Genomic DNA, 143,790 nt, shown 5'->3' with positions numbered 1-143,790 from the left:
CAACGAGACTTAGCACGTACCCTCCTAAGCAAGTCTGGACAAGGCAACACAGTAGGAGGAAAAGGGTCCCAAAAGCAGCAAAAGAGAGACAGCCCCAACTCCCACTGTTAGGAATCCCACAAAACCACCAAGCTATACAACTATAACAGATAGTTATTACCATATAGTAGAGGACCAACATCAGGCATATACAGGCTGCCTGATTGTTGGCTCAGTCTCTGTGACTTCCTATGAGCCCTGGTTAGTTGATTCCCATGTTAGTTAGCCCATGTTCTTGTGGTGTCCTTGAAACCTCTGGCTCCTACAGTCCTCCCCCTTCTTCTGAAGGATTCCCCCAGCTGAGCCTGATGTTTGGCTGTGGGTCCTGCATCTGCTCTATCAGTTGCTGGATGAAGCCTTTGATGATGACTGTGCTAGGCTCCAGTCTATAAGTATAGCAGAATATCATTAGGAACCATTCCATTGACTCTTTTTATTCCCCAGTCATGTTTGGTTCCATCCTAGATCTCTGGGCTATCCAGCCAGCCTCCGGTTCCTGGTCAGTGTTAGGCATGGACTACCTCTGGTTACATGGGTCTCAAGTTGGACCAGTCATTTGTTGGCCACTCCTACAAGTTCTGTGCCACTTTTACTGCAGCACATTTTTCAGGCCTGACAAATTGTAGGTCAAGGGTTTTGTGGCTGGGTTTGTGTCCCAGTCCCTTCACTGGAAGTCTTGCCTGGTCACAGAAGATGGCCAGTTCAGACCCCATGTCCCACATCACTAGGAGTCTTCTTCACTAAGGTCACTGTTTTAGATTCCAGGATGTTTCCATTGCTCTAGGTTTCTATTTCACCCCCTAAAATGCCCCAATTCCAGTGGTCTCTCCCGGTACTCCCCACCACCTGAATCCCCTGTCCTATCTCCACCTGCCTTGAGTCCACCCATGAATTCTATTTTATTTCCCCTTCCCAGGGAGGTCCATGCATCCATCTATCCCCCTGTCCCACTTGGGCCTTTCTTGTTACTTAATCCCTGGGTCTGTAGATTGTAGTATGGTTATCCTTTACAGCTAGTATCCACTTATAAGAGACTGCATACATGTCTGTCCATTTGCTAACAAAGTTCATGATGATACTCCATTGTGTAAATGTACCACATTTTCTTTATCCAATCTTTGGTTGAGGGACATCTATGGTGTTTCCAGGTTCTGGCTATTATGAGGAAAGCTTCTATGAACGGAGCTGAACAACAAAATGCCTGGAGTAACTTAGTTGGGTCTTGAGGTAGATCAGTTCCCAACTTTCTGAGACACTGCCATTTTGATTTCCAAAGTGGTTATAAAAGTTTGTACCTCCACCAGCAATGGAGGAGTGTTCACCTTGTTCCACATCCTCACCAGGTTAGCTGTCACTTGTGTTTTTGATCTTAGCCATTCTGTCAGGTACAAGATTCTCAAAGTTGTTTTGATCTGCATTTCCCTGACTGCTAAGGATATTGAACCTTTTCTTTAGGTGTTTCATGGCCATTTGGAATCCTTTGTTGAGAAGCCTCTGTTTAGATCTGTACCCGGTATGTTGATGTCTGGTTTGTTGAATTCTTTCTATATTTTGGATATTAGCCCTCTGTCGAGTGTAGGGTTAGTGAAGAGCTTTTTCCATTCTGTAGGCTACCCTTTTTGTCCTATTCACAGTGTCCTTCGCTTTACAGAAGCTTTTCAGTTTCATGAGGTCCCACTTATTAATTGTCTTAGTGCCTGAGCTGTTGGTGATATGTTCAGGAAGTTGTCTCCTGTGCCAATCCATTCAAGGCTGTTCTCTGAGTTTTGTGCAGGGTGATAGGTAGGGACTGTTTGTATTCTACATACACACATCTAGGTAGATTAGCACCATTTGTTGAACATGTTTTCTTTTTCCCATTGTATAATTTTGGCTTCTTTGTCAAAAATCAGGTGTTCATAGGTGTGTAGATTTACGTCTGGGTCTTTGATTTGATTTCATTGATTAACCTGTCTATGTTTATGCCAATACCATGCAGTTTTAATTATGGTTGCTTTGTAGTCCAGCTTGAAATCCAGAATGGTGATACCTCCAGAAGTTCTTTTATTGTATAGGATTGTTTTAGCTATCCTGGAGATTTATTTTATTTTATTTTTTAGGTCTATAAAGAGTTGTGGGGTTTTATTGTTGTTTTGTTTTATTTTGTTTTGTTTGTTTTTTGAGACAGGGTTTCTTTGTGTAGCCCTGGCTACCCTGGAACTCTCTCTATAGGCCAGGCTGGCCTCAAACTCAGAGATCTGGCTGCCTCTGCCTTCCAAATGCTATGCTGGGGTTAAAGAAGAGTGCCACTGGCATCTGGCTCTGTGTTGGAATTTCGATTCGAATTGCATTGAATTTGTAAATTGCTTTGTGTAAAATGGCTATTTTTACTATGTTAATCCTACTGTTCCATGACCATGGGAGATCTTTCCATCCTCTGATATGTTTTTCAATTATTTTCTTTAAGACTTGAAGTTATTGTTATACAGGCTTTTCATTTGCTTGGTTACAGTTACATACACTAAGATACTTTATATTATTATTTGTGGCTATTGTGAAGGAGGATGTTTCTCTGACTTCTTTCTCAGCCCTTATCATTTGTATATAGGAAGGCTACTAATTTTTTTAGGGGTGGGGTGGGGAGGGATGGGTTAACCTTTTATCTAGACACTTCAATTAGCTTCTACCTAAAAGCTAATCTTTAGGCTGGGTGTGGTTTCCACCTTTAATCTCAGTACTGGGGAAGCAGAGGCAGGTGGCAAATTCAAGCCAGCCAGGATGACATGGTAAGTTCCTGTCAACAACAGCAGCAGCAGCAGCAATAACGATAATAGTAAAGTAATAAATAATCCAGTGTTTTTTGTTTTTTTTTTTATTTCCCCTTTGGTATTTCGAGACAGGGTTTTTCTCTGTGTAGCCCTGGCTGTCCTGGAACTCACTCTGTAGACCAGGCTGGCCTCGAACTCAGAAATCTGCCTGCCTCTGCCTCAAGTGCAGGGATTAAAGGCGTGTGCCACCACTGCCTGGCAATAATCCAGTCTTTCTTCTGAGCTGATAGCTTTTGCCTGTAGCCTTTCACTGGCCTCATTGATGCTTTAAACCCACATATATTTCATTTGATGTCTTACGGTCTCTGCAGAAGCTCAGTTGGTTTTTTTGGGTGGGTCTCTGAATATATAGTTATATAGCATTGGCAGCTCTGTGCTCTTTTCCCGAAGCTTCGGTGGGGAGATTCACCTTGAGGCTCATCCAGGCTGTCACAGAATCTTCTCTTTGCTGCTTTGGGACACTGATCCATGTTTTGCTGTTGACTGTAAGCTAGGCTTGTGCACATCCATAACTCCTATATTCTCTGTCACAGGTGTCTCTGCTACCTTGGGCCAGCAACAGTGCTGGTTATGTTAGGAGTCTCTGAATTCTCTTTTTGCCCTCAGCTTGGAAGGAGCTTTGTTTTTAAGGGCTTATGTAATTCTGTAGTCATGGATTCAACCAACCACAGATTGAAAATATCCAGGAAACAAGTTGTGTCTGTCTGCACACATATATTTTTCCTTGCCATCATTTCTTAAACAATATACTAAGCAACAATTTGCAGAGTATTTATAGTATGTAAGGCATTATAAGTGGTCTAGAGATGATTTAAATTTTGAGAAGATGTGCATAAGCTACTGAGTAAAGAGTACCTTTTTTTTTTAAGATTTATTTATTTATTATATGTAAGTACACTGTAGCTGTCCTCAGACACTCCAGAAAAGGGAGTCAGATCTCGTTACGGATGACCGTGAGCCACCATATGGTTGCTGGGATTTGAACTCTGGACCTCCGGAAGAGCAGTCGGGTGCTCTTACCCACTGAGCCATCTCACCAGCCCCAGAGTACCTTTTTAAAACCACATTTTATTTATTTGTGCACTTTTGTGCATGGATATATATGTATATTTATTATAGCTGTCTTGTCTGTGTGGGTGCTTGTCAAAGGACAACTTGCAGGAGTCAGTTCTTTCCTTCCACTGTGGGGATTCCAGAGCTAGGACTCTGTCATTAGGTTTGGTAGCAGGTGCCTTTACCTGCTGAGCCATCTGGCTGGCTCTACACGGTTTTGAGAGGACCTGGCCAGGCTTTGGCTTCCTTGCCATCCCTACAGAAGTCCAGAGACAGTTCTGCACCGAACCATTTTAAGACCAGTTGAGGAGTAGCCTGAATTACAAAATTTCTTTTGCTCTTCATGTGGTATTACATTATATATATAAAAAACACACCAATGAAAACTACTTCCTAGGAGTGTACTGGATGAGCATGTGAATTGAGCAAACATACATAGTGTTACTTTCTCTTAAAACCCATTATGAGTGAAGGGGAATTTAGAAAAGGAGTCAGTGTACCTGTTTGGCATTAATGGAGGGCTGGGTAATAGGAACAAAAAAAAAATGTATTATTCGTAAATAAGTTGTGAGTGGTCCAGTTTAAAGTATAAGAATTGATGGTGGCAGGTGATTCTGGGGAGAGGAGAAGGTCACCTCTATGAAATCCTCAGACCAAAATAAAAAGAGGGTGGGAGGGGAAGAGTGGGATGAGGTTTTCCTAGACTTCTTCCCCTCTTCTTTCTGTGGACTGTCCATCTCCCTCTGTTGCTACAGTAGGATGACCTGAGTCTAGGAGACCCAGGTATTCTTGGGAATTAGTGGTGAAACCACATTTTTTCAGTTTTCCAGGCTATTTCCCTGCCCCCTGCCCTCAAAACACTGGTGGGTTGGCACAGGGAGGGAGACGTAACTAAATGGATACAAACAAAAACTAAACAGACAACAATTAGAAATCCTGAAATGTTGGGAGCATGGATTTAGCAAGTGGCTCAGCCAGTTTATCCTGGACAGATACATCCTGCTTAAAGACACAGTTTCCAAACATTTTATTTGTTCTTAATTAAGAATTACTGAGCATATGGAAAGTACCTACCATGAATGACAGCAAAACAATACAAAACAAAACAAAAGAAAAAAATCTTGAGGCAGCCTATTAAGATAAGAGAGTTTTGAGAAAAACTATTCAGACATTTTGCTTAGATTAAGAGAACTGCAGCAGTGTGAAATAAGAACAAGATAGTATTTTAAAAGGCACATTTGGAATGTAAAAAGTTGTTTAAAAATCAAGAGCTGAGCAAAAATATAGAATTATTAGGAATCAGTAGGAGGTCAAGTTAAAGTGGTTTTCCAGAAAACAGTGCTTAGAGATAGGAGGTGGATAATAGGGCAGGAAAGGAAGGGTGATTGAAGGATTAGTCCAGGTTTCCCATATCCATTAAAAAGCAGCAGAGCTTGGCAACATCATGGAGGGAAACACTTGGTAGAAAAGAAAGTCCTTGTCTTCAGGTTGGAAGCTCCTCTGCCAGTGGAACCACTTAGATGATATAGGTAAACCAGTTAACCCAAATGCTTACAGAGAGAAACATTTGCAGTCCAAGATCAGGGACAGAGATTCAGCCTTCTCTAGAATTATAGAAGGACAAGGGATGATGTCACTTTCTCCATGGAATTGATTCCCAGCCTAGAATTCTACTCACAGCTCATCCTGCACCCCACCTAGAGAACCTCAGCACTTCTCACAACACTAAGCACCTTCTGTGAGTAGTACCTAAGGAGGACTATGCATCTATCTGTCCATGTCTACTACCTTGGAAGCGCTGCTTGAGGATAGGAATAGAGCATCTGATGCATAACTTACTGAGCACAGATTTTGACAGCTGAAAAGAAAAACAATCACAGTTTGTGTGGCTTATCCTTCTGGCTCACGTGGTCATCATAATATCAACTCTGAAAATGACCACAGCCAGCCCTACAGCTTCACTATAATTAGAATGGAGAGATGAACTAGGACAAGCATGTGGGAGTGGCTTAGGAAAGGATGGGGTTGGTAAGGAATAGAGCTAAATTGCCATCTTCCTGAGTGGGCACCGAACAGGTGATGCTGAAAAGTGACAATGAGGGAATAGTAATGTAAGCATAGATATAGAGTCAATACAAGGGATACACAGATATAAATGAGAAGAGTTGGAGTCTTAGGGCATATATTGCTGAACCAAACAACCACCACGACCACAAAGCAAGTTAGGGAAGAAAGGGTTTATTTGACTTACACCGTCATAGCACTGTTCACTATTGAAGGAAATCAGGACAGGAACTTAAGCAGGGCAGGAACCTGGAGTGAGGAGCTGGTGCAGAGGCCTTAGAGGGGTGCTATTTACTGGCTGGCTTCCTGTGGCTTGCTCAGCCTGTTCGCTTTTAGAACCCAGGGATACCAGCCCAGGGATGTCACCACCCACAATGGGCTGGGCTTTCCCTTATCAATAACTAATTAAGAAAATGCCTTACAGCTGGGTCTTATGGTGGCATTTTTCTCAATTAAGGTTCCCTCCTTGCATATAACTCTAGTTTGTGTGTTAAGTTGACATAAGACAAGCCAGCACAGTCAGCTAGAAGGTAATGCCACCTAAAGTAGAAAAGGCCTGTCACTTTTGTCTCAGCATGATTGTTGATTCTTGTGTATTGTGATAGTTGATTCTTCTATTGTTTGCAAATAAAATGAGAAAAACAGGGAATAAGGAATGCAGAGCATGTGGGAAGGAGCAGGGTTTCAATAAAGTGTACGTTATTGTATACACACTGCATTCACTCGTTCATCAATCCTTTCATCGTCCATTCATCACAGCAGTCCTGGGATTTAGGGATGGTAGGCAAGTGCTGCCCTGTGCCCTAGTGCATGAAATGTCGTCCTTCCTCTCAGTAGGCTGTAGTCAGTTGGTACATTTGTTTTAATGTCTGTGACCAAAATTACAGAGAAGCAACTTAATTCACCTTGTGGGCCCAGTTCATCACAGCAAGGAAGGCTTGATGGAGATGTTGGCAGTAGGAGCATGTGCAGACAAGGAAGCTGAGTGGGATTATAACCCCAATCCCTAATGACCTACTCCTGCCAACTAGCCCCACTTCCTAAAGGCCCCAGAGCCTTCCCAAATGATCCATCCTCTGGGGAACAGTTACTTAAAACACAAGAGACAGAGCAGCAGTATCAACCAACCAGACCCTCCCAGAGCCCCCAGGGACTAAACCACCAACCAAGGAGTACACATGGAGGGACCCATGGCTCTAGCCACATATGTAGCAGAGGATGGCCTTGTCTGGCATCAGTTCAAGGGGAGGCCCTTGGTCCTATGAAGACGTGATGCCCCAGTGTAGGGGACTGCCAGGATGTGGAGGCAGGATTGGGTAGGTGGGTGGGGGAACACCCTCATAGAAGTAGGGGGAGGGGATAGGGGGCTTCCAGGGGTGGGTGGGGCAGAGGGGAAAGGGGATAACATTTGAAATGTAAAGAAAATATCCTTTTTTGTTTTTTTTTTTTTTTTTTGTTTTTTGACACAGGGTTTCTCTGTGTAGCCCTGGCTGTCCTGGAACTCACTCTGTAGACCAGACTGGCCTTGAACTCAGAAATTCGTCTGCCTTTGCCTCCCAAGTGCTGGGATTAAAGGCGTGCACCACCACCGCCTGGCTTCCAATTTAAAAAAAAACAAAACAAAACAAACAAAAAAAAAAACCACAATAGACATTCCAGGTTCAAATCATGCCAACTGAAAGCCATAGTCCACTGGTCTCTCACTGTCAGCTTGCTTTCATTCTTCTGAGTTGGAAATATTCTATAGTTGAGCAGAGGCTAATTTTTTTAATTGAGAAAAGTCAGTGGGATTGATGGTTGCATCTTGAATGCGGTAGTCAGATCAGGGAGCCCTGTTTCTGATGACTGTGGTCTCACCACTCCACTCCCCTACAGTGGCCTCCATCAGTGTCCGTAATGCCAATGGGGTTGGTGAGCATGGTGGAAACTCTTCTGGAAAATCACTTACAGTAGACCCACACGACGCAGCTCCCTTTCATGGTCTGATTTTTCCATTTGCCTTTACCCACATGCCTACAGATTGTTCTGTAGTCACAAACCGTGATGTTCACGGTTCATACTTTATGCGTATACACTTTCTTCCGCTGGCTTATTTTCATGAGGCAAATTCTTAGTCATGAGTTAATTAGATTAAAGATATAACCAGATTTAGTGTCTGTAACTGTTGGCTTTCCAAAGGGTAATGACATATCCATCTGCTGCAAGGTATGGATATGCCTAACACTCGTGGTGGTGACATTCTGTTAAATTTGAAAGCGTGAACAACTGCCCCTGGGTAGTCTGGGGATTTTATTGTGAGTGATAGTGACTATTTTTCCATCTGTGAATTATGCTGCTCCTCTGTCCGTACCCCTTATTTACCTAAGCCTAAGTGTTTTGTTTTATTGGGTGTGAATCACTGTTACAAATGTTGACTTTCTACCAGGACTGTACCTTCAGAAAGCTTTCATTATTTATATTTCTTACATTATCTTAATGTAACTTGTAATCATGTGGGAATTTGGCAGTAATTTAAAACTTTACTTTTTTACCCGGTTGCCTCAAAAGAGAAGATGAGTAAGGAGGAGATGGGCCTGAAACCCTCTTCTTCAGAGTGTGTGTGCACCTGCATGTGTACCATGCCCCTTAAATATTTAGAATGATTTTTGTGTATTTAATTTCTCCCAGATTACTAATCAGCTTTTTAAACAATACAAAGTAGCTTTTAGGTTCTAACCTGCTAGGTCTGTTGGTGTCTAAAAAGTTTACCGTAGACTTTTAGGAAGTCAAAATGGGTGTCTGACTGTCTTGGTCTCTGTCTTTGCTTCTCTCTGTCTTTCTCTTTCTGTATGTCTGTCTATGTGTGTGTGTCTGTCTGTGTAGGTAAAGAGTACTGGCATCATCAACAGTTGGTACATGGCTAAGTTTTAGTTTCACTGATGTGTCTTAATTTTGCCAGTAAGGTGAGATGGCCAGGGACCCTGGACACTTTGGAGTCATTTGGGGTCAGGTCGAGTTTCTTGTGTCATCATAGCTGTGAATGTGCCCAGGCAAATGGCTCACAAGTGTTCATTCCTTTTTTTTTTCTGCCCCTGAAGTTTGGAGGTGCTGGTTCCTAACTTTACTTCTGCCCTGATGAAAGACCTGTTGTGCTCTGTTGGAGAGGATGGGTTTAGGCTGGGCTGGAAAAAAGTGTTCCCGTTGTTCTACAGTGTAAGTCATGAGGATATGTCTTCTGGCCAGCACGATCGAAAAGGAGGTCTCTGAATTCAGGAGAGCCCAAGGCTACCGCCCCCACCTTTTTTTTTTTTTTTTTTTTTTTCCACTTCCTGAGACTTATGGGAGAGGTCTGGGAAGTAGGGTGAAGAAAGGCTGAATTTTTTTTATTTCCCTTGAAAGTTTCTTGGTCTGGGAGTTGGGAATAGGGAAGTGTCATCTGGAGGATGCCTTTACCCCAGGGCCTGAGTCGTCATTTGTTCAGAGGAAATGATGCACTCATGCATGCCCTTGGTTTGTAAGTTGCAGGAGGAACATGCTGTGTGAGTGTGATCCCCTGTGCCCAGGATGATCAGGGAGTGCGTGGTCACTGCTGGGTGAACCTGCTGCTAGTGGCTGCCAAGTGTTGGAGGATTTTTAATTTAGATCTTGGCTGTTGCAGTTCTTTGATGCCCTCGGGCTTGGACCCCAGCATCTGGTCTGTGGGGACAGAATTGTTTCCTGTTTGGTTGTGGGGCTAGTGCGTGGAGGAGGGTGAACTAGATGGGGAGGGAAGATGGCACCTCCATAGGGAGAATCTGCTACACTCTAGAGTGCTGGTTTCCCTGTGTCGTGTGGTCTTCTGTGTGTGTCTGTTCTCCACACTGACCTGTGAACTAGAGCTGAAGGAGACCGAGGATTTGGAGTGTGATGGTCCCTGTGCTGTCTATCACAGGATGATCGTGAAGGCCTGGAGCTGGGGCACCTGGTCAGTCAGCATCATCGTGCAAAGCGGACAATGCTTGCTGGTGAGAAGACAGAGGAGCCTTAGAGTTCTGAACCTCCATTGGGTAGATGGTGGCCATGGAGTACCTTCTAGGAGTTCTAGACTTCTGGGTGCTTATGTGACCTGCTTCCCAGGCTTCTCCATGAACCTCAAGAAAGAAGGGATGTATTTGGTGCTCTGAAGACAGGCTGGTCTTGTCTAAAAGAGGAACAAGTGGTAGCACTTGTGACATTTTGCTGTCTCAACAGCACATTTTGATAGCTAAGTTGGTTGGTTCTAAATGAGTTCTAGCTTTACTTTTTCCTCCTACACAGGACAATTGAGCTATCTCTGATTATCTCTGTCCCCACCACAGATGTCCTCAAATGAAAGGGACAACCTTGATGTTTTGAGGAATGTCATCTGGTTAGGTTTCTTTCTTTGGGGCCCATTACAACCTACCCAGGGTGCTGCATCCAGACAGCAGATCCTCTTGTCTTCTCAGGGTCCCTACAGAGAGGGTAGCCCCTCAGTGTGTAGTAGCTGCTCCACCAAGCATGGATCTAGTTTCACAGGCTAGCCACTCAAGGAGCTTGTTAGCCCGGATGCAGAGCCCAGCCAGTCCTGTACAGAGTGGTGGGTGACTGGACTCTGAAGAATGTGAGGTTGATTCTGATGATCCCGGGTAAGGCCCTCATCATAGCAACCAGGACCAGTCATATATTCCCTGTTTCAGGTGAGGACCCCAAGGGCCTGAATAGGGCAGGGACTTGATGGGCCAGGCCATGTGGAGAAGGATGGTCCCTATGCCTTTATCTGAAAGAGCTGGGGCTTCTCCCTGTTGTTCCTTGTTTGATTCTGTGGTCTCATGCCGGTGGCCATGAGTCTGATGTTCAGAGCTCTTGAGCACCTGGGATGGTGTATTCCCACTCATTCTTGGAGGGTAGTTTCATGGAAGTGTTCTGGTAGTGGGGTGGTGCTGGGATAGATGTGGGGCTACTGGGTGGCTGAGGGGCCATTCCTGCTGTCTCACCCATGCCTCCTGGCAGCTGCCCCAGCTAGGGTGAGGAAGGAGTGAGAGGTGGGGTCTGGATGGTTCACATGATTGCATACTTTGGGGTGTGGCTGAGTACAGGCAGAGCCCATTTGTAGAGGAGTCATGCTCCTTTGTGTCATTTTCTCAGAACATGGCAAGCCTTCAGCTACATTCGTGCTCATCTCTAAAACTGATTTTGCAAATAGCCTGTAGTCAGGAAAGCTGTAGCAATTGGGTATTTCAGGTGTCTGGGTAGAGGGATTAATTCTTCACTGCCAGGGTGGCCTTGTTTGGAATTGGGTCCTGGTCCTATATCTGGGCCTTTCTAACCTTGACAGTGTCCTTGTCTGCATCTATGTGTGCAGTGCGGTTTGGGGGGAGTAGTACCCCTTCCTGTACATAGGGCTGGGATGGTAGTACCTCTTACTGTCTGGAGCCTCAGATCCTGGCCCCCTCTTTCAGCTTGAGTACCCCACCCTGTTCCAGCATTCACTTGTGCTTTATTCCTGAGGGTGATGACAAAGGGAAGTGCTACTGGTGGGCCTGGCTCTGTGGCTGACAGATAAAAAACAACATACACTGTTCACCCTGCAGCTCCAAGGCTGTTCCCAAAGGGACACTATAGTCCAAATTTATTGTATTTGGCCAGGAAGCCAAGCCGTGTTCATGGTGGGTAGCAGTAGGAGATAGGAAGATGGAGTTAGGGTGAATGCTGGCTGCCACTGTGGGCTTTGAGGCATCTCACTGCCCAAACAGGGACGTCTCATTTCTGTATAGACTGTGCCTGGGAGCTGTTCTCAGACAGTAGGCAAATGAACGTGGAGCCGTAAAGGTGTCTTTGTGTTGACCCCACAGTTGTATTTTGTGTAAGCCTGCTGATCTTTTAGGTTTCTTTCTACCATGGCTTCCTGTGATCAAGTCTTCATTTCCTTGGTTGGCTGTGATGGTTAAAAGAATGTGGGCAGTGGAATTCCTTCTCCATGGTTCAGATTCTGGGCACTGCCCTTGCCTTCCTTTCTTCTGTATGTATTTTTGAAGGGAAGGTTTCCCGTGTAGCCTAAGTTGGCCTGGAGTTCACAGCAGAGCCCAGGATTACAGGTATGAGCTCCGTGTCCAGCTCTTTGTCACTCAGTCATATCCCCCTTGCCCCTGAGGTAGTCACATGACCTTTCTGAACTCCAGAGTTCTTGGCATGGGGAAGAAGGAACAATCAATACACAGCTAAGAAGAGGATGAGATAAATGGCTGAGAAAGTTCAAAGCAGAGTTTCTGGTACTTCGAAGACACTTAAAAATTGTTGTTCTATCTTTTTTGTTTTTTGTTTTTGGAAGCTTATTTAACCTGGTTGTTGTTTAACCTTTAGCTACCACTAATAGTAGTAGGTCCGTGTTTGGATGAACAGACAGATATGACGGGACAGTGGAGATTTCAGGAAGTTGAATGGGAGCCTTGGTCTTTCTGTATGTGGGGAGCAGGTTTGAAGCTGACTGTGCCTCATCAGTCACTGTCCCTGCAGGTCCTCCTTCTCAGAAGATGCACTATTATAGATACTCGAACGCCGAGGTCAGCTGCTGGTACAAGTACCTGCTCTTCAGCTACAATATCGTCTTTTGGGTAAGTCCAGAGATGTGGCCACGGTCCCTTGTGTGATCGGGACCACCATCACCAAGTCATGATTCTCTGTATATTCCTGATGACCAGACTCTGGGGAGGTCCTAGAAAGAGGCAGTGGGCAGGTGCCATGGTCCTCATCCTTATAGAACCAGCCAGGAGTATCATCATGGGTGGGCTCAGGTGATGGAAAGACAAATTAAGGGGTCCAGCCTAGTTTGGGTGGCTCAGGAAGCCTTTGGTCACTGTCTTGGTGTAATAGTGCTGTCTTCCTATCCCAGCAATGCACTGGTACGACATGAACAGCCTTGTAGGCCAGGCTGTCTTCTATATCCTGGGAGGGGGATAGTCAGTACCCAGCTGAGAAGGCTGTAATGAGGGCTCCGTGGTTTACTAAGAATGGCGTTAGTTTGCTGAGCATTGGGGGGTGGGGCAGCTCCTTGCTGTTGTGTATGTGTTTAACAGAGTGTGCTGAGCCTGGGATGCAGAGAGTGAGCTGGGCGGCTGAGTATCACCGAACAGGCTGCCCAGTGGGTTTTGAGAAAGAAAGATTCAGTCAGAGTGGTAGTTACCGAGGCTGTCTGGCTGGGTATCCGGTATCCCGAGGCAGAAGTGAGGTCAGCGTGTACAAAGCAGGACAGGCACTCATGAGACTGGAGCTGAGTGAGGAAGGCAACACAGAGGAGGACAGGGACCCTGAGAAGTCTGGCCAGACAGCTCTCCATGTGCACCGAGAGTATCTTTCACTTCCTCTTTTGCTGTGCTAGGAATTGAGTCCAGGACCTTGTGCATTGTCAGGTATGCACTCTGCCATGAAAGCTACAATTTTTATTGTAATAAAATTTTTATTTTCAGGTAGCCCCCCCCCCCCCCCCCATACATTTTATTTTCAGATAGTTGCTACCCTGACTAGTTTAAGGTTTGACACAAGCAAGCATCATTTGGGAAGAGGAACTCTCAATTGAGAAACGCCTCCATAAGGTTTGCCTATAGGCAGATCTATAGTGGTTGGTGTGGGAAGGCCCAGCCCGTTGTGAGTGGTGACACCCCTGGCTGGTGGACCTGAGTGCTATAAGAGAGCAGGTTGAGCAAGCCAGTCAGTAACATCCCTCCATGGCCTCTGCATCAGCTCCTGCCTCCAGGTCCTACCCCACTTGAGTTGCTGCTCTGACTTCCCATGGTGATGGACTGTAATCTGTGAGGTAAAATACATCTTTTCCTCCCCAAGTTACTTTGGGTGTTTGTCAGAGCAACAGAAACTCTCATTAACACAATTGCCCGGGATGACTTTGCACTTAGGACCCCCCTGTCTCAGCCTTCTGAGCAGGTGGGGTTATGAGTTTGTGTTATGAGTTCTTTGTTGACCTCCCAGGAGCTTTTATGTGTGTGTTGTGTGGTTGGACCTGACTGCAGAGTGAGAGAAAGGTCAGCTGAGCCCTAATGTGAGATGGACTTTGGTGGGGTCTGTGAGTAGTGAGAGGTTTTATTCCCTGGCTGGCCTTGTGTGGGTACACCCTGGGGGTGCATTTTCGGACGGTATGGGAGGGAGAGAACATCAACGTGAGTGTGCATGCCTGCTGAGGTCTGGAGTATTGTCTGAGATGCTGAGGCGGGGTGGAGAAGGGAAGCTCCCTTGGACCTGGCCAAAATGAGCGCAAGCCTGGGTAAAAAGGAGGTTTGACATTGTAGAAGCTTCCGTGGTAGAAAAGAGCGGTCAGCCGTGTCACAGAGCCGTGACCTTGGTTGTTGCTGGAGATGGGAAGGAACCGGCTACGCCGAGGAGGTTGGTCAACAGAAAGTGTAGAAGTGCAATTCTGACCAACAACAGTTCTTTTCAAGTACTCTGGCCTCAAAAGCAGAAAAACTGGGCAGTTGCTGGAGTTGGTCAGGGGTTGGGGAGCCACAATGTGTGTTTGGCCATCAAGTCTGAGCAGGGCAAGGCAGACACTGGCACTGTGTGGGAAGGTGAGGGGAAGGATTGGTGCGTTGAAGCTTTTCTGTCGGCAAGCACAGTGGTCATTGGGGGCCATGGAGAAAGGGGGCCACTTCCTACCTTTTCATTCTCAGCTTTCTGGCATCATGTCCTGGCGATATGTCTCTGTGTGATTAGGAGTTCTTGTCCTAGAGAAAGAGGGTGAAATGCAGTGGAATGTCTGTCACCCCAGACTTTTCCTGTGCTTAGTCTTCAGCCTCATCTTAGTTCCCGATGTGGTATCGCTAGGCAGCAGTGTGTGTGTTCACCTTCTGCCTATGTGACAAAATGCCAGAGATAGCTAACTTATAAGAGAGAGGCTAAGAGGTTCCACGATCACCTGGACTGTTGGCTTTAGGCTCTGGTGGGGGTGTCAGCTGTGGAGTATGACAGCAAAGTGCTGTCCTCAAGGCACAGGAGGCAAGGAGTGGGCTAGAATGCCACAGTCCCCATCATAGGCATGCAGTCAGAGATCTGCAAACTGTAGCAGTAGGTCCTTGGTCACAGAGACCTGTACAACACTCTTACCTCCTGTTGTAGGGCTCCTCAGACTTGGATTTGCTCCCTGTCTGGAGAACATTGCTTCCTGTTTCCTCAAGCAAGGCCCCCCCCTTGCCTGCTTGACTTTTGACTTGATCTTTGACACATCCTAATTGTTGCAGGCAGCACAATACCCTCATTGTCATGGCCATGTCCCTGGTTACCTCTTCCTTCAGAGGTTCTTCGTAACAAATTCTTGGTTCTTAGAGGACAGGACTTGCTTACACACTGGCAGCACAAAATTCACACAGTTCATCAAATCCAGGGTTGTGGCAAGCCTGGACTGAAGTATGGGGTAGTAGTTTAAGGATTTTGCAGACTTGGCAGTTAGTGTGTGTGGTTGAGAGTTAATCATTTCTGTTAGTAAGCACTGGGGCAGAAGAGGAGGGAACAAACAGGAACAGTTAGGAAATGCCCTCAGAGAATGGACGTGGGGAACTGGGGCCCCTTGGTGTTGGCCGCTGTCCCCACTTTTCCTGGCAGGAAGTTACTTTACCTGGGCAGGATGCAGCAGTGTGGAGGGAGGCCCAGGCTCTGAGACCCACAGAGACCTGGGAAGCTCACATAGAGTGCAGTGAGGTGAGGCCAGCCTGCTCTGGACACCTGGATACAGTATGCCCTCTCCCGGAACCCAGGGACCTTGAAAAATCTGGTGTTGCCCCTGAGAAACGTTGACATTGATCTCAGCTGCCTGGTGTCTCCATTATGTAGTTTCAGAAAAAGGGGAAAGTGGCATGCTAAGTCCGTATGGCTTCTGAGTTTCTTTTTTTCTAGATGGAGACAATAGAAGAATATATCACAGTTGCACCATCCAGCTTCAGAAATGAATTCAGCTGGTTTTGTTTCACTTTTGTTCCCCAACCTCTTTTGGATTACTTTGAATCAAAGCCCTGGTCATTTTCCATACCAAGTGTTTGTGTTTGTTTTGGTGGGGAAGAACTGCTCAATAGGCCAGTGTTGAGTATGCAGAAGGCAGTTTCTATAGCCAGGTCAAGGTGTAGGGACAGGCAGGCTGCAGCTGAGCCACCACCTGCCGCTTACCATTGCTCCCACACCGTTTTCTCTAGTGGACAGATTCCTGTAGCATTCAAGGAACGTTTGTTTTCTTTTTTCTGACTTTGGGGCTGGAATTCCCAGAGACCAGCATCCATTTGGTAAGATGTGAATGCTGCTGTCTGTGCACCGAGTTAGGCTTCTTTTGTTTTTTTTTTTTTTACACAGGAATGGTATAGAAAATTGTTTCCTGGGAGCCTAGTGCTTTGAGAGCACACCCCACCACACACACAGATTTTTTTTTTCTTTTTTCCTTTTATCACTTTTTGGTTGTGCTAGACCTGTTTCTAGTTCAGAGACTTGTTCAACTCAAGGAAATGCAAATTAAAACCACAGTATAATATACCTCATACCCACAAAGGTGTCACATGTTTTCTTTTAAAAACAAAAAAGCAGAAGATAAATATTGGCGTAGGTGTGTAGAGATTGGTGACCTTCTACACTGTGCCATGGAAGCAAGTGATAATCTGTGATGCCAAACTGGTGTTACTTCCCGTTAGCAATGACATTACCATGTGCAACCCCACTTCTGGATATATAATATGCAGAAGACTGAAAGCAGAGTGTCAGATGTTTGTACACCAGTGTGCACAATCTTACTTATCACAGCCAAAAGATAGAAGCATCCTGTGGCCTTTGTTGATCAGGGGGTCAGGAAATGTGGCATCTGAGAGCCTGAATCACTTGAGGACACATGCTAGAGTATAGATGAACCTTTAGGACATTATGTTAAGTAGAATACTCCAGATTGGATTTCATTTATAGGTTAGAGGCTGTATGGCTCCATGCAGACTAACTAGAATAGTCAGTAGAAAGACATAGACACAGAGAGTAGATTTTGGCTGCCTGGCAGTGAGGAGGTGAAAACGGCAGGCTCGCAGTCCATTTGTGCTGCTTTTATGGATCACTGCAAGGGTCGTTTATAACCAGAGGAGATTCTCTGCTGCATGGCTCTAGAGCCGTCGTTCTCAATCTGTGGGTCGAAACACCTTTGAGGGCCAGATGACCCTTTCACAGGGGCCGCCTGAGACCATCAGATAGTTACATTATGATTCATAACAGTGGCAACATTTCAGTTACGAAGTAGCAACAAAAATAATTTCATGGTAGGGGTCAGCACAGCATAAGGAAAACTGTATTGAAGGGTCGCAGCATTAGAAAGGTTGAGGACCACTGCTCCAGAAGCTGAGAAGTTTAAGATTGGGGAAGTCATAACTTGGTGGAAAACATCACATGGGTGAGAGAATAAAAGGGAAAAGGGAGGCCAAAGACAGCTTCTCCGTCTCTCCCTCTCTCTCTCTCATTCTCTCTCTCTCTCTGTCTCTCTCTCTCTCTTTCTCTCTGTCTCTCACTGTCTCTCTCTTCCTCTCACCCCCCCTAATGCGGGGGGGCGGGTGACCATAGAGCCGTGTGTGTGCTAGGTCAGCGCTTTGCTACTGTGCTTTGTACCATTCAAACTCCATTTTATGGCAAGTCCACTTTAGCAGTAATGAGTTATTCCATTCATCCTCAGAACCTACTCTCCTCTGAAAAGCCCCACTTCTCAACACTCTCACGATGGGGACAAAGTCTAACATGTGGATCTTGAGGGACACAGTCCAACCACAGCAGGAGATTATTGTTTAAGGGGTCTGGTTTCTGTTTTGTATTGTTAAAAAAAAAATTCTCTGATGGCTGATTCTGTTTTGATAGACTTAATGCCACTGAGCTGTATACCTGAACATGGTTAGAATAAGTTATATCATGTGCGTTTCACTGCAGTTTAAAAAGAAAGGTCTCATTTTAGCAGGCAGAGGAAGAGAAACTGTGCAGCAAGGCTGGGGGAGCCGTGGAAGGCCTTGTCTTTGTTCACACACAGCCTAGTTCTGTAAAGCATGTGCACTTCTCTTGGATTTGCTTCCTGAAGGTTCTTGAGGGGTATTGTCTGCAACTCAGGATTGCTTTCCCCCATAAGCGTTGACCATAGTCTCTACAAGTTCAGATAAAGCTCTTGCCTGGATCTTATTTCAAAGATAGATTTAAAATGAAGACTCCATCCCTGCTAAATACAGACAGCAGGCCTGTGTTACACCACAAGGAGAACCTTCTGCCTGTCTTTAGTTTCAAAAAAACCTTACAAATAAAATAACACTCTGCCATTGACATCCGTAATGACTTTACTACGCTTGAGCCCTAGCTCTGAACCTAACTGTGCAGCCGTACTTCTGACTGAGACAGTGGAACAGGAGGGAAGGACTATCTGAGCTCTGTGCATGACCTAGAGCCCTGTCCTTCAGGGCATCTGATACCTCCTATGTGTAGGGTGAGGGTAATTCATAGTCTGGATCGGGAAACTTAAGAACAAGGGAGAGTATTGAGAGTTTTGCCAGAACAACAAATGAGCCTCAGGCTGCTTCTGGCACTCTGGGACCAGTGGCTGCCCTTCTCCAGAGAGACAGCAAGAAGCCTGGTAGAAAGCGCAGCCCTAACCCATGCTTCAGGTGATGGAGGATTGGTCTTCCCCCTGCCCCCACTGGGCTCGAGCCATGACGAATGAGACACAGGTCTGATTGCAGTTGGTTTCCCGGCTTCCATCGGAGGTGTCCTCGTTTTCTCTCTCCCTACTCTTCCTCCTCTAAGATAAGGTCTCCTGTAGCTGTGAATGACCTTGCATTTCTGATGGTCCTCCTGGCATGGACTACTTGCTGTCTTGCCTGTTTTATATAGGACTGGAATTTGAACCTCAGGCCTGCATGCATGTTAGGCAGTCATTCTATCACCTGAGCTATGCCCTCAGCTCCTTTGCTTCCATCTTTCAAATGACACATGGCTACTACTTTAATAGTGATACAGTGTAGTTTTGGTATTACCTTTTCTTTCAAGAACTCTTGAGTGGACTTTTGCAGTTGCATGAGTTCCACAAGACTTGAACAAGGCGTCCCAGGATAGTTTGCATTCCTCTTCCATGCTACAATTGTCTCTGTAGATGTTTGTAGTTTCATGTCCTTGGGGACAATATCTTCAAAATCCGGACGGCTGCATTATCACATCAGCATCAGTGGTGTGGCACATTCAGGTTGTTGCCACACAGTCTAGCTGGTTGTGTTTTTGTAGAAACTTGTACTTGAGATATTAGGTTGTTTCAGCTTTTCTTTCTTCCAGATAAGGTTGTAGAGACTAGGTTTATGTAATACAGATTCTTCCCTGTAGGAAAGGGAGGGAAGTTATTGCCGGAATGGAGTCCCAGGAGTGAGATTAAGTGGGTCAGAAGGTGTGTACATTGATTTGACCTGGCTGACACACTTAACAGTCAAAATCACTTTTCCAGAAGAGCTGCCCCAGTACACAGGAAGTGAGCTGCCTTATCTCTTGGCATAGGTAGGGGTGTATATATTCTCAGTCTCAGTCTTGCCAAGGCTGAGGGCAGAGGGCAAAGACTGCCCTAGTCAGGGACTTCCCTAGAACTAAGGTGTGGAGTATTGACTTCCACCAGCCTCAGCCATGTGTGAAGCTCAAACTGCTAGGGAATTTATGGAAGAAGGTTGTCCTAGGAGCATGGAGGCTAGTGCACAGTACGGGGGTTGTTACATAGCCACAGGGTTCATGCAAGTCCCCTCCCCCTCTGTGTGTGTGTGTGTGTGTGTGTGTGTGTGTGTGTGTGTGTGTGTGTGTGTGGGTGTGTGTGGGTGTGGGTGTGGGTGTGGGTGGGTGCACGTGTGTGCATGTGGCTCACTGGTGTAGTAACTGTTAGAGGCCTGCCTGCTGTGTGGAGTTCCTCACTTCCATCTTGTTCACTGTGTTTTTTTCTTATTTATTTCTTCTTCAGAAATCCCCTTTAAAAATTCTGTTGAGGGTCTGGGAGAGGGCTCAGTGAATAAGTCACACTATTGCCAAAGTGAGGGCTGGAATTCAGATCCCCGGAATCCACACAAAAACTGGGCGGGTGCTCAGAAGGCGGGTCCCTGGGTCTAGGAGACCCTGGCTCAGTAAATAAAGTGAAGAACAAGGAAGGCATCCAGGACAACTAATGCCCTCTGCACATGTACTTCTTTCTGGCTCAGTCTTAGGGTTGGTTCATCCCCTGCCCTCGTCCCCCTTCCTATTCCTATTCCAGGTCATGGTATGTGTTCTCTTGCCACCACACACCCTTGTCGTGAAGCCTTTTTATTCTGTCTCATGAGCCCCTTCTGGATCCCTGGTCTCAATCCACAATGATTTCTAATATTGGCTGAGCAGTTTGTACTCCCACCAACATTGTATAAGGGCCCCTAAGCACTTAGCTTTCTTCATACTGGCCATTCTGACCAGGGAGACATGTAGTCTCAGAGTAGTTTTAATTTGTACCTCCCCGATGTCTGGGGATGTTGAACACTCAAAAAACATGTATTTCCTGAGGGGAAAGAGGCAGGTGTGTTAATGCACACCTTTAACCCCGGTACTAAGGAGTCAGACGCTGATAGATTTCTTGAGTTTGAGGCCAGAGTGAATTACATGGCAAATTCTAGGCCAGCCAGAGCTACCTGGTCAGACCCTGTGTTCTGTTCATTCAGTTCATTGGTCTGTTTATTGATTGACACTTTGGGTACTTTTTTTTTTGTATTTAATGTTTTTTGCAATTCTATATATTATAAACCCCTTAGTCTAATGTAGCTGGCAAAGTTTTTTTTTTCCCATTTTGTAGTAGGCTGTCTATTCACTCAAGTTGGGGTGTGTGTGTGTGTGTGTGTGTGTGTGTGTGTGAGAGAGAGAGAGAGAGAGAGAGAGATTTTGTCATTTCTTGAGCCTATTTTTTTGTGCTATTACAGTTCTACCCAGAAGATTTTTGCCTGTACTTGTATCCTGCAGCGCTCTCTGTGTGTTTCCCTTCCTCAGCATGAACTGTGTTTTATGCAAGGAGAGATGGATTTCACTACGTATCTCTGGCTGTCCTGGAACTCTGTAACCAGGCTGGTGTCGGAGTCACGGAGATCCCCCTGCCTCTGCCTCCTGAGCACCCTTGCTTCTTTCCTCTTCTCACTTAGGTTTTCCTCTGAATTCCTGCAGTGTATGTGGTGTCTGTCAGTCAGAGAATGTGGTGTCAGTCATTATATTCGATGTCAGTATATTTGGTGTTTGTCTTCAAGTCTTTGCTAATTCTGTCTTTGCTCTTGTCCCTTTGTCCCCTGTTTATTTCTGTCACCTTATTACGGGTCCCTTTTTTCTTTCAGTACTTTTTACCTGGAGTCCAGGTAGTTATTCGTGAACATATTCTTCTCTAATAGTATGATGTTCTAACATACTTTATTAAGGGCATGTGTCATGAATTATACTCAGTTGTCAGCTGTTAAGAACTGCTAAAACAGCTAGGCTGTAGTGACTCACGCCTTTAATCCCAGCCCTCAGGAGGCAGAGGCAGGCAGATCTCTTGAGTTGTGGCCAGCAAGGTCTACATTGAGTTCCAGGACAGCCAGGGATACAGAGAGAGAAACCCTGTCTTCAACCCCCCTCCCCTCCCCCCCCCCCAAAAAAATACCCTGCTAAAATAATACAAAAACATATCAAAATTACAGATACCCAGAATTTATGTGACTACACTAAAGGAAATCCTGTCCTCCATCTCTAGGTCCAGATGGTTTTAGTGTGATAGTGTCATGCTGGGCTTGGCTGCCTGGGGCCTTTAGGTCAGACCTGGCTCTGCTTGTTTTGAGCATAATTTTCACTGGAAGGAAGCCACATCCATCATCTGGCTCCTCCCATCATTCACCGCTAGTGGAACGGTTGCAGCAGAGTTCACAGAACGTACGACACTGAGAGTGTTTACTGTCTGGCCCTGGTTTAGTAACCTGGATTTCTCATTTTAATCATGTGTACTGGAATAGTGAAGGCAGAGACTGCCATGCTGGGGCGCTACCTCAGCCTCCCTTGGATGACTCTTCCTCCACTGTCATTCCTGGACTTCAGGTTACTGGGTCAAGCTCCAGTTATCACTGACACTGTGGAGCAGCCCTTGCCCTTCTTCTGGGCCTTTTGCTGGGTCCCCTGCATGGCTGCCGAGGGCACATCTGCTTCTTGTTCACAGCAGCCACCCATCCGGAGAGAGGAAAAGCTGGTGTGTGATAGCTTTGTGACCCTGGGCATGGTGCCTCCTGCCTTGGGCCCCATTTCCCCCATAATGAGGAAGCTGAGGAAGCTGGCCCTCGCCTCCCCTCTGGTTCTCAGACCTTTCAAACTTCCTTTGAGGGGCAGGTTTTTTCACAGTTTTAAAATCGCGTGTTTGTTAGTACTGATTGTGTGTATGCATATTTGTGTGTGTGTGTGTGTTTGCATGTTCCATGCTGTGCATGTTCCATGCTGTGCATGTGGAGATAGAGGGTAACTTTGCCGCTCTGAGGGTCCCTCGTTTCTTAATGGGCAGGGCTGTAAACCCCATTAGATACACTGTGATTCAACATTCAGCCCTCTGGGTGGAATTTCAAAGTCAACTTGCGTTTAGGGCAGCATTTTCAGCCTATGGGTTACAACCTTTTTGGGGCCGAACGACCCTTTTAGGGGTCGCCTAAGACCATCAGAAAATACAGGTATTTACATTATGATTTATTAACAGTAGCAAAATTATAGTTATGAAGTAGCAGTGGAATAATTTTATGGTTGAAGGTCCCCACAACATGAGGAGCTGTATGAAAGGGTTACAGCATTAAGAAGGTTGAGAATCCCTGGTTTAGGATCTGTGTCTTCTGGAGGCCAATCTGACCCCAAGTTTAGTTGAATCATTGGCATCTGAAAGTCTAAAGTATCTCTGGTGTTCTGTGAGCCCACACACCTTGGGATTTTCTGTTCTGGTGTATGCCAGGACCATGGTTTTGCATCCTACCTGGCAGGACTTAGGTGGCAAAGCATAGCCAGCAGAGGTACTTGACTGTCAGATGGAGCTACAGAGGCGGATGGATGGCTACTCAGCGACCTGAGATGTGTGAAGAACAAACTGGATAGTATAATTTCTTCTGGCCCTTGCTCTCTCTGGCTTTCTGTTCCTGTTCTTCCTGGCTTCTCTTCCTGAATACCACATCTCTGTTTTCCCCAGAGGCAGAAACTGAGCCTCTAGACCAGGGACCTTTTCTTAGGACACTAGTCTGGGAGCTGGGTAAGGCTGTAATAGTTACTTTCTCCATGCTGGGGTAAAATATCTGACAAAAGCAACTCAAGAAGTGAGTTTTTTTTTGGCTCATGGTTTGAGTGTATCATGGTGGTGGCAGGAGCATTAGGTGGCTGGTCACAGTCAGGAAGAAAAGAGAGATGAGTGTTGATTGATATTCCACCCATTTCACTTTATTTTTCATTCCATCCAGGACCTCTGTGAGGAACTATGGTTTTACAACCTCAGGTAAACCTCTTTGGAAATACATGTGTCTTCAGTTGATTCTAAATCATGCAGTTGGAGATGAAGATTAACAGTTACTGGGGACATACAAAATCTTCAGGGCAGCACATGCAGCTATTTGAGGAGTCACTCCAGTGACACTTCAGGCCTCAGTTCTGTACACAGGACAGCAGGGCTCCCTCTGTGTAAGCAAATTCTGTTAGAGTCTTTCACCAGCCCTTTCAGCCTGTTAGAAGGGAGGTCTCTGTTGTATGGAGGAAAGCCTAGGCGCAGGGAAGGTCCACTTGATAAAATGTTGCAGAATGAACCCTGGGATGCTGACCTGTGCTGTGTATTTATTTACTACTATTCTGGACTGCATGGTGTTTCAGTGAGTTCCTTTCTGCTTATCTCTGAGATATCTCTAAGGAGGCCCTGGTCATCAGCCCGAGTTAGTGAAGAGATTGACTGAGAACCACAGGTCAGGAGCCCAAAGCCTCAAAATGTTGCCTGACTACTGATGGAAAGACAAGATGTCTGGCGTCTACAAGAGTTTCCTACGCACTTAGAGTTAATGCAAAGGGGCAAGGCCTTTGGGTCCTGGGTGGCTGCTCCTGACCTGCTTGACATTTGGAACTTTCTCCTCCTTCTCTCCAGCAAGACTTAGACACTTTTATTGAGATTTGAGCCTCCTTAGCTAAAGTGCAGGAGGATTCTTGTGGCTTCCAGGATAAGGCAAACCTGTACCAGCTTAGGAAGCCCCACTATGACCTCTTTGTTTTTGGAAGGTGTCCTATTCTTGATCATCAACTTGACTATGCCTGGAATTAACCCAAGCTGTTGGGTATGTACACCTGTAGGGGATTTTTCTTAATTAAATCATTTCAAGTGGGAAGACTCACGTTTAATGTGGATCTTCTGAGGTGGAAAGATAACATCTTTAATCTGGGCTACACCTTCTGCTGACGGCCTGTATAAGGGCCTGGAAGATAGAAGCTTTCGTTCGCTCTTTGCTTGCTTGCTTGCTTGCTCTTGCTGACCAGCCCATTGCTTCACCCACTGACATCAGAGCCTACTTCTTTGGGATTCCTACATATACTGAAAGCAGCTGAAACATCCAGCCTTGTGGGCTGAGCAACTACTAGATTCATGGACCTTCTTTAGGTAGGCAGCTATTGGTAGACTAGCTGGACCACAGCCTATAGGGCATTCTGATAAATTCTCTTTATATATTCACTCATTCTATCCATTTCATTTCTCTACAGATGCTAATACAGAGGGGGTTGTTGTTGTGTGTGTCTGGGGCCTTCTAGATCAATTAACTCTAGGGAAGGTAGCCCAGAGAGTTTTACTTAATAAACCAGGCCCTGGAACTCCTTGAATTTTATTGGGAGCTTCTTTAACCCATTGTCCCAGTGGGACCTCCTTCTCCTGTAATTGCTCCTGAATCTCTACAAAGACTCAGAGATCCTTCTGCTCTGGTTGGGATGTAGACTCTTAGAATGCGCATTCTTAACATCTGGTTGTATAAGGTAGTTGTCTGAGAATTGTGCAGCCTAGAAACTCCTCTGTGGAATCCTTCACTGGGTCTTCTGTAGATGTTTTCTCAGGTATGGGACTCAGAATGCTGCTTGCTCTTCTGGCCCAGCACCCTGTAGGTAGTGAGATAATGTGTTGTCAGGGGTACAGCTACCCAGATGGGGTTCGTAAGTCTGTCACCAGCTAGCTGTGTGACCTTGGACAAATGTTTCTACATTTGTTCTACATCTGTGTGGGAGTTCTGGGGAGGAAGAGTCATCCACTCCTGGAGCTGCTATGTGTTTCCAGGGGCAGGTTACTTCCTTGTCTGGTCCTTTCTCAGGGTCCTTGACCATAATTGGTCTCCAGAGTTCCTGCCTTGGGCAATATTCAGTGACTTCTGCTCTGACTTGTGGCTGTAAAGTTCCTATCTTTCTGGTATGAGTTAACTTCACTTCTTCCTTTAAGACAGTGAGAGAAGATGTATTCTTATTCTTAGTCAGTGTAAGAGAAAACATTGTTGTATGGCTGTGACTGATACAGCAAGGAATCTCCTATAGGTCTTGAGGATGTGTGTGTGTGCGTGTGTGTGTGTGTGTATGTGTGTGTGTGTGTATGTGTGTGAGACATGAATGGAAGCCTGCCTGCATTTGCACAGCTTGGTATATATGCTTTGGCAGAGCAAACATCTTTCTCTTTGTTACCCCAGGGCAACACCTTTAATCCCAGCACTCAGGAGGCTGAGGCAGGAGTATCTCTGTCAGTTCAAGGCCAGCCTGCTCCACATAGCAAGGTTCAGTACAGCCAGGGTTACATAGAGAGAATATGTCACAAATGAACAAACAATACAACTCAGCGTGGGCTCACTAACACTTAAGTATATGTGGCATTAAGGCTGCTTTAATGTAGTGAAAAAATAAATGGGAATCTGTGGGAACCAGTGGGGAGGAGGGGGTAGGGGTTCTAGTGTCACTGATCAAATGTTTCAAGACAGCCTGGGCACATGGTACCCGAAGTGGGTGGTTAGGCAGGCAGGCTTGGTTTTGAATGAGAACGTGGATAGAGTAGTGTTAGATACTTGCAGTCTTATTGCCCCCATTCTGTATATGTGGTTTGGATGTGATAGGCTCTTGCCTAGCCCCAAGCAGTGGGCGAGACCCAGAAGTATGCCTGGAAGGAGAGTGGGAAGAACCCTCGGCTTCCTTTGTGGGATTCTCACATGGGCCCACTCTGGACCATCCTTCTCTGCGTGAGTGGGTTAACAGCCCTGAGCAGACAGACACCTTTGTCTGTAGAGAACATGGCTGTATGGTAGGCACGGTCCATTCGGCTTAGGATCAGGGCTACAAGGAGAACCACGCCACAGGTAGTTCTGAGTGATGGACAGGGGTCAGCTTCACATAAGAAGGCAAAGGTGGACATCTCAGGGAGATCTAGATATGAAGGAAGAGGAGGCCAGGGACTGATACCAGAGAAGAACCTTTAGGCCAGGAATGGTGCGCTGTGGTGGAATCTTAATTTTCTCCTAGGTGTGAGGGGAAGTCATTCGAGAGTTTGTAGGAGCGGGGTGACCTGCCCATAGCCATGTTCAGTAACCAGCAGCTCTGATCTGAGTTCACCCAACCAGGACAGAAGTCACTATAAAAGCTGTGTGTACCAAACAGAAGGCCTTTCCCCCATTATTCCCTAAACAATACAAGGAACACTAAATGGCTAGTGGACAGATGGTGGTGATGTTTCATGAAGGAAAAGAAGCTGGGGAGAAGTAGACTGAATCCCTGGAGACTGCAGGGAGATGGTAGGCATGAGACAGGGGAGAGCTGCAAGGCTGCTAATCGTAGGTATGGATAATAGTTAAAGGTGTGGGATTCCTGAGTCCCCTGACTGCTCAAAGGGTTCTTGCACTGTTAGGTTTGCCATCATTTAGTGGGGTCTGTAAGGGAAGGGCCGGAAGCAGGCAAGGGAGGAAGACAGCCCCGCCCGAGCTGTGTGTGCTTGCTGTCTCTGAATCTGACTGAAGAAAGAGGAATGACCAAGAGCTACCTCAATTTTAAGGAAGTCAGATGAGAAAAAGGCCTCCGACTGGGACCTTAGGGAGTAGTAGGGTGGCCTGTTGGTTTTCTTGCCATCCATTGTGAAATTGATGGCAAGGAGAGGAAGTAATCACACATGGCATCAGGGGAGAACAGAGACCTTCCCTCCTGAGAAACCCGTGTGGTGTGGGGCGGCTCAGGGAACTTGTCCGCAAGCCTCAGGATGCTCAAACAAACAAACAAACAAACAACAACAACAAAAGCAGAGCTTGTTCCATTTGTACAGCATGGGGTTTATATGCAAAACAACTATTTTGTCTTAGGACTGTGTGGTCCTATGGATGGGTCCAGTTCTCTTGGCTGTAGTGAGTGCCCGTAGGAGGGAGGTTGGGTGATGTAGTGCCTCTCTTATGCTTAATTCACTAGCTAAGAGCCCAGTATCTCCTGAGCACATGTGTGTCTCATGTTATGTGTAGGTGGGATGAGGAGGCTGCACTCTGGCCAGTGGATGACCCGAGTGGCTTCTTGTCTGTGTTTGGAGTCTGAGTCCTGGGGCTGAGATGTGAGGACGGTGGTCATGTGCTCGCCCCGTAACCTTGCCTTGCAGCTGGTCTGACCCATAAAGATGCTCAGCTGGGCCAGAAGCCACTGATCAACTCTGGCAGCCATCAGGGCTGTGGTGTCTTGACACTGAAGAGCACACTGAAGTGGGTTGAGGGTGATTGTTGGATAAGAAGGAAAGAAGGAAACACTCTCTGTCAGCATAACAGTCAGTCTCCTGTGGCAGTCTCTCAAGGACTGACCTAGAGATCTTTACCTCAGCTACCTCAGCGCTCTGCGGTTCAGTGTCTGGAGTAGAAATCAGCTGTCAGCTGTAACGGGGAGGTAGGTGCTGCTTATCGGCAATCTCCATGTCCCTTGGTGTAGAGAGCTTCTGTCATTTGCAGGATTCAAATGCCACCTTGGACAGAACACAGGAGCACCCAACTGGAATGTAGACTTTGTTCTAGTGCTGGTTTCTGACCTTACTTTTCTCTTCTCCTCCTCCCCCCGCCCCCCCCCCCCCCCGCCCTCCCCAGCTGGCTGGAGTTGTCTTCCTTGGAGTCGGGCTGTGGGCATGGAGCGAAAAGGTAGGTGGAACCTTGACCAGGCCCAGAGCCATCGGACTTGAATTGTCCCCTCTTCTAGCCTGTTGAGTAGTCACTAGCTGCAGAGAGGGTTTGTAGCATTAGCCATCAGAAAGAATGTGCCTCCGAGGTTGTGTGTGGTGCTGGAGGTCACTAGGCCAGCACTAGGAGAGTTGGGTGGGCGGTTATGAGCTCTGAGAGTATGGATCTGTTCCCATCCTGTTTCCAGAAGCCCCGAGTAACCCCAAAGCCAGCCTGGGGCTGTCCCCTAAAACCCGTCACATGCCTCTGGGAGCGAGTGAGCAGTCTTGTTTACTCCCAAAGTGCTTGCGCTGGCCTGCAGAGAAGGGGGTAGGACTCGGTTTTGTGCCCCATGTGCTGCTTGCCCCTGTGTGACGGAGGGGACCCCAGCCTCTTATTGTGCAGACAGACAAAGGGGCAGTTGGTATTCTAAGGGGTCAGATCTCCAGGGGCAAGGTGGAGTCATAATGCTGACCTTACCCATGGTAGGTTAATGCTAGTAGCTTAGGTGCTGAGATCTGGAAGGAGGACCAAGGAGAACCCGGAAGCTGAAGCACCCTCTGTGCCTGTAGTGGAACCTGTCACTGCTTCCAGGAAAAAGGAAGCAGCACAGTTTGGTCTATGAGTTTTTATGTGATGGTCTTAGGAACAGAGTAAGGTCTGCTCTTGAGCCAGTGCACCTTTCTTAGAGACCTGTTCACCACTGATGTGAAAACTGGAGTACAATGTCCCAGTGACCTGCAAACAGCAACCATGCATAACAGCGCCACCATGTGGCTGTATTTGGCACTGCAGCAGACTTGACCTGGATGAGCCCTGAATCCTAGAGCTGGTTACACAGCTGCCTAGCCTGACAGCTCTTTTCTCTTTGAGTACCACAGAATCTATCTGTCCTTTGTAGATGCCACTAGGCACTTATAACTATATGTATTTTAAAATTTTTACTGATTTTTTTTGGGGGGGTGGGGGTGGGGTGGGGTATGTATATGCTTAGTAGAAGTAAAAAACAACCTACCTAGGTTTGGTGTTCTCCTTCCACCATGTGGGTCCTGGGGATTAAACTCGGGTTGCCAGGCAAGGCAGCAAGTGCCTTCACCTGTTGAGAGCCATCTCACCAGCCCCTGACTATACGTGTTTAAATAAAAGTGATAAACCAATTCTTGTTGTCCCTAGCCTCTTTCCAAGTGTTTTTATTACACGTACAGCCAATGATTCTCTTTGGGTGGTGCTAACAGGATCATAGACACGTTTATGGGCAACACTCTCTCATCATCTACCCTTGCTGGGTCGGTTTCCTCAAAAATGTTCATTGTGAAGCTGCTTGTAGCCAGTTGGGCCGTGGCCTAGGACTCCCCTTCTCTGAGGCCTGGCCAAGGCACCTCGAAGGCCACTGAGGAAGCTGGGTCTGTGCTCACAGGAGCCCCCAGCCTCGGTATGAACCAGGAACTTCATGTAGACTGTCTAAGAGCTGTAGTGGACAAGGACTGTATACTCAGGGGCCCCAGGGAGTGGGCAGGAACACACTCTGGCCTGGCTCTTGATGACAGAGCTGAGCTGTGTGAAGCAGACCCCTGGCTTCAGCAGCTGGCTGACATAACTTGCCCCTAGGGCCTTGACTCCATTCTAAGGACACTGCTACCTTTTATCCTCTGCTTCTCTCAGGGTGTGCTGTCCGACCTCACCAAGGTGACCCGGTTGCATGGAATCGACCCCGTCGTGCTGGTCTTGATGGTGGGCGTGGTGATGTTCACACTGGGATTCGCAGGCTGTGTCGGGGCCCTCCGAGAGAACATCTGCCTGCTCAAGTTTGTAAGTGATGCTGCAGTGGGACGCAGTCTATGTATACTAGAGATACCAATACCGGCTCACGTCTGTTTTCTGGCCGCACAAGGAGGGAACAGTTCTTTGAACGTGCTGCCTCGCTAAGAAGGAAGATTTTAAGGAGAAAAGCCCAGCTGATGGTTCCTCACTAGGGAAGTGGGGTCTCCTGGAGTTGCCAGCTAATTGCGGGGGGGGGGGTGTTGGGGGGGTGGGGGGTGGGAGGGGGGGTGGGGGTTCTGCTCACCTCCTTGGCTCTATGGCTCTCCTGAGAAGTTCTAAAGGAATTGTTTATCTGCTGTTCACCTTTGTCCTTCCTGGCTAAGATCAAACGATGTGGCCAATGGCTTTAAGAAATCCTTTCCCTCCTCCTGCGTGTGAATCTGTTGGCTGTGCAGTGTAGTTCTTAATTTTCTGGCAGAATCACGAATTACTAAGAGTTTAGTTTTATATTTAGATACAACTTCATATTTAAATGTATTCAGTTAAAATTAAATAGCACCTGGTGAGGAAAACACTTTTGTTTTCTTTATGGTCTATTATTTGTTGAGCTTATTAGGTCAGTCTTTCTTCATTTGGAAAGCAAAGCACACACTCCTCCCTAGATCGCCCCCTCCTTAATAATCCTGTGTTTTGTATCTCCTTTCCACATGAGCAGGCTGTGCGCACTGGCGCATGCTTGCGGCTCTTATCTGGTTTTCTTGGGAAGCTTCCTTCACATTTCCAAGCTGGGTCAAAGCTTCAAGGCTCCCGATAGCAGCATGTCACCATGACCTAGAGAGGTCTGTATGTAGCTGACAGTCCTGCTTGCCCAAGATAGCACTGATCCCTCCAGCGTGGTAATGAACTCTGCAGGGATCTTAGGTGTCCTGTGTAAGTTGTTTCAGACAAGCTCTATGTCCAAGTCTTAGTTTCCACATCCGTAAAGTGGGAGTGAAAGACTCGATGTCTAGGATGGTTGAGTGGAGGGTGGGGCAGACAGTGCCTGGGTAGGGCTCTACACGGAAAACAACTGACTTCTTTCTCATCAGGTGGAGGTGGGGGAGGGCTACCTCCTAGGCAGTGATGGCTCAGAGCTTTGTCCTTCCTCCTCACTTCTCTCAGCTACCAGCTGTGCCATATGTGCACGGGTAGTGGTGAGTCCCATGTACCGAGGAGGTGGCGTGCTGCAGTAGGTGGTCCGCTGCGTCTGAGCGTCTGCCAGGCTGGGGATGCTGACTACCTTTCTCCTTTGCCCTCGCAGTTCTGTGGGGCCATTGTGCTCATCTTCTTCCTGGAACTGGCCGTGGCCGTGTTGGCCTTTTTATTCCAAGACTGGGTGAGAGACCGGTTCCGGGAATTCTTCGAGAGCAACATCAAGTCCTATCGGGATGACATCGACCTGCAGAACCTCATTGACTCCCTTCAGAAAGCTGTAAGCTCTGCCCCCGCCCAACAGGCCTCCTGCTAGAGCACGCCCTTCCCACCTCTGCTTAGTCTCGGATGCCCTGCAGCTGAGATGGCTTTTCTGCCACAACATGGCAGGGAGGTATGGAGCATGCCCCAGCCTCTGGTCAGCCTCTGGTCAGCATCGCTGTGCTCAGCTGCTGGCATGGCAGTTCGGGGTCCCTCTCAGCCTGCGTTTTGGATTGGCCAGACAACTTTATCTCCCATTCCTTCCTTTTGGGTCCAGTCTTCCCTAGCCTTTCATGATAGCCATGTTGCTAGTCAGAGACCTCCCCAGGACCTTGGCCCTGTGGATATAGAGGGGATACAGAGGACAGAGCTCCTCCCCCTAGGACAGTGACTCACTGTAGAGCTATTCCTGTATTCTTCCTCTCTGGGACCTTTTCTCCTTCCTGTTTGAGAAGAACAGACTGCCTTGGGGAAGCCTTCTCCATGGAGGGATGTGACCTCTCTGGAACTTTCCCCAGGGAGCTGACTAAGCAGGCTTCGGCTGTGTCCCTCAGCCTTCCTGCCCCTTCCCCTTGCTTGCAGCTGCACCTGGAAACTTGAATCTCTGGTTGCTCCAGCTCCTGGGGCGAACCACTCCCTGGCACTGTGGCCTGTTTGATCTGCCTCTCCCAGAAGCCCGGCTTCTGAAATGTCTTTTCCAAGGAACACTTGGTTCCAAAGAGAAAATAAACCAGCAAGCACTAAAAATAACTGACCCACTATTATTAACCAAAACTTGTTTACCCTGTTGCATGTAGCATGGGGGTCCAGGAAAATCTGTTTACATAAGCAGAGAGACTCCTGTGCGTTGTTACTGACTCGGGAGACTCCCTAATCCTAGTGACCTCGCTACGCCTTGTCTGTTCAGTTCTTTCTTCTCTTTTGTGTTCAAATGGCCTTGGGTCTGCTAGTTTCTCGAACTTTCCCCTGCTCTTTCCTAAGAGAAGTCATCCCTGCCACCGGTCTGTCCCAGTCTGTTTTGAGACAGGTGAGACAGGATCTTGTTATGTAGCTTAGGCTGCCCTCAAGCTTGCAGGCCTCAACCTCCGGATTATTGGAATTGGAGGAATGTGCTCTACCGTGCCCAGCTTCCTATCTTCTAAAATGTAAGAGGCACCCACTTAGTTCTAGGGCTTGTGATAAAACATTAGGTGGTCATTAAGTCATTAAAGCATCCTGCATAGTGGAGGAGTAGGAATGGCGAAGATTGGATTTCCACTGGAAAGTTGGGTGTGAGGGAGGCAGAGATCCTGCTGGCCTTTGTTTTGGCGGCAGAGGTCATAGATCTCTGGTGAGTGATTCTGTCACATTGATGATGTTCTTAGTGTGCTGGGTGCCGCACACTTGTAGGCCGATAAGGGCTTTTGTCAGCTGCACTAGGTAATGAGGAGTGGAGGGTGGGACTCCTGGTCAAGTCAGACGGTTAATGAGTGGTTAATGAGTGCTGCTGTTTTCACTTTAGTTGTAATTAATCCCTGTTGTAAATGATCAACAGCTGCCTTTATATAAAATGGCCAAGAAGGTAACTAGGGCCAGCGTGGCCTTTTATCATGGAGAAAGGCCTGTTCCTCACTTCGGCTGTGTTCTCTGGGGTAGGAGAGGGGCATATCAATGGGTCTTAATGGAGAAGGGGTGTAGCTTGCATGGGCTCTGTCAAGGAGTGCCTCGGACTTAGCATGCTAGCTAGACTAGCTCGACTTGGTCCCCATGGGAGTCAGCATGGCTGCAGTTTCCCTCTTAATGCATTACCATTTGTGGGTGTCATTCAGTATCTGAGCCTTTCTGTCTGTAAATGGGAACATAAGAACACCTGTGTTGAGTCAGAGATCTTGGCCCCCGTCATGTGATTTTTGGCAATACTTATAATTTCAGAATCAGTGCTGCGGGGCTTACGGCCCTGAAGACTGGGACCTCAATGTCTACTTCAACTGCAGTGGTGCCAGCTACAGCCGAGAGAAATGTGGGGTACCCTTCTCCTGCTGTGTGCCAGATCCTGCAGTGAGTATATGCCACTTCTGCAGCCCCGCAGCTCCTGCCACTTCCAATGCCATCCAGGCTGCTACTTTTCAGCACACTGATGCTGTATGGTACATGCCCTTGGCTTCCTCTTACCGCCCTGGGTCCTTGCAACTCTGAAATCCTGTGCATACATTCTGGAACCCTTCTCTGTGGTGCTCTGTGCTAGATAAAAGGAAAGATCACCTTTCCTCACGCTAAGTTCTGCCTTACCGTGAGGGCGGTGTGCTCCGGTCCTGCCCGCTTTCAGAACTTCTCCGCACAGTGTCCTCATTGCTCAGAGGCTCTCAGGAATGGTGAGGTTGCACATCACATGTGGCGGGGGCTGGGGCTGGGAGGCAACAGCTCCATGGTTAATCCTTTTCTAGCCTTTTCTTCACTTGCTTTCATTCCTAGCCTTAGGCCTAAATCCTTGAGCTTCGGGAAGTTGAGCACTTTGGGTAACCTGGGAAGAAACTCTGTTTCACCCGAGCAGAGATCTGCCCCGCGCAGGCTTCTGCACAGCCCTGTGGTGCCTAGTCACGGCCCCTCAGAAGCAAGCCTTCACTGTTAGGACCTTCTGCACAGCCCTGTGGTGCCTAGTCACGGCTCCTCAGAAGCAAGCCTTCACTGTTAGGACCTTCTGCACAGCCCTGTGGTGCCTAGTCACGGCCCTCAGAAGCAAGCCTTCACTGTTAGGACCTTCTGCACAGCCCTGTGGTGCCTAGTCACGGCCCTCAGAAGCAAGCCTTCACTGTTAGGACCTTCTGCACAGCCCTGTGGTGCCTAGTCACGGCCCTCAGAAGCAAGCCTTCACTGTTAGGACCTTCTGCACAGCCCTGTGGTGCCTAGTCACGGCCCCTCAGAAGCAAGCCTTCACTGTTAGGACCTTCTGCACAGCCCTGTGGTGCCTAGTCACGGCCCCTCAGAAGCAAGCCTTCACTGTTAGGACCTTCTGCACAGCCCTGTGGTGCCTAGTCACGGCCCTCAGAAGCAAGCCTTCACTGTTAGGACCTTCTGCACAGCCCTGTGGTGCCTAGTCACGGCCCTCAGAAGCAAGCCTTCACTGTTAGGACCTTCTGCACAGCCCTGTGGTGCCTAGTCACGGCCCTCAGAAGCAAGCCTTCACTGTTAGGACCTTCTGCACAGCCCTGTGGTGCCTAGTCACGGCCCCTCAGAAGCAAGCCTTCACTGTTAGGACCTTCTGCACAGCCCTGTGGTGCCTAGTCACGGCCCCTCAGAAGCAAGCCTTCACTGTTAGGACCTGGGCAGGATCCTTGGTCTGGGAGAGGCCTATTTGCTGAGGTTGGGCAGTGGTATCTTAGGTGTCCAGGAATGTTTGAAAAACACCAGTGTAGCCAGTGTATTGTGTGCAATGTCATCTACTAGCAGAAAGGTTGACAAACTGTGGCCCAAGGCCCAATGAGGCAAAATACTTTCCATTACTTTTTGGTGGTTGTTGTAGTCCAGTTTTGCATTGCTATAACAAACCCTCTGAGGAGAGGCTTGTGGGCTCAGGGGAAGAATGCATGCTTACTATGCAAGGAGTCCTAACACTAATCCCTAGAATTTAAAAAGAGTCAGCTGGCTTGCAGTGCTGGATGCTTTCAGAGCTGTGGCACCTGCTGGAGACAGCAAGGAGCACATAGGCTGCCAGCTCTGTGGCTAAAGAACAAAACAGAAGGCAACTGTTTCCTTCCACCTAGATTCCATTTCCCAAAGGTTCTACTGCCTCCTGCAGCAGCACTTGGGACTAAGACTTTGGGGATATTCTGCATCCAAACTCAAACATGGCTGAAGGGAAAAAGAAGTATAATATTTTGTGATGTATGAGAATTGGTATGAAATTCAGATTCCATTGCCCTTAGTTTTCCGGCACTATAGCCAAGCTTGATAGATCATGGTTGTCCAAGTCTAGCTTATGTGCTGTCCAAGTCTGTGTTCTTGCTGGTGAGGTACAATAAGTCCTGAGTCTACAGCTTGCATCTACAAAATTTACTGCTGAAACAACACAGATGTGGCTCACTGACCCCTGTTCTAGCCTAGAAGGGGAGCAGGCAGTTGACCTCAGGGTGTGAGCTGTGATGTAATTTCTGTGTAATTTTTGCACATGTTTCTTGGTGCTCAGTTGTGATTGTTCTAGTGCCTCCTCCCACCGGGTTTTTGACAGGTCTTTGGAGTGACTAAGTTTTCTGCTTTTCCTACAGCAAAAAGTCGTGAACACACAGTGTGGCTATGATGTCCGGATTCAGGTAAGAATACCAACACACACTCTTAAAGGATCCGAGGAACCGTTTCTTAAGCTTGAGTATTATAGTCTAATCTCCTGCTTTAGAACAAGTGCAGATTGGAGTGCAGAAACAGGAAGATGTGATTAGAAGGTGCCACGTAAGCCAGAAGTGAGCGGAGTCTGGGTGGCCTGCTGTGCATGTGTGCACGTGCATATACACATGTGCTTGTGTGAACGTGCATATACATGTGTACTTCTAGCATATGAGAATTCAGCAGTAAGACACAGTTTAACCAGAATGTAGCACCGGACACTGAATTTGCCAGCGCCTTGGTGTTAGGCTTAACCCTCCATGGTGGTGAGAAAGAAGTTCCTGTCACTTTAGGCCACTATGGTACTTTGTTGTAGCATCTCAAAAGACCAGAGAGATGCATCTGTATGAAACCTAGTGTCCTGTTAAGAATGTCATCGCCACTTGGGGCAGCCATAACAAAATGTAGAGACTGGCAGGCTTACATGACACTTATTTTGTCACAATTCTGGAACTTAGTAGGTCAAGATCAAGCTGTCACCTGAGTTGAGTCCTTCTGAGGCTTCTTAGGAAGGCTCTGTTCCAGGCCTGTCTTCCTGGCTTGGACATCTCCCCGCCTCTCATGACTTCCTTCTGTGTGTACTACTGTCCTAATCTCCTCTTGTATGGACAGAGGTCAGTTGATCAGACCATACCCTGGTAGCCTCATTGAAACTTAGCTCTGTAAAGACCCGTCTTCAAATACAGTCACAACCTGAGGTTCAGAGGTTTGGAATTTCAGTGTGGGAGCATGATGGCACAGTGTATTCCATAATACCTCTAACATCTCTGTTAACGTGGAGGGAGATGATGGGAAAGAAACTGAGGTTGATTGCCACTTATGAGGTAGAAAGAGTGGGGTGTGTACTGGGACAGTGTCCCCATGCACTGACAGGTTTTTTAGGGGGATTGACAGAAAAGGAGCTGCCTGACTCTCTCCCAGAACCAAGCTTACCAGTAGGAGACAGAATCTAAAGAGCCACTGCCCTTCTTTCTTCCACCTTCTGTGACTCCGAAAGCATGGAATCCCCTTTCCTCTTCACCTTGAGAGACACATTTTTAATTCCAGGCTGCAGATTACCTTGCATCTCCAGATGTGGAGATTCAGAGCAAATTCATCTTTGGTGCTGAGAACCTTTAGTTAGATAGGCAGGATGGCTGCTTGCCCTGGGAGGGGCCCAGACTGAACATGAACTGAGGTGTTTCTCAGGCAGGGTTTCTCCTGTGGTCCTCGTCCAGCCCCCTTAGACCATCATCTACATGCTGTGCTTTGTCATGCCCCATACAGAGCTAGGCTGTCTTGGGGCAGTGCAGGGATTGTGTGTGCTCAGGCTGAAGCCACTGTGCTGTTTCTCTGCAGCTGAAGAGCAAGTGGGATGAGTTCATCTTTACAAAAGGATGCATCCAGGCTCTGGAAGGCTGGCTGCCCAGGAACATCTACATTGTGGCTGGTGTCTTCATTGCCATCTCACTGCTGCAGGTATGACCCAGAATTCAAGCACTGGGCCCTTAACACGTGGCATGCTGTAAAGGAATCTGGCCTAGGAAATAGGATGTCCAAGGTCAGGTGCATAACATATGTGTGTGTGTGTGTGTGTGTGTGTGTGTATGTGTATGTGTATGTGTATATACACATGAGGTAGTAAGAGTGGGATGTGTACTGGGACAGGCATCCCCACATATGCACATGCACACACACAGTGTGGTGGCACCTGTACATGTTTGTTGTTAGAGTCCGTGCCTAGGATAGGTCATGGCCCCTATGTCCCCACAGTCTGCTACCTGAAGGGAGCCCCTTTTAGGGCAGACAAATGGGACAGCTGTGTCCTTGTCTTTAGGGCCCACATCTTTATATGGTATTGCCTGTGTAGTAGTCAGAGGATTGGGGTGCATGGCCAGGAACTGGCCCACTTTGCGGTCCCACCCTTTTGGCAGATGGAAGTAGCAGGAATTAAGGAGGTGTCAGGAATCTATAGAGTGGGAGGTGTCTCTTACTATTAACCGGGGCAGTTATCCCAGAACTTCCTTGTCCCTGTCCCCTGGCTGGGCTTCCAGGAGTCTTTCCTCACACAGACTCTCCCTTGGCTCACGGCCTGGCCCAGGGGTGAGTGGAGCGGCTGCTGCCCACAGGAAAATCTAGAAAAACGTCAAGAGTTCAGTTACATCAGAGAAACTGTCAGTTTTCTTAGGGCTCATGTGTACGAGGCACCGCCTCCCTTTGCGCATCTTGTGGCACAGTGAAGGCTGCAATTTCATGGAGAGTACACGCTAGGCAGCTCTGCCTTCAAGAGCTGGACTTGGGTGCAGCCACACCATATTTCTGTATTCACTGTGCCATTATATTGAATGACAACAGAACACTGGAGAAAAGCTTGTGGAAAAGCAAAGAAGACTTGTGTGAAGTGAGACTGGGCTCAGTTATGAAGCCAAGAGCTTATGGGGTGGGGAGACAGACAAGCACACCAAAGCTTACCATGTTTATGGTTGTCTGTGTAGACAGAAAACCGCACCCTTCCCTCATAACATGCCTGTCTGCTAAGGTCAGGATATGTCTGCAGATATCAGGGCCATGGCCGGGAATTACTCTCTTGGCAATTGGGCCGACAGGGTGACTGGCTCTGAATAGTTGGTGTTATTTTACAGTTTGACCTAGAGCTCAAGTATGTGGGTCCTGCCTGGTATGTGGCATTTTTACTCCCTGGGGTCAGGGCAAGCATCTGTTTCACTCTGTGATGCTTTTTCTGACCTCTTCCATGCTTGAGGGATGCTACAGCTTACCCCAGGGTTCGTTTTCCATGGGGTGGGTCATCTTTGTGGTTTGCTCAAGCTTTGCTACCTTGCCCTTGACCGGGTAAGAGAGGGGAGGTAGCCTCCACCTGCTCACCTCTGCTCCCTGCCTTCATTTTGAACCGCTGATCTTTGGCTTTGGTTTCAGATTTTTGGCATCTTCCTGGCGAGGACCCTGATCTCAGACATCGAGGCAGTGAAGGCAGGCCATCACTTCTGAGAAGCAGATGCAGCAAATGGAGTTGAGCCACATGTAGAGGTCAAGCCTTTCACTGTCCAGCAGCAGCAGCAGAAGTCGACATTAGCCACCCACAACCAGACCCCAGTCTTCGGCATCAGTGTGATATGACCTCTCAGTTTCTTCTTGCTGGTGCTGAAGACCAAGGCCCCTTCTCATCTGCCCACACTTGACATGGCATCTCTGAAAAGGGCTTGCCCAGAGACAGAGAATGTGTTTTTATGTGGAGTAGTAACTCTGAGGACAGATGGCTCCCATGGCTGCAGGAAAGGCTTGATGGCCCTTATGGAGCCCAAGAGCATCTGCAGGCCTCTGCCTCCTCAGTAAGGCTTAGGTAGATGCTCAGCTCATATCTTCTGTGGGTATAGCATCAGTATGGGACCAGCACTGAGGACAAGGCTTCTGGTTCCATCTGATCAAGAAGGAGGAGGAGGGATGAGTGGTCTAGTGGTACCCTCGTGCCAACAGGGTTCGTGGTGGTGCAAACATGCCAGGGGTTTGCAGAATCCTCAGCCATGTCCAAGTGAATTATGCCTGAGCCAGCCATAGCCGGTCCTGGGGAGCACATCACCACTGCCTTCCAAGCCTACACTGCTCTCCCAGGGTAGAACAGCCTCGTTTCTCCATAGCATTAAGCCCTACTGAGGGCCAGCTCTCCTGTTCTTATAGTGTGTAAATAGTTTATTTATAGGGGTAAGAGTGTTCCTTCACCATATCTTCATAGCCTCTTCCGTCTGGCATTCTTTTCTCAGCAGCCTTACCCAGTGTCTGGGACCAAGCTGTCCTTTTCAGTTCCCCGAGTGTCTTAAGAACCAGCTGTGACAGCTTCTCCCTCTGGTTCACATCCCCTCCATGCGCCCCTGCTTGGCTTCCCTGTCTTCTGGTCTCGGTGCTACTGAAATGGCCACCAGAACTTGAATCCTGACTGACCCTTTCTCCTTCCCCGCTGCCCTCCAGGGAGCCCCAGCTCCTGATTGCCAGCTGGAAACTGGGTTCCTCTCACGACCACATACAGCTAGTGGCCCAAAGTATGCTGTCCCTGGAGGGCAACGCTCCTGCAGCCAGGCCCTGGCAAGCACAGACAGCTGGTGCTGTGTGGAATGCTCAGTGCATCTTATCTCTAACTTCCGTGGTGACTCCCCCACCCACATGCCGTGTTCACTGTCAGCACTGTTCTGAGGCTGCTCTTGAAAATGATGTCTGTCTTACGTACTGGATACTCCGAGGCATGCTGGCGTCTGTCCACCTGGGGCTGGGCTACTCTCTAGTGCTTCTTTATAACTTGTATCTGTCCTTACCGTTCAGGGATTGAGTACTACCTTCAGTTACTTGCCGAAGTGTACATTCTAGTGTGGTGTATACTGGTGATACTGGTGGGGGTGTGTTCATGATGATGATGATGTTATAATTTTCTAAATAATTCTCTATAGACTAGAGGAAGAAGAATGCTTGTGTTTTTAGGAAGTGTGCAGCTTCTCTTTGACCTGCCAAACTCTTTTATGGAATATATCTTTATATTAATGCTGTTGTTTGGGTCTTTTTTTTTTTTTTCCTTTCTGGTTTGCAATCACTATTAAAACAAAAAAGCATTAAGCATTTTGGTGATAAATTGAGCCACTGAGTCAGGTGTGACTGGTGTACAGGAACCCAGTGGTTGAGGCAAGCCATCGTTTGCACATTCTGACAAATTCCATGTATCCTCCACATTCTCCCTGCAGTTGAAACTAGGTGGCTTACAGCTTTGCCATTCTTGGCTGTAAGCATCAGCTGCGTAACTTTCCTCTCCAGGACTCAAGGAAGGATTATTCTCAGTTAATTTTGGTCTAGCCTTGGCAGTATTGCCCATCCAGGCAAAAGTTCATGGTTCCAGACAGGACACTGTTGCTTGCACGAGCTGTAGACTTGCTGGTGATCTATAGTAGGTGGGGTGGATGGTCATTGGCCCTGCTGGAGGCCATGGAGAGTAGACACTCCCTGCTGGCGTGTTGACACCAATGGCTTCGGGCAGCTCTTACTGTTCCTGCGGACTTGCAAACTGGCCCATTTGGAGTCTTGCCCTGTGTCACATATCCTTGTTTAGGATTCATGGCTTCCAGGGTTGGGCTTGTTTCCCAGTTAATTTTTTAAAACGAGGAGGTCACTTCAGTGATCTCCTCTGGCTAAATGAACAGAAGTGGAAGATGAGGGGAACGGTGTCCGCAACATTTCCTGGCGTACCCTGAGCACCCGTCCTCTCTGTCCTCTTAGGCTGAGGAGCCAGCGTGGGATCCCTGCACATCCTCCTCTCCCACTCGAAGCTCCAAGGCTCTTGCCCTTCTCTTGTTCTCTCCAACTCTGCTTGGGACTCTACCTTCCTTTCCCTAGGCAGTTTCTGACTTGGGTCACTGGGCCTTCCTCTCTCCCACCTTTCATTCTCTACATGGCCGGTTGTTAAAACCTCTTGACCACAATGGCACCTAATGTTGAACTACTCTCCCCAACATCCCTGGTTCTAAGGTGCAGGCACACTGCTTCAGACTCTCCTAAGTGTCCTCATGCCTTGGTTGTTCCTGCCCTATTCAGCAGGTCTGCAAGGCTGCTAAGGGTAGAGCCCTGAGCCAGGCAGAAAAACTACGTACATCGCTCCCCAAGAAGCTAGGCACAGTGTTCGTACCTAACTAACGTGACAAATCGTTAAACACAAAATCTTCCAGGAATGGAGGAAGTGCTCAGGGTACATAAGTTAATAAACTCATTTGGTTCACAGAGCAGTTCCGAGAAAGCCATATTCATGACCAAAGCATAAATTTCAGAGAAAGATAGCTCCTTGCCACCCTTGCATCCCCTCAGTGTAGCTTCTGCCCAGTGACTAGCCTAGGTACAGCCCCATTCCCTGAGGGTGTTCCAAGAAGCTCCTGGGGCTATGGAGGGCTGCAGCCATTTGGCAAAGGTGGAGTGTAGATCCTCTTCTCTAGCTGGATTGGATACTTGATGGGAAAGTTACCCACAATGAGTAGGGGCACTGCCCTGGCTTGCAGCTCTGGCAATGGGCAGTGGGTTCATTTTTCTAAGACCCAAATTCAGGTAGTACTGTGTTCAGTCAGCAAACTGCTCTCTGATCTGTGTGAAGCACTAGTTTCCCCAAAGCACAGTTGTTGGGAAAGGCCAGAGTTGTCAGTCACATGGAAGCTCTTGGATGGGTTTTCTATGCTGAACAGTGCAGGATCAGACACTTCCTTCTTTTAAGAGACATGTTGGAGGCCTCTGAGGCAGCATGTCGGCTGCTCCTGTTAGAAGGCTCCTCTGCAGAGGGAGGAAGCCTCAGTGTCTGCATGAGGGACGACCACTTGATTGCTTCCCGGCTCATAGCGTCAGACATGCCAGAATTGGTTTAACTTCCCCAGCTCTGACAAGAAAGAATGTACATGACCGTGGCTGGACTTTTGTTCCAGTATTACGTTTCTCTGTGTCCCTGAGACTCTTGGGTACCACGTTGTTAGCCTGGAACTTTGGGAATAGCCCACCGCCCCGTTGTGATCTTCGTGGAGGTGCTTGTGTTGAACGTGCCCAGGGTGGGTGGCGGTGGCAAACTTTGTGAGCTGAGCTTATTCATGTAGCGTGTAAAAGTGCCCGTCCTCCTCAAAGCAAGGTAAAGGGATCGCCCTTTGGTCAGTTACTCTTGGTGTCTCCAGGGACCTCCTGGAAAATGTCAGATGAGTATTATAAAATGGGCTGGGGGTGGGTGGGGAGGGCAAGAAAAATGGCTTAGGAATTAAGAGCATTTGTTGCTCTTCCAGAGGAGGGGTTTAGCTCCCAGCACACACAGGGTAGCTCACAACCGCTTGTAACTCCAGCACCCTCTTGGGAACTGTGGGCACTATGCACACATGAATCGTGCAATTACAGAGGCTGTGGGCACTATGCACACATGAATCGTGCAATTACAGAGGCAAGCAAATTGCCCATATATACATAATAAATAAATCTTTTTTAAAAAGAGGCAAAATCCTGGGAGAGCTTTAGGAGATTGTTAAGGGATGTCTGTGGGGGATGCTCGCTTCGGAGTGAGAGGACACAGCTACTCCCTACAGAGCTCTGAGAATTATTTCTTCACTTGGCTTTCTTCTATATTCTGTGCCTCATTTCCCAGCAGGGGCTTCAAAAACATAGCTTAATGACTACCACACTAAATTATCACCTTGGACCATCCTTTTTGTCACCTCAGACTTTTAAGTTTCATCCTTTTTAACATAAGTAGAAGCTATCTAAATGGTGCAAAGTGAAAAGTATGTTTTCTGTTACCCGAAGACAACTACAGTTAAGGATCCTTCCAGAAAGTGTCTTTGGATCTTTATCCAAATGGGAGTCTTTTTTTTCTTTCTTTTATTTTGGGGGGGGGGGTCAGTTTTCTGTAGTTCTTTTTATGTATTGATCAGGTACGTTCACTTGGTTAAGCCACACAAGTAAGTGGCCGTTGCTCTCCAGGGGATTATGTTTGCAGTTCCAGGTAATAGAAAACCCTATTAACCCAACCTGAACAATGAGTGGAGGGTTTTAGCTCCTGAAACTGGAAAGTCCAGAGGCAGCGCGAGTTTCAGGGTTGCTGTGATCCAAGTGACTCAGTGAGGTCAGCAGGATCTGGTTTCCTGTTCGCTGTCTGCCAGTGTCTTCATCGTCGGAGATTGGGGGTGGGGGTGAGGAGGGGGGCTCCACTTGAGACTGCCTCTAGCCTCCGTGATGGGTCATCACGGTAGTGAGGTCAAGGAGGGTCAGCCTGCCTCCATGTCTGCTCCTTCTGCTTCACGCACATGTTAGGAAATGACCTTCCCTGTAGGATGCTGGGAACGCTGCGGTGTGAGTTTCCCGGTATCCTCCTGTGGGCTTTGCTCTTACAGTGTTTATTTAATAAATAAACACACAGATTTCAAAACAAAACACAGAAGGTGCCTCAGTATGGGCTGGGGAGATGGTGCTGTGTGTAAAGGGACTTTTTGGGTAAAGGGACCCGCATTTGCATGAATGTCTGCAATCCCGCTGTCCCTACCGAGACAGGCAAGGTGTAGACAGGGATATCCCAGGAGGCTTGGGAGTCAGCTAGTCTGGCCTGTTCAGTAGAAGAACAAAGAGACCCTCTCTCAAGGTGGAAGTGGAGGACCAACACCAGCGGTTGTCTTCTGACGTTCATGTACGTGGTATGCCATGCCCACATGCTGAGTCACACAGAAGGATGTGACCCTGTTGTACCTGAGTCACGCACAAAGGGAACAAACAGAAACTGCAGAGCTTCTTATCCGGGTCGCTTAGTCACTTAAGAGGATTTAGATATTTGTTTTTTTCCCTAAATTGAATTCTCCAGGAAGAATGGATGGTTATGGGTGCATGGTTAATGGGTTGTAGGGGTTGCCTGTGACAGGCCAGGTCATTGCTTACTGATGAATGCCCCCAGCTGCCACATTTCTCGTTGATAATGGGAATGCTAGCCCTTGTCCTTGTGGTGACGGGTTTGACATTTAACAGAGGGGTGTTTATCTGAGGATACAGCCCCACCTGCTGAGCTACCCATGATGAGTGGTCACACAGAGTTCTGAGGTAATACAAGTGGTGGGTGGGTGGGGCACTCACCTTCCTGGAGTATGGATCCTGTCAGAAGCCTACGCAACTAAAGAAGTTGCTTTTGAATTCTCAAAACTCTATTGGTGGGGATGGGGGTAGGGTGGGGGTGGGAGTAGGGTGAGGGTGGGGGTAGGAGCCTAGGATGAATAAGAAGCCTAGAGGAGCTCAGAGTAGAGGAAAGAGCTGGAATGTTGGTGTAGTTGTGGTGAACTTGGTCATCATGGTTATATAGTTGAGAGATCCCCCCCCCCCAATTGTTCCCTTTCTGGCAGGGAAATATGTCCTGAGAAGTGCTGGTGTTCCCAGGAGGTGACATGTTCCTCACCTCCAGAGGGCAAGCATGTCCTTCCCACCTTCCATGAATACCCAGGCTCACTGTGAAACCAGAGCATGGATGGCTTCTGTGTGCTTTCCTGGGCACCAAGAAAATCAATCGGGGATGAAAATGGAGGGGAAAAGTGGGGAGTCAGGAGAAGTCAGGTCATATATGCCAGTTGTGATTCTGTTTTCCTGGAAGCAGTGGGAATGTGCAGTCTTCTCCCTTGTGACTCCAGCTCAGCTTCGTTGCTGGGCCTGCATCCTCCTCCTCTGCACCATCCTTGACCAGCCACTCTGGCCTTCTGCCCTTGCAAAGATGCCTGGGTAATAAGTTTATGCATTTTCCCCATAGGCCTAAACAGTCATCACCTTTCAGCACAGTGAATCATTGTGATGCTATCTCCTTTTAAATTTGTGTTTATGGCATAAAATCAGCACAGCTGTGGGCCATATGAAAGTATTGGAGTGGCCTCTCGCAGGGACCTAGCACCCTGCCCCTGGTCCCTGAAGGTGTGAGAGGAAGCATGGACCCCAGTCTAGGGTCATAGACATCAACAGGTGATGGTTTTTGTATTTCATGGACTGAGGGGAGTCTGGGAGGATTTCCTGTGGGAAACGGCACCAGGAAAAGCCCAAGTTCCTGGTTTTATAACCAAGAGGCGATGATCCTCCTTATGCACTCTGTAAAGGACATTTCTTTTTAAGGACTCATAAATATAAATAAGCACATATGAATTTTTTTTTTAAGGATTTTAGTTCATTGGTTGAGGGAGGTGGAAAGGTTAACAACCAATTCAAAGGAGAAATCAAAAGGAAGCAACAGTCAACATGGAGGAAAGCTATGCCAGAATGGATTCTCAATACAAAAGGACCTGCTGAATCAATCCCATTTGGGTATGCTCAATGCACATCTCTCCACAAGAATAAGTCGACGTTAACTCTGCAGCATAGTTATAAAATACCTCAAGGGGACAGCAGTCTAGATTCAGACTCAGCTGTTAGGGTATGCCCTGAAAGGCACAGGTTTTCATTGGTGACAACCAGAAACTTTGTTTATTCCAGATTTCTTCCCAGCCCTATCTGGCCAAATCCAGGAGTGACCTTTACATCAGTGGGACTCTGGAAAGGAAGTGCTTCTCCTATAATGGTCAAGCCACCTGGTCTGAAAGTCACCCCGAGATATACTAATGCTTTACGCTGCCCCTCGGGACGCTTGAGCATCCCTCCCCCGACCCTTCTGCGCTGTTTCTGCAGAAGACTCTGCATCATCCATGGTAGAATCTCTTTTCGAACACAGCTGCATTTTGAGGTTTCTTCAAGCTGTCAACATGTGAGGACTTGAATGTTCAAAGAATCTCAGATGTAGGGGTTCCCAGCCTGGCTGGTGAATCCTCTTCCGTCCCTGCAGCCCAGTTCTTAGAACTAGCAAAGACATGCATTTTAAAGTATGTTTTTATTCTTCGATAATTTTATATAATGTGTTTTGGTCATATCTTCCCCACTCCTCCCAGATCCCCAACTTCTCTTTAATCCACCGAGTCCACTGTGTGCTGCTCATGTTCTCATGAGTGTGGGGTCACTCCAGTGGAGTGTAATCAATCTAGCAGGAGCGGAAACCATCCATGAAAGCTGACCCTGGAGGGAAGAAGCCATTAGCTGTGACTAGTGCTAAGTAAGGGGTGGTGCTTGTGAACTCCTCCCACTATGCATCAGTGTTGATTGGCTTGCTTTTCTGGAGGTCTTGTATAGGCAACCACTGCTGAGTTCACAATGGTCCAGTCATGTCCAAAAGATACCATTTTTCTCTCTGCTCCTTCCTGACCTCTGACTCTCACAGTCTTTTTTCTTTCTTTTCTTTTTTTTTAATTGGACATTTTCTTTATTTACATTTCAAATTTTATCCCCTTTCTGCATTTCCACTCCGAAACCCCCCTATCCCATTTCTCCTCCCCCTGTTCACTAACCCACCCATTCTTGCTTCCCTGTCTTGGTATTCCCTACACTGGGGCATCGAGTCTTCACAGGACCAAGGGGGCCTCTCCTCTCATTTATATCCCACAAGGCCACCTGCTACATATGTGACTGGCTCTCACGGTCTTTCTGTCCCTCTTTCATGATTGTCCCTGAGTTTTGAGGGGGCAGATGGAGGAGGGCACTGACATGACTTTCTTCATTTTATATGAGAGGAAGCAGATTCAGATTACAGAACTTGTGGATGCCATGAAGCCGGGAAGTGTTGTATAAATCATCCCGATTTACAGCCAGGATTTCCTCTCCAAGGACTGTTCTCCCTCCCTATTGGTGGCACTCATAGGACACAATCAGAGATCAAAGGGCATCAGCGGGCATTGGAGGGAGACGTTGGCACTACATAAAGTGAATAAAGGTCAGAAAGTGAGAATCCTGTCCTTGGCAAAGGGGGAAGAAATGCTATAATTTCAACACTGGGAATAAGACAATGATGCTCACAATGTGATCCCCACACTAGTAGCTTCAGCATCACACTACAACTTGTACAAGTACAAATATTACAGCTTGTAAAAAATACAGATTTGATGGTCCACCAGGTTTGTAGAGTCATACTCTGGTGGAGCTCAGGTTTCAGGTGACTGATACAGAAGTTTGGAAGCTGTCATGCATGATTTGAGTGAGAAGATTAACCACTAAACACCTCCAAGACCTGAGTGGATTTGGAAAACGATAGTTTATTTCTTACTGTAGGGTATGCTTGTGAGTGCTCTGCTCTGCCACCTCTCAGACAACCCAGGCTCCTTCTGTTCTGTGCTCCACCTCCTGCGTCTCCTTATTGCTGGTTAGGAACGGAGTGCGGACCAGAGAGGAGCTAGGCTCACTTTTCACCATTCAAGACATTCACCTTCAGGGGCTTCTATATCAAGGATCCCGGGCTTCCTATTCCATAAACTGGTACAGGCATGAAGGATCACCCATGAGCAGACAATGCACTTCCTCCTCTAGAATGATTTTTTTTCTGCTGTTTCTGGCTACCCGCAATGTGGCAAAGGAAAAGGGCTCTCACAGTCTTTTCTTCCTTTCTTTCTTTCTTTCTTTCTTTCTTTCTTTCTTTCTTTCTTTCTTTCTTTCTTTCTTTCTCTCTCTCTCTTTTATTTTTTTAATTAGATATTTTCTTTATTTACATTTCAAATTTTATCCCCTTTCTGCATTTCCACTCCGAAACCCCCCTATCCCATTTCTCCTCCCCCTGTTCACTAACCCACCCATTCTTGCTTCCCTGTCTTGGTATTCCCTACACTGGGGCATCGGAATTCCTGCTTAATCTCCAGTAGAACCTACATCCAGCAAGGAAGTGTTGGATGACTGAATTCAAGGGGCCAGGAGGATTCCCTGGGAGAAACGGCACCAGGAGAGGCCCACGTTCCTGGTTCTTTGTGCCACTTCCTGACCTTCTCTACGGACCCCATGGTAAGATCGTGGGGTCTCCAGATTCCAGCTGTGGTAGACAGCTGGGGTCAGAACACATTGGTTGCCTAGGTCAGATTCTTCCTTAAGGAAAAAGTAGTTTACAGGTTTCCTATGTAGGGAAGAATAGTGGGGGGTAGTAAATTAGGGAGCCAGTGAGGGTCATGATGTTATCTCTGCAACAAGCCAGTCTTTCCTACTGCATAGAGTTTCTTGCTCTGCAAGGAATTTTGAAGGCCATCAGCCACAGATGGTAACTAGCAAACAAAACAACACCCAAAATCAACCAAACAAAACCCAGTCAACTTTTCCTAATGTTCGTGGATGGACCTGAATCAGAGTCACATGCCCATTTAGCACACAAGACTTTCTTTTAACAAGGACAATGTGGGGTTTGCTCAGGGGAGAGAGCTGGTGGGTTCAGCCCACGTCTGATTATTCTGATTTAACATATCAAGGAGCCAGGCCCTTCAGAGTGCATCAGAAGATCCAAATTCACAAGGTCACTGTGTGTGCCCGACTTCCTCATACTCACCATCTCCATCCAGTTAATGAGTGACTTGACTGCTTACCTGTATACAGTGGAGGAAACTAAGTTACGAAAGAGGACTGCCTAGGAGGCCTTGGGCTATGCAAGTCTGGTTGGCTTTCAGCCTTGAACTCTCTCTATATATCTATATATATGTGCATAGCACATGCATACTACAAAATTTGTGTGTGAACTTTGGGGGTTGGCTCTCTCCTTCCACCATATGGGAATTGAACTCAGGTTGTCAGGGCTGGGGACAAAGCTTTTATACACTGAGCCATCATCTTCACTACTCCCAACATACTCCTTGTTTTCAAGATAGTGTTCCACTGGCCTGGACCTTATCAAATAAGCTAGTCTGGCTGGTCACCCTCAAGGGTCTGCTTGTCTCTGTCTTCCCAGAATTGGAATTACAGGTGTACATGCCACCACATCTCCATTTTTTTTTTTTTTTTGAAATACTATGGATTCTGGAGTGAAAAACTCAGGTCCTCATGTTTACAAAGCAAACACTTTACTGACTGTTGCGTCTCTCCAGGCCAATAATGGGTCATGCTTGTGTTGGAATTGCTGCTCAATAACTGACAGACCATACCAGGCCAATGTAGTTTCATGTGGCAGAGGTTGATTGTGGGGGCAGAGGCAAAGAGGGAGTGACAGAGACAAAGGGAAAAAGAGAAGAAAGAGGAGCGAAGGTCAGGAAGGCTCTGCCTTTTATTTAGCCTGTGACAGAAGTGCTCACAGATAAAGGTGGGAAGTGGACTCTGGAAATGCATGCAATTGCCGTGGCAATAGAGGCACAGGTCCCGATCGCCAGTGGGTGACGTCACTGGGTTTGGAGCCAATCTGCAAAGCGGGTTCAATGCTGATGATGAATGTGGTACATACCTAGGCACCCTTAAATGTAGCTAGATATCCTATCGTCGAAGATGTCCACTTTGCTTATCCACCCCTACAGGTTAAAGTTGTTCCCAGGGTTTTGTGTTTTATGCATGGTTCCTATGTAGGAAGGATCTTCTTTTCTCGGAGGATATTCTAAGTATTGATTGCACATATACAGGTGTAGGAACATTGAAGATTTTCCTGCCTCCCCCCAGTGGAGACAAGGTCTTTTATATAACCTAGACTGGACTAAGCTTTTGGTCCTCCACTTCGGCCTCCCGAGTGCTGGGATTATAGTCATGCGCCCTGTTGCCTGGTCAGGTTTCTTATGTTTGTTACTGTTACTATGCTTAGTAGCGGTGGGATAGAAATTGCTGTTGTCTTTCACAGAGCTCTGGGTCTGTACAAGTAAGATCTTGAAAGCAGCTTCCTCAGTGCCATTGTTCCAGGGCCGGTGGGAAGTAAGTAAGCAGGACTGTCCTGCCACTGGCCTTTCAGTGGTTGTTCACATGGGCTTGCCTGTGGCCAGGATGGTGGAGTCCTCTAGCCCTCACTGCCTTGTTGGGGACATATGTTCAGGGATGACTGAGAAGCCAAGGCAAGTAGTTTCTGGCAGGGCCATTCATCCGTCTTCCCTTGACTACAGGGTCCAAGTAACCAGCAACTGAACGCCACAGCATTTGCTCAAACTCTGCTCAATTCAACCTGGGAAGTTCTTTCCTCATCTCCCCGCCTCCTTGTTTTGAGTCAGGGTCTCATGTAGTCCAGGCCATTCTCAAACCTGACAAAAGCTAACTCTGACTCTGAACTCTTGGTTTTCCCACCATCGCTGCTCACGTTCTGAGATTAAAAGTGCGCAACACACCATTCCTACTTTACATGATACTGAGTATCAAGCCCAGGATTTTGTGTGTGTTTAAAAAATGACAACAGAAGTGCCTCCCCAGCCTTTCCTTCTTTTCTATGGATGTTTATCCAGGACTACTCAGCAGTGTTCCTTCTACACCGTGAAGCAGACGAAAACACCTGCTGGTGGTTGCTTATTATCTAGCAGGGAGACAGACAAAAATACAGCAACAAATCAATAAGTAAAGTAGTGGTTTACAAAGTTCAATGCTAAGGAAAAACACAGAGCAGAGGAAGCGAGTGGGGAGAGCCGTGAGTGCAGGGTAATGAACAAACTGAGCTGGTCTGAGAACGTAGATCCATACAAGAGCCCATACACGTAAAGACCTGGGTTTGAGTTCCAGCATGGCGAAAGAACAGGATTCATATGAACCAAGACTCGGATTCGCTAAGGAGCCAAGTGGGTCCCAGGCAGACTGATAAGCCAATATTGAGGTGCTAGGGATGTGGTGTTTGATGTGTGCACTGAGTAGTCAGGTAGTGATCGGCCCAGGGTGAGGCCAGCAGGCTGCAGTCAGTGAGACTGGTGGGAGGGGCCATCCGTGCAGATCACTGGGGATTTTGAGAACCCTGTGAGGACCCGGGTTTAGACTTTAGTAACTGGGGTTTGCTCAGGAAAATAGCATGCATTGACTTGTTTTAAAAGCAGAGTTGGAGATGTGCTTAAGCCCCGACACAAGTCTCATAAAACTGAGTGTGGTGGCACATGCCAGTAAATTCAATCCTTGGAAAGGGTCAGATGTTCAGGGACCCCAGCTACACAGCTAGTTCTAGGCCAGTATGAGGTACGTACATCTAAGGGGGTATGGAGGGGCATATCCCTGCAACCTCCTTCCAGTGCCTTCTCTTTAACACTTCCTCTCAGAAACTCTCAAAGCTTTTCTCCTGCTCAGGAACCCAGGTGCCCTCCTGACTTCCCCAGGGTAGGGAAGCCTGGCTTTGCCTTCAGGGATCTTTCTAGTAGTGTTCCTCATGTAGGCTGAATTCCAGGTGTGGTGTTTGTAGAGCACATTTTAGGAATTTGAAATACATTTGACTTTAATCATATGTGTTATATAAGACCATCTAACTTACTGTATAGCAGTCAATCCCCTATTTTCTAAGAAGAAACCAATTATGTGTGTAATTTTCTGTATGCTTCTCTTTGTTTACACAGAAATAATCAAACATAATTTCTCTCATCATTTCTGCCCTCTCCCAAGTCTACTTCCCAGGGGTCCAAACACATTTTTAAAACAAATCACACTATGGACATATCCCTCGTTTTTTGCCTTTCCACTCTTACTGCCCTGGGTGTTTTCCCCTCCTCCAAACAACTGATGTCATCATCGTTCTTCGTGACAAGAATAATGTTTCCCAGCTTAGGGACATCCAGGTGGTTTCCAGAAACTTGCACAACAGACTTGTCCGGCAAGAAACGGCGTCAGTTTGCAACAGGGACCACTTCGGCCAATGAAAAATAAAACCAAAATATAACCTGTCTGAAGATGCTGCTGCGTTCCAGTCCGGCTGCACCTGGCGTGCAGTGCTAGGGTTGTGGTCCAGTTCGGTCGGCAGGGGGCGCGCCAAGCCAGACGCAGCTTCCAGGAACACGTGGATAAGAGCACTCAAGGAGCCCAGAGTGGCGGAACCGCCCCCTTAGTGTTCCAGAAATCTGACACAGCCCGTGGCTGGGTCAGGTTCACGTATTTGGTATCAATTGGCCTCCTGCCCCACTGACCTGGGATTGCTAGGGAGCGCTCCTCCCCCGCAAACAGAGCCTCAGTAGCACTAATGGAGTAATTTCTCCTATTCGTTTACAAATCCCAGGACGCCACTGCTTTCAAAGGCCTGGAACCATTCCTCTGCTTTTAATAGTGTTTTCTCTGCCTTCTATCCTGTTCTTTTAAGAATCTGGGGACACAGAGGCTAGATGTCCTTCCTGCCTTTGGTTCACCAGTGTCCCAATTTGCTTCCCTATTGCCTGGGATAAAACGCCGACCAAAACCGGCTTGAGAGAGGAAAAGGGACTGGCCTGAGAGGAGGGTGTCTGGCTGCCACATTCGTTTTTGACCCTGTGGGCTTAACTGGAGAGACTCCGCTTGGTTCTGCTTACTTTTGTGTCAGTCTTGCAGAGAGAGACAGATTCAGACTCCGGGTCTCTACCATTTCTCTTGGTTTCCGGATCCCTCTTCCATCCCTAGGGAAGTGGAGAAACTGATACCACCAATCCAACCTGCTCACAGTGCCAGATCTTGCCTGTTTTCTCCGGATAGGGTTGCAGCTTTAAACTACGAAGAGGATGTCAAATTTGAAATCTGGGTGGAGCGCTGCTGCGGCAGCCTACTGGCTGCATAGCCCGAGGCATGCACTACCTTCCTGGGCTTTCCTGTCTGGATAAAAGGACACCTATGAACAGCTCTGCAAGCAAGCTTATTAGAAAGGGAGCCTCGGGTCTCAGCAAGAGCAGCTCCTACCCACCTCAAAGCAGAAGCCTGGACATTTGTATTAAAGCAGACTAGCAAGGACTTGGACAACAAAGATATCAACAACAACCTCCCAAATGGCCCACTGGGGAGGCCTGTCTTTAAGCACATGCAGAGTTTAAAAGTCTGCTCTAGGGAAAGGAAATGATGTCATCTTTATGGTCATGAGCACTGTGGTAAGGTAATAACCCCTACATTTCTTCTACTGATTCCATTTTGTTCGCCAGTTTGAATCCAAAACAGATAGGAGGGAAGGCATTTCCTCCCCAAGGCACTTTAAGAAGTAATAACATTATCTTCCAGGTGCCCTGAAATGAGGAAGGTTGCTCATGGTGAAGCAGATACAGTTGTGGCACCTGGGGTCCCAGAAGCTTTTGAAAGTTGCATAGGCCTCTGACATTGGCTCAAAAGACATGGAATTAGTAGGCAAACAACTTCTTCCCCACCCCCTCTTATCTGCAGGGGAGGGATCAGTTCTCAGCTGGCCGGGCCAGTGTCACTGATACAGCTGGTGTCATTGTTACCTTCCACTAACAGATCACTCGACACCTCCCGACCCAGGTGGATTTGGGTCTGAGCAGATGTTTGGAGCCTTATTGTTGTAGAAACCCCAGGTGAAGCCACAACACTGCTGAAATGTGGTAATTTAATGATAAGTGATCTTAATAGGAAGCCAGGACTAGACAGCTCTCTGCCTCTGCTACCTCTCAGAGCCCCTTGGTTCTTGCTGCTTGGGTGAATAATGCTGTCCTGGCCGATATGAATCCATCATTGGCTGGGAGCTGAGACAGGACAAAGATGCTGTCCAAGGAGAGGTCATCTGGAGTGACTCCAAAGTGAGGAGCTAGGGCAGAATTGGCTCAAGGCGCTGGCCTGGCCCAGGGATCTTGTGTAGCCTTGGAGTTCTGACTGGCTGCACTCCGGTGTGCGTCCCCCACAGCATCATGCTGCAGCAGATCCTGCAGGACATGTACATCGACCCGGAGCTGTTGGCCGAGCTCAGCGATGTGCAGAAGCACATCCTCTTCTATAAGATGCGAGAGGAGCAGCTGCGGCGATGGAGGGAACGGGAGGCGTGGGATGCCCTGGCTCAGGCAGAGGGCCTGAGGCCCGCAAAGGTCAAGAGAGGTATGTGGCTTGGGGGTGGGGGTGGGGGGCGGGTCACCAAATCTTAACTAATAATGAGAAAGTTAACGAGTCAAGGCTGGGTTCTCCTTTCGTATGGGCACTAGTGTGATAAAGACTGGGGATTTGGAAGCCTTGTGCTGGGGCCTTTAGTCCCACTAGCTTGGGTTTCCAACCAGGATTATAGAAGAATGTGGCAGGGACTATGCAGGACTCAGATGGGCTGGGGAAGTGTAGACTTCCTCACTTCAAAGAAGGCGCTGTGGAATCTGATGCTTGACAATTGCATGGTGCATAACAGAGACCATTGTCTTCTTTCTTTTTCTGATTCTGGGAATTGAGTCTGAGGCTTTGTGTACTCTACTAGTAAGGTATATGCCCAGACCAAGGGCATATTCTCTACCCTTGAAAGACCCACAAAGTGAGGACTCTCCCACGTTCTGACTCAGGAGAGGCGACACCCCAAAATCCCCCACAAGAAACGGTCTTGTTGCAAACTGCAAGAGGATTTTTATTCAAGAGCGCTCTCCGGCCCACAGTCATACACCACGCAGGGGTAGAGGACCACGGCGGCCCGAGTAGCTGGGTAAGGGGGTATTTAAAGGAAGAAACCACAACTCAAGGAAGTGGGGAGGGCGTTGTTGGAAGATACCAAAGATACCAGTTAAGAGTCACAAGGAATACCTGGTAATTGTTAACTCTCAAGACAGCTTCTAAGAGCCCCTAACTATAGCACATTTGCATTGCAGGTTCTGGTAATGGTCAGGGTGACTTTCTTTGAATGAGCACTCTTTGAACCCAGGAAGTGGGTGGGTGGAGGAATGTCGCTATCTGTTTTATGATTAGCATACCTTTACAAAGGCCACATTCCCAAGCCTGGGCCTAAAGGCCTAGAATTCTGTTTTTACTTTGTTATACTTTCACCCTCAATAGCAGTTCTAGTCAGAATACATTGAAGATAACTAGGTCCTTCCTCCCTGGCATATAGACTCTGATTCTCAGCTTAGGTCTCTACTCTATATCACAGCCCACAGTGTACTCCACAGCCCACGTCTTCATGTGAGAGGATGCTGTGGGTTGTGTTTATAGTCCCACTGCGCATCTGCCAGAAGGATGCCAGAAAATTTCCTCGCATAATGAGTCATCATCTCCAAATGGCAATAGCAACTTCCGGCAAGAAGCAAAGACCCAACCTGTCTTTCAGGTACTTTATATTCAAAGTCATTTGTCAGTTAAAGCCATGTACTGGGGCTAACAGACCTACTTGGGACCTCTAGCCAGCATCAGGTGTGCTAAGGCACCTTGCACATTCTAGATTCTGCTACGGAGACTAGCTTTTGTGTATGTTGTACACACTTTATGGTCCCTTTGAAAACATTACAATAAAGTAAATGCAGAGTCACCAATAATGTGCTGGTGTTGCATACATTAAGTACAGAGATCAATGAAGCATTTTCTCTTGGTGTCATTTAATCAAGAGTGAGCCCAGATTTGAATCTTCTATATCTCTGCATCTTTCATTGCCCTCTGTCTGTTGTATGGGTCTGATTATGTGCCTGCCTGAAGGCTGTCTTGTGAATCTGTTTGTCCCTGTCTCTCTGTAGGTGTGTCTGTCCCTAACAAAGAGTTTGTCCTCTCTTTTATTGAAAAATGCAGAAAGCATCACATGGGGAAAGGAATAATGGGTTCTTCATGGAAATCTTTAACAAAGTGTTACAAGAGCTTAAGTCACCGACCCTAACTGACCCAGATAACAAAGAGTATTACAAACATTGCTATTTACCAATCAACATTTATATGTGGCATTCAACATTTTTGGTGGATATTCGTTTTATAAAATTGGTTTGAACCTATATTTGCTCTTTCAGAAACTGATGATTATAACACAGGTCCCAAAACATGCATTGCTCTTGAGTGAGGTGCATGGGAGCTGCCTTGTATGACACTTGCCTCCTGGTTCTTGAGTCACCAGTATTCCCTATACTGCTACTTCAGTCAACCGAAAGCCCTATGATCCATCTACTCAAAGATTCAAAGGCTAAAACTTGGTGCAGATCACTAATGCCAGGTAGATTAAGATTACAGCTATGCATTAGCGTAGGTTGTAAAAGTTGAATACATTTGAAATTCTAAGCAATTAAGGCTGGTTGTTGTATTGTCCTCTTAAAGGCAGATTAAACGAACAGACTGAGTACACAGTAGGATAGTGATCTTAAAAGTCTTAAGTGACCTCAAGGTATGTTACTAAGTCTGTCTGTAAAGTCCAGCAAAAGTTCTAGTCTCTTAGAATGTAAGGGCTATTTTTTTTTTTAGCTCAACTCTATACTTTGTAGCACGAATCCACTTGCTTTCTTTTTTGCCCCTGGACCCTCCCTCACTTGTCTCCATCTATTCATCAAGCAAAGTGTAGCTTTGATTTATTCAAAGGGTTCAACCCAGGCCATGTGCAGTGCAGGCCTGTTGGTGGCCTGGCTTCCGCCTTCCAATCTAACTTCCATGTTGGTCTGCCTCAATACATTCTTCAGGCATGATGGTACCGCCTCATCATGTCCACTCTCACCCTGGTCTTTTGCATGTTTTTCTTACTGTTGGTGATGTTCTTTTGTTTTATCTGTTGTCCCTGCCCCTGGAATCTTGGGAGATGCCATTGATGTACCTTTCTGGCACATAGGACCAACCCCAGTTGCATCATTTGCTACCCCACCATTGTTATTCACCATTCCCTTGTGTGACTCTCCCAGTAGATTCCAAACTGCTGGCACTCAAGCTACACTTCACTGTGTTTTCCTTCCTTGAGACTGAGCATAGAGCTGGGACAATGTTAAATACTTGTTCTGAGCAAGAAATAGCAAGAACACTCGCCCTGAGCATGTGACCCCTCTCCCGCCAACATACACAACCAGAGGTTGTGACAGAGCTCTGACATGACTTTAGCTGGCTGGCTCAAAGTCTGGGCTCGATGTTCTGGCAACCAAATCACAAGCTGTGGCAGTCCACACGCCAAGGCTTTCCATCCCCACTCAGCCTGAGTCCTGAGGCCTCACATCTGTCTGGGAAGTCCTTTGGGAAGAAGACAGATGCCTCAAAATTTAACTGCAAAAATATTTATGTGGAGATTCATCACACACTGACATCTACATTTTCATATATAAATTATACATTAAACTCATTTGGGGTTTTGGTGCAGAAGATTATTTTCTGAGTAATTACATTTGTGATTTATAAAAAATAGAAAAGAGAGGGGACTGGCTGAGGAATGTATGTATCCTAGGCCAAAATCCCATCCAGATTTTAGCTCCATGCTTCAGTGCTACCCCTGGGAACTCCTTGGGCTTGACTCTGGAGAGTTCTAGGGGAGGACCTGGCTCTGTCCCAGGAACCAGAAAGCTTTTTGTTGGAGCGGTGAGAGTCCAGAGTGCCTGATTCCTGTTCAAGAATCCCAGTGAAGGGTCTTGAAGGCCCTACAACCTGTGAGAGCTTTGTTGAAGCACATACCTGAAGGCTCCCCATGTCTGGAAGGCAAGAACCTATGATCCTACTGCAAGTAGGAGTGCCGAGCCTCACAGAACAGATAAAGTACAGCCAAGGCCACCCAGCTGCTGAGTGATGGAGTCAAATACACATCCCATGGCTTTGACCTATAGTCTCAAAACAGATTTTCCTTTATAATTCCTACGGGTCTTAGAACTCCAATTAAATGGAAAAATCTGTCACTTGTTCTCTTGTGTAGCCATTCACCCATTCAATCATTTATCCCAATTGATGGCTTGCATAGAGTTTAGCCTTTGGAAGTTTGAACAGAAAGATCATACTGTACATAGTTGACACAAGTACCAGGAGCCAGGTATCATGCAAGGAATCTATGTGGTGGCTCAAATTGGAAACATCCATCCTTTGGGTCTTTCCCTTCTCAGCATATGCACATACCTTCCCAGTCTTCATTCTCCTAATTTGTTCTGCATGGCATATCTCCTGTGTTCCTGTTGAGGTGTATTCTGGCCTCTTGGGATCTCTCTGTACAACATTGCTCAGGTATGCTCAACCTAAAATGGTATCACATTCCTTCTGGCCATTGTTCTCATTGAGCTTCTTCCTTTACTGGGAAAATTTCCCAGTCTCTATTAGACCTGAATTCACCATCTGTGAGCTCAGGCCACACTCTAATGGCAGGCTGGGGCAAAGTGTGCCTTGGTCTTTCTCTAGTTATATTTGATGAGGCTGTGAATAAACCCAGGGATCATAGATCATTCTAGTTCACAAAACTCTATGACTTTCCCAACTCTCAGATACACAGTTGGAACCATAGAAATGAGCTGAAATGATAGCTTAGAACTCTATTGTAAGGGAAAGCAGAGGACATTGGGCACACACATTGTTTTTCTCACTATGAGATACTCCTTTGTAGCCATCTCTTGATCCAGATGCAGCAGAAGGAAACCCCACAGATTGAAAGTCTACTCATCCACTGTCATGTTAACTGTTTATGTTCAGTGACTCAGTAGAGTCAGTTGTTGTGGTTGATCATTTGTTGTTCAATGGGAAGTCATGCTATAGAGAAAGAGTTACTTTGTGTGGAACCCTTAAATACAAGATCCAGATAGTCTGACTCTGTTGTGTGTAGTTTTAAGTTTTAATCACCTTTAGCTCTGGGTCCAGCCTCACTACTGGCCCATTCCCACTTCCCTTTTGTTCTACTTGCCTTTGCTCTGGGAGGTGACCATGCTACCAGGTTCTACCTGAGACCCTTGAATCTGAGGATAAAACACACACACACACACACACACACACACACAGAGTTTGTTCCTTTACAACTTGCCTTCTAGGCACATTTGCTGGGTGTTACTATCTCCTGCCTGGAAAAGCGCGCCCTTACCAATTTATTATCTCTGTCTCTCCACTTGCCCTAAACTTCAGGGGCTAATCACACCTATCCCTGCCTGTAGTGGAGGCCATAGACCCCCGGTTTCCCCAAGATCTCACATGGTTGCTGGGTTCCTCCTCTTCCAAAGTATGGCAGAAAAAAAATTCCTTCCTCCTTCCCTGAATCTGCCTTTTTCTCCTGGGACCCAGAAGTCCCGCCTGTACCTTCTAACCACCAACTGGCCCCCAGCCTTCTTTACTGACAAATCAAGAACCAATTGGGGAACGGGATGTTAGCATCAGAACCCCATTACCTGAATCCCATTACATGGAGTGTCAGCTGAGAGCTTTTGATATGGGGATCGTGAAGGGGTCCTCAGCAAGTGAATGTTGGAAGCTCAAAAGCAAAGGGTACTGGGAAGCCAGCAAAACAATAGCAGCTGTATTCCTTGAGAAGAGCTCACCCTGATGGAAGACCTGCCAGGCCTGTGCTGATCCTGTTTAGTCTTACCTTCTTACCCAGAAGCCGCCCTGTATGCATTTTATGAATTAAGTCATGATGCACTGTTGATTGTAAGACACACCCTGATTGCAGAGATGTTAAGATGCATGCCTTTGAATTGATAAAGTGAGAATTGAGCTCTATTTTAATTTGGCAGATGAATCTCAGGCAGACTTAGCAGTCTGCACTGGGGAAGTAATGGGGAACTGGGATCTGAGAACTGGCCTACCTGCTACGATTCAAGCTTCTATTCTTTCTGCTTCAGCACCAGCATTTTACTATAGTTTTTTTTCCGTGTACACAAAAGACTTTTATTTATCTGTTTATTTTTTGAGATGTTATCATTTTTATTTTATGTGTATGAGTGTTTGCCTGAATGTTGATGTCTCTGTAGTACCATGCTGGTGTAGTACCCTCGGAGGCCAGAAGAGGCATCAGATCCTCTGGGATTAGAGTCACAGAGGGTCATGAACTGCCTTGCAGGAATTGAACTTAAATCCAGTCAGTGATTTTAATTACTAATTTACCTCTTCAGCTCCTGAAAAGACACATTAAAGATAAGTAAAAGCCAGCATACAAAATAGTAAAAACATTAAGCCAATAAAAGAAAAATGTAAAATAAAGAAAAACATCATTAAATGAGAAACTATCTCCTTGATAGTTTTGAAAAAGACAAAGGCCATCAAGATGGTTCAGTGGGTAGAAGTTTTTGTGCAAGCCTGATAACTTGAATTTAACCCCTAGAGGCCACATTAAAAAGTCATGTGTTGTGGCTTTGCATTTTGTAGTCTGTTACTCCCACCTCAAGGTGGGAAGCTGAGATAGGAGACTAGTCCAGCTGCCCTGGAGTATGCTATGCAACATGGCTGAAACAAGTGAGACCATGCATCAAGACACAATAGGAAAAGAGAATCAACTCTCAGAAGTGGTCCTCTCTCCTCCGTTGTTCATGCTCTGGCACACGCACGACTGCTGTCACACAGAGAGATCATACACACATGCAAGCATCAGCACAATAATAAAAATCCTTAAAAGAACAAAACAGAAGATACATGGTGGGGGGGTGATTTATAACACATAGAACAGACGAGGTATTAATATTCGGGAAATATAAGCTAGTTTCCCAAATCAATTAGGGAAAGACAATTAAGAGAAAAAGTAAGAAAATATCCAAATGAGCAGTATATAAAGGACTACTTCAAATCACAATGAAGATGTAAAAAGGTGCACAATCTCCCTGATTGTGGTGGCTGATCTTAATGTCAACTTGACAGGGTTTATATTCATTTAAGAGACAAAACTATCCCCACCCCAACTCCTCCCCCCCCCCCCCCAGGAAAGGAAAAAAAATAGCAGCCTAAATAGGAAGTCATGGAAGAGAACTTTTAAAAAGTGTGATAAGGGTGTTGACGTTAGCTCTCCACAGTTGTTGGCTTCTGACAGGGGTTCAGGGGAACAACTCAGTTCTATTTAAGAGGGAGGCCACTGAAAGTTTGACCATGCTACAGTGAGTATGTAGATAACACAAGTTGGACTTTTTTTTTTTAATATTTGGGGGAGCTCACAGGGTAGAAGGTGGATATGAAAGGACTAGGAAATAAGTGAGATATGTGTATGATATGAAATTCCTCAAGTAATACAAATATTATATTAAGAGAGAGGAGAGGCAGGTGGGGGCAGAGCACTTGCTCTGGGTCTCACAGGTTTTTGTTTTTGTTTTTGTTTCCTTTTCTTTTCTTTTTGAGGTAGGAAAACACAACCTGAATCTGGGTAGCACCAGTCCATGGGATAGAATCCAAGACTGAAGGAAAAAGGAAGAAGGCATCTGGAGAGGTGGCTCAGAGCTTAAGTGTAAGCTGTTCTTGTAGAGCACTTGAGTTGGGTTCCCTGCATGGGGGCGGCTGCCTTTTCTGGCTGGCACAGAGCCCCAGTGCTTGCCTTTGGACTGGGCTGCCCAGATTTACTTTCTCTTTCTTTGTGTCAAAGACTCTGGTGCGAGTCACCTCCAGCTTCCCTCTCCAACCCTGAGGTTGGCAGGGATAGTTCCTGGGCAAGGCAACCAGCTGGTTACATCGCCTTGTAATCTGATCCCAGGTCTCAGCTCCAGCTCTGATGCAGTGGCAGCTTGCAGATGACTGCCTGGCTTCTGTGTCTCTCAGGGTAGTGAACGCTGTTGCTTTCCAGTTATTTCCTCATGTAAGAATCTGCAATGCTTCTTGGGGTGCTTCCATATGGAAATAGGTCTTTACTTTAGACTTTGAGGTCTAAATTCTTTGGGCTTGTTTTCGTATCAGTCATTCCCATGTCACTTCAAAATTACCTTAAGTATCAGGGATCATTTATCTCTATCCTTTTTCATCGGTATGCTTATTTTCTGGTTGCCAAAGTTGAGGGCTGATGTTTAGAATTTGTGAGATACTGAAGGCTTAGCACATCTAGTCTCTTAATATATGCAACCCTCTCCTATGTCAAAGTAAATGATTAGTGCCTCCGACATTGTCCTAAGTAGGAATACTGTGCTAATAAGGAACAGGACAAAGATTAGGGTCCCCAGCTTCTCACTGCCATATTGTTTCTGTTGTTTTAGTCCTTAAGAAATTCCAGATAAGGGGTTAGAGTTGTAGGTGCTGGAATGCTGTGAATTTCTCAGTGATAACTGTAGCAAATCCTAAGACATTCCCCTTCAACAGGCCACATAATCTGTGAGTTAGAAGGGCAGGGGCTGGGTTGGAGGTCTATATTGTCATCACAGCTTAGAGAGAGCCCTGGATAACCAACTGTGAAGTCTGTATGGAATACAACGTAAAATAAGCTATACTACTGACCTGATGTTTACATTGTCCTAGGACTTTGTATTATTTATGTCAGAGTGACATTCAGTAACTGGTTTGAATTTTGGCTCTGCACACTCACTAACTGTGACTGTTTACACATACTAATTTGGCCTAGGCAAGATACTCGAGTGTCTGTGACAACCGAAGATGACAATAGGGCATATGCCCTGACCTCATGGGGAAGATGAAACGAGATGGCCCCAATAAAACTCAATATGCTATTAAGATATTGATTTGCAGTAGCTTAACAATACGGCTTTTACACCTCAGCAGGTTATTTTTGTTTTCCTAGAAGATCAAATTGATAGCTTAGAGCAAGTGACACCTACATTCAGGGAACGCACCTGTTGTTGGGGCCACCTACCTGCAGGATTCTCTGAGAGACGTTATAAAGCCACACATGTTTTTACCTTTAGGAATGGTGAATAGACATGGTGGGTGAGCTGTGCACGGTATCTTGTGGTCCCCAGTGTCTCCTGGTTCCTTACTGCCTAGAAGGTATGATTCAGTCATTTCATGGCCAGCTAGTTAGCATATTTCTAAGTCTGGATTCTCTCGAGATACAGAATCATCAGAATGGAAATGTATTTACAACTTTATTTTAAGAAATCAGTTCACAGGTCTAACATCTATGCTGAAACTCGAGCAGCAGTTCTAGGTTATAGACTTCTTGGGGAAACCTTGGTTTTCCTCTTTCATTCCCAAGGCTTATAGCTGATTGGATGAGGTCTGCTACACCATGGAGGCCCATGTGTTCTATTAAAAGTCAACTGATTGTAAGTACCAATAAATCCTTTAGTGTAATACTGAGATGGCATAGCAAGCATCACAGCACCTTATCTAACCATGTAGCCACATGAAACTAACCATCTCAGGGCAGAGGAAGTAGCTCAGCAGGTAAAGGTGTTTGTTACCAAACATGAGAACCTCAGTTTGATCTCCAGGAAGGGACTCTTGCAAGTTGGCCCCTGACCTACACATATGTTCTCTATCATGCAGACCCACACATATGCATAAACATGTACAGATTTAGAAATGAATGTAATAAAAAATTCCCCAGCACAGTATGCAATTAATCCTATGCACATATGCTAAGCATTTATTGTATGCAATGTGTCTCTGTGATGAGAAATTCCAGTGCTCTGTTCACCAGTCTCAGATATCAGGCTATGTCCTCGGGCATATTGGTGAAGATATCTTATGGAAAAGAGGATTTCTTTCAAGTAATGGATCAGAATCTCACGATTTTAAGGAAACTTGATCTGGAGCCAGCAAGTGGACTAGAGGCAGGGCTGTTGTTTCCATCACCCGTGTCTCTGCCCTCTGTTCCAGATGAAAAGCTCCTCAGGCTGTTGATTTGCAAGCAGTACTTCCCTCCGCACCCCCCCCCCCCCCATGCTATCCAGCATCTCCCAGTGCTATTTAGTGTCTTTGCAATGCGATGCAGTGTTTCTCCCCTGCTACCTGATGTCTTTTTGCCAGGCAGTGTCGCTGCCAAGCTATTCAATTGTTAGAACACAGTCCAAGAATGGAGTCCTGTGAAAATTGTAAGTGCTTGAGAGACAACTCCATGAAAACAGACCTCAGTTTCTTGAAACATGGAATTGTCCTTGGAATGTTTTCATGCCCTTCCCAGCTGTAGTGGATAGGGGTGAGCTTACTTCAGATTATCCATTATAACTGGATATTGTTATTTGTTTATATACCTCTACAGAAAAACTTTTTTTTTTTCCTACTTGTAACTTGTCCTTGTGATTATAAACTTTACTCTGGTGACTCTTAACCCTCAGAGTATAAATTGTCTTATACCTTGAATGAAGTTGGCATGAGACTTTAGTCTACCTTATTTTTAGGCTCCATTCTCCCAGGGCCCGCCCACTATACCTAGAACTGTAAGCATCCAGTGTCTCCTCTATGCCATCTACTGTCTTCCCCATGTTATCCAATGTATTCCCGTGCTATCCAATGTCTCCCTCATGCTAGCTAATGTCCCCATGTTATCCAAGTCTGAATTCCTGTAGCCTTGAATGACCCTCGTTCTTTTGCATCTGAATTTAGATTCCATCCCTCTAGATTCTGGTCTACATTTATGAGAAAACGGGGCCTTGGTGACAGTGGGGCTGTTTTCTGTCACAGTTCCAGCTTTGAAAGGTATAACTAGGAAAGAATTCAGTTATAGTAGGTTAATGACAGATAATTCCTCAGTTAGGGTGAACCATCTTGTCTTCCTAAAGATGATCCATCTTGTTCTGCTTGGCTAGGACATTCCTTGTTTGAAAGCCCTCCATGTTGGATACCTTTGACCATTCAGGCTGACTAGGATTCCTGTTGTCATTCTTGCATCAGTAAATACACCTCGGTGAAAACATCCAAAGAGAAAGTTGGTGCCTTGTAAATGCAGGGCAGACCCATCAAAGCGATGAGAAGTCTTTCAGTACCTCTCCTGGAGACACTGCTCAGGCAGCTAGGTTTTGGAGGGAGCATGGCAAATCAGTTGTGTTTTATCTCCAGATTCCCAGCATTTTAAAGTACAAAGTACCTTTCTATCTGGAGGAGAACCTGAGTCTACACACTAATTCCTTGACAGCTTAAATGTGAACATGTGTGTGATGTAAGTTAAGAGTTGAAAAAAATTGTTTTTGCATATGAATGTTAGTTTAGTAGTTTTTTTTTTTGTTTTTTTTTTTTTTTTGTTGTTGTTGAAAACAAACCTCTTAAACCTTCATTTTCTTGGCACTGTTGTTGAAAAGCCATCAGCCAAATAAAGCATGTGTAGCTCCATTACTGGACTCTGCTAGTTAACCAGTGTATGTGTCTATCCTAACATGAACACCATAGTGGTTGTGGCTTTCTAGTAAATCTGAAAGCTGTTGCTTTGTAGTGAACTTCAAGCTGTAAATATATAGGTCATCCAAACTTGTTCTTTTCCAAGGTGTATATTCTTTATTACGGCTCTTCTATTATGCCAAATCTTAGAATCATCCTTTATGCTCGGAATTTAAGGTAGCATCGAAGGTTTGCATCAATTTGGTCTTTTAGAACATTTGTTCTTCTAAATAAGAAGAGATCTGGCTATATAGTTCAGGTTGGCATCTAATGACCCTTCTGCCTCAGCCTACCAGGTCCCAGGATTCTAGGTATGTCCCCCTACACCATGGCCATATTTGTTGATTCATTTTTCTGTTACGAATCCATGGCTTATTTGCCCCTTTTAGACTGTTGTGAGCAATACATCTATGAACATTTATGCACAAAGTTGTTTGCTGGTTGGTTGTTCTTTTTGAGATATGACTTTAATATACAGCATAGGCTGGCCTCAAACTCACAGGGATCCTCCTGCATCATCCCTCCAGGTGCTGGCTTTACATGTGTATGGTACTGTGCCTGGCCTCACATGGACATTTCTGCATGGAAACATGGTTTCATTTCTTTTGGTTGGATCACTGGAGTATCTTGTAACCTATACTCCAAGCAGCCGTTACAAGTGGATGTGTTTTTCTCTATTTTTGCCAATTCTTATTATTATCTGTCTTATGAATACCTAGTGTCTGTGGCAAGTTATGTTATTATAGTATTAGTCATGTGTGTGTGTGTGTTTGTGTGTGTGTGTGTATGCATGTGCCATCACATATGTATGGAGGTCAGAAGACAACTTGTAGGAGTCCGTTCTCTCATTTCATCGTGTGAGTATCCAGGACTGAACTCAGGCCATCAGGTCTGGCAGCAAGCACCTTTACCTGCTAAGTTGTTTTGCTGGTTCACATTATGTCTTTAAGAATAATACTTAAAAACTTCTCATTCAAATCATTTGAGGGTATAGGAATAATAAAAACGGGCGTGCCTGTGTTTTCTCCTTTGAGAGAATTTTAAGAATCTTTCCACTCTTGAAGCCATTGTACCTTTCTGTGCTTTTCAGTGTTTTATGAGCAAGATGACAGTTCACTCCTGTTTGGATACTGTATTTTTAATTGGTAGTGAAATTAAGTATTTTGATATGTCTATCAGGCATGTACAGGAATTCTTTGTGTATCGCAGCTATCAGTTCCCTCCCTTTAATCAGTATAAGGAAATTGAGCTGTCTTATTATGGAATCATTCTCAAGTATGGTTTCTGGATTCCTGGAAAAATTTGAGACTCCTCTGGGGTGGTCTATATGTTCTTCCCCAACACCCCTCACCCCCTATTTTTCAATATAGGATTTCTCTGTGTAGCCTGGCTGTCTTAGACTTGCTTTGTAGACCAGGCTGGAATTGAACTCACAGAGATATTCCTGCCTTTGCCTCCTGGGTCCTGGGATTAAAGGCGTGTCCCACCATGCCTGGTTAAAACTATGCTTCTTTTAACCGTACTCGTACTGAGGCTGTAAAATCAATAGTGGGTGCCTCATTTAATATTTGGAATGTCTCCCAAAGCCTCACATGTTGAAGGCTTGGTCCTATTTGGTTTGGTGCTATTTGGAAGTTCTGGTACTGTTGGTCTGGTAGAAAGCGACACTGGTCCCTGAGCATCTATTCCCAGAAGGGATTATGGGACATCACTCTCTTCCTCTCTTGGTCATGACACATCTGTTTGGGTGTATGAGTCCACCGTGGTGTGATATTCACCACAGATACTGGTCTGCTTTCACATGTGCTGAAATCCACAAACTGTAAGCCCAAATGAACCTTTCTTCTTTGTTAGTTGACTAGCTTAGGAATTTGTCACAGTGATGGAAAGTTAACCAACGCAGGGAGGAAATCTACTGGCACCATACTGGTAGTGGCCAATGTATTTTTCATCATTCTGTACAAGTGAATGATGGCTTCGTTCCACTATGAAATAGTAAACATTTTATCATGTGACAAATGATATGGCCATGGAAAGCATTGCTCCTGCTGCAGGATGCAGGGGTATCTTGAAAAGAAGTTGTGTGCTTGTTTCAGTAATTTGATAAATTAGCCTCTGTCATAGTTCCCGTTTTTACTTAAGAAAAGATTGCCAGGCAATGATATATGTATTTTTCATAGGTGACTACTTAAAAATGAGCAAAGAGAATCTGTTACTTCAGGAAAAGGAATTGACAAAGCTTACACCGATGATAAAATTTCTGCTTTCAAGCAAAAAGGCTAAAGTTTTTGAAAAATGTCTTTCTGCTACAATGAACTTCCAAGTTGCCCAATGTGTAATCCGTTGCCTCGTAAGATCATGATGGCATTTGCAAATGTGACTTTTCTGATTCTGTAAGATAAAATCTATATTTGGGAGATCTGTTTGATGCTGTTTTCCAAAGAACCAATGCGCAAAGTACCAAAGTCATGTATGAGTACAGTTCACAGTAGAATAAGAACCAGTGGGAGAGATCTGTCTGTCTGTCTGTCTGCCTGCCTGCCTGCCTGCCTGCCTGTCTGTCTTGTTTGGTAGCCAGGCTGGCCTTGAGTACTGATTCTCCTATGTCTGCATTCCTTGTAGCTGGGAAAACTAGCATGTACAAAAGTATGCTTTAAATCCTAGCACTTAGGAGGCAGATGCAGGCAGATTTCTCTGATTTTGAGGCTAGCCTTCTCTACCCAGTGAATTCCAGTGCAGCCATTGTTACTTCTATAGAGAGATCCTGTCTCCAAAACCAAACACAATAACAATGAACAAACAAACAAAACACTTGCTTGTGGCTAGAGAGATGACTCAGTGCTCGCAGCTCTTTCTGAGGACCAGGGTTTGGTTTCCAGCATCCGTATCATGCCAATCACAGCCACCTATATCTCCCAGCTACACACAACACACACACACACACACACACACACACACACACACACACACACACACACACACACACACATACACACACACACACACACACATACACACACACACACACATACACACACACATACACACACACACACATACACACACACACACACACACACATACACACACACACACACACACACACACACACACACACACACACACACACACACACCAAAATAAAACAGAGGTAAAATCTTGTGGAAAAAAACCTTTAGATCATTTATTTGAAGTAATTCAGACTTACTTTAGAAGAATTGCAAGCTCGGTGAATTTCTATAACATTCCCACCCAACATCCCTTAATGGTAACATCTTTACACAATGAATGGCTTTTAATATAAAAATCTCAGTGGCCTTATTGGTTTGGTTTAGATTTCATGTAGTAACTAACCTTTAGGAATCTACTACTAGCTGGACATGGTGGCACATGCTTATAACCTAGCACCGAAGGAGTTGAGGCAGGAGGAGTATCATACAATCAAAACCACTGGGGCTATAAAATGAGTCCGGGGAAAGCCTAGCCTACATAGCAAGACTTTATCTCTAAACAAACAAACAAACAAACAAATGAAGTATCCATTATTTATCTGAGACTTTATACAGTATTTATGACTACCTGGGAAAAAGTGAGGTCTTCTCCACTCTTCATTTTTCCAAGTACACGTGAATGATTCTTTTATATACTTCAACAAAAATTATCTCTCATGAAAGAGTGAACTCAGGAGAAGATATTAGAACCACTTTTGCTTTCAGTTAGGCTGGATATTAAATACATTTACAAAAAAGTGCAAAACGAAGTCCTATTTTTAAAGATAATAAATCACAAAGGAATTTATTTTAAAACAAATCTTGGTATACATGAAGTTTTTTCATTTGTTAAAGAGAAGAGGAGATTTGCATATTAATGAGATAGATATTAATGGGATAGATACTGGTGAGCTTTAAACTTGTTTTGAGATTCCATCCATGTACACAATGAAGCGTCATGCGCCTTATTTTCTCCACCAGCTCCTTCTATGCCCCCAGCACATCCCTTCCTAACTTCATGTTTGTTTTTTTAAATAACCCACTAGGTCCAGCTAGTGCTGTCCATGTATACATCTAGAGACTCAAGTATTTATGTCAGCATCTCTCTGATCCTTCTCCCTGCTTTACATTCCACATGTGTGTGGGTTCATATGATGTTTGTGTGTCTGTGTCTGGCTTCCTACACTTATCACAGTGTCCCTAGGTTCACCTATATGGTTGACAATAATATGATTTTCCACTTTTCTAGGGCCAAATAATATTTTACCATACACATGTATCATATTTTCTTTCTTTTTTTATTTTTAAGTTGTTTTTATGTGTGTATGTCTCTTGGTGGACACAGGTAGATTCCATGTCAGTTGTGTGCAGTGCCACAACGAACATGAGTGTGCAGACATCTCTGACAGAATGACTTCATTTCTTTTGGATATACACACATATCCATTTTCAGAGAAATTTCTGTACTGTTTTCTGTAATGGCTGCATTAATTCACATTCTTACATCAGAGTACAAATGTCCCTTTACTTCTGTGGACCTTAAGCTTTTATTTAAAAAAAAATTACTTTATGTATATGGGTGTTTCTCTTGCATCTGTGCACCACATGTACACAGTACCTACTAGGGTAGAATAGGGTGTTAGATTCTCCAGAACTAGAGATCCAGATAGTTGTGAGCTGCCATCTGGGTACTGGGAGTAGAATTCAAGTCCTCTGTAAGAGCAACAAGTAGCCACTGAGCCATCTCTCCAGCCCAGTGCTTCTCAAGTATCCTAATGCTATAAATGTATTAACTCCTCATGTCGTGGTGACCTCCAACCATAGCATTGTTTTTATTGCTACTTTTTTGAATCCCAGTGTAAATATCTGAAATGCAGGATATCTGATATGTAACCCCTGTGAAATGACCATTCAAGCCCCCAAAGGGGTCATGAACCACAGGTTCAGAACCACTGCTATAGCCCCTGTCCCCAGGGATTTCAGCTTTATATATTTGTAGCTCACCCTTCTAACAGGCACGGAGTGATACCCCACAGTATTTTGACTTGAGCTTCTCTGATGATTAGTGAGGTTGAATGTTTTCTCTAACAGCTGACCATTTGTATGTATTCTTTTAAGAGATATCTATCCAAGCCCCAGTTCCCATTTGAAAACAGAATTGCTTGTTTTCTTTATACAGTGTTGCTTGACTTCTTTATGTATTTGGGTGGTAACCCTTAATAAGGTGTATGGTTTTCAGGAATCCTTTTCTCTCTCCATAGGTTGCCTCTTCACTCTTCACTCTGATCGCTGCTTCTTCTTCTTCTTCTTCTTCTTCTTCTTCTTCTTCTTCTTCTTCTTCTTCTTCTTCTTCTTCTTCTTCTTCTTCTTCTTCTTCTGCTTCTTCTTCTTCTTCCTTCTTCTTCTTCTTCTTCTTCTTCTTCTTCTTCTTCTTCTTCTTCTTCTTCTTCTTCTTCTTCTTCTTCTTCTTCTTCTTCTTCTTCTTCTCCTCCTTCTCCTTCTCCTTCTCCTTCTCCTTCTCCTTCTCCTTCTTCCTCCTCCTTCTCCTTCTCCTCCTCCCCTCCTTCTCCCCCTCCCCCTCCTTCTCAACTATGTATCTAGGAGTAAGGCAGTCAGCTGAGCCTTTAGGACAGAGGCTCAGTGATTGGGGCCCTAATGATAATTCTGCTGTTTTATAAAATATAGGTTTTTTTTCCCCAAGAAATCATCTTCTACTGTTACATACTGGGCTTGTAACTATTTGAAATAAATAAATTTCTAAAATTTTCCTACTTGACCTTGAGTAAGGAGTCAAGGAGGCTGAAAACCTTATTGTAGAGAGCTGTGTAATGCCAGGAAGTTTTGGCAAGAAGTCAGACATCTCAGTTGTGAGCTTGTCATGCTGGGACAGCCTCTGGGAAACACTGCCATAGGCACACACAAGGTCCTGGAGGCTGAGAGTTTATTGAGCACCATCTGCTGTTGTACTGGCTAGTTTTGTGTCAACTTGACACAGCTGGAGTTATCACAGAGAAAGGAGCTGCAGTTGAGGAAATGCCTCCATGAGATCCAGCTCTGGGGCATTTCTTCAATTAGTGATCAAGGGGGAAAGGCCCCTTGTGGGTGGTGCCATCTCTGGGCTGGGAGTCTTGGTTCTTTAAGAGAGCAGGCTGAGCAAGCCAGGTGAGGCAAGCTAGTAAGGAACATCCCTCCATGGCCTCTGCATCAGCTCCTGCTTCCTGACCTGCTTAAGTTCCAGACCTGACTTCCTTGGTAATGAACAGCAGTATGGAAGTGTAAGCCTAATAAACCCTTTCCTCCCCAATTTGCTTCTTGGTCATGATGTTTGTGCAGGAATAGAAACCCTGACTAAGACAGCTGTGGTGGATAGTAGAGAGCGCATGCTCACAGCCACTGGGTTCTAAGGAATCCCATTCAAGGAGACAGGAAAAAACTCTTCACAATTTCACCTTTTGCATGTGTTGTGTGTGTGTGTGTGTGTGTGTGTGTGTGTGTGTGTGTGAGAGAGAGAGAGAGAGAGAGAGAGAGAGAGAGAGAGAGAGAGAGAGAGAGACAGACTACATTGCCTCAGTTAGCCTGGAATTCATGATCCTCCTGCCTCCACCTACAGAGTGCTGGGATCACAGGCATTCACCACCATACCAAATTCATCTCTTACAATTTGGAACCTAATTTATTTCTAATCCCATATTTCTGTATTCTACTTTTCCTCTTTCACGTCCCCCTGCAAAACACTTGATTCCTTCTTGAATTTCATTGGTTTCTTTTTCTCTTAACAGTGTGTCAAATGCATCTAAAATATGTTGTTAATGTTTCATTTCCAAATTCCTAATTCAGAAAACACAGGGTCTGCTTTTTAAGTTCTAATGAGCCTGTGTCATTTCTACCAGCTGTTTTGTTCCTGCATGCCTGGACCTCCAGCTGTTTGGCCTGCTAGATATCACTTACCCAGCTGCTAAAGAAAGATGCAGGGTTTCTATTGCTGTGGCAAGCCTGTCACCATGGAACACTGCTGGTCTAGTCAGTGGAGCCTGCTGTTATTGGCTTTCAGTGGCTATATCTAGCAAAGGTTCATTTCTTGCCCAAATTACAGCATGATGTATATCACAGAGACACCAGGCTCTAGGCTGCTTTGTCTTGCCACTCTACCATTTCTGATTCCTTCTTTTTAGTCAGTGGATAGGAAAACAAGAGGCCAGAGAAGGCTCACTGGCACCCAACTGTCTCAATCCAGGAATAGCACACATAGTTTTCTACAGAGAATATCATGCTGTCCCTTGATATTTTTGTTGGTCTGGACCTCATGAAAGCTCACCTCTGACTCCAGCCTCGTGTGCTGGCTTCGCTGTGTGTTGCTGCCTAGAGGGAATGATGTAAGGGAACTTCTTGAACCTGTATTCAGGCCACTGTTGCTCTATTGAGTTGTGTGATAACTATAGAACATGCGCTAGCACCAGGTTGGCTTGCTTGCTCTTTAACTGGAAACTATGTGTTTCTTCTTTTCTCTCTCTTCCTCCTCCCACTGTGAGGCAGCGAGCAACAAGCATCTCCAGTGGCTTCTGGGAGCAGATGGTGAGGTCTGGGTGTGGGTCATGGGCGAAGGCCCTGGAGACAAGCCCTACGAAGAGATATCTGAAGAACTGATTGCAGAGAGGGCCCGGCTGCAAGCACAGAAAGAGGCTGAAGAGCTCTGGTGAGAGGTGCTGGCTGGGAGGGTGCTGGGTAGGGCCTGAGCCTGGAGTCTTGGGGAGATCTAAGCCATGAGTGGAAAAATGAGGTGCTGATGAGGTTGGCTGTGTTGAGTTCTGTAAAGATCAAGTGACCAAGACATCAGAGTCTTCCATCAGTAAACCTTGTGGGTTCCAGTGTTAGACCCAGCTGCCCGCTAATCTGGGACCTCAGTTTTTTCCTGTTGGGGATATGACCTTAAAACCTAACACCCCTTCCTGTATGTATGAAGTGTGCATTCACCTGGGTGTTATGGACAGCATGGTGTGTGTGTTTTGGCATGTTCATGTACTCATGTGCCCCTGTTTATGTGCACATGTGTGTGTAAAAGCCAGAGGTCAATGTCAGATGTCTTCTTTTGTTGCTCTCCACACTATTTTTTGAGGCAGGGTCTCCCATGGAACCTGTAGCTCACCAGTGCAGCTAGATTGTGTGGTCAGTGAGTTTTCTGGATTCTCCTGTTTCTGTCTCCTTACTGCTGTGATTATAAGCATGTGTTACTGCATCCAGATTTATATGAAGACGCTAGGGATCTGAATTCACTTCCTGTGCTCACAATGGCAAGTCCTTTACCAACTTAACTGTTTCCATACATAGCCCAAGCCACTGTGCAAAGTTTCCTCCAGGATGGTCTTCCCGTGGGGCTTCATCTTGGCTATGTGTTGTTTCTCTGCACATTATTTACATTTTAACAGTAGAAGAACAGCTAAGTCTTCAGGAAAGTTTGGAGTCAGACTTTATCAAAAACTTAATTTTTTCTTTCTTGTCAAACTTGGAAATCTATATAACGGTGCCTCCAGCATCTTCCACCATCAAGTTTGAATGATGGTGTTTTAGTTGTGAAATTGTAAAAACATGTAAAGAAGGCTGAAGACTAGAATGAGTTGAAGAGCACCCACCACCCATCACCCAAGCTAACCATGAGGACTATTTAAGAGACAAAAATGACTTTATTTATACCTTGCCAAATCCTATCAGTTCAAATCCTTGTGCTGTTGAAGATTCTTATGTAGTGCTCTGTTACACAGGAATACAGCCCATTTGTGTTTTTGATAGACATTTAAGTTGCATATCATTTCTTTTATAAACCTCTGCTGAGCATCTACAATATACACCATCTTCTACTTGAGTAAGAAACGGGACTTTCGTGTCTTGCTTCTCGGCTTCCAGAATGGTGCTGCTGTTTGACCATTCCCTACAAGAGTGTCATCTCTCCCCTCCTTTACCATGTTGAGTTCAGTTTATCGTTGTCTTTGCTGTTCTGTGCACCAAAGGAAGCCTGCTTGTTGCTTTTATTTGAAGTTACACAGAGTCATCATCTTCTAGTTTTTTCACCAAACTTACCCCTGCTGCTGCTCTCTTGGAAGGAGACAGAAGGAAGCAGAGATCACCAAGAAGTTCCGGGATGCCTTGGCCAATGAGAAAGCTCGGATTCTGGCAGAGAAGTGGAAAGTGGAGATGGAGGACCGCAAGGCTGCTAAAATTTTGGAGGAACGTATACACGAGGAATTCAAGGTGGGTGTGTATGAGGGGCACCTGCGCTTGCCTCCAAGCTCAGTGTGGCCACCCTCTCATTTGAATCTGTTCTTGGCCATTGGTTTGTCTTGGGTGTGTTACAAGACAGAAATCTGGCGTGCCTGTGCAGGAAGGAACTTGACACACCTTAGGCCCATCTTTTTTTGTTGTTGTTGTATAGATGAGGGAAATGAGGGCCACATGAGTAAAGGGAATTGCCAAGGCCACATATGACAGGGGTTGAGTACAGAGTCAAGAACAGAATATTGGCCCTTCTCTGCCCCAAATGGAGAATGCTGTGAAATGGGGCCCCAGGAACGAGCTTCCAACCAGATCAGCTAGAACTCACTTCCAGCTCTACTACTGACTATTTTGTGACTCTGAGATGCTTGCTAAACTTCTCTGAGAAATCACCTTGTTTTTGGCAAAATAATAAAAAGTTTTTTTTTCTTTTTTCTTTTTCTCTTCTCTTCTCTTCTCTTCTCTTCTCTTCTCTTCTCTTCTCTTCTCTTCTCTTCTCTTCTCTTCTCTCCTCTCCTCTCCTCTCCTCTCCTCTCCTCTCCTCTCCTCTCCTCTCCTCTCCTCTCCTACCCTACCCTACCCTACCCTACCCTCACCTCTTCTTTTCTTTCTTTCTTTCTTTCTTTCTTTCTTTCTTTCTTTCTTTCTTTCTTTCTTTCTTTCTTTCTTTTTTTTTTTTTTTTTTGATCAGGGTCTTTCTATGTATCTCTGGCTGACCTTAAATTCCCTAGAAAGTTATTTACCTCTGCCTCTCACTTCCTGTGATTAAAGATCTTTGCCAGCATGTCTGGGAGGACTTTTATTTTTAATGAACATTTGGGGAGAGGACCTAAGTGTTTTTCTGGCCTAGGAATGGCTGATCATTTGGTGGTGTTAGCTAAATCTAGAAGATCTTGGAATCGGTAAATGAGTTTCATGGTTTTCTGCTAGTGTGATGGTCAGCTTTAATTGTCATCTTGACACACTCTAGAATCACCCGGGAAAGGAGTCTTCATGAGGAGCTGCTTAAATTAACTGGTCCATGGACCAGTCTGTGCAGCATTATCTTGATCACATTAATTGATGTATGAAGATTCAGCCAAAAAGTGGCAGCAGTTCGCTGTACTTGGACCCTGGACTATATAAAGGAGGGGGTGAGCTGAGTGCAAGCACACATACATTTATTTTCTCTCTGCTCTTGACTGGATATGGCTGTTTTGAGTTCCTGCTGCCTTGACTTCACAACAATGATGGACTGCAACCTACAGTTATGAACTAAAATAACTCCTTTCCCCGAGTTGCTTTTGTCAGAGCATTTTATCACAGCGACAGAACGGAAACTACAACAGGTAGGGAGCTTAAATCACCTGAAAACATTTTTTTTTTGTTATTGTAATAATATGGGTGGAATACATTTATTTAATAGAAAACAAAAAAATACAGATAAGCAGAAAAAATCATTATCAATTCCCATATTGTACTGTTTTGTAAATTGTATTATTGAAATCAAACATAGCTGGACATTATTCAAGGAAAGAAAACAGAATTTGAGGCTGAGAATACAGTATGTACAGAGCTCTGGGCTTCATAGTCAACGTTTGCCAAAAGCAAAACTTAAAACAAAAAACATGTTTGTTTTTGGTAACTATTGAAAGTAGGAGAGGGAGCTGAAATTCCCCAGTGTTTGCAGCAGTGATTTATGGGAGCGAGGACTGCCAGACTGCAGGGGACAGCTTGCCCTCAGCAGTTAGAGAAGGGAAGAAGCTAGGAGAAGCCAGTCAGAGTCAGCATCTAACTAAATGCTGCATTCCTTTGGCCAAGCAGTGAAGTGGGGGATCTGTCCTCCCTTAGTAGCTGGGATCTGTCCTCCCTTCTAGTGGTTACAGTGCAAAGAACAACTCTCGGGGCCTTGAGACACATGCTTCTGGGATGGAGAAGATGTTATCACAAAGGTAAGTTCCTTAGGGAGTGCTCTAAGAACATACAGCCTGGTCAGGTGCAGGCTAGACCACATTGCACATTTGGCTTGGATTCATGCCAGGGAAGGGGTCTTCCGAGCTGGAAGCTAAACTGGAGCTTGGTCCAGTCTGTCCATGCACAGGTTTGGAAGGAGTTCAGCTTTGAATTCCACTTGTCAGTGTCTTCATAGTATTTTGGCCTTTTAAAGCCTGTTCCTCCTCAGCAATTACATCGTGGGGATGTGGAGAGAGTTTCCTTAGCCGTCCTTGCTCTTCTTAGTTTTGGTTATTGTGTTTTCACATGTATGGAAGCTCAAGACATTCATGAGTCAAGTTCCCCAATCTTATCTGGGCTTTAAGCCTAGAAGCTTGACTGTATTTGCTTTTATACATTTTCACGCCTCTGCTTCTCTGTGTTCAATGTTTCTTCATTTTGAGAGAGTGTAGTATTGTGCTCTGACGTTTATTTCCCAGCTCTGTGTTACAGCATTTGGTTGCGCCTCTTCCTTTCCATTTATCTGCTGTCTTGACTGGACTTGCCCCCAGATCTCTTCATTTTTTTTTCTCTATGATTTATTATTCCCACTCCAGACTAATTGTTTAATTATCAAAGCTTTAAAAATATTTTAAAACACATATTTAGGTAAGAAAACTTTAATTACAAATTTGTAAAAATGAATGCTTTCATTGATCCAAACAGCCTCAGTAACTTCTTTAACCTGTGAGCTTTTCTGGATCCTGGTAAAATTTTTGAGTAATCTACACTTTCTTTTTAGTTGAAGCATAGGCTGAATACTTTTTTGCTGTTTTGAATGAGGTTACCTCAGTGTGTATGTATAAACACACACACACACACACACACACACACACATATAATAAAAAATAAAAAATAAACAATAAACATTTATATACTTTTCACTTACATTTATTAATAATATTTGCCAAAATTTACTGTTTCTTTCATACATATTCATACATATGGATATATACACACATATATGCATGTCTTTACACATACATTTGTACATGTCTGTATACATATGCACACACATATACACATAAACACATGTGAGTACATGCATATATACAAGGAAACATATTTATATATCCACTTGTGTATCTTTTTGTCATTGATTTGTTAAACAATTTTTACAAAGGTCATGTAGATGACACTCTAGTCCAACTGTCAGCTAAGAACTTTCTGAACATTGCCAGGTCATATTTTTAGGCTATAGGAGGTATATTGTCTATGTCACACTATTCAGTTTACATTGTAGTACAATAGTCACTGTCTACAATATGCATATGGCTATATTCCAAGAAGACATAATTTTTAAAGACAGTGGAGGTTAGAGTTTCCCTGATAGCCTGATAAGGCTCTAAGCTCATTTGCATGCACCTCCTTTGGGTAAGGGCACTGCCCTTCAATTGTTACTATACCTATTTCAGTTCAAAGTCAAACTATAAGGCATCTGTTAGGTCCAAAAGAAACTCAGGATAAATGGCTAACTGTGCTGCCTCTTAGTATACCAAAGTGTGCTGGCCTCCAGGGTCACTCAGTACCTGTGGCTCTTCTCAGAATTTCTCACCCTGTCCCACCCTAAACTTCTCCAGCTCATGGGCTTCTCTTCCCTCAGCTTCTTATTCCTATATAACCCTGCCGTTTCAGCTTTGTGCTCTCTTGCCCCTCTCTCTTGGTCCCCCACCCTCTCATGGTCCAGTCCATTCTTCTGTCCATGTTCTGTCTTTTGCTCTGCCTCTAGCTGTACTGTACCTCCTATCTATCATAAAAACCTTCTCTTCAACCATACCTTGGAGCTGTCACACATCTGGTGCCTGAAACCCCCACTTTACACCTATCCAATCCAAGTGTGCACAGAGGTTTATACTATCGAGGTTTATATATGATTTAGTTTTAAATTGACTGGGGAAGCAAAGTATTTCCTTTCTGTATCTCCAGCAGTGATCATTATAGACTATATTTTGTCTTCTCTCCATACATGGGGATTGGATTGAGGTAAGGAAGAGCCGGGCCTTGAGTTCACTGCACAGGGCCATCACAGAGGGGTCATGTTATTGGTAGAGATTCTCTGGTTGATGGCCTCCTTGAAAGCCTCTTGGATGAAAGGGTGATATACTGTGAGGAGCTCTGGCTGGGAGGGCTCACAGTGGTGTCAGTGAGGCCATTTGGCCAGGCCTATAGACCCCCCAGGGACTCAGACAGAGGTGTCTGGTGTCTTTTTCAAAGAAGATTCTGGTTTTTATCTTTAGTTTAAAACCGAAGATGTTAACTATGCATGTTTAAACTTTAATACAAGTAGGCACCCTGATTTAGCACGGTTTCACTTCAAGAAGTTCCAGAAGTGTGAGACATAGAAGATGGGTTCTAGGTAACCTGGTCTACTCTCCAACCTATTCCTTTGAGCTTATTCTGGATCCGTCCATCTTGGGCTTATCTCTCCCACCAGCAGACAACTTCTGGCCCTCTCTGCTCTCTACCCTTGCTCAAACCAGACTCATGAAAGTACTGCTTGCTGTGCCTTATTCAACTCCTCTGGGTATAGCATGTTGAGAAAAAGGCATTTACCCCTCTTTCATCACTTCTCCAAATCCAACTTGTACTTGAGTTTCCAGGAAAGGAAAAAAAAATTAAAGTGGTTATTGCATTCCTATTTTCAAGAATCTCTGAATGTTGGAATCTTAACATCAACAGATACGATAAAAATAATCCAAGGCAGTCTCTAACCTGATACATCAATCCCTCGTTTGGGCTCTCTATTGCTGCAGAATAACCTACCAGAAAACAAATGTCTTAACACAACCACCAGTTTATTCACTTGGGATTCTGTAAGTTAATAATTCAGGCAGGGCTTCGCTCAACAGCAATTCTGTACCACATAGCATCAGTTGAGGTTAGTCCCTTGGGTGAGCTCATTCCCTGGGGTGGCCTGGCAGAACGAGAGGAATTTGGTATGTGCTGGCCTCTTTACTACCCTCCACATAGTCACATGACCTTGCTTTTAACAGGGTAGCCTAGGGTATAGGACTATTTTGAGCAGCTCCCCAAAATGAACACTACAAGAGGTTTAAGTAGAAGGTTGGTTCTTTTGCAGGCTGCGTTGAAAAGGGCCATAGGCAGAATACACCCAAGTATCGTGTACATCTAGGAAAGATGTTTACTCTATATTTTACCTTAACCCAAACTGAAAATACCCTGATTCAACAAGAAAAACATAGCAAATGCTAAAACACAATCTGCTCAAAAGGGATAGGTTGGAGGGTCTTGGAACTCTACTTTTAAAAGTATGTACAACAGTGAAGCCTTAGTATATAAGGGCATGGCTGGGTTAATCTTAGGATGCTGGTGACAGTATAATTCCAGTTATAGCTTCAGGAAAAGAGGTCAGTTGATTTTTTTTTTCAATAGTTAGGATGTGAAGTTGAGATAGGCTGTGATTTTCTGGCAGAAAAGAATGGTGGTGGATGGTATCATTAACAGGATGTGGAATTGGAATGAAAAGAAAGGGCAAGGGCAAGGACTTTGTCACAGGCCAAGGGAGGGGTGGCCAGTAGCAACTTCCTACAGTGGCAGTTGGATACAGGTGCAGACTTGGAAGGAATGAACCTGGAGGGGAATGTGTCAGCTATGCAGCGGCTTTGCTTCTGAAGAAGAGAGAGTTGGAGTGGATTGAGAGGAGAGAATCTGAGAAGCTAGTGGTTGAGGGGGGGGCGAGGCTTGCTTGAGATGCTGTGCTTTGCAGGTGTAGGCAGCTTCTTGTAATTGTCTAGGTTGTTGAAAAGACAAGGCTGAAAATTTACTTTAGAAAATGGAGAAAAAATCCTAGTACCTGGCAACAAATAATAAAACAAAGAAAGACCTCATGGAGTAAAAAGCCATTCTCTTAGGGGCTGAAGAGATGGTTGAGTGTTTAAGAGCGCTGGCTGACTGTTCTTCCAGAGACCCTAGTACCCACATGGAGGTTACAACAGTTTGTAACTCCAGTTCTTGGGGATCCTGTGACCTCTGTGGATACTGCCACGTGTGTGGGACACAGATGTACATGTAGGCAAAAATAACTATACACATAAAATAAAAATAAGGGGGGAAATGCCCATAGGAACAAAACAAAATCCAAACCAATCCTTACTGATGCCATTAGAAAGCAATGTACATGCATATAAAGTGGTTCTTTAGAAAACAGGAGATACTGGGGCCTGATACTTTTTGTAGCTTGCTCCTCCTTCTTCCTTGTAAGGCCACTCCTGTATGCTTCTCCTATGCAAGATCACAGAAGAAGGCTCACAGAGCTCTCTTTCTCTGGTCCCTTCACATCTTAACTTCCAAGTTACTTGCCGATCACATTTTCCTGATTTGAGGCCACTCTGTTTTTCTTCCCCTGGCACTGTACTTTTAGGATAGAGTTTCTTTTAGTGGCTGGATGGCATCCTCACCAAACATCAGAGTCTTGTTCCCAATAAGATCATAAATGGTGGTCAAACTTTTCATATTTCATTTTTTTTTCTCTTGAAAATTGTGTCTTCACACAATTTTCTGTGTGGCTGGAGATTTGGTTCCGTGATTAAGAACACTGGCTGCAGGTGGGTTGGGGTGGCCCATATCTTTAATCCTAGTACTCAGTGCAAGGCAGGCTAATCTCTGAGTCTGAGGCCAGCCTGGTCTACAGAACGAGTTCTAGAATAGCCAGGGACACATAGAGAACCCCTGTCACATCCCTGCCTCTCCCCCCCCCCCCAATAACATTGTCTGCTCTTCCAGAGAACTGGAGTTTGATTTCTAGCACCCATGCACTGTCTAACAACCATCTATAACTCCAGTTCCAGGGGATCCAATGCCCTCTTCTGGCTTCCTCAGGCATTGAACCCAAGTGAGGCAAAGATATAAAAAACTACCCACATACATAAAATACAAATAAATAAAACTTTAAAAACTTGGTAGGCTGTCAGGAACAGGCTCACCTCCTCTCTCTCATAGATAATCATAATCCCTATTGTCTTTTCTATTATTCATTAATCTACTTGTATGTAGGGAACACCTACTGTCTGCCTGGCTCTGCCCTGTGACTTGGAGAGGGAGGAAGGGACAACACGGTTCCAGCTTTGCTGTTGTGGAATTTAGCATCTCACAGGGCACAGTGGCATTGCTAGGAATAAGAACACAGTCAACATGTTGATGCCTTCCAGAAAAAAAGCATTTATCTCTTGACATCTTCAGTTGGCATTAGGGAGACCCAAGCCTCAGCAGCGTGCTGCTACTGATGAATTACCAGGAAAGGGGGGTGGAATAATCTCAAAGGGCCTTGAGCAGCCAGCACAGGGCTGTGTCCTTCCTGGGTGGAATGTATTTGTGTAGCTGCTTCTTGGTTGAGCTGGCCTTTGGCTGCTTCAGTGATCTTAGACCAGCCCAACAGTTCAGGTGCTTGCCATGACAATGAGAATGCTTAGGTAATTTTTGCTGTGAGAGTTGAGCCATTTTCGTGAGTCCTTGAGGAGAAAAATGCAATTTAGTGGATTTGTAGTTACAGACTGTTTTCTTTTGTTGTCCACATCTTTGTGAAGAGATCTGCCTTTGTCACAGTAAATGACCAGTTGTTTCCCTTTGAGAGGCGAGGTTGTTGCAGACCATTGGCTCCCTGGGCGGTGTCCCACTCTCAAGAGGAGAAACCGCTGAACAATGCCACTGTTGTTTAACATCCTGACTCCTGTTACTCACAGCTGGATGGTGGAGAAACTCTACCTTGTAATTTGAAGTGGAGAAATCAGCTTATTTATCACACACCAGTCCCGGCCATTTGACCCAACTCAGTTGTCACTGCCCACCCTCTTGACACCTCCACCCTACTCCTGCTTCCCACACTTTTTTTTTTTTTTTAAATCTGTGTTGAAGTCTGAAATTCCCAGTACTTTAGCACATAACTGTATTCGAAGGCAAGGTCCTTACAAGCAATCTTTAGTGTTGGTTGGTCCTGAATACAATATGGCTAGTGTCCTTCTAAGGAGGACAAATCAGACACAGTGTGAAGCAGTGGGAAGATGGCCACTTTCAGGGCAAGGAGAAGCTTCAGAATGAATCACCCCTGCTGACCTGTGTTAGCACAGGTCACCTCTAAAACTGCGAGGAAGCACTCTCTTGTTTAAGACATACAGCCAGTGTGCTTTGTAATGGCGAATTAATACAGTTTATATATGAGACTTTTGGCTTTGACAGGAGTCAACTGACTTCCTGGAAGGCCCCTGTGGGTGGGTCATAAGAATTGAAGTGTCTGCGGAAAGATGCTTCGGCTAGTGTCTAGTGTTCTGAGTGACACAGTGGCCATGGTCAGAGATTAGGGAGCCCTGGAGGAAGAAAACAAAATATAGTAGGTAAAATATGAAGGGCTGTGCCAGCATCAGTTAAAACAGCTTACGATGCATTAGAATTAGAGACATGGCTTTGGATTTTACATCAGTCGGGAACTGCTTTAAAATTCCCCATGTCAAAGCCACATATCTAACCTATCCTTCCCATGTCTATCTTTGAGGGATCTGAGCCGAAGAGCTGAGAAGCCATCCCGTCTCTACCTCAAGCCCACATTTCTCTCATCTTGGATGTCCTGATGGGCTGTGTGTGGTCATCTCTTCTTTCTCTCTGTGGTGTCTAGATAACTATCCCTCTGTTCTGTGAAGGCTGCTCTTGTCACAATCTCTAGTCACTTCCAACGACTACACCCAGTTGTCCCTGGGAGCTTTCTTATCTTTGTCATGTCTCAGTAGGCTTCATTTCAGCTCACTGCTCTCTGCCTTAAATGCTCCCTCTTCCTGGTTGTTCAGTCATTCTCCCTTCTAGGTTATAATCTTAACCTTGGCTTTCTTTATTAGTCTTCTTAATCTGCTGTCTTTCAGTCACACCACTAGGTCCCATCCATTGGAATTTGGATTACACACACCCCCCTCGTTAATATGCATACATGAGCTTTGCCCTTAAGCCCCATGCTCCCTTACTCTCAGCATGTTACTACTCACTTCTTTTCAGAAGGCGTCTCAAACACAAACACCTTAGAATTCTGACTTTTCCACTCTAGCCACAGTGAGTAACTTTGTACACAAATAGGCTGGTGTTTATTGTGACACATGGGTTTTCGCATACGTGGCTCTGTTGTCTGAAAATTTCTTCTCCTGTATTCACTTGGTGGTGTTTTGCTTGTAACTTGGGTGTCAGATTGTGTGCCATTTCCTGTGAGAGATCTTCATACCATGGGTCACATAGCCTGTGGCAGACACTGTTATTCACACTGGTCATTCTTTTGTGCAATTTTTTTGGACTTTAACTTGTTTGTGTAGTGTTCTCACCACCAGGGGGCAAGCTCTGAGTGAGTGAGTGAGTGAGTGAGTGAGTGAGTGAGTGAGGACTTTATTTTTCACACTTCACCACAGTAGACCTGAGAGTGTTATAGGTGCTCAAAAGAACTTAGTAATGATTTAATAAAGCCACATAGTGGGGATCCATCCCATAATCAGCCACCAAACCCAGACACTATTGCATATGCCAGAAAGATTTTGCTGAAGGGACCCTGTTTTAGCTGTCTCGTATGAGGCTATGCCAGTGCCTGGCAAATATAGAAGAGGATGCTCACAGTCATCTATAAGATGGAACACAGGGTCCCAAATGGAGAAGCTAGAGAAAGCACCCAAGGAGCTGAAGGGGTCTGCAACCCTATAGGTGGAACAACATTATGAACTAACCAGTAACCCCAGAGTTCATATCTCTAGCTGCATATGTAGCAGAAGATGGCCTAGTCGGCCATCACTGGGAAGAGAGGCCTCTTGGTATTGCAAACTTTATATGCCCTAGTACAGGGGAATGCCAGGGACAAGAGGTGGGAATGGGTGGGTAGGGGAGCAGGGCGGAGGGAGGGTATAGGGAACTTTCGGGATGGCATTTGAAATGTATATCATGAAAATATCTAATAATAATAAAAAAACAAAGCCACATAGCTTCTTTAGTTTGTAGTCTCTAATTCTTAGAGAATGACTCTTGATATTTTTAGAAACACAAGTTGATCGTTGAGTTGAAGAAAAGTCCTCAACCATTTGAGAGCAACAGTAGCAACAAAATGTCACTGTTTTTTTTTTTCTTTTCATTTTAGTTTTTATTTTATGTGTATGGGTGTTTTGCCTGCATGTGTGTCTGTGTACCATGTGCATATAGTGTCCATAGAAGCCAGGAGAGGGCATCTGATCCTTTGGAGCTGGAGTTCAAGACTTTTGTGAGCTGCCATGTGGGTGCTGGGAATTAAACCCCAGTCCTCTGGAAGAGCAGCTAGTTCTCTTAGCTGCTGAGCCATTTCTCCAGTTCCAAAAATATCATTTTTAAAATACAGAATTAAGAATTTACAGCTACATTGCCTTTTCTCTTTTCTTTTTCTCTTCATTAAAATAGTACTGAAAGCTAGAAAAATGTATAAACCACATGGACAAGAGGGGGGGTGGATGAGATGAAAAAAATATCCTGACAGAAAGAAATGGGAAGTAACAAAGGAAAAATCCGAGCCATCAGGCAGAATGGAGAGAGAAGGGTAGGAAAGAAAGCTATTAAGTAAAGGTCTGAACCTAGAGCAGTGGGAAGATAGCGAGGGTTGCTTCCAGGGTGTACAGGGAAGGTGATTAATTGTTTTTCAGTGTGTTGTCTTTATTATCAACTAGAGTCACCTAATCCTAGCTTGCTAGCTCTGTCCCAGAAACTGATTGATTCTCTTGTAAACTTGCGGAAAAAAAAAATACTATATTGGCCAGCAAGATGTGTCTGCTTATCAGACTACCTGCTTGGAACTGGGGCTCAGCCACTAGGCTCCAAGCTAGGCTAACTCCACAAATGAATCCTGGAGTCCCTGGTCAACTCATTATCATTAACAAGCTATGTCAGAAACATAGTATACATGTTTGCATCTTTCCATACTATATTGAATAACAATTCACACACAATATCAATTTTGTTCACTTTAATTCACTAAGTACTACTATTTTCAGAATTATTAAGACTAGAGCATTGAACCTGGCAGCTCTACCAAATTAGACTTGGCCACTCATTCTCAATAGGCCAATTAAATGGAGAAACAGAAGTGATAAGTAGAGGTGCAAGACCTGTGGTCTTGACAATACTATATCCAGTCACCACTCTGTGTCCACTTGGTCAGGTTTCAGAAAGACCAGGCTCAGCCCTCTTTACCTGTATGCTTCTTGGCCTCTAATGGAAGCAAGTCTGAGGACAGCTGAGTCCTCTTAGCTTTGGAGAAAGCTTTAGAGTTTAAACCTTACTGGGCAGGATGTCACAGTGATGGGCAGGTGTCTTGCAAGCACGAGGTTCTAGAGTGAGGGCTGGCTCTCAACCTGTAGGTCTTGACTCCTTTGGTAGTCAAATGACCCTTTCACAGGGGTCACCTAAGACTATAGGAAAACACAAGTATTTACATTATAAGTCACAACAACACAAAATTATGGTCATGAGGTAGCAATGGAACTAATTTGATGGTTGATGGTCACTATGACATAAGGAATCGTATTAAAGGTTGAGGTTGAGAACTGCTGATCTAGAGTTTAGGTTCAATCCCCAGTACTGCAAAACAGCAAATAAACCTTGCATCAATATACTGATCCATTTGATTCTTGCCCAGTGTGACTATCACATTTCAGTTGTGTAGTGATCAAGAGCGGAACGGTCAGTCACTGCTGGCCACTTTATTCCAGGCAGCTCAGCTTGACCCCCACTGCAATTCCCGTTCTAATCCCACAGACGGGTTCCCCATTCTAATGCCATTCCGTTTCAATAATATTTCAGAGGAAAGAGGAAGAAGAGAGGCGGCGAGGGGAAGAACAGATTCGGCTCCAAGAGGAGCAGAGGGCAAAGGAACTCTACTGGACTCTGAAGCAGGCCCAGCTGCACAGCCAAGCCAGTGAGAATGAGGAGCGTGAATGGGAAGAACAGCGTGAGTTGAGCTGTACCCAGGCCCTGGAGGCCTGCCCTACTTTCCCCACCAGTTCCTCCCACTGTGAATGTGATCTGCCATCATTTCAGCCTCCTTCCTTACCACACAAGGCTAGACCTGTGTGCATGACCCTGCTGGGATAAGGACTTCACGCTCAGGAGTCTATGTGCCTGCCCTGGAGATGTCTTGCATTAAAGAATGAAACATTTACTGAGTTGCCAATAATTTCCTGACTCTATCCTGTTGTCTGAATTAGTGTTCTGTTGCCATGAAGAGACACCATGACCAAGGCAACTCTTATAAAAGAAAGCACTAGAGTTTTAGAGGGTTAGCCCATGACTGTCATGACTGGAAGCAGACAGGCGTGATGATAAAGCGGTAGCTGAGAGCTTTGTGATCTTTAGGAAGCAGGCAGAAGGGAGGAAGGACACAAATATAGACAGACAGGGTCAGAGAAGGACAGAGTCAGAGAGATAGGGAGACAGAGACTGAGAGACAAAGACAGAGAGACAGAGAAAAAGACATACGGACACTGGGCCTGGAGCGAATTTCTTTCTTTTTTCTTTTTTTAAATTGGATATTTTATTTGTTTACATTTCAAATGTTATCCCCTTTCCAGGTTTCCCCTTTGAAAGCCCCCTATCCCATCCCCCCTTACCTGGCTTCTATCAGGGTGCTCCCCTACCACCCACACACTCCCGCCTCCCTGCCCTTGCATTCCTCTACACTGGGGCATCAAGCCTTCACAGGACCAAGGGCCTCTCCTCCCATTGATGACCAACAAGGCCCCTTTATCTCCTTCAGTTCTTCTCCTAACTTCCCCACTGGGGTCCCTGTGCTCAGTCTGATGGTTGGCTGCAAGCATCTGCCTCTGTATTGGTCAGGATCTGGCAAAGCCTCTCAGGAGACCTCTGTATTAGGTGGAGTGGATTTCTTAAATCGTACCCCCAGTGACACCTCTCCTCCAACAAGACCATACCTCCCAGCCCTTCCCAAATAGTTCCACTAGCTGGGAACCAAATGTTCAAACACATGAGCCTATGAGGGCCATTCTCATTTAAACCATCACAGCTGTACTCTGGTGATTTCAGAAATGGACATTTAGAGCCTTGTCTTGGAGGTAATTCCAACCAGAGCAGATGGATATATGGACTCGGGGCTTTGAGGGAGAATGTGTCAGGCACAAGGTTGGAAGTCCTGGTGGGCAGATATGACTCTTAAGATGTCTTTACTTACAGAACATAGGTACCAAGGAGTAACACAAAATTCAGGGTCACACTGTGACTTTTGTTTAGATCGTTTTCTTAAGAAAGGCAGGCCTTTTACTAACTCTAGTCATTGGCTGAGCCTGGGAGGGAGGGACAGCCCTCTAGGATCAACAAGGGCTCAAAGGTCAAAGTATCAGTAAACACAAGAGTAAACATTCTTTGTTTTGTTTTATAAAAAAGAAAAGGAAGCCAAGACTATGTTTGGTAGAGGCTAGTTATGATGTGGGGTGGGGTTGCAGTGGCAGGTGGGGGTGATAGGTGGGGGTAGGTGAGGGTGGATAGGGGTGGTGGGTGGTGGGGTGGTGGGGGGTGGGTGGTACATGGTGGGAGTTGGGTGAGGGACTTGGAGAGGGTGGTGCCTCTGTGGGCCCATGCTAATCATCCTTTCCCCCTAAGGTACCAGCCACATGATGGGTATAGTATGGAATAGAGTTTATTTAGGGTTTGGGGAGGGGAGTTGAGGAGAGACAGAGAAAAGTGGGGGGAGGAGAGAGGGGGGAAAGGGAGGGAGGGAGGGAGGAAGGGAGGGAGGGAGGGAGGGAGGGAGAGAGAGAGAGAGAGAGAGAGAGGAGAGAGAGAGAGAGAGAGAGAGAGAGAGAGAAGACTAGAATAGAGGCTGGCTATGAGCATGGAGGAGGGATGGGAATGGGGAGAGAAGGGACAAAGAGGGAAGAAAAGAGAGCAAGAGAAGAGCCAGAGCTATGTCTGACTTCTTTAACTTAGCAGGGGTGAAGGTCCATCTATTCACATGTTAGCATCTATCATTACCTCATCTCCTTTAACTTCTGTGTAATAATCTAGTCCATGCTTATATCATATTTTTGTCATTTAAAGGACAATAAGCACTGGGTTGTTTCTATGTTGGGGCTGTTCTGACTGTTGTAACAAATGCACATGTTTTTTCAATATATATATATGTGTGTGTGTGTGTGTATATATTAATATTTTTTATTAGGTATTTTCCTCATTTACATTTCCAATGCTATCCCAAAAGTCCCCCATACACTCTCCCCCACTCCCCTACCCACCCACTTCCACTTTTTGACCCTGGCATTCCCCACTGATGGCCGACTAGGCCATCTTTCGATACATATGCAGCTAGAGTCAAGAGCTCCGGGGTACTGGTTAGTTCATAATGTTGTTCCACCTATAGGGTTGCAGATCCCTTTAGCTCCTTGGCTACTTTCTCTAGCTCCTCCATTGGGAGCCCTGTGATCCATTCAATAGCTGACTGTGACATCCACTTCTGTGTTTGCTAGGCCCTGGCATAGTCTCACAAGAGACAGCTATATCTGGGTCCTTTCAGCAAAATCTTGCTAGTGTATGCAATGGTGTCAGCGTTTGGAAGCTGATTATGGGATGGATCCCTGGATATGACAGTCTCTAGATGGTCCATCCTTTCGTCACAGCTCCAAACTTTGTCTCTGTAACTCTCTGGGATATACAGCTAGGAGTAAAATTTCTGCATCGTATGGAGACCAAGTCTTGCATCTTGCTGAGCTGCCACACTGTTTTCCAAGGTGACTGTACCATTCTTATTCCCACCAGCGCTGTCTGAGGTCTCACTTTCAGTGCAACCCCTCACCTCTACCTTTGCATTGAACATGGGGGCTGGGAACTGAAGAAATAGCCAGTGAGATTTTAACCTCTGAGCTACATCTCCAGCCCACTTCTGCTTTCTTGGTGGAGTCCTTTGAAATATAAACTTACGGATTATGAGGGAATCCCTTTTTATTTTTCATTCATTATTTATTTTACGTCTCCATTGCAGCTTGTCCTCCCTCCTCTTCACCCAGTCCTTCCCTCTCTTACCCTTTTCCCCATTCCTCCCTCCTTTTCCCCTCAGAGAAGGGAAGGCCTTCATGGATATCAACCCACCTTGGCATATCAAGTTGCAATAGAGAAGTCCTGTTTCCTCTTTTTCTTTTCTTAAATTTTATTGGTTATTTTATTTATTTATATTTCAATTGTTATCCCCCTTGCTGATTTCCCCTCCACAAACCCCCTATCCCATCTGCTCACCCCCTGCTTCTATAAGGGTGCTCCCCTACCACCCATCCACTCCTGCCTCAACACCCTAGCATTCCCCTAAGCTGGGTCATCGAGCCTTCACAAGACCAAGGGCCTCCCCTCCCATTGTTGCTAGATAAGGCCATCCTCTGCTACATAGCAGATGAAGCCATGGGTCCCTCCATGTGTATTCTTTGGTTGGTGGTTTAGTCCTTGGGAGCTCTCGGGGGTCTGGTTGGTTGATAATGTTGTTCTTCCTATGGAGTTGCAAACCTCTTCAGCTCCTTCAGTCCTTCCCCTAACTCCTCCATTGGAGTTCCTGTGCTTAGCCAAATGGTTGGCTGCCAGCATCTACTTCTGTATTGGTCAGGATCTGGCAAAGCCTCTCAGGAGACAGCTATATGAGGCTCCTGTCAGGAAGCACTTCTTGGCACCCACAATAGTGACTGGGTTTGTTGTCTGCATATGGTAGGGCAGTCTCCGGATGGCCTTTCCTGTAGTCTCTGCTCTACTCTTTGTCCCTGCATTTCCTTTAGACAGGAGCAATTCTGGGTTAAAATTTCTGAGATGGATGGGTGACCCTACCCCTCAACCTGACCATATCCAGAGGCTAGGCATGGCCCCTGGTTGAGGCAAGTCCTGTTTTCTTTTCTTTCTTTTTTATTCTCATTCATCACTTGTGATTTTTTGGAAACATCTAAGACGCCAGTTGTTCACTCCCAGGACAGTGACTGACATCCCTCTCTATTTTAAGAGATTTACAGTTTTAGCTCTTATGTTTAGGCCTCTGCTATGTTTTAAGTTAATTTTTGTGTAAAACGACATTCCTGATTGACTTAGTTGTCAAAGTACCATTTGTTGGAAGGGCTATTTTTTCAAAGCCCTTGACATTCCCGTAGAAATGGTTACCCAAACCATGTATGTTCCTGACTGCTCAGCTCTGTTCTGCTGTCTTATTTATCTCTTCTTATGTCAGCAGCAGTCTTAAAATGATGGGAGCCTGGCAGTCAGCTTTGAAACTGGGCATTATAAGACCTCCATTGCTGTTCTTCTTTACTGGATTATTTTAATTATTCTAGGATGCTGTTATTTCCATACAGATTTTAGGATCAGCTGATCTACTTCTGAAATGAGAGCAGCTGGGATTTTGATAGTAACTGCATTGCATTTGTATGTCAATTTGGGCAGTGTTGCCATATTCACAATACTATCCTTAGGGTCAGGTACTATGGGATACTGCCTGAAACCCCAGAGGAAGTTCAAAGCTAGCCTGGCCTACACAGCAAGTTCAATGACAGGCTCAGCTTGCATAGTGAACCTCTGTTTAAAAAATAAAGGGCTGGCTACTAGGGTGGGGCTAGAAAAATGGCTATTATTAAGAATACTTCCTACTCTTTTATAGGACCTCAGTTTGGTTCCCAGCATCTGTGTCAAGTGATAAATATGCACACACAGGCACATGCATACTTGTAATTAAAATAATCAGGATAAATCATAAAAACCCTAAAAGGTAGGGTCATAGCTCAGTAGTGAAATACTTGCTTGGCAAATGTGTGGCCCTGGGTTCAATCTTTAAGACTTCAAAGAAATTTAATCTTCTGATCCTTGAATTTGACAAGATAGCATTTTGTTTTACATCTTATTTAATCTCCTTCAATATTTTATAGTTATGCCCCTGTTTTGGGCATAAATTTACTATTCCTATAAAGTAAATGGAATATATGGAATATATCTAGATTATATAGGCATAATATGCAGACCCCTTAATTCACTTGTTGGCTTATATAGATTAACTATAGATTTTTGGAAGTTTTCTATACATAAGATGACTTTATATTTAAAAAGAGAAAGTTTTACCTCTTTCATTCCAGAATGAATATTTTTTCTTCTCTTCCTTTTTTTTAAGTCCTCTCGATTATTTTGTTTAATGATATTTTAATTTAAAAATTTTCCCACCACTATATTTTGATCATGTTTCTCCTCTCCCCCATCTTTTCCCAGACCTTCCAGTGTCCATGAAACATGCAGTTTAAAGCCAGACTGGGTCCCAGAATTCAGAGAGGGAAGTGGATAATTGGGTAGCAGTCCTAACTAAGAAACTATTAGGAATTGATACTCACTAGCAAAGGGAAAATCAATTTTCTACGATGGCGTCTCAGTGGGTATGTCAACCACTCTCCAGGGCAGGCCCGATGCACAGGAATAGTAGGCCAACAGGCACACACACACCAAGACATGGTATTTTGTATTTCCTGGTCTTTTTGTTTCTTTTTGGCATTTTTCTGACTTGTTGGTTTTTTGTTTGTTTTGATTTGATCCACCCCATGTTGTGAAATTGTTCTGGTTGGAACCTGCAGTACTGAATAGGAGTAAGGAGCAAACCCAGGCCTTCTTCTCTTTGGTTGTGGGGGTGGGGGGGGGGAGCCCATGCTTCCTCTATGGGCAAGTGTGGCACTGTGGGGTTTTCACATATAACCCTCCCCAGGTTGAGAAGGCTCCTTCCTCTCATTGTTTGTTGGGAATATTAGGGTTTTCTGCATCTGTGGTGATAGTTGTGTGTTTTTGCTCTTTACTAATATGGTACATGCCATGTTTGAGTTATGGATTGAGGTCAGTCTTGTGATCCTGGGATAACTCTCATTTATAGTGTGTAATCTCTCAAAATAGTTGTTACCAGGTTTAGTGTGGTTATACACACACACACACACACACACACATATGTATGTATGCACACACATATAGAAGGGAAATGTAGATGTCTGGTGGTAGATGTCTTCCTCTATTCTTCTAGGTTACTTGGAGAGTCACTGATTGGCTAGTTTGAGCTGGCCAGTGTGCTATAGGATCCTGCCTGTCTCCACTTGCTGCCCATCTCCCAGTCTGAGGTTACAGGTGCATGTTGTGAGTCCTAGCTTTAGCATAGATGCAGAATCCAAACTTTGGTCGCCATGGTTCCCGAGCAGGTACTTTACCAACTGAACCAACTTTCCAGCCCTGGTATATGAACATTTTGTTGAAGATTTTTATATTAATATTCATAATGGAGATTGGCCTGTGCTTTCTTCTGTTGTTGGAAGTCTAGGTTGGGTTTTAAGGTAATCTGGGTGTCAGTGAATGAGAAGTGGTGGGAAGTGTTTTATTTTTCCATATTTGGGAAGGGCTTGAAGAATTGGAGTTCTTGCTTAAGTATTTGGTAGAATTCACCAGTGAGGACATCTAGTTTTGGGGGTTCTTGGTGGAAATTTAAACTCCTTATTTGGGTTGAACCCTTGCTTTTTGAATAAATGCTTCCTGTATTTTTGCAAGCCTTTGGTTAACTTCTACTATTTTAAGAAAGCCCATTCTGAACATTTGCTACTGTTCACACCGCCTGCAGGAGAGGATGTCTAGAGGTCCTTTTCAAAAATATTTATTGTTTTTCCAGTGTGTGCATGTGTGCATGTGTGTGTGTGTGTGTGTGTGTGTGTGTGTGTGTGTATGCACATGATTCAGGTGTCTGCAGAAGTTGGTGGATCCCCTGGAGCTGAAGTTACAGGTGGTTGTGATTTATTTGATATGTTCTTGGAACCAAATTCCAGTCCCCTGGAAGAACAGTATGTGCTGTTGACCTCTGATCCTTCTCTTCATTCCCATCCTCATATGTTCTTAATTCATCTTTGCTCTTGACACCCGTTGTATTCGCCCTCTCTCAGTCTCTCTGTTTCACTTTCTGTCTGTCTGTCTCTGCATCTGTCTGCCTCTGTATTTGTCTGTCTGTTTTTGTATCTCTCTGCCTGTCTCTGTATCTCTGTCTATGCCTCTCTCCTTCATAAAATCAGCTCTGAGATGCTTGGTTTCTGGACGAATTTGTAGTTGTAACTGAAGCAGACAGTGCATGCACAAGACAAGATGTAGCTGCATCCTGGGGTTCTTTAAGGGCCATGATGAAAAATGAGGCTGCAAAGATAAGATGGGGAAAGCTAGACGGGAAGCCATTCATATAAATTCACAATGGAGGAAAAGGAAAGTGGAAGGATGAGAAAAGACAACACCAATGTTAAAAAAGAAAAAAAAAAAAAAGCGAGATTCACAAGATGAAGCCAATGAGGTCACTACAGGAAACACTGGCTGGATAGCTCGGCCACTTACCAGAGTGACTTCAAACAAACACTCTGGAGTACTTCTGCTGCATGAAGAGAGAAGACCTAAGGCTGGAGTGCTTCTGCAGAGCTCATGAGCTGTTGTTTTAGCTGTTGGTGACTGGAAATTTTGTCCTCTGAGAGCTGCCTGATTGTAGCTCAATATGCTGCGTGCCTGCTGAAAATGGAAACACCTCCGAAAAACTTGTAATACATGATAATTCAGGCTCCCCAATCAGAGGTAATCATATTATTCTTTCTTAAAGAATGATGAGCTAAACTCAGAGCATGTCACTCAAATCTAGCAAATCCATTCTGCACTCAATTAACTTAATCTGAAAGATATAGTGGGCCATTAATCTATCAGGAGCAGCAGTTTTGATAAAACAGTCAAATTAAACTCTCCAACTAAGAAAAAAAGAGGGGGTGTGTGGAAATACAGTGCTCAATATCACTCAAATGGGGATTAGTTACTTAGCTCAAATCTTAGAGGTCTGACCTCTGAAACTGTCTGGGTAGGTCAGGCATGGCAGTGTGCTTAATGACTTTTCAGCTCTGAACTTGTGGGGCTGTAGAGTTGGAGACTATTTAGCTGGTCAGAGATTTAGAGAGAATCCAGTAAATGATTTTTTTTTTTATAGAACCCAGAAATTAGCATTGTTGCTATGAGGTTAAAATGTAAATGAGGTTTGGCCATCTTGAGTAGGAGTTTTGGTCACTCTGGGTGCTCCGACTTTGCGATTTTGGTTATAGCTCCAAATAAACCTCCTACGTGCGATCATCTCACTCCTTGCTGGGTTACTGAGAGAGCTGCCTGAGAAAACTTCACAAAGCCTGGCACAGAATTCCCATGATGTTGGCTCTATCCCCCTCCCTCTTCAAAAGAAGTGGGTCTGGGTTCTTGGTTGAACATTGGCCGTTCTAAAGTGTTAGATGCATGTGGCAGGCTGGGCCTGGAGGCGCTTTTGAGAATGGTGCTGGACTGGATGGGATCTGGAGCAGAGAAGAGTGTGAACTAGAAGTTGAAAGGCAGGAGAAAAGAAGGGCTTTTGGTATTCTCTCTCTCTCTCTCTCTCTCTCTCTCTCTCTCTCTCTCTCTCTCTCTCTCTCTCTGTGTGTGTGTGTGTGTGTGTGTGTGTGTGTGTGTGTGTATGTGTGTGTGTGTAACTGTGATGCTTGATTCCAGTGGGGCAAGCTTCACTAGATTAACAAAGCTCTAGGCCACTGTAAGGCTCATCTCACCTTGATCTATGAGAGTGTGTCTGGAGAAGATTAACTGAGAGGGGAGAGTCACGGTGACTCACTGTACCTGACTGAGTGATAAGGGGGAAAAAAAAAAAGAGAAAGCCAGCAGAAGAGCAGCCATTTCTCTGCCTTTGGACTTGAGATGCAAGGTGAACAGTTGCCTCAGTTTCCCACCACCATCCTTTCCCACCAGGATGAACTGTATCCTCAAACTCAGTGAAGAGGCCTCTTATCAGCTAGTTGGTCTCAAGGGGAAAATTACTGATACCTTGTTATTCCTTGGACATAGCCACAGTTTTTCCTCTACATCTCTGTGACCAAGAGGGAAAGCAGACATTGCCATGTTTCTTCAGTGTCAGAGAGCTGAGTGGAAGGGATGCCACTCTTGGACAGCCCAGCAGTGTAGCACCCTTGGACTAAGGGTGGCACCATCTCTATTGTTCAGGGAAAGAAAACTCAAAACTAATATTGTTCTATACCAGGCAGGGGTTCAGGAGCAAAACCCATTATCTGTCTTTCCCTCTACATTGTCTCTTAGGGACTGTAAACTCCATGCAGTGGTTTGTCTTTGTATGGCAGAGGCATCCAATACTGCACTGTGTAATGATGGCGAAGTCAGTCCTAGATTTCCTGACTCTGTCTAACCCTCTGCCCACAGGGTAAGCAGGCTTCACAGAATTCTTGCTGCTAAAGACCTGCAGATGAGCCACTGGATCGCTGAAGCCCAGAGTTTCTTCCTGGAATAGGCTCCTCACCTCCTTTCTTTAGAAAGCAATTGATCTTTCCATACTATCTTTTTTTTTTTTCCATTTTTTATTAGGTATTTAACTCATTTACATTTCCAATGCTATACCAAAAGTCCCCCATATCCACCCACCCCCACTCCCCTGCCCACCCACTCCCCCTTTTTGGCCCTGGTATTCCCCTGTACTGGGGCATATAAAGTTTGCAAGTCCAATGGGCCTCTCTTTCCAGTGATGGCCAACTAGGCCATCTTTTGATATATATGCAGCTAGAGTCAAGAGCTCCGGGGTACTGGTTAGCTCATAATGTTGTTCCACCTATAGGGTTGCAGATCCCTTTAGCTCCTTGGCTACTTTCTCTAGCTCCTCCATTGGGAGCCCTATGATCCATCCATTAGCTGACTGTGAGCATCCACTTCTGTGTTTGCTGGGCCCCGGCATAGTCTCACAAGAGACAGCTACATCTGCGTCCTTTCAATAAAATCTTGCTAGTGTATGCAATGGTGTCAGCGTTTGGATGCTGATTATGGGGTGGATCCCTGGATATGGCAGTCTCTATATGGTCCATCCTTTCATCTCAGCTCCAAACTTTGTCTCTGTAACTCCTTCCATGGGTGTTTTGTTCTCAAATCTAAGGAGGGGCATAGTGTCCACACTTCAGTCTTCATTCTTCTTGAGTTTCATGTGTTTAGCAAATTATATCTTATATCTTGGGTATCCTAGGTTTGGGGCTAATATCCACTTATCAGTGAATACATATTGTGTGAGTTTCTTTGTGAATGTGTTACCTCACTCAGGATGATGCCCTCCAGGTCCATCCATTTGGCTAGGAATTTCATAAATTCATTCTTTTTAATAGCTGAGTAGTACTCCATTGTGTAGATGTACCACATTTTCTGTATCCATTCCTCTGTTGAGGGGCATCTAGGTTCTTTCCAGCTTCTGGCTATTATAAATAAGGCTGCTATGAACATAGTGGAGCATGTGTCCTTCTTACCTGTTGGGGCATCTTCTGGATATATGCCCAGGAGAGGTATTGCTGGATCTTCCGGTAGTACTATGTCCAGTTTTCTGAGGAACCGCCAGACTGATTTCCAGAGTGGTTGTACAAGCCTGCACTCCCACCAACAATGGAGGAGTGTTCCTCTTTCTCCACATCCTCGCCAGCATCTGCTGTCACCTGAATTTTTGATCTTAGCCATTCTGACTGGTGTGAGGTGGAATCTCAGGGTTGTTTTGATTTGCATTTCCCTGATGATTAAGGATGTTGAACATTTTTTCAAGTGCTTCTCTGCCATTCGGTATTCCTCAGGTGAGAATTCTTTGTTCAGTTCTGAGCCCCATTTTTTAATGGGGTTATTTGATTTTCTGAAGTCCACCTTCTTGAGTTCTTTATATATGTTGGATATTAGTCCCCTATCTGATTTAGGATAGGTAAAGATCCTTTCCCAATCTGTTGGTGGTCTTTTTGTCTTATTGACGGTGTCTTTTGCCTTGCAGAAACTTTGGAGTTTCATTAGGTCCCATTTGTCGATTCTCGATCTTACAGCACAAGCCATTGCTGTTCTGTTCAGGAATTTTTCCCCTGTGCCCATATCTTCAAGGCTTTTCCCCACTTTCTCCTCTATAAGTTTCAGTGTCTCTGGTTTTATGTGAAGTTCCTTGATCCACTTAGATTTGACCTTAGTACAAGGAGATAAGTATGGATCGATTCGCATTCTTCTACATGATAACAACCAGTTGTGCCAGCACCAATTGTTGAAAATGCTGTCTTTCTTCCACTGGATGGTTTTAGCTCCCTTGTCGAAGATCAAGTGACCATAGGTGTGTGGGTTCATTTCTGGATCTTCAATTCTATTCCATTGGTCTACTTGTCTGTCTCTATACCAGTACCATGCAGTTTTTATCACAATTGCTCTGTAGTAAAGCTTTAGGTCTGGCATGGTGATTCCGCCAGAAGTTCTTTTATCCTTGAGAAGACTTTTTGCTATCCTAGGTTTTTTGTTATTCCAGACAAATTTGCAAATTGCTCCTTCCAATTCGTTGAAGAATTGAGTTGGAATTTTGATGGGGATTGCATTGAATCTGTAGATTGCTTTTGGCAAGATAGCCATTTTTACAATGTTGATCCTGCCAATCCATGAGCATGGGAGATCTTTCCATCTTCTGAGATCTTCTTTAATTTCTTTCTTCAGAGATTTGAAGTTTTTATCATACAGATCTTTCACCTCCTTAGTTAGAGTCACGCCAAGATATTTTATATTATTTGTGACTATTGAGAAGGGTGTTGTTTCCCTAATTTCTTTCTCAGCCTGTTTATTCTTTGTATAGAGAAAGGCCATTGACTTGTTTGAGTTTATTTTATATCCAGCTACTTCACCGAAGCTGTTTATCAGGTTTAGGAGTTCTCTGGTAGAATTTTTAGGGTCACTTATATATACTATCATATCATCTGCAAAAAGTGATATTTTGACTTCCTCTTTTCCAATTTGTATCCCCTTGATCTCCTTTTGTTGTCGAATTGCTCTGGCTAATACTTCAAGTACTATGTTGAAAAGGTAGGGAGAAAGTGGGCAGCCTTGTCTAGTCCCTGATTTTAGTGGGATTGCTTCCAGCTTCTCTCCATTTACTTTGATGTTGGCTACTGGTTTGCTGTAGATTGCTTTTATCATGTTTAGGTATGGGCCTCGAATTCCTGATCTTTCCAAAACTTTTATCATGAATGGGTGTTGGATCTTGTCAAATGCTTTTTCTGCATCTAACGAGATGATCATGTGGTTTTTGTCTTTGAGTTTGTTTATATAATGGATTACATTGATGGATTTTCGTATATTAAACCATCCCTGCATCCCTGGAATAAAACCTACTTGGTCAGGATGGATGATTGCTTTAATGTGTTCTTGGATTCGGTTAGCGAGAATTTTATTGAGGATTTTTGCATCGATATTCATAAGAGAAATTGGTCTGAAGTTCTCTATCTTTGTTGGATCTTTCTGTGGTTTAGGTATCAGAGTAATAGTGGCTTCATAAAATGAGTTGGGTAGAGTACCTTCTACTTCTATTTTGTGAAATAGTTTGTGCAGAATTGGAATTAGATCTTCTTTGAAGGTCTGATAGAACTCTGCACTAAACCCATCTGGTCCTGGGCTTTTTTTGGTTGGGAGACTATTAATAACTGCTTCTATTTCTTTAGGTGATATGGGACTGTTTAGATGGTCAACTTGATCCTGATTCAACTTTGGTACCTGGTATCTGTCCAGAAATTTGTCCATTTCGTCCAGGTTTTCCAGTTTTGTTGAGTATAGCCTTTTGTAGAAGGATCTGATGGTGTTTTGGATTTCTTCAGGATCTGTTGTTATGTCTCCCTTTTCATTTCTGATTTTGTTAATTAGGATTTTGTCCCTGTGCCCTTTAGTGAGTCTAGCTAAGGGTTTATCTATCTTGTTGATTTTCTCAAAGAACCAACTCCTCGTTTGGTTAATTCTTTGAATAGTTCTTCTTGTTTCCACTTGGTTGATTTCACCCCTGAGTTTGATTATTTCCTGCCGTCTACTCCTCTTGGGTGAATTTGCTTCCTTTTTTTCTAGGGCTTTTAGATGTGTTGTCAAGCTGCTAGTATGTGCTGTCTCCCGTTTCTTCTTGGAGGCACTCAGCGCTATGAGTTTCCCTCTTAGAAATGCTTTCATTGTGTCCCATAGGTTTGGGTACGTTGTGGCTTCATTTTCATTAAACTCTAAAAAGTCTTTAATTTCTTTCTTTATTCCTTCCTTGACCAAGGTATCATTGAGAAGAGTGTTATTCAGTTTCCACGTGAATGTTGGCTTTCCATTATTTATGTTGTTATTGAAGATCAGTCTTAGGCCATGGTGGTCTGATAGGATACATGGGACAATTTCAATATTTTTGTATCTATTGAGGCCTGTTTTGTGACCAATTATATGGTCAATTTTGGAGAAGGTCCCGTGAGGTGCTGAGAAGAAGGTATATCCTTTTGTTTTAGGATAAAATGTTCTGTAGATATCTGTCAGGTCCATTTGTTTCATAACTTCTGTTAGTTTCACTGTGTCCCTGTTTAGTTTCTGTTTCCACGATCTGTCCTTTGAAGAAAGTGGTGTGTTGAAGTCTCCCACTATTATTGTGTGAGGTGCAATGTATGCTTTGAGCTTTACTAAAGTGTCTCTAATGAATGTGGCTGCCCTTGCATTTGGTGCGTAGATATTCAGAATTGAGAGTTCCTCTTGGAGGATTTTACCTTTGATGAGTATGAAATGTCCCTCCTTGTCTTTTTTGATAACTTTGGGTTGGAAGTCGATTTTATCCGATATTAAAATGGCTACTCCAGCTTGTTTCTTCAGACCATTTGCTTGGAAAATTGTTTTCCAGCCTTTCACTCTGAGGTAGTGTCTGTCTTTTTCCCTGAGATGGGTTTCCTGTAAGCAGCAGAATGTTGGGTCCTGTTTGTGTAGCCAGTCTGTTAGTCTATGTCTTTTTATTGGGGAATTGAGTCCATTGATATTAAGAGATATTAAGGAAAAGTAATTGTTGCTCCCTTTTATTTTTGTTGTTAGAGTTGGCATTCTGTTCTTGTGGCTGTCTTCTTTTTGGTTTGTTGAATGATTACTTTCTTGGTTGTTCTAGGGCGTGATTTCCGTCCTTGTATTGCTTCTTTTCTGTTATTATCCTTTGAAGGGCTGGATTCGTGGAAAGATATTGTGTGAACTTGGTTTTGTCGTGGAATACTTTGGTTTCTCCATCTATGGTAATTGAGAGTTTGGCCGGGTATAGTAGCCTGGGCTGGCATTTGTGTTCTCTTAGTGTCTGTATAACATCTGTCCAGGCTCTTCTGGCTTTCATAGTCTCTGGTGAAAAGTCTGGTGTAATTCTGATAGGCCTTCCTTTATATGTTACTTGACCTTTCTCCCTTACTGCTTTTAATATTCTATCTTTATTTAGTGCATTTGTTGTTCTGATTATTATGTGTCGGGAGGAATTTCTTTTCTGGTCCAGTCTATTTGGAGTTCTGTATGCTTCTTGTATGATCATGGGCATCTCTTTTTTTATGTTTGGGAAGTTTTCTTCTATTATTTTGTTGAAGATATTAGCTGGCCCTTTAAGTTGAAAATCTTCATTCTCATCAATTCCTATTATCCGTAGGTTTGGTCTTCTCATTGTGTCCTGGATTACCTGGATGTTTTGAGTTAGGATCCTTTTGCATTTTGTATTTTCTTTGACTGTTGTGTCGATGTTCTCTATGGAATCTTCTGCACCTGAGATTCTCTCTTCCATTTCTTGTATTCTGTTGCTGATGCTCGCATCTATGGTTCCAGATCTCTTTCCTAGGGTTTCTATCTCCAGCGTTGCCTCGCTTTGGGTTTTCTTTATTGTGTCTACTTCCCCTTTTAGTTCTAGTATGGTTTTGTTCATTTCCATCACCTGTTTGGCTGTGTTTTCCTGCTTTTCTTTAAGAGCCTGTAACTCTTTAGCAGTGCTCTCCTGTAAATCTTTAAGTGACTTATGAAAGTCCTTCTTGATGTCCTCTATCATCATCATGAGAAATGTTTTTAAATCTGGGTCTAGATTTTCGGTTGTGTTGGGGTGCCCAGGACTAGGTGGGGTGGGAGTGCTGCGTTCTGATGATGGTGAGTCGTCTTGATTTCTGTTAGTAGGATTCTTACGTTTGCCTTTCGCCATCTGGTAATCTCTGAAGCTAGCTGTTTTAGTTGTCACTGTTAAGAGCTTGTTCTTCAGGTGACTCTGTTAGCCTCTATGAGCAGACCTGGAGGGTAGCACTCTCCTTAGTTTCAGTGAGCAGAGTATTCTCTGCAGGCAAGCTCTCTTCTTGCAAGGCAGGTACCCAGATATCTGGTGTTCGAACCAGACTCCTGGCAGAAGTTGTGTTCCACTCACTAGAGGTCTTAGGATCACGTGTGGAATCCTGTGTGGGCCCTTGCGGGTGTCAGGCGACTCAGCTGGCAAGGTAGCCGGGGCTCGAGTGGAGTGGAAGGGGTTTGTGCCCCAGATCAAGCCCGGGTAGCCTGCTTCCCTATGTACCGCAGTCTCAAGTTCCACGCGATTGGATTGGGGTAGGCGCTGTGTTCCACTCACCAGAGGTCTTAGGGTCCCGTGGGGAGTCCCGTGTGGGCCCTTGCGGGTGTTGGGCAAGACTCTGCTGGCAAGGTAGCCCGGGGCTCGAGTCTCGAGTCGAGCGGAAGGGACTTGTGCCCCAGATCAGGCCCGGGTAGCCTGCTTCCCTATGTACCGCAGTCTCAAGTTCCGCGCGATTGGATTGGGGCAGGCACTGTGATCCACTCACCAGAGGTCTTAGGGTCCCGTGGGGAGTCCCGTGTGGACCCTTGCGGGTGTTGGGCAAGACTCTGCTGGCAAGGTAGCCCGGGGCTCGAGTCTCGAGTCGAGCGGAAGGGACTTGTGCCCCAGATCAGGCCCGGGTAGCCTGCTTCCCTATGTACCGCAGTCTCAAGTTCCGCGCGATTGGATTGGGGCAGGCACTGTGGTCCACTCACCAGAGGTCTTAGGGTCCCGTGGGGAGTCCCGTGTGGACCCTTGCGGGTGTTGGGCAAGACTCTGCTGTCAAGGTAGCCCGGGGCTCGAGTCTCGAGTCGAGCGGAAGGGACTTGTGCCCCAGATCAGGCCCGGGTAGCCTGCTTCCCTATGTACCGCAGTCTCAAGTTCCGCGCGATTGGATTGGGGCAGGCACTGTGATCCACTCACCAGAGGTCTTAGGGTCCCGTGGGGAGTCCCGTGTGGACCCTTGCGGGTGTTGGGCAAGACTCTGCTGTCAAGGTAGCCCGGGGCTCGAGTCTCGAGTCGAGCGGAAGGGCCTTTCCATACTATCTTGTTCATTGTCTTTCACTGTAATTCACAAGACTCAGTAATTCACAAGGGAAACAGATTTATTCTCTGGCTGAGAGCAAGCAGAGACAGAGAAGGGACAAAGGAGCTGATCTATTTTAGACATTTGTTTCCCAAGAACTGATCCATCCCCAGGAAAATTAATCCAGCTTTACAAAGATGACTCCAGGCTCTCTTAAAGGCCCTACACCTCAACATGAATTTTGGTGAATGCTGTGGACCCTGGTTTTCTTCTTCCTTTTTTCAAATGACACTCATGACCATTTTCATTAGGGTTAGTACTATTTATCTATCCTTGCCCAGCTTGACCAAAGAGGTTGAAGGAAGGGTCTGCTTCTATGTCTATGTCTTCTCTCTATCCAACCTAGAGTAAAATGCAGAGCCAAGTCATAGAATGCTTTTAAAAATCATTAATTTTTTAAAATGTGAGTGTGCGTATACGTATATGTGTATGTGTGTGTCTGTGAATGTATTCACTTGTGCATGCTGAGGATGGTGGTTGATTCTGAATTTCTTCCTCGATCACTTTCCACTTTGTTTTTTGAAAGAGTCTCTCCTTGAACCTGAAGCTCACAGATTCAGCTAGAAAGCTCAGGGATTCTCTGTCTTTTCCTGCCCAGAGCTGGGATTTCTGGCACATGACACCATGCCCATTTTTTTATAGGGTGTTGAGAATGGAATGCACGTCTTCATTTTTGTATGGCAAACATGAGCCATCTCCCTAACATACTGGATGCCCTAATCACCTAGAACAGTATCTTGTCTGCCAAATCTGTTCCAGACACCGGAGTTGGACAAGGAGCAGGTCAAAGAACCTGTCCCTGTGAAGTTCAAAAGGCAGGGGATGTTCTGTGTGCGACATCCCTCTATAAATGGGTCTGTAGGCACAGACCCATGTATCTGGGAGAATCCAAATTCAGGAAAGGCTCATGATCACTTGGGAAGGAGATACACTCTTTGTAGACTAGAACTACTCACCTGTGTCCTCTAAATTCTGACAAAATGTGGTTTCTAGAGAGCTGTAGAGCCTGTGATGCACGTTGAGCAGACAGAATAAGATTCTCCTTTTTAAGATGTCCTAGTCGGCCATCACTGGGAAGAGAGGCCCCCTTGGTCTTGCAAACTTTATATGCCCAGTACAGGGAATGCCAGGGCTAAGAAGCGGGGGTGGGTGGGTAGGGGAGCAGGGTGGGGGGAGGGTATAGGGAACTTTCGGGATAGCATTTGAAATTTTAAATGTATATAAAGAAAATATCTAATAAAAATAAATCTTTAAAAAAAAGATTCTCCTTCTTGGAAGGGGAATGTGGTCCCCCCAGGCCAGTGTAATCTTGTGCAATTCAAAGTTTGGGGTCAGCTTCCAGAGCTCTCTATTAGAACTCTTGGATTTTAGAGGAAGGTAGAGGCCTAGCAAGAAGCAGACTTCACGATAACCAGTTCAAACAGAAGCCCTTGATTCCAATAGGCCTTGGTCTTCACTTTCTCCACTCCAAAATTCCCTTAACAGCTACATATGGACGCACGCACCCACGCACACACGCACGCGCCCACATACAAACTTACACGGCTTGGAGTGCTTTGCTATCTCTCTAGAGGAGCCAAGAGTCTTATAGGCTATGAGGTTCTGTGTGGCCAATTCCCAAGGAATCATGGAATTCCAAGTAAGTTGTATACAGTGCTGTTTGTGTTTACCCAGTGCACAGCTTGGGGTATGGGCCAAGGCCAACCAATCTGTTTTCCTTTCCAGTGCGGAGATCCAAGGCTGCTGATGAAGAGAGGAGCCGTCGTGCTCAGCGAGCCCGGGATGAGTACCGGCGCCATTCACTCCGAGCCATCCAGAAGGGCACTGTTGCTGGCCTAAGCACCATGTTCCAAGAGCTTGGCCAGAACCACGAGCAAGAGGCAAGACTTTATCACCAACTTCCTGACACCAGTCCACCATCACCCCTCACAGGACCTGACAGGTATGCTCCAAGAAGAGCTGTGGGCCCATGAAACAAGCTCCATGGATTCTAGTACAGGCTCTGTTTGTTACTTGTGGGTCATTTGCCTTCCATGGCCTCAACATTGCAGTCTATATAATGGGCAGAACATAGAAATGAGGTATGCTCTGAACCTCTCAAACAACTTTGCAATTTGGGGGTTAAACATTCAGAGGTCAAGGATTCTTGTCATCCTTGATAATCTAAAGAAACCTGTATAGCCTCTGTCCCTCAAAATCTCAATATACAAATACCCCAAGTGTTTTCATAGTTTTAGACTTCTTGACCCTGGTCAAAACCTTGTAATGACAGGCCTAAGATGGAATGAATATGGCTCAGTATCTGAGAATAGGACGATAGCCTTTTCTAACCATGGATGGAACTGGTTTGCACCTAGTTTGAACAGCAGGTTTACACACTAGTATTGGTAGAATTGAGAGGTCCTTGTGCATATTTGTGTACCTAGAGGCATTGTTTGCCAAGGACATTTCAGTGACAACCCCTGATTGGCAAAGCCAAAGACACAGGCCACCTGGTGCCTCTTCATGTTCTGCCTGTCTTGCTATCCAGCCCTGAGATCTGGCCTCTTGTCTCAAGGCCCTTTGGCCCTCCTTGCACAACAGCTACATCCTGTGGACCAGATATGTGGGATTGCATGCCCGTGGCTCCCTTGTCCTCAGGGAATGTTCAGGAGTCAGTTCACCCACAGATAATGCAGTTTGTCTCATTTTGTTCTGATTGGAGTTTGGGGTTGTTCATCACCCACCACTCCTTTCCTCTAGAGTCTACTAAGAGCTGACTCTGTCTTTCCATCTTCTCTCCCCATCCCTTCTTCCTCCATCCCTTCCTCCTTATGTATGACTCCTAAACTAGAAGGTCTGAGAAGCTCTTGTGTTCATAGAGAAATCTGATTCCCTTTTTGGGTACCATCTCTTCACTGTACCACCATAGACATTGATCTCAGCTTCTTATCTGTACCCCATCCTAACCCCTGGGTTTTTTTGTTCAGTTTCCAACATAAAAACAAGCAAGCAAGCAAACAAACAACCTTGCTTGTCCTCTTTTCTTTAATAACCAATTTGTATTCTGTAGTGTGGCTTTGCTATTAGTCATCAGAGACTCTATCAGTCTATCAGACATTGCTATTTCAAATCTTTTTGCAATCATCAACAGGGCTCTGTATATAAACTTGCAGAAATTAATTTTACATTAGGCAACCATAATCTGCAAAGATATTCTCCCAAGCAGGGTCTTTGCTCCAGGGCTGTGTGCTTTTGAGATTCAGTGGTCCTGCACGGGGCTAATACCAATGCTTTGCATCTTCATATCCTTTATCCTGGCCCACCTTGTTTTGCTGTCAACCTTGTTTGAGGAGATATGTCTTGGGGGTACATTTCAAAGCACACGTGTGTCTATGAGCCAGACTAAGCAATTCACAAATGTCGAAGGGCCATGCTATTTTCTTCTCGATCTGTGGTCCAGTCCATTCTCTCACTGTGTGCTCCATGCTCTTTATTCATATCAAATATTTCCTTAAGTTAGAGGAAAACATTGTGACAAATCCGTTTTCTCAATTTGTCATTTATCTTTTGATTTTTGGAGGTAGACTATTCTAGATGCAGAAATGCTTGATTTTTATGAGATAAATTTCTTGTGTGTTTTCTGAATCTGGGAAAATAATTAGAGATGCCTTCTCCATTCTACGCTTTTAAAACTTTTTATTAATTAATCTCTCTCTCTCTCTTACACACACACACACACACACACACACACACACACACACAAGATCACGCATGTGGAGGCCAGAGGACAACCTGTGAGAGTCAATTTTCTGCATGTGGGTTCCTGGAATCAAACTCACATGGGTCAACTTGGGAGCAAATGCCTTTATCTGCTCTGCCATCTCTTTCCACTCTACTTCTTACCTTTCTCCTCCCTATCCCTCTCCTTTCCTTTCTTCTTCCTCTCTGATCCATCTCCTCCCTCACTCTCTTTCTTCCTTGCAGGACCTGGGAGCGACCTCTGCGTCCACTCTCCAGAGAAGTCATCGTGCGCTGGTTCAAGGAGGAACAGCTGCCTCGCCGAGCAGGCTTTGAGAGGAACACCAAGTCCATCGCCCCTTGGTTTCATGGTAGTGTAGTTTCTGGGCCCCACTGCAGATGATGCTAATGTCCAACTCTTTGACACATGAAAGAAGTCTTGGAGGGTAGCTGTAATTAGAGGTGTGGAGAACTTTGGGGTCTATGTTGCTTCAATTCTTCCTTCAACTCTTGGCAAGAATCCACGAGTCCAGGGGCACCGGGATGCTGGACATGTATCCCCTCAGGAAGTTGTGAAGCTGAATTCCTCCTTCTGTTGTCATCAGCACTTGGCCTCTTTGGTTTTCAGGTCACCCACCAAGTTATACCTTTGCACTCATTATACAGTGAGCCCAGGGGCCCCAGGCTCTGGTAAGCAGGGTCAACACTTTAGTTATTCTTGAGTCTACAGCTCTGTTCATAGCCATAGCACAGTAGGCTGTTTACTGTGTGTGTGGGGGGAGCATTTTGGTTAAATGCCAGATTGATGGATGAAGAAGAGTTCAGAGTCACTTAAGTGCAGAGCATTTGATGAGGCAGCTCTTTAGAAATCTTCCAATATTTTCATTCCAGATACAAAACCAAAGTCCAAAGACAGAAGGGTGTTTCCAGAAAGGTACCAGATGATGTGTAAAGTAAACTTCAAGAATAAATCTCCAGGTCCAGAACCTCTGTTCAGTGATCTGAATACTCCGTACCCAGGAAAACAAACATGACTGTGGCGTCACCAGAGATTTGCTACGGAGAATTAGCAGTAGCTTCTGGCTTTGAGTTCTCTCAATATTAGTTAGTTATGGCTGCATACCAAACAACTTCAAAGTACCACACCTTAAAGCAACTAGACCTTTTTTATTTCTTCATGTGTGTCTGAATTGGCTGGACAGTTCTGGCTTGGTTCACATGATCTTGGCTGATCTCATTGATGTTCCTCCGGATAGTCAGAAGGTTACCTAAGGCTGACTGGCCTAGGAAAACCTTCTCTGTGTTCATGTGAACCCTTATATTCCAGCAGTCTAGCCAGAGGGTCATATTTCTGCACCTTGGCCTTGTTCCCTAAGCCTTCTTTCCTTTACTAGCACTTAGCTCAAGTCAGGAAAGCCGAGGGCTCCCCCTGTCAGAATAGACGTCTCTAACACTGCTATTACTTACTTGACCCCTATCTGCTTGCTTCCTTATTGTCAAATCTCCCTTGGCCCGTGTTTCTCGTGCTTGTCTTGGTGTCGATTTGTCCTCCTAGTTCAGACCAGGCTCCATGTTCTTTTAATTCTATCCAGTGGGGGGGATGAACCTAGTGCCATGTTGCTACAGAGTTATGGTGTCTTGATAGTTGCTTGGCATCTGGCAAAGGAAGGTCCTCATAGGCATGTACTGGGCATGGCTCTAGCTCTGAGAAAGGAACAAGAAGTGCTTAGCAGGAAAATGTGCTAACTGAACAAAACTATCTGCACCTTTACTCTCATCTGCTAGAGCCCAAAGAGTGTGTGAACTCTAAATGCAGGCTGCAGGCAGCTCAGATGAAGTACTGATAGGAACTCTGAAGGTCACAAAGGCGCTTCCAGTCTCTCTTGGTCTGTCTTCTTTTTGGCTCACCCTTCACAGAGCATTCTGGGACTCTTTTGTAAATGCAGTCAGATTCCATCACATCTCTGCTGTGTTATCCCTTACCTCCCTTTATGCATGCATATAAGAAAAAAAATCCCACAAAATCCCCAAACTGAAACCCCTCTAAACCCTGGTCCAAGGTCCACAAGGCCCAAGTGACAAGTAGTTCCCACACCAAACTTATGTCAATCACCTGTGCCCCCTTGCCCAGAGCTCTGGCCTTTCTTTTCTTCTTGAATGATCTACCCTCCTTTCCAGCTCAGGCTGTTTGTCCTTGCGATGATGTTGCCTGCCTTTGCTGTCTCTCCCCAGCTCTTTGCTTGACGTATACTGTCTTACTTTTCATCTGCAGTATTTGCTCCTCTGAGAAGACTTTCCTGGATTTCCTTCCAAGGCTATTTTCTTTAAGCTCTGCCAATTTGTCTTCTATCATTCCCAAATTACTCCCTTATGCCATGGTATTTCTCTTAATGTTCATTGTCTATTCTCCTGTATGAATGTAACTCAGCAAGGTGAAGTGACTGGAATGTGTTACCCAGTGCCTGCACAGTAGGCACAGGAATGGATAAAGGTGGGTATTTGCTTCAGATCCCAGGCTTTCCAGTCCCAAATAACAATTCTTGGTGGTCAGTACTGGGCCCTTGTAGCTGTGTGATAGCCCTACCACAGAGCTTAGTAACAATCTCACAAGCCAGAGCTGTGCAAGAGAGAGATGACTTGTTCTTTTAATTGGTGATATGCCCAAAAGATGCAGGACATGTGCCTTAGGCACTTCTCTATTCACCTGTCACCTCTGCTTCCCAGTTAGCTAGGCGTCAGGTTCAGAAACACAGCCAAGAGAAGCTTGCCATCGTCTATTACCATCAGTATTGTAACATCTAGAAGACCACTATAACCCCCCCACTATGTGGATCACATTATGTATGTAGGCTTTGTTGCATCTCAGAACAGAGGTTACTACCAACTAAGGGTTATTTTATACTCTGCTCTCATGCTTGTTAGCCTAGACATCTAGGCCTCATACTAAGGTTTTGTTTCTATTGGAAAGTCTAGTGGTTTCATGGCATAGGGAAAGGAAAGAGTGAGTCACACAGTAGTCTCAAAATTTCTAGATGGAACAGACACCTGCTATGATTACACTGGTGCTACAGCCAGAGGCAGCCTGGTGTCTGTGGTGTGCTTGGGAGTTTTGAATGACAAGACTCTTATAACTACTTCTCACTTTGGGGGATCTTCCTTCTCTTAGGCCTCCATCTATCCAAAAGGACCATGGGTTAGCTCTTCATGGCCCAGAGAAAGCACTCATGGGTGACTGAGCCATGTGGTCCTGAGCTGGTATCGGAGCTTCCCTCCATTCTGTAACATTGTATGGTCTAAAGTCCTTGGTGGATCTCCCATTTGGACCACCCCCCCATGTGTATATTATTACCACCATGGGAGTAGTTTATGATGTCTCACGTGGCTACAGAGTGCTTCTCAAATGTCCCCATGGAGGTGGAATTTGGTGGCTGTGCTGGTTGCTTAGAGGTGCTCTTGGTAGCCAGTGGGGGAGGTACAATAGAGGTGATCAAATGTATCTTTTTTCTTTTGGAAGGTCTTAGAGGTTTTTATTTTTATTATTATTTTTATGTACAAAGACCAGAATGGTCTCTTTCACTGGGTAGACTGTTTTGGATAATATATTTAAGAAGGGTCACTTGGTCCAACTTGATGAAGCCTATGTGTCCTTTCATATGGATAGAACAGTGCCATACATGCTCAGGAGTGCCTCTCATAGAGTTACTGGTCACCCGTGTTGCCATGCTTAGCAGTGACTCTTATAGAGTTACAGGCCACCTGTGTTGCCTTCAGATGCCCAGCTAGGGAAATGGAAATTTATCTTTAATTTTACTTTCTATTTCAGTGGAGAAAAGGCTAGGTTTTATGTTGTCACAGAACAAACAGAACCTAGATTTAAGTCTCAGAATTTATGTAATTGACTTCTTATTTTCCTGACAGTTTCTACCATAAAGCATGTAGGGAGGTTGTTCACACATAGAACAGAACTATTTGGTGACCAAGTTTTCATCAATCTGTGACAGAATGAAAGAAAAAGGCTCATATATGGAAGATGGCCTACTGCCTTTGCTTAGAAAGAAAAGACTATGCTATATTTATATTCCAGGATTATATTCTTCTTCAGTTTTAGAGTTAAAATGCCCTATTTTTTTTTTCTGAATTGATGGTGATATTTAACAGTTTGATATATTGCACTTTTACATAAAAACAAAACATAAGCAGCCCAGTTTTGGCTCTTAAGACATGTATGTGTGTGTGTGTAACTTTGTTTATTTCTAAAATGCTAAAGTAGAGAATACCTGGGAGGTCCCCAATTTTTTTCCAACATGAGGATTTCCTGATGAGTAGATGGGACTGCTTCTGTACCAGTCCCTACAGAGACACAGAGCTTATTAGCTCACAGGTAGCCTGTAACCGTCTATTAACCAATTTCATAGGGACCCTGCTCATGTCGTGGATGGCTGGGGAATCTCTGCTGGAGACATCCTACTTTGGTAGCTCTCATCTTCTGGGCATACAGCATCCACTTAGATATGCTCTTGTCACAGGGATGTTGTAGGTAGAAGAGAGTGATGTGCAACATTTGAGTTTCTTGAAGTGTACACTTAAGGACCAGTACACTGTTAGTTCTGCTTTGTGCAGCTGGCCACAGTTTATCAGTCCTCCTCCTCCTCCTCCTTCTCCTCTTTCTTCTACTCATCCTTTTCCTCATTCTTCTTCCTTGTAAGATACTGCAGAGTTATATATTAAAGGGTGTGGGCCCAGCAGGTTAAGAAGATTTTGAGAAGAGACTTTATGTCTTTCAGGAAATACAGTGTAAGAAATGAGTTCAGAGCACAGATGGGAAGACAAGTGGAGTGGAGACTGTCTTTCTCCTGGGACTAACCTTGGAAGTTAATCAGTCCTCTGTTAAAAAAAAAAGTAGAAAAGCAATCCCCTTTCTTCTTTGCTCATTGCCACATCCCAAGAATTATGAGAGACTTGAAGTTCTTCTTGAGGAGTGCCAGCACATAAGCTTGGCTCTGGGAAAAAGCTATTTTGGGACTTCAGCGTGTGTCTGACATTATTGAATGCTCTCTGTCGGAACATTGGCTCATTCAGAAAAAAATTCTCTTCCTTAGCATTACTTCTAGAAAAGATTTAAAATGTGCGCCGTGGTTTATTGTCTTGGCAGTGACCCATGGTGGCCTTGCTACTGCCCTTGGGGCTTGGCATAGAAAAGGGTTATGTGGTTACCAATAGGTGTGGCATCAGTAAATGAGTCCTGTTGAATTCTGCTCACATGCTGGGAGTGGGTCCCAAGTGTGGCCTCACCCTAATTTAAATGAGGCTGACCTGACCCAGGTGACATGCTACTGGTATGGTGCTTATTGTGGCAAGCACTAAGTTTGAAGCTGGCATTCCAGTCAGTGCTGTCTTCAGGGAGCCTAGAAGTTAGGATGGCCTCCCTTCCCATGTTCCACTTCATGTAGTTCTTCATGTTTACTTGCACTATGTAGTTTGATATACAACATCCCCCAAGGGCTTCTTGAAGTGAGCATGGACATCCCTTTACAGGTGACCACCATGAGGCCCAGAAAGCTGGAGGAACTGACCCAATCTTTCTCCACCAGTAAGTCCAGGAGTTTAAACATGACACAGGATTTTATGTATTCCATTTTGACTGTTTTACTCCTCCTTGAATTCTCTGCTATCTAGGGATAGATATGATGATAAGGGATATCGTCAATGGGTTTATAAGCACTTACTGAGAAGTGCTTGTGGTACAACCAGCCTCTTATTCCCTCTGCTCCATGACCTTGCAGAGCGGAGCTGATGTGCATCCTCTAACCTAACTTGAAGAGCTGTCTGAGAATGCTTACTTTGTTTTTAGTTTCTGGGCCTAGAATTTCTGAGACAGGTGGAGAGAGTGAGCCCACGAGGTGCTTACCCTTAGCTTTCAAGATCAGTGGAGAAGAACCTTGAGGCCTTTGTGAGGATATTTCTCTTCAGGAGTCGTTGCTGAGATCTCAGGACCATGACTCAAGCTCTAAAAATTTATGTGAGGCACCAGCCAGCACTGGGCACAACAACACCCGGTCTTGTTCTGAGTGTTACAAGTATTACATTTTACAAATAAATGCTACAACATGTTATATGTGTTAATCAACATAGTGGTCTTGGAAGGTGAACAGTGGGACTTGAAGTGAACACACCAGAGGCTTCATACCCCCAGGGCACACTGTAAATCAGTCTTCTCACTCAGAGAAGAAGGAATTGATGACACCACGTGACTCCATCAAAGGAAGATGATACTAATTTAGCCTTCCCTCTTAAATTAAAAGCACAAATCAAAAATTTCTTTCATTCGGATTCTCTTAATTAGGGTTTTATTGTTGTGAAGGGACACTATGACCATGGCAGCTCGTATAAAGGAAAACCTAATTGGGGCTGGCTTACATCATCAGAGGTTTAGTCCATTATCATCAGGACAGGAAGCATGGCAGCCTCCAGGCAGACATGGGGCTGGAGAAGGAGCTGAGAGTTCTACATCTTGATCTGAAGGCAGCCACCAGAAGACTGACTCTTCCACACTGAGCATAACTTGAACACAGGAGATCTAAAGCCTACCTCAATAGTGACACACTTCCTCCCGCAAGGCCACACCTACTCCAATAAGGCTACATCTCCTAATAGCGCCACTTCCTATAGGCCAAGCATTCCTATTCAAACCACAATGATCATTACTGAAGTCATTTCCAAAAGCCATAGGTGTCACACAGGCCATTTGGAGGGCTGGTGCACAAGCTCAGTTAAAAAGCTCTCCTAGAGCCTCTCCTGAGCAGTATTTGAAAAGAAAAATCTTCTACCAGTTCTGGTCTCAAATGAAAAGCTTTCTTGAGGTGTAAAGAGTAGGTCACTTGGACCCATTTCCTTTGTTTTTGTAGTACTGAAGATGGAATCTGAGGCCTTGCAAATGCGAAGCAAGCGTTCTTCCAGTGAACTATGAGCTCAGCTTCTTTTTACCAGTTTTGCTTAAGGTATTCCCACCAAGAAATAAAAGAACTGTTTTCATTCTTTTCCTGAAAATGTGAATTGGTTAGATAGGCCCAAAGGGGATTACAAAGAACAATATTACTTTAGCTTAAGGAAAGCAGATTGCACTGGTATCCCTAAGGTTCTGACTTTGCTTTAGTTGTCTATAATTCTACTGCTGGCTCTGCTCCCAAACCCTGCATATGATATGGAGCTATGTACCTGGGCACACAAAGGCAGCATTTAGCTCTGTGGCTTCCATTGATAAGGGATGCGTCATTCCTCGTTCTCAAGCATGCACTGGGCTGTATCTTTGCGGCTATGTCCTGTGGGAGTATGGTGGATTTTTTTAAATAATATTTCAATAGGGTTTTGAACATTTACTTTGTTTTGATGCTATATCAAATACACATTGACTATCCAATATTTCATTTACTCCTCCCAAAACTTCTCCAGCACTACGTCTACCTGCATGCTGCCAGGCTTCCTACCATAATGATAATGGACTAAACCTCTGAAAGTGTAAGCAATTAAAGGTTTTCTTTATAACAGTTGGCACAGCCATGGTGCCTCTTCATAGCAATAAAACCCAAACTGAGAGTAGGTAATAATACTGACCATTTTGTGTAAGGAGCTCCCAGTATGCTAGACATTCTTTAGGTTCCATATATGTCCACTTAGTTTATCTTTCTGGTATCACCATGCATTGTCCATCATTGTCCATACTATTGTCTAGATGAAGAAATGGAAGTCCAAAAGACTATAGCTACTTGCCTCAAGCTACATTGCTAGTAAATGAGCATGGAGGGTTTCACATTCTGTGATCTGGCTTCTCAATCTCAGGAGCTTTTCACTGCATGGTGTAGTTCAGCCATGTCACTATCTCATTAGTGAAGAAGAAACTGAGACTCTGAAATTGCCTCAAGGAACACAGTGATGGGGAACCATCCTCGTAGGTCCTGCACATTGAAGTGATCGTGCCTTTATAGGGAGTACTCAGCTGTCCTGGACTGTGGGCTCCTTTCTGCTTGGGACTTGTTTCATCTTCTGAGGTTGCTGGCATCCCCCCTACCCCCAAGCTTCAGTTCCCAGGGAACTCCTGAAGTGTGCTGTCTCAGGTTCATGCAGTCTACAAAGGTCTTAGGTAAAGAATACAGTAAAACAGGAAATTACTAGTTTTAGGGGCTGTTGAGTTACCTGAACAGGGGCATTAGGAGGTCAGCTCTCTTGTGTTAAGGCAGTTAAGTAATTAAAAATTAATACCTGGAGTTGGTAGAGATGAATGGTAGAGATATGGAAAAAATTGGAGAAGGGGGAGTCAGGGCTTGATTTAATCAAAATATAATAAATAATAATAATAAGTGGTTATAAAAGTAAGAGACAGAGGGCTTTGGTGAGGGTTATAACAAACTGTAGTAGATGTTACATAGTACAGTGCTGTGGCCCCGGTCTCTACTGTGTTAGTATGTATCATGGAAAGAGCCTGGAAAAGAGCAGGTTGGTGCACAGCCCTCAGGAGTGAGCTGAATCGTGCTCAGGTGGCCCCAGTCAGTTGTCAGAGAGGACTTTGTTGTATAATGGAGCAAAACTGTCTCCCACCCCTCTTCCTGCCTTGTGATGTGATCTCTTCTGCGTGTACAAATTTGATTCTGCTCCCTGCCATGCTATTTCCCAGCCAAAGGCATTTACTAGAAGTGTAGTTGTTGAAACTGTTCAACCTTGGACTTTACATCTCTCAACCTCTCTGCCAAGTAAGTCCATCTTAGAGCAAATAAACAACTAGTTGATTACTCACGATACACCTAAGTCCGCATGGGACTTATGTTCAGTTGCAGATGATAGAAGAATGAACAGCAACATTGCCAAAAGAAAGTCAGCTCACATGACTGAAAAGCCTCCCTCCCAACCCCCCAGCCAGGTCCAGTTCCAAGCTTTATCTGGTCTGAGGCATGTGTATGTTTCAGCCACTGGCCCTTTCCCACTCACTGTTGCTTTCATTCGGAAGCAGCTGTTTGAGGTGCCGTGCCTACTTGCTTCCAAGCTCAAATGCAGCAGTAGAGCGGGCTTGCTTTCACTCCACAGTCCCAGTATTGTTCCTGGTTGCCTGCCTTGGTGGCTCTGATTTGCTTATAGGATCAACTCTAAGCCAATTGCTGTGGCCTGGTAGGTGACCTGCCCAAATGGGCTGTCTTAAGACTGTCTAAAACAGGTGTTGACAGAGTCCATCTCTGTTAAAATTGCATAGACAGAGAGCAAGGAAAGATCCCACCTCTTTTGGCAGAAGATGGTAGGCAGGTCTAAGCAGGGGAGGCTCATCTCCATCTACAGAAGAAAACAGCCTGGTCTCTGCAGCTGGGTGGGTTAAAAGACTGACAGTACACAAGTCACCATGCCATAAATGAATACATCCAGTTGAGATAAGTCCTACGGAGAATACATAGCTAGCTTCAGAAAAAAAAAATTTTGCTAGGTGATGAGATCTCTTACGCTGTCACGTACAAGTTGGACGTGTTTGTCTCCAAAAGTCAATATGATAAAGACTGTTCACTGGGAGGTGTGCTTAGAGGGCGGACAAACCTTGGAAGGCTATTGGGAGTGTGATCTTGAGTGGGATTATTGGGAATGGTGATGGGGTTACTCATTAATTCTCTTTGGGTTCCTCCCCAGAAGATGAGCGTGTTCCCCACATCCCATGCCACCAACCCCTCCACCAGAGACCTACAGTGGGTCTGCCTGACCATAAGCAAACTTGTTTTTTTTTTTTTTTTTTTTTTTATGCTGACCATCTAAGGTGCTTTTCATAGAGACGCTGACCTGCACAAGTGGCCTTAGTGATTAGAACCTGGCACATCAGCTGTGAACAGAGTCGGGGCAATAATGCCTCTTGTGCGTAAGCGTACCTGGAGCTGGGAAGCCTAGCCACTAAAACCCTTGTCTCAGCAGTTAGCCACGGTTCAATTTCATTTGGAAGTATAAAAAAGTGAACGTGTTTGAGCACATTCATCACAATCGCTGTGGCTTTCGGATGCTTTGAGAAACCGTTGAGAATGAAGAGCTTAATAACTCCAGCCTTCTTAATGATATTGTCTGCAAAGTGTGGCAATAAGAAAGGAAAGTCACAAAAAACGAATGAGAAATAGCTAAGTGGTAATGGGGGAGTTGTCAGCCGGTGAGGCGAAGCCGCGGCAAAAGCTTTAAGAAATATGCGCGTCAGATAAATTGAGACTCATAAAAAAGGGAACCGGGGCAGCTGGCCTGCCTGCACGCCTTTTCTTTCTCAGAGTGAAGCCCTGGCAGAGAAATAAAAAGAGCTCATTTGGTTACCTGGGTGGCTTCAGTTCCTGGTTAATGATTTCCAAGGATGGAATTGGGGTTGAGAAGGAGACGGAGCCCTGGGTCAGGTTTGAGGCTGTGTGAACCGGCAGATTTATGGGTCTGTTAGAGCATGGCACTTATGAAGTGCCCTCCTTTTGCTGAGGAAATATTTTGGTAGTGATCATGGTGCTCATGGTATTTGAGAGCATCTAGTGGGATTTTGGACAGAAGTTACGGGGTGTCAGAATGTGTCTACTTAAGGTCTATACTTAAAATGCAGCAACACAGGAAACTAGGCTCCTGACTGTAAATGCCAGATTTTGGACAGTAAGGTCATACTGGTGGGAGGGTGGAGGTGGTATGGCTTGTTTTCTAACTCAGTATACATCCTTGCTTATGCATGATCCTTTTGCAGTAGCCAGCGACCCTGGGCAACTCCAAGGAAGGGCTTGTCTCCTGATAGTGGTCCTGTCATTTCTTGATGATGCTCAATAGAGGGCACTGTGGTTATTGAGCTGCTATGAGCTCTAGACTCCTGCAGGGAGATTCAGGTGTCCTCCTTCATTCCCATTAAGGGTCCAGGTAGGCATGGAGGCTGTTTGCTTTGGGGCATTACTATAGCTGTGACATCTGAAGTGTGTAAGGGAGAACAAGATCATCTGGGTTTGTGTCTCACTTATGGTAACAGTACCCTACTTCCCACCATGGTCATAGTCTCCATGAGCCTCCCTTTATGCTCTATGTCTTTGGGTTCTGTGTCCATGGATTCACCGAGGACGGAAATATATAATATATATATTTTTTTATAATTGGATCCAATTTATACACACACACACAATTGAATTAGATACTATGTGCCATCTAGAGATGACTTAAAGTACCTAATATGGAAGGTTTTCATAGGTTATGTGCAAATACTGGGTCAGGTTATATGGATGGATCCTGGAATCACCTTCCTCAGATACACAGGGGTCACTGAACTTAATCTCTCAGTGTCTGGTAATGAGTCTGTCTTGGGGCAATGGGCTACGCACAGACAGCCTGGTCTCCAGTCGAGTTTAGGTCTTGAACTCCGGTGGGAGGTAATTTCCACCTACATGGGACAGAAGGCGTTCGATCATGTCTCCTGGACCCCTGGCTTCTGTCGAAGTTACTGCCCCCACAGCCCCCACAGGAGAGGCACATGGCTATCAGCCATGTAGGAACAGCACCAAGTCTTCCCACATGCAAATAAGGTTTCCCCCAAACTCTCAGCCCATGCCAATGAGAGGTAACTGCTGTCGAACCCTGGATCACCACCCCAGGGAATTAAAGGTACTCGAGAACTATTCCTTTGTCTGAGTCTTTTGTTCCAAGTCCTGTAACACTCGGGAAGAGATCTTCTCTCCCAAAGAGTCACCGGAGGTTCTGCCGCACTCCTCACTGGATCATTGGATAGTCAGCTTTTTTTGTCAGCCCAGCCCGACCCAACTCAGTTCAGAGCAGCTCGGAGTTACTGAGTGACCTGGAAGGCACGGCAGAGAATTCATCTTCCTGCCTGCACTCTCTTCACTTCGATGGAACCCTTGAACCAGACCTGGACAGAGATCTCCATGGAAAACCTCTGGTACCCAGGCCCACAGTCTGTCTGTATTTGAAAGACTTCAAAACTGGATATCATTTCTTCTTTGTAGATTCTAATTGCTGTCTCCTCTCTCCACATCACACCCCTGGGCATACCCAAGGGTGGTTAGCCTTTCCTCCGTCTGCACCTAGAGCGCTGGTCCTAGCTCACCTAGAGCTCAGCCAGCCAAGAAGCTTCAATGCCTTCTGAGTTAAGTCTACTTGGGGAAGAACTGGTTATGCTAATCTACATCATGCTCACACAATCCTCTTGATTCCTGCATGGGAGGCTCTGGGGAGAATCGATTGCTAGTCAGACTGTTCCTCTCTCCTGCCTCTGCCATTCATTTGCTGTGAGACCTTGATAAGTAACCCAGTCTTTTCATGCTTTGTTCTTTACCCTGCAAAATGAGGGGTGTGGATATCTGCCTCAAAAGACCAGTGTGAAGCCTTAGCAAACTAAACCTGGATACCTCGCAGAACAGTGGTTGGCACAGTACCAATGTCTCATATATACCAGCCCAGGGACTGCACTTACTCTGTGCTACTTATTGATAGCCCAAGTCCAGACACATTTCTAGAAATGGGGATAGAGTGGAAGAAAAAGAAAATCCAGAAGGTTGTTCTGCTATTAGGTCTTAGATTTGTGAAATATGATGATTTTAATATAAACTACCACGGTCAAAACCATACATTTAAGGTAATTACATGATGTGCTGTAGTAGTATTGCCTACGTTTTTGTTGCTCCTTCTTTATTTTTTTTCTTTTGTGACAGGGTATCATGTAGCTCAGATTAACCTTAAACTCTCTGAAAATGGCTTTGAATGTCTAATCCTCTGGCTTCCACTCCCAAGTGCTGGGAGTATAGGCTGTGGCTTATGCCATCAGTTCCAGTTTATGTGGTGCTAAGGATGGAGCCTCCTCATCTGTGCATGCTGGTTAAGCACTCTGACATTTGGGCTCCACACCCATCCTTTGTTCAGACTTTTAAATTGTTCCTAGAGAGATGTAAACAAATGGAACTCGATTTTCTAACATGCTTTGATTTGTTTGGCTTTTGTTTATTTATTCTCTCTCTCTCTCTCTCTCTCTCTCTCTCTCTCTCTCTCTCTGTGTGTGTGTGTGTGTGTGTGTGTGCGTGCCCAGGGAAGAGGTCATTGAATCCCCCTGGAACTGGAGTTTGAGACCATTGGGAACCAATGGAAATCCATCTGTGATCCTCTGTAGGAGCAGAAAGCACTCGTGACTGCTGAGCCATCTCACTAGCCCTTAACTTGAATGTTTTGATAAGCAATCTTCCCTTACTCTGGACTCTTAGTTACTATTAATGATGAACAAAACTCATATAATCTTCTTTCCATGACAGTTTTATATAATGATGTCAGACAATCACATGGTATACTGTAAATTGGCATACTTTTTATGTTTTAGTTGAAACTGGTAATTAGCAGGAGTGAGATGGCCAAACCCACTGGTCTAAGCTAAGTGCCCCAGCCTATAAGTTGGAAGGAGAGAATCAACTCCAGTTTGTCCTCCGACTTTCAAATGTCTGCACCATGGTGCTTTCCTGCACATACATGTAAAAAAAGTGACCATCAATTTTTTGCATCAGAAAAAAGTAGTCATGTGTCTTTGTTATGCATATCTTTCAGTTTAGCTCTTTTATCTTCTGGTGAAAGTTCAATCGTTTAAGCTCACAGTCCACCTTCTTGCTTTGATGGGACTAACTTCAGTCCTCTTTCCAAGATGGTGTCTTAGTGCAAGACCCCATTAGTGAAAGAGCCTTGGGAGGGAGTCATAGGAAGTTATCCTCTGGGCCTTGTCATCTGTGTTCACTATTCCCACTGAGATGATCCATAGCTGGTAGAATAATGGTCTTATTTTTGGCATGGCAGGCCTCAGGGGCACCTCTCTATCCTGATCAGACCAAACAACCTGGCCATTTTGGACACCGTACAATTCATCATCTTCCATCAATGACTTTTAGCTGAGGCCATTCACCTTCAAGTGTAACTGTGAGGTCATCTTGCCCCTTTACTTGATGGTCCCTTAGGAGGCTGGACCTTTGGGAGAACCCTAGCTGCAGAAAGTTGAGGTCATTAACCACCTCCTTCCTTCCCTCAACCTCATAACTAACCATTGTCAGGAGAAACAAGGCTGCCCCCATTTATTGAGTTACTGAACTTTATCTTTGCCTTTCACTTGCATTCTTTTCTCTCCAGCAAATAGCCACCCTGTCAGGTAAGTGTAACACAGTTTCCTGAAAGAGTTCTTATATATGCACTTTCTTCTAGGGATCCATATGTGCTTGGCTTCAGACCCTCAAGTGATATCAAACTCCAGTATATTAAGTCCATTTTATAACTGTGTAGTATATGCATATCAGCCATCTATATCCCCATGCACATGTTGTCTTAGATGACTTACACTGCTGAATAAGATATATGTGCTATATACACGGGTGTTATATGATATGGCTTAGAAAATCATGAGAAGACAAAAGTCTATGTGTATTTGGTACAGAGTAGATTCTCCTGATGTTGTCTTTTGTTGTTGCAGAACCTGCAGGTATATAGAGGGCAAACTGTGCATACATGTGGGTGACATATGCATGTGTCACCTACAGGGGAGAACTTCTGGTCACTACTTTCCTCTCACGGTAATGTGATTTGACCTTCTTGCTTCTCTGTGACTAAGTTTTTATGTAAAATTAATTCTTCTGACCTTTTCCAGGGGAAGTATTTCCAACTCCACAGAACTTTCTCTTCTGAATGTATGCAGTGTTTGCAGACATAGAGGCTGGCTTCCTGAGATGGCTGGAGTCCTAGTCAGTGTTCTATTGCTGCTAAGAGACACCATGACTACAGCAACTCTAATAAAGGAAATTATTTAACTGGGGCTGACTTAGAGTTCAGACTTTTAGTCCATTGCTGTCATGGTGGACATCAAGCTGGAGAATAACTGAGAGATCCATGGGTGGCAGGAACAGAGAAACACTGGATTCAGCTTAAGCATTTGAGACCTCAAAGCCCACCCCTAGAGACACACTTCCTCCAACAAGACCACACCTATTCCAACAAGGCCGCACGTCCTAGTAGTTCTACTCTCTGCTGACCTAGAATATGTCTGTATCGTGCTGAGTTTTGATTCCGTTCTTAGTGAAGGTGGCCATGGGTAGTCTCACTTTAGCTTCTTGTAGTCATGGTTAGCCCTCCAGTTTCGTTGAGTCAGCCTCTTGCTTTCTAATCCTTAGAGAGCATCCTTAAGGAGCATCCTTAGATCCATCTGTCTGTTTCTGTCGTCCTCTGTAGGCTTTTATGCCATGAAGGTCTTGTGTTAGTGTCTTGTTCCCATCATTGTTTGTAACTGCAAGTTGTCATAGTCTATTTGGATGGCTATAACAGCTATCTGAGTCTGGGTAATCTATAAGGAGTATACATTTATTTACTTACCATACTGAGAGCTAGAAAGTACAAGGTCAAGTAGAGATGCCCACTGAGGGCACTGAGGTCAAGAAGAAAAGGTTGAGTGGGCACAGCAACAATCTTGAGGAGCTCTGTGTGCTGTGCAAGTGCAGACCCCTCTCTTCCACCAGGTGGGATCCTGATTCCAAATGCTTTATCTATCTTTTCTTCCACTTGTTGCTTATCTGTTAATTTCTCAGCACTTCGTTAGTTCTGTGACATAAAAGGAGTCTCAGTGTGTTTACTCTTCAGTTAATCTTGCCTTTCATACTTTGTTGAATTCTTTTCCTCATTCATTTTCTGCTTCCATTATCTTTTGATTTCTGCTCTTGCCCTGTCCTGGTTAGTTCTTTGCCTTGAACGTGACACAAGCTGAAGCTATTTGGGAGGAAGACTCTCAGTTGAGGAAATGATTCCATTGGTTTGCCTGTAAGCAGATATGTAAAACAAGGCCCAGTTCTCTGCAGGCATTGCTCCTCACATTTAGGTGGTTCTTGGTGATCTAAGAAGGAAGGCTGGGCAAATCACAGGGACCAAGCCTTTGCTCAGATTCTGCCTCTAATTCCTGCCTTGAGCTCCTTCCTATCCTGACTTCCCTCAGTGATGTACCACAACTGTAATCCAATGAAACCTTCCTTCTCAAATTGTTTTTGTTTATCAGAAAAATAGAAACCAAAATAGGATACCTCCTCCCTTAATATATTTCAACCCCCTCTGCAGGAATGGCTCATTTCTAGTTCTGGATTCTGTAGGTACTCCAAATTAAACACACATGTATAAAGATTTGATGCTAGAATACATACTTGAGTGGGAAAAACACGTTTGTCTTTCTGAGTCTGGGTTACTCCACTTATTTCCCAACCATCCATCTTGCTGCAAATTCCATCATTTCATTTTCTTTTACAGCTGAATAAAATTCCATTGTGTATAGGTACTGAATGTTCATTATCTATTATAATTGATCTTAAAAAACTCTTGTCTGTTCTCATTGTGCTGTGATATTAGTTTTGTTTGTTTGTTTGTTTTTATACTGACCTACAACATGTACTCACGATTCCTTCTGGATTCTCACATTCTCTGCCAGGGAATAGTTTCTTTCTTTTTTTTTCTGAAATATATCCTTTATTAATTAACTTCCTCAAATTACTTTTCTGAGGATGACTTTATTGTACCCATCTCCTTGAAAGATTGTCTTATTAAATGTAGTTGTTTTGCTCTTAGCACACTGACTATATTAATCTAATTTCCTATGGCTTCTGTTACTGCAACTGAGAAGTTACCCTGTTTGATCTTTATTAGAAATCTGCCTGTACTCCCTGGTTGGCAAAGGGAATATTAAGTATCTCTGTACAACGTTAACACATGCCTTTGATGATTCTCAACCACTCGGTTTTAAGACCTCCCTCTATTTGCCCTCCCTTCTCTTCTTGCTTCCTTTTCAGGATTAGAATATACAGTTGTCAGAGTTTCTGTTTTGTCCTCCATGTCTCTGAACCTTTGTCCACTTCCTTAACATTACATTTATATGAGTGGCCCATGAATAGACTTTGTTACTCTTTCAACGCATGTTTTCCTGTTAACACCTTGCAAATGTTCCCCCTTGCTGTTTACATACAATCTACCAAGCTATCAAGTCACACTTCTTCTTCAGTGCCTCAATGCAGTCTACCCTAATTTCTCTTTTATTGTGTTTTCTAGCATTTCTGTCCTTTATGAGTTAACACAGTGTAGAGAGCAAAGAACCCTTGGAGGACTGAGGAGGTCTGAAGACCCAAGTCCAAGTCTGGACTTTACCCTCACCATTTCCATGCCCTTGGGAAATCTTGAACCTTTATATTCTCTGTTACAGTCTGCTGATATTTAGATGTTATTCAAGACTAGATGAGATGGGTGTCATAGTATGTCTAGCTAGTGAGTTTCTCATGGCCCTTAGGACAGTCTTTGGCTGTCATGCCTCAAAATGGAGCTGTTTATAATCAATTCATAATGAGAGAACTAGATACCAATGTCATGACTTAGAAATGTAGTAATGATGTGGTTCCTAGGATAGGAAGACCCTAACTTATGCACAGCCTTGTTTTAGAATTATTTCTGTTTTTGTAACAGAATGCCTGAATAAGATGCAATTTAGGGGATAAAGTATTTATTTGGCTTATAGTTCTAGGTTACAGTCCATCACTGTAGGGTAAATCAGGGCCATGACCTTGAAGCTGCTGGTCACATTAATTCTACAGTCCAGAGCAGAAAAAAAGTAAAAGTTTGCATGCTTAGTGCTCAGCTAGGTTTCTCTATTTTTATACAGCCCAGGACCCCAAACTAGGGAATGGTACCCACTTTTCTGTATAGATATGCATACAGGCCAGACTTATCTAGATAGTATCTTGAGATTTTACATTGTGTCAAGTTGACAGTTAAAACTATCACAACTCCAGAACCTGACCAGTACAGATGTGGATGTTCACAGCCAACCATTGGACTGAGCATGGGGACCCCGATGGAGGAGTTAGGGGAAGAACTGAAGGAACTGAAGGGGTTTGTAACCCCATAGGAAGAACAACAATATCAACCAGCCAGACCCACCCCCCTTCCCCCCCTGTCCCCGAGCTCCCAGGGACAAAACCACTAACCAAAGAGTACAAATGGAGGAATTCATGGCTCCAGCCAAGTATGTAGCAGAGGATGGCCTTTTCTGGCATCAATGAGAGGGAATGCCCTTGGTCCTGTGGAGGCTTGATGTCCCAACTTAGGGGAACGCTAGGGAGGTGAGGTGGAAGTGGGTGGGTGAGTACCCTAATAGAAGCAGGGGGAGGGGGAGATGGGGGTCTGTGGAAGGGAAACCGGGAAGAGGGATACCATTTGAAAAGTAAATAAATAAAATAACCAATAAAAAACCTATCACAACTGATTTTTCTGTGCTTCTGATATATCTCTCTGGTCTATCTCTGCATGGGACAATGTACTCTTTTTTTTTTTTTTTTTTTTTTTTTAGCTATTCTGTTGTTATGAGGCCTTCCTTCTCCTCCTCCTTTATCTCCTGGACTATCCACTTACTTTGCCTAGTTGGGGAGAGCTGGCCAGCTTGGTTGCCATTGTTCCTAGTCCTGGTAGAGAACGTGAGAGGTAGCCCTCAGGCACGTCGACTGTCTTTAAAAGCAGCATTTGTAGTGTGGGTGCATTGTCCCCTGCCTCAGGCATAAGGAACATAAAGGGTGCATACATTTTTTCAAGTGGTCCAGTAGGTGTGCAGAAGGGGATTTGCTGCAATTCATTGCTCTTCTAAAACAGTAGAACATGACAAGACTCAGCAAACCCATAACCATTACTAGGATCAAAACCACCTAACCAACCAAAAACATTTGAAACTTTTTATTGGACTTGAAAACTACAGTAGGTCTGGGTTGAATCATGCAAATATCAAAGGGCACTGGAGAAGTTAAGATTTTGGCAGAAGATCTCTTGGTGAGGGAAGTATTGAAGAATGAATATACTTTTTCTGCTTCCCTCTCTACCCCCTGCTCTTCAGAGTTTGATTTAGCAAATACTTTCCTTCTCCCAGTCATGTGGATGAAGGCAGCTTCATAAAAGAACTTCTAGAGGTTGCTGCCAATGCATATGTAATTCCAAAGACAGGCCTGACTTTTATACTCTTGTGGTACCACATGGCATAGGCCAAAGTACCAGAGAAGGTTCTAGTTCTTGTGTGAAATAGAGTTCTATTATTTTACCCACTAAGAAAACTTGTGCTCAGTGTGCATAGACATTCAGAGGAATCTTTGCTCATATACAGGGACTACATATGCCTCAGACAGCTATGAAGAAGATTATAAACATACCTCAGGCATTCTGATTGTACATTATTTTAGAGTGAGCTTTGTTGCTGACAGTTTTGTGTTTCAATGTCACAAGGTTGAACACTTCTGCTGTAGGAGAAAACACCATTTGGGTTTCATCTACTGAACCCAGTCAATGTGGCATGGTCCTCCATCATTCTGGCTAGTCATTAACTCTGGGCTTTAAGGCTCTCTAGTATTTGTAATCAATAGATGCTATAATTCCAGTTCATTAGTAATTCCTTGCTTACCCAATTAATCCAAATTAGTGTGGTTTAATTTAGATAAGAGCATGCTTCACTCTGGTCCCTGTAGAAATTCTATCCCCAGCCTCATTGCTGGTTGTTCTGGGTCAGTAGACTTTTGTAGAAGCAGAGACCAGCTAATTCCCCAAGGCCCCTTTCCTCCTTCCCACAACCTGGAAAAACATGGTTCGTCTGTGAAATGAGCCAGATAGAAAGGGGCAGTCAATGGTTTGGTAGAGAAGTAGAAGAAGATGCAAAAACCTACCAAGGCTTTTTAATTTTTACTTCTCATTTTCTTCTTTTGAATTAGGAATTATTAGCCGAGAGAGTGCAGAAGACCTTCTGGAGAATATGACCGAGGGAGCATTTCTGGTCCGGGTCAGTGAGAAGATCTGGGGTTATACCCTGTCCTACCGCCTGCAGAGAGGCTTCAAACACTTCCTTGTGGATGCTTCTGGGGACTTCTACAGCTTTCTGGGAGTGGACCCTAATCGCCATGCCACCCTAACAGATCTCATTGATTTCCACAAGGTAACTCTCTTTGAAGGGTTAGTTGGGCATGGAATCGGCAGGAACTTTGGTTGAAGAAAGCCTGGAGCAAGTGCAGCAGGTATAGATAGACTCCAAGATAGGGCTGTAGAGTCTCAGAACTATGGCATATTGAGGTAGAAGAGACTACTGGCTGCCCAGAGCACCTCTGGGGCTCATGGTCTTCCCCTGTCTTGTGCCTTAACTGGCACTGTATACCTGTAATTCTACTCCTAGGCTTCTCTTCTCTAACTATTTGAGGGCTGTCTGTTGTTAGCACAAGGAGATGGCAGCTGGCTCTCTGTCCAAGTCCTTCTCTTAGTCTCAGGAACACCCCTCTGAACTACTATCCAGAGCAGCTTTGAAGCTAGCCGGAGTGCAGGAAACAGTCATGTGGCCATAGCAACTTATCTCCACAGTAGAGTCACCACTGTTCTTGTCTGAATTTGTTTTTATCCTTGGGGCATGTCTGTCCTTGGATATGTCACTTAGTCCTACTGAGCCTCAGCAGCCCCTGCATTTGTTGCCATTACAATAGAGCGCATCATATTGGGAAATTTATAAGGAAAAGAAATCCAGTTTTTATACCTTTGGAGTGTGAGAAGTCCAAGATAGAGGGACCATCACTCAAGGAGGGTTTTCTTACTACACTGTCTCCTGGAAAAATGTGGAAGAGCAAAACAGGGTGAGAGAACAAGAGACTGGGCAAATGTAAGAGGGGGCCACATCTGGATCCATGGAGATGGCTCAGTGGGTACAGTATTGTGGTATGAGCATGATACCTGAACTCAGAGCTCCAACACTGGCATGGAAGCCAGTCATGGCAGCATACACATCCTGTACTGTAGTGCTGGGTTTGGGGGTGTGATAGTAGAGACATGCAGATCCTGAGGGCCCATTGACCAGTCAGTATAGCCAAAATGGCAAGCTCCAGGTTCAGAGGAGAGGCTCTGTCTCAAAAAACTAAGCAGGAGAATGACATCTGTCCTCCACACAGGTAAGCTTGCTTCTGTGCACACACACACACACACACACACACACACACACACACACACACGCTCGCGCATGCATCATTCTCCCTCCCTCCCTCCCTCCCTCCCTCCCTCCCTCCCTCCCTCCCTCCCTCCCTCCCTCCCTCCCTCCCCCCATCTTTCACACACACACACACACACACACACACACACACACACACACACACACACGCTCAAGTATGCATCACTCTCCCTCCCCGCTCCCTCCCTCCCTTCCTCCCTCCCTCCCTCCCCCCTCCCTCCCCCATCTTTCTCTCTCTCACACACACACACACACACACAGAGGCCAAAGTCACGTTACAACAAGAAGCCTATTCTTGAGACAATGGCTTTGATCCACTTGTGAAGGCAGAGCCCTCATGACCTGCTTACCTCTTCTGAGTCCTATCCCTGAAAACCATTAAATTGCAATTATGTCTGGAACACATTCCAGCAATAACACTGAGCAAATGAATACACACAGTGCTAATTTGAGGTCTTGTGGACTTTAACAATATTGTATTCATAATTGCACCCTGAGATCCTATGCCCAGCACTCTGCCATTTGTCCCATTGTTGACGCACATGCTGTCTTGCAAATGTCTCACATATGTCATAGGGAGAAGCAGCTTTCGTTTTAATACAGTTGTCATAATTTCAAGAATAGTTGTACCTCAGCAACAAGAAGGGAAGTTCTGAGGGGTTCTGGGATAGTGTTATGGGAATTCCAGCTCCAATATCTAATTGAGTCTTACAGGTCTAGAAGGTGTCACAGAATTGCTTGCACTAGGATTTTGCTTTAACAGGGTCTCCTGGATTCTATATTGCTATCTTTATTTTATCCATCCACAAAAGGCCCCAGGCCTTGTGAATGGAGCACATAGAAAAATCACCTGTCTAGCTAGGCATGTTGGGAAACATCTGTAATCCCAGCACTTGGATACTGAGGCAGGGGAATCACCAGCTTAAGGGCAGCTTGGGTTACATGGCTATAAACAACAACAACAACAACAATGAAATATCCAACCAATTTAAATAACAACAGCAGCAGCAGCAACAATAATACCACCACCACCACCTGCCACCCAAAATCAGAGTTAAAGAAGAAGAGAAGAAAGGACAGAAGAGAAAACTATTCATTCAGAGATGCCTGGGCTCAGAGTACTGCTGTGGATCTGGACTAGGTGAGGGTGGATTCCTATTTGTTTTGGGAAGGGCCTTCTAACAGCCAGAGGAAGGCAGAAGAAGAAAGAAGGAAGGAAGGGAGTGTGGAGTCTGATAGCATTGTTCTGGGTTAAGCATACATGTCCTCACAATCATGGTGACATCTGTGTTATGAAAGCACAATAACCATGTTCACAGGCCAGGAAACCAAGGCCAGGGAGGCCACAGCACTGGGCCAAGTTCCAATGGCCGGTGCCAGCTGTAGTCAGGAGCTAAGCCCCTAGCAGCCTTCCTCTGAAGCTCATACTTCCTTCTGAGCCACAGTGCTTGTTTTTCTTGGTGAAAATAAGCTACGTCAGCAGCTATGGCTCCTTGTCTCCACCAGCATTTCAATCAGAGGGTTAGTGCCCAGTTCTCAGGTCAAGTTCTACACAGGAAGGCCACACCACACGCCTCTGCAGGGCGTTTATTCATTCCAAATGTAAAATCTGTAGATCAACAAGTTCACTTCAAGCCCTACACAAAGTTATCATCTATGCCCACATGGAGGTCTGGTGATCAGTTTTGATAAATTAAATTTTAATTACACCATTAATTCATGATTATATTAGTCATGTCAGCTTCACTGATTTCAAGCCCCTGATGACATCTTCCACCTTGAGTTAGTAATGTGCCATGTGTTATTTGCTAGTCAGCAATACCAAAATTCATGGTCATAAGAAAATACATAGTTTTCTGATTTTTACATCATGTATCGCAACAATTTAACCTTCAAGCTGTACTTAATTAGACTGTAGAAGGTAATATTTGAAGGCATGGTCCCCGATACCAGAATGTCAGGTTTAAATCCAAACTTCATTATTTTGCATGGCTTTGAGTCACTGCTCAGGCTTTTGTGACTCAGTTTCCTTTTTCAGTTGGGTGGGTCATTGACATCCCTGTGAGGTTTCAAGGAGGTATCACTGTATAGACTGCGTTTCAAAATCAGCAGGAGGTACCATCTGTTATTAAAACGTGGTTAGGAGAGTTGGTACCTAGCATCAGTTATTCGAGTGCTTGCTTAGCACAAAGCCCTGGATTTGAACCCCAGCACGACTTAAACTGGGTGCATAGGTGGAGAAGAAAGCCTGTAATCTCAGTACTCAAGAAGGGGGAGAGATGTGGGTCAAATGTTCAAGGTCATCTTTAGCTACATAGTGAGTTTAAGGCCAGCCTGCATGCATAAGAACCTGTCTCAAAAATTTGCCTGGCAGATATTTCCACACTAGGATTCCCTGGTATGGATGTAGGGTTCAGCTTAATTACTCAGTCTCTTCTTGTGCCCTTCCTTCCACCTTCTGTTTCATGACCATGAACAGTGTTTCAGAGACTTCTGTACTATGTATATGTTACTTTGTCACTGTGGATACATATGTAGTGTTTTCCAGGATCGACTCCTTGAACTGAAATTGCTGGAATTTCTAAGAAAAGTATGCACATTTTAATTGCAAAAGACCTGCCAGATTGCCTTCCAAAACCATGGAACCAATTCATGTTCCTGCCAGAACTATTTGAGGGCTGTTTCCTCCAACAAATGGCAGACGCAATAGCTCGCTATGGTGTAGCTTGCATTTTTTCTCGTGGCCTGTGCTGCTGAGGTGTCTTTTCATATATTTAATAGCTACTTCCAGTTAGTCACCTGTAAATTGTCTCTTTTTATTCACGGTCCATTTTTCTATTTTTAGATATCTTTTTCTTGATGTTACAATTTCTGTATCTACCAAATTGCTCTTTAGTTATGTCTATTCTGCTGAAAATATTTTTAATTTAAACAGTCATATTTTTCAATTGCATGCTCATTTTTTCTTATAACAGCATACTCCTGTTTCATGGATGACTTCTCCTGTTGAGAAAGATAATGTAGATCTCTTAAAGCTTCTTTTTGTTTCCTTTATAAGTTTGGTATTTTCTTAGAAATCTTTTGGACGACTGAGTTTTGAATCTTTCTGTTATAGTTGAGGTGGTCTTTAAATACCTCAATAATGAAACAGTCTTCCAACATTCAATCTCAAATTTATTCATGCACAGACAACTTATGTTTCCCAAATCCATTATCTTCTGCTGTAGGCTTGGGGTCAAGAAAGAGTAGCTCTCTGAGGGGTATGACAATGTCTGTTGTTTGTGTCTCTTCAGTTTCACCAGCAACAGGGGCAAACATTTATTTAGAGTTGTGTCCCTAATGTGTCCCCATTTCTGTTGCTTCTTAGACAATCTATTTTTTTTCTCATTTTACTTGGTGGACTTCCTTCTTATTTTCTCATACTGTACAGATGCATTTCTTTTTAAAAGGAGGTTACCCTTTTATTTCTAGGCAGTTGAGTAAGGGGAGGTAGATGTATGGCCTTAGTCTTTCTCTCTCTAACCATTCTCTACCTGACTCCCCATGAATGTTTATATCTCTTCTTGATCTGAATTGGATTTCTTTTCTTCTCTTTTCCCTTTAGGAGGAGATCATCACTGTTTCAGGGGGAGAGTTGCTACAGGAACCCTGTGGACAGAGGGATAGCCCACCAGACTATCACCTGTTGTTTGAATGATTTTTCCCCTCCTCTTTGGACTCCTTTGAGTATCCTGATTTTGAACTGAGCTTAAGAATATCCAAACTCAAAGCCTCATGACGTTTTGGAAGATCCACCATTCTTCAGATGAACAATTATATTAGTAAGCCTCCAGAATGTGACCTATAAAACGTGACTGCATTCGTGAGACTGTTCCCATTCCAAAGTTCAAGACAGAAACCTCGAATAATGATGCTCCTGGAGGCCTGTCTGTCATGGCTGTGCTAAGTTGAATTCCTAGGGTGAATGGGTCATATTTTAATAACCCAAAGCAAATCCAGTGCCGAACCTCCCACTTAATGTAGGGCCAGCACTCAATAAGTCTTTGTTGAATGAATGCCCTCCTAAAAAACTCCTAACACTGATGGTTTCTAGCAAATTACTTTGTATATTACTTCATAAAGTCACAGAGATAGCAGACCAGGCTTGTGACTAACTTACATGGAAGACACACATGTTATATCTTTCCTAGTATTCATGAACTTGTTGATATTCTCATGGGCATTGCTCAAGGTTGTTATGTTTGACTTTCAGTATGGGATATTGGTGTTGTGCTGGCTGCTTGGTTTGACTACTTCTACCTCTCTCTTATGTCTCATCTTACATGTGGCTCTGGTTTTGCAAATTGAGGTAATGATGTCATGTAAATGCGCAGAATATCTGGAATGGATTATAAACCCAAGGATAGTGTTTAGATACTTGATGAGGCAGGTCTTTGCTCTCTAGAATGTTCTCTGTGTGCTCTCTACTTAAAGGCGTAGCTATGCTTTGATTTTAATTCTTCCACCTCCTTAATTTGAACATGTTCTTCATATTAATGAGAGTAACCTCCCTGTAACTCAGTAACTCTCAAGGATGGAGTCTTCCTTAGGGTTTTATTGTTGCAAAGAGACACCATGAACACAGCCACTCATAAAATAAAATATTTAATTGGGGACTAGCTTATGGCTTCAGAGGTTCAGTCAATTGTCATTATGATGGGAAGCATGGCAGCTTGTAAGCAGACATGGTTCAGGAGAAGGAGATAAGAGTTCTATACCTTGATCTGAAGGCAACTGGGAGAGAGACTGTCTTCTAGGCACCTAGGTGGATCTGAATGCCTACCCCTACAGTGAGACACTTCCTTCCAACAAGGCCATACCTCCTAATAATGGACCAACCATATTCGAACCACCACAGTGTCTAATGCAAGCATAATCATGTTGTTTCCTTATGGTGATAGACAAGGAGATAGCAGATGTTGCAGCAAGATGGCAGGTTCTGAAGTCTGGAAGGCTTCAGTTATAGTCCATACTCTGAAACTTTGTGGCATTATAATCCTTGCAGCACTGGGTTTGGCATATATAAAAGGATATATGGACTCTGGAAACACCAGAAAACTGTTTTATCTGCCTTGAGAGTTGTGTAGTAAGAAGAATAAGGTGTCTTTATTCTCCACTCAACCTCTTGGCTCTTCTGTTTCTTGTATCCTTGGCCACTTGTGACATCATCCACCCTCATGGCTATTGTTACAGCCAGTTTTGTGTGGACGACTCTGCTTTCTGCATTGACCATATTCTTCTGCCTCACATGTACATATGACAATGGGACTTTGCCACACATGGTTCTTTGGGATCATTTATTTTTATCTTTTAAACTGACTTTTCTTTATTTTTGAGAATTTTGTACATCTATACAATGAAAAATGATATTTACTGTTCCCCTTCCCTATTCTATTCCCCAGATCTATCCCAGTATGCTCTCAACATCATGTATTCATAAAAAATAACTCATAGGTACAAGTAATGGTACCATATGAGTATGAGTGTAGCCTTTCTCTGAGCACCATAGAAACCTTACTAGGAGTCACATCTCCAAAGGAAAGTGACTCTGTCTTCCTCAGAAGCTACCAATTACCAATGCTCTTCAGTAAGGGGTAGGACCACAAAACATTTTTTATAGTTAGTTTCTTCTGTTAGAGTCCTAATAAGACTTACATGTAGCATCTGTTATGCCCTCAAGTCTCTGATAACACCCTCCTCTTCTTGACCCATAACTAGTTTTATAAATTAGAGTTCTATAAAATGACCTGTGTTCTGGACTTGCCTTATTGTTTCCTGTTGTTATTTCTGTATTGTCTCTATTTCATATTTCCTGACTTGATTGAGATTGAATTTGAGGGCCAGAAAATGTTCTTAGGGCATCATGTCACAAGGATCCTTGTAACATATTGGCTCAAATTTTCTAGACTTGTCAGTGGGCTCAGAATGTCTCAAACTGAGTACCCCAGTTGGCCTTCTTCACCCTTATCTTTTGTTTTTGCTTTTTGAGATAGGGTCTTGTTGCAGGAAATATTAAAAAAGAATGGCACATTCCTGCCCTTGTACCAGCAACTCACTACCCCAGAGGCCTGGCCGGCCATGTACTGGTGGACAATGGCTGACCTGTTTTTATCTCTCGGAGACTCTGACTCAGTGCTCCAAAATCTCTCCATCCTGCTCGCTAAGTTTCCACTGGTGGGTTGTTGCCACACCAACCCTGTGTTTCAAATCCCCCATGGCCTTTGTGGTGCACCTCAGGCAAACCCAGTCTTTGCCACTGTATCTTTCTCTCTTGAACTCAGAGGAGCCACCAGGTGAAGGAAAACACAACACAAACAAGTTCAGAAACTCAGTCATTGTGCGCTGCAACTAAAATCCTAATCTTGTAAACCTTATTAAATCTAAATCCTCTGGTGGAGAATCCTGACAGATCCGCCATTGAAACTGGGAGACACTGGCAGCTACATCTTGTCCTTATGCTATCCCGTCCAAAAGGCCATAACTCACTCCTCTTTCCTCTCTTTCTCTGTGCAGCCCAGAAGTCCCACCTACTCACCCAATGATTGACTTCTTTATTAATTAGGGGATTGGGTCACAAGAAGTCACCTGGGTACATGACTCACCCCTTGTCCGCAGTCCCCCCCAGGAGAGTGGAATTAGCATGCACCAGGCCCATCCACAACAGGGTCTCATAATGCAGGGTAATCTTAAATTTACTACATTGAACTTTGATCTTCCTGTCTCTACTTCCCGTGGTCTGGGATATAGGTGAGTACCACTATGCTTGGCTTCCCTTTTGGATCCTCTCCCCCTTTCAGCAAAAAAAAGTTACCCTATATTTCTCCCCTATTGCTCCAGTGAACCCTAGGTCAATGGGATGCTCATGTTGGTCAGTCATTTCTTCCTTCATCCTCCTGGATGAAAGACAGCTCTTGATGTGGCCACTGAGAAGACAGTCATGCAAGATGGCATAGCCAGATCCATCAACACCTCTGTTTCCACTCATTCTCTGTCTTTTCCCTCTCTGGAAAGTTCATCTGGGAAGCTACGCTGGAGCTTAGTGGCTGTCTTAGTCTATACCACTTGGGAACTCAAAGTAAGTGCCTTCTATACACATATATATTCTGACCTTTTGTAACTTGAGTCAGGGTCTTCCCATGTAGCTCAGGCTGTCTTGGAAATCATTAGCTTAAGTTTGGTTCTCAACTCATGATCTTCTTGGGTTCATTTCCTGAATGCTAGCATGACAGGTATGTGTCATCACAACTGGCCCCAACACATTAGGTAATAGCGGTTTTATGTATCAGTTCCATAGCTTCCCTCCATCAGCCGGTATCGCTGCATGAATGAAATGATGTGATGATGGAGGGATCCTGCTTTCTAAACTTTATGAACTCTCAAGCCATAGCCAAATTCTGTTCTAATTACATCAGTTCTACCAGGTCTTAGAAGACCTCCTCTTGTTCTGATTTTGCACTGTGTCAGCCATGTGAATTTGTTCAGGCCACTCAATCTCTATAAACCTCTGTGTAACTGGGAATAGGAATTTTTGTTTTTAATGTGGTCATCATTAGCTTCTTCTGGCTGATCAGTTAAGTGACAAATAGGGAATCTCTGTCCAAATGAAAGACCTTGCTATCCACAGCCACACAGTGGCAGCTTCCTGCCAAGCAGTGCTGTGTCAGGGGATGCCACAAGATGATTTCCCACACACTGGAAGAAAGTTCCAAACAACAGCTTTGAAAGGAGTCCAAGATGGGTTGAAAAACCTGACATCCTGGAAGGTTGTTCCTGTTGCCTGCTAATTAATATGTGAGGGATAACAGCTGAGTTTTCCATCCCTAACTCATTTATTTCATTTTATTTGGGGCCTGCACTTTTTGTACGTCTCATATATTTTAGGTTTTACCTGGCTTTCAAATAAATTCCTTGTAAGTTGTCCTGCAAATGAAATTACTGTCTGGAAAACTGCAATTTCATCTTGAGAGTTTTATTATGCTAATAAATGTCAGAATTCTCAAATAAAGGAATGGCCTCCTTTTCTTCCCCCCTCTGAGTCTTACAAATATAATGAAAAATAGTCAGTCAGCTCCAAGACTCAGCAGAAGGAAAATTTATAATCTATAACTAGAAAGAGAAGCTGTAAAAAACAATATGCATCTTAATGGAAGATAAATTTCAGGGAATTAAAGGGCAGATTGGGGTGCAGAGTTTTTGAAGATTCCTGCATGGCAGGTATTCTTAGGGGCCATTTAAGGGTTCAGGAGTTAAAAAGAGGCTAGGGAGAGTAATTCTTTAGAAGGATATGTGACAGTGATAGCCTGGGGCCTTGGGGGCTTTCAGACCATGGTCACTTAGACCTGTTGCTTTGTGCCTTTGATAGCACAGTACAGAGTGGCAGAAAAAAAAAATGTGGCAGAGGCGTATTTAACTCAGGGCAGCTAGGAAACAGAGAGTGGAGAGTGTCCAGGAAACCCAGTAATTCCCTCAAAGGCATACCTATCTTCGTTCCACTAGGTTCTTTCTCTTAAAGGGTTTGCCCTTTTCCAGTAGTGTGCGGGCTAGGAACCAAGTCTTTAATTTGTAGGCCGCTGGGGGAAATTTCCAAACCACAGTGCTTTCAAAGGATCCTAATGCTACAATTTATGCTTCAAAGAAACCTAAGCAAATGCATTAAATTTTGTAATAGTCTCTACATATGAATGTTGGGTTGTAGCTCAGGTCTAGTATTCACAAAGGGGATCATTTTTCTTGTCCAAGGATTCTAATCAAATGTAAGCAAGTAGTACCATGACTGTGTAGACACTTTACTTAGTTATAGAATCACTTAGGGCACAGGGAACTGTGCTTTGTGTATTTTGCCCACCAGTCTGTGAGGTCCTGGGCGTCAGGAAATGTTATGTGTGTATTACAACCTTGAACAGTCAGTGTAGAATTCAATATATGTGTGTGTGTGTATGTATATATATATACACACACACATATATAGATATATGAGTATATCTATATGTATGTGTGTGTATGTATATATTTAGTTTTTTCGAGACAGGGTTTCTCTGTATAGTCCTGGCTGTCCTGGAACTCACTCTGTAGACCAGCCTGGCCTTGAACTCAGAAATTCTCCTGCCTCTGCCTCCCAAGTGCTGGGATTAAAGGCGTGTGCCACTATACCCAGCAGAATTCAATATTTTTAATGGACTAGCAAAAACAGGTTATACAGATTTCAAAGGCCTACTTTAAGTTTAAGGCACCCCATGGTGGAAAACTCCAGGTTGGGAATGTTTGCTACCTTGGATTTAAAAAAAACCCCAAAGTTATTGCTTTATGCTTGTAGGACAAACAGTAATCAAGCAAACAGGCGAGATGGGAGTCAAAAGCAGTTTTGTTGACAAGTCAAGATGGGGAAACTGAGTGTTGAAACAGAAATCATCTCTTGGGAGTACGGCTGGTGTGGTGCCCTAGCATGCAGTAGGAACTGGAGCCCATGCTAACCAGCTCATCCATACTGCTGTTTTCCATGGGACCTCAGAGCAGCCAACAGGAGCATCACATGAATTTTTAAATAATTGAGGTAAAATGTATTTGTATTTACTACTCATATCCCCTGTGTTACACAGAGGGTATCTCTCTCTATAGCTGTCTGCCCTATTGCCTTGAATCAAGGCCACTCATTGAACCAGAAGAACACCAGTTTTGCTAGGTTGGCTGCCCACTGAGCTCTCAGGATTTACCTGACTCCAACTCTCAGTGTTGGGATTATAGACATGTAGAGCCATGCCTGACTTTCTAAAAAAATTTTTATTGGGTATTTTCTTCATTTACATTTCCAATGCTATCCCAAAAGTCCCCCATACCCCCCCACCCAACTCTCCTATCTACCCACTCCCAATTCGTGGCCCTGGCGTTCCCCTGTACTGAGGCATATACAGTTTGCACTACCAATGGGCCTCTCTTTCCACTGATGGCCGGCTAGGCCATCTTCTGCTACATATGCAGCTAGAGACACGAGCTCTGGGGGTACTGGTTAGTTCATATTGTTGTTCCACCTATAGGGTTGCAGATCCCTTTAGCTCCTTGGATACTTTCTCTAGCTCCTACATTGGGGGCCCTGTGATCCATCCAATAGCTGACTGTGAGCGTCCACTTCTGTGTTTGCTAGGCCCCAGCATAGTCTCACAAGAGACAGCTATATCAGGGTCCTTTCAGCAAAATCTTGTTAGTGTATGCAATGGTGTCTGAGTTTGGTGGCTGATTATGGGATGGACCCCCGGATATGGTAGTCTCTAGATGGTCCATCCTTTTGTCTCAGCTCCAAACTGTGTGTCTGTAACTCCTTCCATGGGTGTTTTGTTTCCAATTCTAAGAAGGACCAAAGTGACCCTTTGGGTTTCGTTCTTCTTGAGTTTCATGTGCTTTGTATCTTGTATCTTGTATCTTGGGTATTCTAAATTTCTGGGCTAATATCCACTTATCAGTGAGTACATATCTTTTGGGTTCTTTTGTGATTGGGTTACCTCACTCAGGAAGATGCCCTCCAGGTCATTCCATTTGCCTAGGAATTTCATGAATTCATTCTTTTTAATAGCCAAGTAGTACTCCATTGTGTAAATGTACCACATTTTCTGTATCCATTCCTCTGTTGAAGGGCATCTGGGTTATTTCTAGCTTCTGGCTATTATAAATAAGGCTGCTATGAACATAGTGGAGCATGTGTCTTTCTTACCAGTTGGAACATCTTCTGGATATATGCCCAGGAGAGGTATTGTGGGATCCTCCGGTAGTACTATGTCCAATTTTCTGAGGAACTGCCAGACTGATTTCCAGAGTGGTTGTACAAGCTTGCAATCCCACCAACAATGGAGGAGTGTTCCTCTTTCTCCACATCCTCGCCAGCATCTGCAGTTACCTGATTTTTTGATCTTAGCCATTCTGACTGGTGTGAGATGGAATCTCAGGGTTGTTTTGATTTGCATTTCTCTGATGATTAAGGATGCTGAACATTTTTTCAGCTTCTTCTCAGCCATTCGGTATTCCTCAGGTGAGAATTCTTTGTTTAGCTCTATACCCCATTTTCAATGGGGTTATTTGATTTTCTGGAGTCCACCTTCTTGAGTTCTTTACATATATTGGATATTAGTCCCCTCTCTGATTTAGGATAGGTAAAGATCCTTTCCCAATCTGTTGGTGGCCTTTCTGTCTTATTGACGGTGTCTTTTGCCTTACAGAAGCTTTGCAGTTTTATGAGGTCCCATTTGTCGATTCTTGATCTTACAGCACAAGCCATTGCTGTTCTATTCAGGAATTTTTCCCCAGTGCCCATATCTTCGAAGCTTTTCCCTACTTTCTCTTCTATAAGTTTCACTGTCTCTGTTTTTATGTCCAGTTCCTTGATCCACTTAGATTTGACCTTAGTACAAGGAGATAGGAATTGCTCAATTCGCATTCTTCTACAAGCTAACCACCAGTTGTGCTAGCACCATTTGTTGAAAATGCTGTCTTTTTTCCACTGGATGGTTTTAGCTCCCTTGTCAAAGATCAAGTGACCATAGGTGTGTGGGTTCATTTCTGGGTGTTCAATTCTATTCCACTGATCTACTTGTCTGTCTCTATACCAGTAGCATGCAGTTTTTAATCACAATTGCTCTGTAGTAAAGCTTTAGTTCAGAAATGGTGATTCTACCAGAGGTTCTTTTATCCTTGAGAAGAGTTTTTGCTATCCTAGGATTTTGTTATTCCAGATGAATTTGCAGATTGCTCTTTCTAATTCGTTGAAGAATTGAGTTGGAATTTTGATGGGGTTTGCATTGAATCTGTAGATTGCTTTTGGCAAGATAGCCATTTTTACTATGTTGATCCTGCCAATCCATTAGCATGGGGGATCTTTCCATCTTCTGAGATCTTTTTTGATTTCTTTCTTCAGAGACTTGAAGTTCTTTTCATACAGATCTTTCACTTCCTTAGTTAGAGTCACACCAAGGTATTTTATATTATTTGTGACTATTTTGAAGGGTGTTGTATCCCTAATTTCTTTCTCAGCCTGTTTATTCTTTGTGTAGAGAAAGGCCATTGACTTGTTTCAGTGAATTTTATATCCAGCCACTTCACCGAAACTGTTTATCAGGTTTAGGAGTTCTCTGGCGGATTTTTTAGGGTCACTCATATGTACTATCATATCATCTGCAAAAAGTGATATTTTGACTTCTTCCTTTCCAATTTGTATCCCGTTGATCTCCTTTTGTTGTCAAATTGCTCTGGATAGGACTTCAAGTACTATGTTGAGTAGGTAGGGAGAAAGTGGGTAGCCTTGTCTAGTCCCTGATTTTAGTAGGATTTCTTCCAGCTTCTCACCATTTACTTTGATGTTGGCTACTGATTTGCTGTAGATTGCTTTTATCATGTTTAGCTATGGGCCTCGAATTGCTGATCTTTCCAAGACTTTTATCATGAATGGGTGTTGGATTTTGTCAAATGCTTTCTCTGCGTCTAACGAGATGATCATGTGGTTTTTCTCTTTGAGTTTGTTTATATAATGGATTACATTGATGGATTTCCATATATTAAACCATCCCTGCATCCCTGGAATAAAACATACTTGGTCAGGATGGATGATTGCTTTATTGTGTTCTTAGATTCGGTTAGCGAGAATTCTATTGAGTATTTTTGCATTGATATTCACAAGGGAAATTGGCCTGAGTTCTTTATCTATGTTGGATCTTTCTGTGGTTTAGGTATCAGAGTAATTGTGGCTTCATAGAATGACTTGGGAAGAGTACCTCTACTTCTATTTTGTGGAATAGTTTGTACAGAACTGGAATTAGACCTTCTTTGAAGGTCTGATAGAACTCTGCACTAAACCCATCTGGTCCTGGGGTTTATTTTGGTTGGGAGACTACCTAATTTAAAAAAAAAAAAAAAAAAGAATGGCTACTCCAGCTTTTTCTTCAGACCGTTTGCTTGGAAAATTGTTTTCCAGACTTTCACTCTGAGGTAGTGTCTGTCTTTTCCCCTGAGATTGGTTTCCTGTAAGCAGCAAAATGTTGCGTCCTGTTTGTGTGGCCAGTCTGTTAGTCTATGTCTTTTTATTGGGGGAATTGAGTCCATTGATATTAAGAGATACTAAGGAAAAGTAATTGATGCTTCCTTTTATTTTTGTTGTTAGAGTTGTCATTCTGTTCTTATGGCTGTCTTCTTTTTGATTTGTTGAGGGATTGCGTTCTTGCTTTTTCTAGGGCATGGTTTCCCTCCTTGTATTGGTTTTTTTTTTTTTTTTTTCTGTTATTATCCTTTGAAGGGCTGTATTCGTGGAAAGATAATGTGTGAATTTGGTTTTGTCATGGAATACTTTGGTTTCTCCATCTATGGTAATTGAGAGTTTGGCCGGGTATAGTAGCCTGGGCTTGCATTTGTGTTCTCTTAGTGTCTGTATAACATCTATCCACGCTCTTCTGGCTTTCATAGTCTCTGGTGAAAAGTCTGGTGTAATTCTGATAGACCTGCCTTTATATGTTACTTGATCTTTTTCCCTTACTTCTTTTAATATTCTCTCTTTATTTAGTGCATTTGTTGTTCTGATTATTATGTGTCGGGAGGAATTTCTTTTCTGGTCCAGTCTATTTGGAGTTCTGTAGGCTTCTTTTATGTTCATGGGAATCTCTTTCTTTAAGTTTGGGAAGTTTTCTTCTATAATTTTGTTGAAGATATTTGCTGGCCCTTTAAGTTGAAAATCTTCATTCTCATCTATTCCTATTATCCGTAAGTTATGTCTTCTCATTGTGTCCTGGATTTCCTGGATGTTTTGAGTTAGGATCTTTTTGCATTTTGCATTTTCTTTCATTGTTGTGCTGATGTTCTCTGTGGAATCTTCTACACCTGAGATTCTCTCTTCCATCTCTTGTATTCTCTTGCTGATGCTTGCATCTATGGTTCCAGATTTCGTTCCTAGGGTTTCTATCTCTAGCGTTGCCTCATTTTGGTTTTTTTTTTTTTTTTTTTTTTTTTTATTGTGTCTACCTCACTTTTTAGGTCTAGAATGGTTTTGTTCATTTCCATCACCTGTTTGGATGTGTTCCTGTTTTTCTTTAAGGACTTCTACGTGTTTGGTTGTGTTTTCCTGTTTTTCTTTAAGGACTTGTTACTCTTTAGCAGTGTTCTCCTGTATTTCTTTAAGTGAGTTATGAAAGTCCTTCTTGATGACCTCTACCATCATCATGAGATATGCTTTTAAATCTGGGTCTAGCTTTTTGGGTGTGTTGGGGTGCCCAGGACTGGGTGAGGTGGGAGTGCTGCATTCTGATGATGGTGAGTGGTCTTGGCTTCTGTTAGTAAGATTCTTACGTTTGCCTCTGGCCATCTGGTAATCTCTGGAGTCAGTTGTTATAGTTGTCTGTGGTTAGAGCTTGTTCCTCTCGTGATTCTGTTAGTCTCTATCAGCAGACCTGGGAGACTAGCTCTCTCCTGAGTTTCAGTGGTCTGAGCACTCTCTGCAGGCAAGCTCTCCTCTTCAGGGAAGGTGTCCAGATATCTGGTGTTTGAACCTGCCTCCTGGCAGAAGTTGTGTTCCACTCACCAGTGGTCCTAAGATCTTGTGGAGAATGCTCTGTGGACCTTGGGGGTGACTCCGCGCCCAAGGCGACCCGGTGCTGGGGCCGACCGGAAGGGACCCATGCCTGACATTTTAGGTGAGTTCTATGGATATAAACTCACCTTATTCTTGTAAGCAAGTACTTTCTCCCATTGAGCCATGTTCACAGTCTTACCATTTACCCCATTTCAATGTCATTAAATGAATTCATGTTGAGACTGTCAACAGTATTCTAGAACTGTATTCATTTTGCAAAATCAAAACTCTGAAGGTATTAAACAATCAACTGAGTTATCTACCTTCTCTCTGAGCCTCCCCCAGGCCTTGGCACCTGCCATTTTGCTTCTTGTCTTTACAAGTTTGTATCTGTAAGTAGAATCATGCAGTGTTTCTATTTTCCTGAGTGTCACATTTCAGTTAGCATTTATACCTTTAAGGGTCATTCATGTTGTAGATGAATCAGAAAATCAGAATGTCTTTTTTAGGTACACACACAACATCCTGTCTGATGCATACACCTTATTTTATTTACTCATTTGTCTGTCAATGGCCACGTGGGCTGCTTTTGTATTTTGGTTAATATGGAGAACACTAATTTAAACATAGGTATGGGTTTTTTGACACGTTATAATATTGTTATTTTTTTCATACTGTGTGTTTTTATTACTTCCCTTTCCCTGACTTCTAAATCCTCCCCGCCTTGGTGACCATGCAGCTTTATATTCTTCCCCCCGTCTTTCTTTCTCAAAAACCCCTGATAACATATCAAAAAATAAATGTCAACACATACACAAATCAAAAAGGCAAAAAAAAAAAAAAAACCTCACAAAAAATCATGGGGTCTTTTGTATTGGCCAACTACTCCTGGGCATGGGATCTGCCCTAGAGTCTCGTTGATATACACAGTGAAACTTCATAAAAGAATACAGATTTCCCTTTGCCAATCTGTACCAGTCGTGAATATCTTCTTGGTTGGGGCAGGGTGTCTTTTTGTCCACTTCTCAGTGCTTGTCTTGATTGTTCTAACAGATTGGGGCCACTTTATATTGAGTCCATTCTGAGTTCATTTTAATTCTAGCTCCCCAATCTTGGGAAATAGAGGGTGAGAGAACTGGTAATGGTGCCAGTCTTTAAGCTCTCAAAACCTGTCTCCAGTGACAGTTCCTTAAGCAAGACCACACTCTCTAAGCCTTTCCAAACAGTGTAGGAACTGTAATCAAGGGGTCAGATAGAGAGCCAATGTTATGGGGAACTTCTTAATCAAACTGCTACTTTTAGAATTTCTCACATGTTTGTTAGCTACTCTTAAGTACTTTCTTTTGAGAATCATCTCCTCAATCACTTGTACATTCAATAAATCAGATTTACTTTTTTGGGGTTGTGTCTTTTTCTATTCTAGATATTTACTCCATTGGTGAGTTGGTTGCTATTGTTTTTCTGAATTTTGTCTCTTCATCCTGTTGTTTATTTTCTTTGCTCAAGAAGCATCTTAGTTTGACACGATCCCGTTTGTGTAGCTTTGCTTTTGTTGCCTAGGCTACTGGTGTTGAAAACTCATTGTTTATGTTGGTAATCTGAAAAGGTTCCCCTATGTAATCACCATGGAACTGCAAGTCAAAAATCACGATGAGATATGAACCCACCCCAGTCAGAAGGGTTACTTGCCTCAAAGTGAGAAGTCAGAGAGATTGAAAAGGGTGCAGAGGAAGGGGTCCCCTTATAGCTGGTGGAAGCACACCCACCCAATTCTTTTCCTTTGTGTTGCTGAAGACTGCATCTGGGGTCCAGCATGTGAAGCGTGTCCTTTACTACTATGCTGTCTCCCTAACCCTTAGCATTACCAAGCAGAGACTCTTTAAAAAAGCAAATGTACAATATCTGTATGATCCAGATAACCCACTTCTGGATACACAGCCAAAATAATGATCAGTGTACCAAAGATACCTCCACACCATGGCCAATAGCCAAGATATGCAATAAACTGAGTTATCTACCAGAGGTCATTTTATCAAGTG

At 44.6% G+C, this 143,790-nt stretch overlaps 2 protein-coding genes across 13 annotated transcripts in view; both read left to right on the top strand.

The window, feature by feature from the left end:
• Nucleotides 1-40,314, top strand: part of Tspan14 (tetraspanin 14) — a 60,647-nt gene extending 20,333 nt beyond the window's left edge. For 3 of the 4 annotated variants that reach the window (NM_145928.2, XM_006519261.2, NM_001316748.1), the window contains 8 exons: nucleotides 12,456-12,553; nucleotides 28,061-28,111; nucleotides 29,792-29,938; nucleotides 31,191-31,361; nucleotides 33,254-33,379; nucleotides 35,584-35,628; nucleotides 37,037-37,156; nucleotides 38,612-40,314. In NM_145928.2, the coding sequence (NP_666040.1) occupies nucleotides 12,473-12,553; nucleotides 28,061-28,111; nucleotides 29,792-29,938; nucleotides 31,191-31,361; nucleotides 33,254-33,379; nucleotides 35,584-35,628; nucleotides 37,037-37,156; nucleotides 38,612-38,683 (813 nt within the window). In that variant the 5' untranslated portion in view covers nucleotides 12,456-12,472 and the 3' untranslated portion in view covers nucleotides 38,684-40,314. The remainder of the gene's footprint in view (nucleotides 1-12,455; nucleotides 12,554-28,060; nucleotides 28,112-29,791; nucleotides 29,939-31,190; nucleotides 31,362-33,253; nucleotides 33,380-35,583; nucleotides 35,629-37,036; nucleotides 37,157-38,611) is intronic. The other variant, XM_017316081.2, reaches the window with a different exon arrangement.
• Nucleotides 40,315-44,403: 4,089 nt separating this feature from the next.
• Sh2d4b (SH2 domain containing 4B) lies at nucleotides 44,404-135,220 on the top strand. 9 transcript variants are annotated; one of them, XR_383190.3, is made up of 10 exons: nucleotides 44,404-53,012; nucleotides 53,772-53,959; nucleotides 72,502-72,661; nucleotides 74,064-74,211; nucleotides 86,002-86,149; nucleotides 104,151-104,367; nucleotides 106,392-106,516; nucleotides 125,906-126,126; nucleotides 128,179-128,317; nucleotides 130,781-135,220. XR_383190.3 is itself a non-coding variant. In XM_006519136.2 (9 exons), exons 1-9 carry the CDS (start codon nucleotides 52,990-52,992, stop codon nucleotides 130,871-130,873), a joined length of 1,323 nt encoding a protein of 440 aa, XP_006519199.1. In that variant the 5' UTR covers nucleotides 44,404-52,989; the 3' UTR covers nucleotides 130,874-135,220. The 9 variants fall into 9 exon arrangements, 8 of the variants coding, with proteins under 8 accessions (XP_006519199.1, NP_001355630.1, NP_808484.2 ...); XM_006519136.2 differs by lacking the exon at nucleotides 128,179-128,317; NM_177816.4 differs by lacking the exons at nucleotides 44,404-53,012; nucleotides 128,179-128,317 and having other exon boundaries at nucleotides 53,427-53,959; nucleotides 130,781-135,216.
• The last annotated feature ends 8,570 nt before the right edge of the window (nucleotides 135,221-143,790 follow it).

The sequence above is a fragment of the Mus musculus genome, chromosome 14, assembly GCF_000001635.26.
Source record: "Mus musculus strain C57BL/6J chromosome 14, GRCm38.p6 C57BL/6J".
Lineage (NCBI taxonomy): Eukaryota > Metazoa > Chordata > Mammalia > Rodentia > Muridae > Mus > Mus musculus.
The sequence above is the reverse complement of the archived record's forward strand: the minus strand, read 5'-3'. Positions and strand labels throughout refer to the sequence as shown.

Excerpts from the sequence above, each read along its gene's own strand:
- Sh2d4b (XM_006519136.2), top strand. The coding sequence starts at position 52,990 with ATGGTCATGAGCACTGTGGTAAG. Across the intron at positions 74,212-86,001 it reads GTATACACGAGGAATTCAAG|AGGAAAGAGGAAGAAGAGAG; the intron begins GTGGGTGTGTAT and ends ATAATATTTCAG. Across the intron at positions 104,368-106,391 it reads CCCCTCACAGGACCTGACAG|GACCTGGGAGCGACCTCTGC; the intron begins GTATGCTCCAAG and ends TCTTCCTTGCAG.